This window comes from Mustela putorius, unplaced genomic scaffold (genome assembly GCF_011764305.1).
Source record: "Mustela putorius furo isolate JIRA1106 unplaced genomic scaffold, ASM1176430v1.1 tig00000129_pilon_pilon_pilon, whole genome shotgun sequence".
NCBI lineage: Eukaryota > Metazoa > Chordata > Mammalia > Carnivora > Mustelidae > Mustela > Mustela putorius.
Window position 1 is genome coordinate 10,337,874 of NW_025421290.1, and position 144,179 is coordinate 10,482,052.

At 41.7% G+C, this 144,179-nt stretch overlaps 3 pseudogenes; all 3 read left to right on the forward strand.

The window, feature by feature from the left end:
* Nucleotides 1-66,893: 66,893 nt before the first annotated feature.
* LOC101685548 lies at nucleotides 66,894-111,429 on the forward strand (annotated as a pseudogene).
* On the forward strand, nucleotides 108,423-108,540 carry LOC123390607 (annotated as a pseudogene).
* A 20,153-nt stretch (nucleotides 111,430-131,582) lies between the features above and the next one.
* On the forward strand, nucleotides 131,583-132,068 carry LOC123390520 (annotated as a pseudogene).
* The last annotated feature ends 12,111 nt before the right edge of the window (nucleotides 132,069-144,179 follow it).

Genomic DNA, 144,179 nt, shown 5'->3' on the forward strand with positions numbered 1-144,179 from the left:
TTTGGTGATTTGGCTTCTTTCCTATCGGTATCTCCTGAGATGCTCATCATCTCTCATGTGGTCCTGGCCAACAGGTTCTCACTGGTCACTTGACTATTACTATTATAGTAGTATAGTATTCATTATATATATATATATATATATATATATATATATATGTTATATATATAGTATTATACATATATATATAGAATAGTATTTATTATACATACATACATATTATAGAAATATATACATTATACACATATATCCAGATTATTTAACTATTATAACCATAATAATATTATTATTTTGGAGCTGTGGAAGAGAAATAGGGACTCATAGACCTGTTTTCTGCCTAGTCCTTAGTTTTGGAACACTCTTCCCCATTCTTTGTCTAGCTAACTCTTGCCCATTATTCAGGCTTCAGCTGAAATGTTGTCTCCCTCAGTCTAAATTAGCTGGTTCTCCCTCTGAGAACTATGTACATTGTTTTCATAATGCTTACTAGTCTAAATACACACACACATACACACACACACACATCATTCTCTGTTTAAGGTCTGTCTGATCCCACACCTCCACCTTACTCCATTATAAACCCCATAGAGCTCAGGATTTTTCATTTGTTTCATTTGCTTCTGAATTCTCAGCACCTTGCCAAATGCTTAGTACTTATGAGTCACACACACAAAAATACAGAAAAAGGAAAAAACCTTGAGGTCCAGGGCTTGCTCAGATCCCATGGCTAATTAGTAGAGCAACAGCACTTGAACCCACATTTCTGGGGGTCCATAACAGGGCTCTTTCCAATATGCCAGGCTGAGTGGGGTTGTTTTTGACAAGGTGTTAAAAATCCAGCTAATTCCTTTCAGATTCTAAAGCCCTGTTTTTAATTAAGAAATGACAGAGTGTAAGATAGTGGTGTGAAAGGGGGTGCCCAATGAAAAGTGGCTTTACATGGAGGACATTAGGAGAAGGAAGGGAAAAATGAAGGGGCAGAAATTAGAAGGGGAGACAAACCATGAGAGACCATGGACTCCGAAAAACAAACTGAGGTTTCCAGAGGGGAGGGGTTGGTGGGGGATGGGTTAGCCTGGTGATGGGTATTGAGGAGGGCACATATTGCATGGAGCACTGGGTGTTATATGCAAACAATGAATCATAGAACACTACATCAAAAACTAATGATGCCCTATATGGCGACTAACATAAAAAAATAATAAAAATAGAAAATTACTGTTTTGCTTCAGAGGCGTCTAAAAATAAAGGCTGGAAAGCAAAAGAAAAAAGGAAAGTGGCTTTACCCTAGATTGCTTGGATTCACACTCCTGCCTCACAGCGTTCCCAAGAAATCCTTGATGTGGGACCTGCTGTGTTCATGTCAGCGAGTGAAAAGAAACATAAAGGACAGGCGAAGATGCTCTCCTTTGACCTAGTGGAGAAAACTTGCCTGTCTGTCCAGACCCGTGCACAAGGGTTCTGAGAGTCTCTGTGGAGGAGGGCCAATGTCAGAGGGACAGGGGCAGGGCTGATTCCAGTGCAGAGGTCTGCCCGGGTCTCTGATTGTGGAAGTTACTGCCTGGAGGCCTGCTTGACCTAATGAAATATGGAGGCTGTGGGGAAAGTGTCCCTGGTAAGAGTGTGATCTCTGGTCCATTGTCTGTGTTTATCATCTTGGTGGTGGAATGGCTCTCTCCCTGGGGTTTGGTGGAGACGTGGCAGGGACATCTAGATGGCTTGGAAGGGCAGAAGTCACATTTTGTTTTCACTAAATGAAGCTTTTCCTCTTTCAAGCTAGATTCTGGCCGCAAGCAGTTTTCTCCCCAGCTTCTGAATAAGGCAAGCAAGAGCATAGTCCTTACGGGGAGGGTGGTTTGCTTAATGCTAACTTGGGTCATGTAGCTTATAGCCGATCCAGTCCAGGGCATGCTGTGGAGCCTGAGTGTCCTGGTGTTGAATTTGGACCTGGAGCAAATCAATTAAATAAGACCAAGAGGAAGATGAGCTACCAGGGCATCTGAACTTCATCAGGCCATACAGTTGACCTTCAACCTAACATTGATTTCTTTTGCCCTGCTGATTTTACTCCCGTGCGTCCAGCAAGGCCATGTAATGTTGAGAATGGGACGCCTGATGTTTCATCCATTACCACCCTCGCCAAACAGCTGTGGGTCTCTTTCAAGCTTACTATTGGTATTGCTGTTAACTATTAGATTTTACAACTAACTCCGAATTATTTCATGTGTCTGTAAAGATTAGGTTCTGTTGTAACAGAGTGGCTCAAATTATTTCACTTAAAAGAAGTCTGGAAGAAATAGTTGAGGGTATGTATGGCAAAGCCATTAGAAAGTCAGTCTCTTCACTAGTGCACAGTTTTCATCATCAAGGTCTTCTTCTTTTTTTTTTTTTTTTTAAGATTTTATTTATTTATTTGACAGAGAGAGATTACAAGTAGTCAGAGGGGCAGGCAAAAAGAGAGGAGGAAGCAGGCTCCCTGCTGAGCAGAGAGCCAGATGCAGGGCTCAATCCCAGGACCCTGAGATCATGACCTGAGCTGAAGGCAGAGGCTTTAACCCACTGAGCCACCCAGGTGCCCCTCACCAAGGTCTTCTTAGAGGGCTACTGAAGTGTTAACCATCACGTCTGTATCCCAGTTGGTGGGAAGGAGGAAGGAAGGGAAGGACAAAGGGCTCTTTCCCTAGCAGCACCCACTGACTTTACATCTTGTTACACAGCCCTCTGGGAGGTTCCACGTGGTATTGCCAGTGGCGTGTCCCCAACCAGGATCTGGCTGCCTGCTACGGCTAATGGCAGGGCAGGCTGGGAAGGGCCTTCAGCTGTGTGTGCTGCTGGACCAAGTAAGATCAGGGTCCTCTTACTCAGGGAAAGAGGGGAGTGGAGCCAAGTGGTAGTTTCTGCCACATGCCGTTTGCATTTCTTGGGGTTCTTTATTTATTTATTTTTTAATCTTTCTAATATTGAGACTTTTCAAGGAGAAAAGGAAATAGAACTGAAAGTCACATTAATCCATTTTGTTACTTGCTGTCAGATTTGATTTCAAAAAAATGCTCGAAAGGAGGTCAGAATGCCCATCTCTGTCTGCGCTAGAGGGTACCCTGTTCCTCACATTCTTGTTAGACCTGTTCCTGCCCCCACCCCGCCACGTGTGGAGAGGGTAGGTGCAATCTGACTGTGGCAGGTGGTCACATAGCTCTAGAACTGGACACTTTGCAGCGTCTCCAGCCATCCGTCCTCATTGAAGAGTTTCTGTGACGGTCATGGGGACAAAGTCTATAACATGCTTGAACTCTCAGAAATTAGGCATTCAGCCAGCACAAACGCTTGGTAAGAACTTCTGGCCAAACTTCAAGAAGGTCTCAGAGAGCATGCGTTATTTTCCAGGAAATGCCAGCTTCTTCCATGAGTAATTTCATCGCTAATTCCCCGGGGCTCACACATCAGCAGGCTTACGTGATAGGGGCCTGAAAGAGGAGGGCATTCTTGACTTTCAGGTGAGAGGAGCTAATAAGAACAATGAGTCTTACGTTGGCAAAAGCCAAGGTTCTGACATACATATAAGGATACACGATGAAAGCTTTTCTCAGCACTCCTGCCCTGAAATCCTTTCTTCCACTCCACTGAATCTGCTATGATCTTGCATGAATGGAGGTCACCGGTGGCAGAGCAGCTTTTTAAATAAGCCGCAGTGACTCCCAGTTCCTCCACTGTCCTCCCCCTTGCCAACCCTGTGCTCCAACTCTTCCTGTACGAGGACACCGACTTACAGTTTGTCCACTCCAATGTCTGTTTCTCCCACTGGGCTGTAAACTCTTGGAAAAGAAGAGCTGATTTTATTTAAATCTGACAGCTTCAGCATCTTGCACAGCGCCTGGCGTTTGTCTGGTCCTCATTAAATATTTCTGAATGGATGAATGAATGAAAGAGTGAACAAAGGACTCCAAATCAAACTGCTGCTGTAGAAACTGAAAACACTTTTATTAACAGGCCAAGACTGGCTGGCATGGATTGAGTTGACAGGGAGATTATATTTTATTGGCTTGACCTCTGACACACTCATGTTGTGCAGAATGCCCGGTGTGGGTCCTGACACGTGATCACGACAAAAGAGAAAGGAGGGGAGAAAGAGGAGGGAGGAGGAAGCTCAGAAAGAGAACAAGGAGGAGAAGGAGAAGGAGAAGCTCTGGTTCCCTAAATTCTGTACTCATGGAAACATAAGGATGAACTTCATCTCCTGTATCTTACAAGGCTCATAGTAGTACCAAAAAGGAAAAACCTAAGGGAATGAAATTAACAACCAAGTAGTTTGAGGAGGAAAAACTAAATAAAATTATGTCTTTCTTGGAGGAAAAATGAGACTCCTTTTGTCAGTGGTTAACCAATGTGATCTTTAAGGTGATGAGAAGAGGCAGCGAGTTGCTGGACTTGACTGATTCTGCAACCCCTGGCCAACCTAATCCCATCTCTTACGTTCACCTCCTATGAAACCTTCTCCTTTGATCTTCGTTTAAGGACTCTTGCCAAACAGACCAGCCTCGTCAGCACCAAGCCTCGTCCTCAGAGATCATCTCCGCCATTTGTGCTATTTTAGCGATACTTAGGCCATGTCTCTGGAATCCTTTTGCGACCTTCCGTAGCCTTTCTTCAGGCCATTATTACAGGTTCTTCTTCAGACATCAGTGCATTTGCTTTACCTCCAGTCTTAGTCCTTAGTGAGATTAAAAAGTTGAGTCTTGTAAGTGCTGAGGATGCGGGGTGTGATTGAGTGTTTTACGGCTGCCTCGGACTCCCTGAGGATTTGTCCACCGCAGTGACTTTGCTGACCTGAGAGGATTTACAATTTGGGAAGCAGTGCCCAGGCCTCCTTCTCATCTTCGATTGGGCCATTTGATTGCAAGAGCCTGGTGAGCTCTGTGGAGTCTGAGAGAGAGTGGCCTTATTTAGCCCTGTCACAGATGCAGATCTTTCTGACCAGAAATGGGCTGTGCCTGGGGTTAGTCAGGGTCCTATACCTTGGAACAGTATTTGTCATGATATTTTGGGGACCTGTGGCCTCAGCAGAACCAGGCATAATTATTAAAGTTTCCATTTCCTGAGCTTAACCTCAAAGCTAATCAGAACCTCTGGAGGAGGCACCTCTAGAATTTTCTAGAATTTTGATAAAGGAGAGGCGTGGGGTCAGCAGTCTGTTTGGTGAAGAGGCTACGAGGCTTTCCTTGAATCTGTTTCCGTAGTCCATACAGTTTGGCTTAGAGTCTATGCAACTGAATAAAAGCCCAAACTGAAAACAAGCAAATGTCCATCAACACGTGAATTGGATAAATCGTGGTATAGCTTTACAATGGACAAAAATTCAGCAATGAGGGAGTAAACGACTGGTACAGGCAACCGTAAGGATAAATTTCACCGACACTGAGCTGAGCTGAGAGAAGCCAGATGCCAAAGAACACACACTGCTCGGCTGTATTCATGCAACAGCTCCAGCAAAGACAACCGAGCCTAGTGATGGGGAAGAGCTCAGGGCTTGCTCATGTCTGGGAGGTGGGTGGGGATTGACTGGGAGAGGGAAGAGAGAGGAATGTGGGGAGTGATGGGAAGGTTTGTTTAGAAATCACTGTGCCTGTGGTTACATGTGCTTATGAAAGCATCAAAGCAAACCAAAGCTTGCACTTAAAATGGGTGCATTTTATTGCATATAAATGATGTCTCAACAAAATTGATTCTTACACAGAGCAACAGTTTCTAAAGATTCACACTTTCCAGAAGAATGATGAAGTTTAAGTTGTTCATATCATGTAAAATTTGGGATGGCTTATGGAGTTCCTGGGGATTATCAGGTATGGGCTAAATCTCTCCAGACACTTCTTGGTAGCCCCTGCTCTTTGGGGATGAAGCCCAGGGTTCTTTACTTGAGCATAACCCTAGGTGATTTTTGTGCTCGCTGCAGTGTGCCCTTCTGCTAATGCTTCTCGGGGCCCTGAAGATTGTTGAGCTGTTTTGGAATGATAGCTGGCTTGCTAATGTTGGCCAGACTCAGTGAGTCTGGGGCCTGAGAAAACTGTTATTACTTTATTAAGTTCTTAAACTTCAGTGTTAGTTACAAGGCCTTACTGACAAATGACTACAATATATCTGGCTAATTGTCATGCAGTAGCCTTATCTCATTATGGAAGGGCTGTTGATGGCTTTGTTTGATCATCTGATGGGTTTCAGAATGCTTGAACAACCAAGTGTCATTCCAGACGGCCAGTCTTACAGAAACTGCTGTTCCGTGGGGCTCACCATCCCTTCCTGCACTATCCCGGAGTTTCTATTTCAGAGGACAAAGTTGGTTGTATCTTAATGACATCACTTAACACTTTGTGGCCACTTCTACGTGCCAGCATGAGCACTTGGCAGTCATTGTCTCATTTAATTTTCACACTACCCAAATGAAGAGGGATCTGCGGTTCAGAGAGGTGTTGGGGGACTTGACAGAATGTTCACAGCTGCTCCAGCATCAGAGCTAAACTTGGGCCAGTGTCCAACGCCAGAGGGGTGGCCCTCAGCCCTGCCTCCACTTTAGAATCACCTGAGGAGCTTATAAAACTCGTAATTCCCAGGCTCCATCCCAGAACAATGAAATCAGAATCTCTGGGGGTGCTCACCAGTATTTTTAAAAAGCTCTTTAGTGATTCTAATGTGCAAAAAAGGCTGGGAACCAAACTCCAACTTCTGACCCTTCACCACAATGTTACAATGGAAGGTGCTGAGCACAGCACACCGCGTTCACCTGGAACTGACTGACTGATTTGCTTCTCTTTGGGTCCTCACACTGGTTATGACCACACTCCTGTCATCCTGTGATTTAGCATGGTTCCGTGGACAGAAACTTCCAGGGAGACCTTGTCCTATTAGCGCATAGAGTGTCCCTGAGTTGAATGGGTATATTCAAAAAATCTTTCCTTCCCTCCTTTGTCTAACATTTACCGACTGTAAATTCGGTAACATGCATTAGGCAGTGGTTATCCAAAAGTAAACAAGTCTGGCTATGCTCCTAGGGAGCTGATACTGCCCTGAAAGGGGGAAGGAAGCTCAGGGGACAAAGGTTACACAGAGGAGTCCACACAGTCTCCCTGGAGGAGATGCCAGCTGGGTGAGTGGATGGTTAGAGATTAGCCAGGTGAGGGGACAGGAGCATTGTAGGCCGGGGGACTACGTAAGCAAAGACACAGGGCACACGATGGCAGAAGCATGTAGACTCTCCACAGTTCCAGATGGTGGAAACCACATGGGAGGCAAAGAATGAAGAGTAATGAGCCAGAGGAGGAAGATGAATGACCTTGAAAGCGAGTTGGGGAGCTTGCACTTTGTCCTGCAGGAGCCAGTAAGTCACTGAAGTGTTTCCAACAGGAGAGTGATGTGATCAAGAGTCCATGTTTAAGGCGGTAATGGAGGAAGAGAAACCCAGGGAGAAAATACGAAGGGAGAGGAAAGGCAGCAAGTCTGCCTTACATTTTTCTACTCTAACTTCTGTTGGAATGGAAATACCCCAATGCGTGTGGCTGAGGGAATAGGGCTGTTAACCTGACCAGCTTATTGAACAGATCAATAAAGACTGACTTGATAGTAGCTAGTAATGACAAGCTCCATTCTTTCTTGGCCAAGCAATCTTCTTATAATTGGAGAAAGAAAACGCTTGCCAGCCTAGGGAGAGGTTTTCATACATGGCTCTAGGGACCCATGAACCCTCTGAAATTGTGTGCAAAGTTCTGTGCATTTTCCTGGGAGAGGGTCTGTAGCTTTCATCATATTTTCAAAAGCATTCAGGACCCACAAACCGAGTAACTGAAGATGAAAATACACAAGTTTAGATAGAGATGGTCTATTCTTTTGCCTGACCTTGGAGCAAGGGCTTGGGAGAAAGGTCCAAATGGATTCTCCCAAGTATTTTAAAGGTGAAATTTAAGGTACCAGACCTTGCATTACCTCTAGTAAGTGTATACATAAGCTCAGACATACTCATCTCTGATGTAGAGTATTTGAAGGACATTTTTCTAGGCAAGGTGTCTAAGCCCGATTCTTGACTCTTAGCTTTAGAACTGAAAAAGGCAAGCTGACTGGAACAAAGGGATGGACATTGCCTAGGGGATTCCTGTCTGGGGCAACAGCTGTTGAGATGATTGGTTTGGCATGTGCAGAAGCCAAGGTCTGAGAGCTCGGCTGGCTCTGAGGCCCGGATGGCCTGCTGAGAAGAGGCCCAGGTGCCATCCTCGCCTGGGCTTTTATTGTTGTAACTGTGTGTACATACAAGCAAATGTGTGCTCCCCACCTTGCCTTGATTCATACTGACAGAGTTACGTGGTAAAGCAGGTGGGGGAGAATGACTCTCCCAGCAGGAGAAGTCTGCCTCTGCCGCTTCATGACCAACTCTCCTGTGATAATGAGCTTCACCCCGGGCCACCTCTAAAGCTGCTGGCCCCTTTGGAAGCAGCCACATTAAAGAGGTTAATGCTCTCTCAGTAAGTGCTGTAGGGGCAGGAGGTGGTGTCCTCTGAGTGTGTGTGTGTCTTTAAAACCAGAGACTGGCAGATAGTTTTTAATAGGTGATGGTACCAACTAATTAATCTAATTAATTTTTTCCACTCCAGCAACCACAAATACATCTACAGCAACCATAAATGCATCACCAATAGTTTGAGTTTCATCTGGTTTCATCAAACTCAATGGTTTGAGATTCAATCAAGTTGTTGTTCATTCTTTGCAAAAGGAGGGTGTTGCAAGATTACAAGAATATTACTCCTGCTTCATTCCTTCCTTAGCTCCCCATTTTGTAGAGCTGCACAATTCCAGAGGTTTACGCCCAGGCACTACTGGTGTTAACAAAAAGAGCTTAGGTACCCTCCGCCTCTGGTCAAGGGGCCTCTGTCTTTATCACTTTTTTTAGTATTGGGTTTCCATAAGATTTCATTTGATAGGAGCGTCCACTGAAAATTAGAAAGTTTTCAAAAAGTAAAGTATGAAAACTTGTGATCCCGACACAAAGTGTGATGATAGAGGGTGGGCTAACCTAGGAGCTCCCTGGGAAGTCTAGCTCTGAGTTACTGGAACAGTGCCAACTGACTCAGGTTTCCATACTCAGGTCCTTACGTGGCTAGGGAAAAGTAACTTGATTCCATTCCCACTGCGACAGGAGGCAGCCCACATTGGAAAACCTAAAAACACCCTTCCTCGGCTGCCCTTCTCTGATAAGTACTTTGCTCTGTGCATGCAAGGTTTCAGTCAGTGGAAAGTTGGCAAGCAGATGAAATTCAGAAACCAAATATGCACGTCAAGGTGTTGTTTACCACCTTTACCACCTAAGAGCGATTTATTTTATCACTGAATCAATTTTAAAACCTTAATATGATTTCCAAGAAGATGTCTGATTTAGAAAAGGCTAGAAGAAAACTGAAGAGAGAAGGAAAAAACTATGGAAAAGTGAGAACCATTTGACTGAGTTCTTTCCAGAATTTAAACTCTGCTTTGGCTGGTAAAAATAGATTAGTATGGGTACTGGTGTTGTTAATAGGTGTTTGGTTCTACTCCCAACGCCACTAAGTAACTGGAATGTAGAAAAAATATTTAAAGACTATTTCTTTGAAGAGACATCTAGTTATTAATCTGCTGAAGGAGCCCATATGTCGAGGCCTGGCTCTGCCTAGGATGAAAGGGCTTAAGCCTTTGGTCCCGTTCATCAGGCCCTTCACAACTGGGCTTCAGACTCCATTTCAAGTTTTTCCCACCATCATTTCCCCCATGAACAACTATGGATTACTACCTATTCCCTAAACCCACCAGATACATTCACTACTTCCCAACTTTCCCATATTCCATTTGCTTTATCGGGAATGCCCATATATCTTATCCGAAAAACTCCACGACATTCTTCAAAATCCAGCTCAATTATCACCAGCTATGTGAAGCCTTTGTCGTCATGTACACCTTCATACAGTTCCCATCCATGAAACCCTGATTCTTTAAGCGTTTTTTTTCTTTCCTGAACCATGAGCTTCCTGATGTTTGTAGTTATGTTTTGTTTATTCTTATATCTCCAGGGTGTATCACAGAGATATGCATCTAGTAGGTGTTCAGTAAAGTTTTTAAAATAAATGAACGACTTGATGACTTTTAAGGTCCCCTATAGCTCTAGAATTGTTTTTCCTATGACTTAGCCATGGACACAAAAATTTCAGAATTTTGCAAAACCATCAAACAGCCTGTTCTGTGGACTGTTGTCTGGGAATCAAAATAAAGGTATCCAGATCGGTCACCATCCCCTGGAGCTAATGCACTTGTATTTGGCACTACCCAAGCAACTCTGTCAGTTTCCTTCTTTAGAATGCAGCTATATCCTGTGAAGTCGGAAGCTTTAGCCCTCTTATCCATGGGCATAGAATGGAAGAAACAAGGTTTGGGACCATCAGCTATCTTTAATTTTGGGAGCACCTGGGAGCTCACTGAGATTCAGCTGATAAAGCTTAATGTGGTGATTTCACCTTGAAGGAATTGGTAGTTAAAGAGGAAGAGGAGTAAATGGAGATTTTGTGCTGCTGTTGCTGTGTACTCCAACTGATACATTGATTTTCTTCTCTTTTTTTTTCTTCTTTCCTCAACCCTTCTCTTCTCATTGCTTCTCAGTTTGGCTTCTATCATAATCTGTTTATTCCTGAATGCTCTAATGTGTGGGAAAAATAAGTTGGCTTTGAAAAGAGTTCTTCCAAACTGGAGAAGCTACGTTGAGGTGCCGCACTGAGGAGTAGTTCGTATTTAAATTCAGTTCACCAGATATTCGATTCTAGAGAACCATGCAGATATACAAAATGCCAAGCCTTCATTCTCGTAAGTTTCTCTCCAAGAAGAACTAGATAATGTAGGTTCTGCAGTCTAATCTTCTCAATAGGCTTCTAGCTAATGTATAGGTGTGGCATTTGTAACAGAAACCCCGAACGATTGTGGCTTCAAGGAGACAGGAATTTCTCTTATCTGGCAGTCCAAGGCCGGCTCAGCAGGTCCTCTGTGCCAGGCACTCGGGCTGCTTCTGCCTGGCTGCTGCACCATTCCCATTCCTGCGGCGCTCCTCTCCCAACTCGCGCACTTGGGCTCGCGACCATGGCGCCTGCCAGCCGGTGGAGGCAGACAGGGCAGGTGGAGTAGCTGCCCCTTCCCCTTTGCAGCAACGCCTGGCAGTTGCACAAATCCCTCTTGATCATTTGGGCTTGGGCGGAACTCCGCCATATGGCCATGTGCTAGTTAAAAATCAAGGGTTTTATTATTACAGAAGAAGAGAGCAAGGGTCTTAAGAAACAATCATCAGTTTCTGCCATGTTGTCAATTCATGACATTTCCTCGAATTTGGCCTTCACGATTGTTACATCTATTTTTATTTATTATTTATTGTTACATCTATTTTTATTCTTATTAAAAGGGAGTGTATATATTGGCATCTGTGGACATATGTGGGCTCCTTACCCATTTCTGAAAGTTTTCCTGATGGATTTCCTTAAGTCCCTGAAGAATGACATCATTAGAATACACTCACCCAAGAGTGTGAGTCCACTGGGGTTTTACACCGGAGCATATGAAGAGCAGAAGTGACGTAAGGAACATTGCCATCAGATATAAAATTTTCCTTTGAAAGAAGGGTGAGGAAGTTTTCCTCTCAAGAGCTAAGGGCCTGTAGAAGAATATTCACTGATCATGGAACACTGTTCTCATTTTTCAAGGAGAATTGCAGGCAGCAATTCCTATAGCAGAGTCATGAATTTTTAGAAATTCTTTCACATCATTTCATCTTAATTATTTTTTTCCCCAAGTCATTGTCCTTGCCTGCAGCCCTAGGGCATCTTTGACTCTTTCCTGGAAAATAATGTGCTGTCCAGTAAACAACCAACTGCCAGGCTTACTTGCGTCTGCCTGTCTATAAACTCTCCTTCTTCACCGCCTCACCACTGTGTGCCTGTAATTTCTACCATTAAAGTGGCTCCTCTGGAGAGGACCATTTTCTCTGCTATTTCCCTTCTGAGAAGAACAACGTTGGAACCACTACTGAAACACCAGAGTGGGTTATATTTTCAGATGAGCTGCACAGAACAGAATTTAAGGACGGGAGAGAGGAGCAGTTCTTGGAAAACTGTAGAAGCATGTCTAGGGCAGGGAGCAGACAGTGGGTGCCTGCGGCAGGAGTGACTTCGGGGAGGGTCCCACGTAAGCTCTATCACTGTCTCTCCCTCAGAACCTCCATGTTCTTTAAAGTGGTCAAATGTCATTTTCCCAAATGAATGATGTCCACATACGGCTTGTACACTTTGGCGCCAAGAACTTGGTGCTTCTGTGGTTTACAAATGTTCTTTTCTCTTGTCTTTGGAGATTAATAACAACTTCTATCCTGTGCTGGAGGCTTCCTCAATGCCTGGTGCTGTGCTCTGTATGCTTTGTCTCTATTAGTCTTCACCACATAGCTTTGAGATATAGATTATTAATTCTGTTTTACAGATGGGAAAACTGAGGCCCCAAGAGGTGAAGTAATATTTTCAAGGTCAGAAAGCTTTTGACTGAGTAACAGAGCGGAGATTCAGATTACAGCTGCCTGATGGGGAAGCTTGTTTGCTTAGGGGGCCGTGGCAGCGTGGGCCTTAAACATTAAGTAATGAACATTTTGAGCATCTAAAGGCCATAGATCGTCTGCCTTAGCATTCTGCTATGGAGAGTTTAAAATTTCTGTTCACAGACAGTTTTGTCACCATCCCCCAACCCACTCCACCCCCTCGCACTGCTCCTGCAAAGTTAAGGAAGATGTACTCTTCTAAAGGACTCCACACTCTGTGGGAATATTCCTTCTGGCTTCCAGGTAACACAAGACCTCTTGTCCCTATGTCCCTCCTGACTGTGAAATGAGAGAGCCCTATATGCAGCATTCCAAAGTATTTGTCCATTTGAAGAAAAAGGTCAAGGTGGGGAAGGAAGGCTGCTTGCCCCAAATTGCACTTAGAATTATTCACAGGCTGTGTGGGGTCTCCCTGATGCATGGGACAGGTGGCCCCACAGGGAGTCACATGAGAGTAAGACCAGCATTGCTCTGAAGCTGCCAGTCCGGGGCATGAGGAGGGGCTGTGCCCCATCCCCGGAGACCAAGGACAGACAAAGTCTGGCTTCTGACCTGGAAATGCAAAACAGGCCAAAGGGCAAAGGGCACCCTAGGCCAGCAGCTGTTTTCCTGGAAAGACTGAAAAATCTCACCATGGGTCCCAATTAATCCTTCCTAGACTGGATCAGAGGTCTTCTCAGGAGACCCAGCAGTGTCTTTTAAGAATAAATGGGACCTTTGGGAATATATCACTGCCCCTACTGTTTATTTACATAGTACTTTATTTATATTATAAATACATTGTGATCTCTCCAGCCTCATAGTGATCCCCCCAACACACACACACTCATCCTCCCTCCCCCCCTTTTTTCCCCCAGAGCTTCCTGAAAATTTTGGTATTTCAAGGACCTGCAGAGTCCCAGATGTCTTACGTTAATGGAAACTCCATGCGTGGCTGTAATAGTCAGCCATCTAGTAGAAACCAAGTGACAGCACTGTGGGCAAGACGCCTGCATGGAAGTCACCCAGGCCAGTCAAGAGGCTGCTGCCTGCTGCCCTGCGAATAGGGGTCACACCAGAAGAAGAGGCTGGCCTGGTTGGGAGGTGCAGGGGAGGTGGAAGTAGGGGGAGGAAGGCCAGAGGGCAGGGCAGGCCCAGCGTGGGTAAGGGAAAGGTCTGAATTGCCATCCTGAGCCAGCTGTGGGCTCAGCGGACAGCAGACATGATTTTAGCGCTGTTTTTCTTTGTCGACAGGAAAGCAATTGATATGTACAGGAAGTTTGGCACATTGTTACTTCTGGATCCTTAGGATGAAGGAATTTCTGGTTCTTTATAGAACTAGTAAGTTGGGAACAGAAACATAAAAGTTTGGGCTTTTTCTGAGATATAATTTTGATTTTTAAAAAAGAAAGGCTAGACCAAAGGGAGCCTTGCGAGGTGTGATTCTCCAAGTGAAAATACTTTTTGAGGAATTGGATTTAGAAGGGAAAAGAAAGCTTCACATGGGATCATCTCAGGGGAGCGAATGCAGGAAGCCTAATTAACATCTCGGGAAGCAGAGGAGTATGGGCAGAGACGAGATTGAACGCAAATCATTAGCTTTTACGACTCGTTCGTGTCCCCAGCCAAAGATCAATGGGAGAGGGTGATCGTTGCTGCAACCACGGGCTGCCTGCTTGCAAATGTTGCACTCCAGGAATTACTCAGTCTTTACCCTGCAAATTAAAATAGGCTGCCCGCTAATTCTTACTTGCTCTTTTTTTCCATGTCTAAGAGACAAGGCTCGTGGAGGAACCACTTCATGACAGTATTCCCTCCATTCTTATTTTATGTTGAAAGTCCTTACTAAATCAGTTAAACATTAAACTATAGATAAGCTAGAATTGTTCTAAGCTTTTAAAAGATAAAGATATGAATGCCTAGAATCTGGTAGTCTTCCTACTAATCTCTTCTAAGTTCACTTTTTAGTATTGAAATATGTTACATATAAAATGGGGATTATATAATGTGTATATATATGTGTGTGTGGAATATATGTACACACACACACACACACACACACACAATTTACACCCAGAATAGACTGTCACTAGTACATCTGAAGCTCTCTGTAGATCCCCGTCCTCGGCTGCATCTGTCCTCTGTCCTATGAAGAAGTATTCAGTCTGCTGAATTTTGGATTTATCATTATCTTACCTTTTTTTATAGTTTTTTTTTAACCACATTTGTGTGCATCTCTTTAAAATACATTATTTAGTGTTTTACTTTTATGTAACTGGAAGCATACTCTGTATATAATCCTCTACGTTCTGTTAATTTCATTCCACACTATATCGACAAGTCTAGCTGCTGCTCATTCATTTTTACCCCAGAATAGTTTCCCATCTTTAGATCTTCCAAATTTACTTACTTCTCTCCCTGTTGATGGATAGTTGCGGTATTACCCTGTTTTAGGCTATTGCAAATTGTGTTGCTGTGAACATTCTTGTTTTAATCTCTTTGCACTCACTGCCATGCCAAGTGTATTCCATATAGGAAGAAGGACAAGGAAGGGGAAGAACATGCACCCTCTCCTCAGTGCACATAACACTTCTGCTTTTATCTTCTTGGCCAACATGTTGTAAGGTGGTCACACCTACTAGGTGTTAGGCACAACAAATGAATCGTTGAACTCCACATCAAAAACCAAAGATGTACTATATGTTGGCTAACTGAACATAATAAAAAAATTTAAAAAATTTTAAAAAAAGAACAGCTTCCAAAAATAAAAACAAACAGAAAGCAAAGGATACTGAGAAATGTAGTGCCTTATTTGGAATGGCCATGTACCCAGGTGAAAACTCAGGGAAGAAAGACAACAGTTCCTGGGAGTCTTCTGCCTGTCAGTGCCATGGGGTTTTATGTGTGTTTGGAAAAAAATGTGTGGAAAGAATGTCATTGTTGAGTATCATGTTCTGCTGATGTCTATTAGATCAAGCTTTTAATAGTGCTGTTAAATCTTGAGGGGTTTTGGTCTATACATCATCGAGAAAGAATATTTCACCATCATGGTGAACTTGTATATTTCTCTTTTTAGTTCCTTTAGTTTTTGGTAAACATATTTTCAGGCTGTTTGATGAGAAATACACAAGTTTCCTGTTTTCCTGCCAAACTGAACATTTATTCGTAAACAGCGACTCTCTTTGTTTCTAGTAGTTGTTTTTTGCCTTAAAATCTATTTTGTCTGCTATAAATATATCTGCTATAAATAAGATCTGCTATTCCAGATCATATTACTACTTACCTACTCTATGGTTTTCCATTTTTAAATTGTAAGCATGATTGTATTTAGTTCTATGTGTCTTTGCATAGGTAGGCTTTACTCCATTCTGGTCATCTCTTTCATTAAACTCACACACACATTGTATTTACTGATTATTTGGATTAATTTTGACAATATGTTTTTATGCTTTGTAATTATTACTGCTTTTTGTGTATCCCTTCTGTTCTCCCTTTAATGTCTTAGTTCAGATTGTTTGAGTCTATAATCCATCCTAAAGCTTTCCTTCTAAGTTATATACTCCGTTTATGTTTTTTTCAGTGTTTGCTCTAGAAATTTTAATATCTGTATTAACTTAAGAAAGTCTTAAGTTAGTCTGTTTTTTTCTCTTCTCTAGAAAAATGTGAGAACTTTAACTCCTATCATAGTCTTCTAGCTTAATTGTAGTTTCCCAGTGTATTTGTTCTTTTTTAAGTTGTGCAAATTAGACATTATTATTGCTGTTTTAAGAGTGGAAATTGAAATTGATCATTATTTGTTTTCAGATCTTCTGTCTTCTTTGTTGCTACTGAGAACTCAGGGTTCAGATCTGCCTAACGAGTGTTCTTTTCCAAGGAATCTTCTTTTTCTTTTTTTCTTTTTTCGTTAGCAGATGAAAATATTTCATGTATAAGATCTTTGACTTTGGTGTTCTGAAGTTTAACAGCAATAAATCTGGTTTTTTTTTTTTTTTTTTGGTCCTCTTTTAATTTACCCTGTTTGGGATTCACTGGGCTTCCTGAATATGAAGGATTTTTTTTTTTTCTTTTAGAGAGAGATAGAGAGTTGGAGGAGAGGGACAGAGGGAGAAGAGAAAGAGAGAATCTCAAGCAGGCTCACCCTGAGCACAGAGCACAACGTAGGGCATGACAACCAGAGATCATGACCTGAGCCGAAATCAAGAGTTGGATGCTTAACAAATTGAGCCATTTGGATGCCCTTAAACTTTGTATTTTTTTTATTAGTTTTGGGAAGTGCTAATTTATTACCTTTTTGGATATTGCCTCTTCCTCATTCTCTCTGTTGTCTCCTTCTGGAACTCTGCTTAGGCTTTCTCACTCTATCTTCTGTTTTTCTCAACTTTTTTTTTTCAGTTTTCCATTTTTTAGCCTCACTGGGCTGATTTTTGTGCAGTTTGTCTCAGATCTATAATCCAATTCATGACTTCTCACTTCAGCTGTGTTTAATCTGCTTTTTAAATTACCCAGGTTTCTAATTACAGTTATGTTCTTTGTGTTTTGCAGCATTATATTTTTTCAATTCTGTCTAATCAACTATAATAATCTCTTCTTCCTTAGCATCATTTTTAATTCCTCTTTTCCATCTTTAAACATTTTAGATGCATTTATTTTATACTCCATATCCTATAATTTCTGCAAAATCTAGCTCACACTATCTTGTTTCCTTGTGTGTTTTGTGATTTGTTGTATGCTTATGATTGTTGTAAGCTCATTGGAACTTTTTCTGTGGGAATTATTTAAAGCCTAGATTTAAATGAGTTCCTTTGTTTCTACCAAAGACCTGGAGGAGCTGTATCCCAAGATAATTTTCATCTAAATTTTAAGCTTAAGAGTTTTAGGAAGTGCTAGCACAAATTCTTGCCTTAAATCTTTATGAGGGATGCTGATGGAGATTAGGAATTCTCAAAGGAGACTCTTTTCCTTATTTTCTTTTTCACTTATAATCAACACCAAAGCAAGTAATAATTTCTGTTTTCTCCCTCCCATTTCCCTCACAGTTTACCTCTGGTGGTCTGGTCTTTTCAGTGTCCTGGCTTTACTGGGTGTAGAGACTAGGCTATGTCCAACCTCCCACTATGCTCAGGGTCCAGGCTTTTCTCCTCTGTCTTCATCTTTAGCCCACTACAACCTAAGTTGCAGTCCACTGGGGATTAACACATGACAAAGCCAGATGCTTTAATGTTCTCTTCCCTCTTAGATTTGTGTACTGTCATTGATTTGAATTTGTGCAGATTCCTCTTCTTTATTTATTTGCTTTTTACAGGCTCAGTCATGCCTGTAAATGATGCTTCCTTGAATTTTTATCTTCCATTTTAAGATGTTCTCTACTAGATAATCTCTCTGCTGTATTGCTGAATATGAGAGTTTTTCCTAATATATATATTTTTTAGTTTGAATGCCTAGAATTTGATTAGAATGTGCCTTTATAGCAAAACAAAAATCCATAGAGTCAAATTCTCCCAGGAATGGCTTAAAATTACCTTCAAATGTTTTCAAGATGTCTGATTCAGCTATTGATTCAGCTATCTGACTTCCTAAATCAAGAACAGCAAAAATATGTCATGTCTCCTGCCAACTCTGAAATATTGGTGTGGTGTAGAGTGTCTAAGGTAGTCCTAGTCCTCATGATCCCTACTTTCTGATGTTCAACACTTTTGAATGTGGGCAGGACATATGACTTGCTTCTTCTAACCAATAGAGTAGAGCAAGGCTGATAAGTTGTCCCTATGACATAAAATGATAATGTCTTGCTAGCTGACACTCTTCCTGGTTGAGTGTGAAGAAGTAAGCTCCATATTGTGAGTTGCCTGTGAAAGGGTTATATGGCAATGAGCTGAGATAAACCTCTTTCAACAACCTACAAGAAACAGAGGCCCTCAGCCTGGTGGCTCATGAAGTACTGGATTCTGCCAACAACCATATGAATGTGGAAGCAGATCCATCCCTAGTCGAGTCCTAAGTGAGAACCCAGCCCTGGCCAACACCTGGATTTCAGCTTTGTGAGAGATCTGGAAGCAGCTAAACCATGCTGGACTCCTGACCCACTGAAACTGTGAGATAATAAATGCATGTTGTTTTAAGCTGCTAAATTTGTTGTACTTTGAATGTAGCAAGAGATAACTAATAGAATTGGTGATGGGTATATTGAAAAATATTCTGAAGCTGAGTTTAGAGTCAGCAGGAGAAGAGTACAAGGATTAGCTGGTGATGTGTGCTGGGATAAAAGATCGAGGAGGCAGCAGTTGCACCTATGACTTGTCAACTTAGCCTAAGTTACCACAGGTATTTATAGGGCACTTTCAGTATCCCTTCCAAACAATCCAGATCACTGGTAGTTTGGGCATCCGGCATGTGGCCCACAGCCCACAATTCATTAGCCAGAGTTTTCTTAAATTTCTTTAGCCAACACAGATCTAGAAGAGACCTCACTTGGCAACCACCATTTGTAACCAACTTTAACCAGATTCAGAACTATCTGACTTTAAATAATCTGCATTAAGACATCATCATAAAGCATGATAGACAAAAATAAGATAACTTGAAATAAAACTTCTGTGTAGATCTAATTAATATTTGAGGCTCATTCAATACTCACATGAGGTAAGACACCTCTTGACTCACAGTTCTTATTTAAAACTGTTGAAATCCACACACGTGGACTTCTAAGCATGGAGCTTATGAATTGTAAAAAAGGTAGATGTGCCTGACCTAAAGATCTAGGACACTCTCTAACTTTCTTACCACTTCGCTTTCATGCAATAGATGCAGGAGAGAAAGCACACAGGTATCCCTTTGCTAAGAATATAAAATTTTTAAGAGCATATCCTCTCTAATCAGAAGACAGTAGGTTCCCAGTTACTCAGACAGAGTGAGCTGTTGCTCGTTAATAATTTTCAACTTGAGAGTTGGTTCAAGCACATTTGCATGCCAAGACTTCTTTTGGTGACTCATCAATGATTACAGCTCTCTTGCAACTTTTGTAAAATGCCTCTCCTATTTCTAGAAACATTTTCAAAGTGAATGTTTCTTCCTCTAGGATATTTTAAAATAAAGTTTAAACAGAATGCTCACTACTTACCACATAATAGTTCTTAAAAACAAGTATTATTATTATTATTTTAATTTTTTATTTTTTATAAACATATATTTTTATCCCCAGGGGTACAGGTCTGTGAATCGCCAGGTTTACACACTTCACAGCACTCACCAAAGCACATACCCTCCCCAATGTCCATAACCCTACCCCCCTTCTCCCAAACCCCCTCCCCCCAGCAACCCTCGTTTGTTTTGTGAGATTAAGAGTCACTTATGGTTTGTCTCCCTCCCATTCCCATCTTGTTTCATTGATTCTTCTCCTACCCACTTAAGCCCCCATGTTGCATCACCACTTCCTCATATCAGGGAGATCATATGATAGTTGTCTTTCTCCGCTTGACTTATTTCACTAAGCATGATACGCTCTAGTTCCATCCATGTTGTCGCAAATGGCAAGATTTCATTTCTTTTGATGGCTGCATAGTATTCCATTGTGTATATATACCACATCTTCTTGATCCATTCATCTGTTGATGGACATGTAGGTTCTTTTCATAGTTTGGCTATTGTGGACATTGCTGCTATAAACATTCGGGTGCACGTGCCCCTTTGGATCACTATGTTTGTATCTTTAAGGTAAATTCCAAGTAGTGCAATTGCTGGGTCATAGAGCAGTTCTATTTTCAACATTTTGAGGAACCTCCATGCTGTTTTCCAGAGTGGCTGCACCAGCTTGCATTCCCACCAACAGTGGAGGAGGGTTCCCCTTTCTCCGCATCCTCGCCAGCATCTGTCATTTCCTGACTTGTTGATTTTAGCCATTCTGACTGGTGTGAGGTGATATCTCATTGTGGTTTTGATTTGTATTTCCCTGATGCCGAGTGATACGGGGCACTTTTTCATGTGTCTGTTGGCCATCTGGATGTCTTCTTTGCAGAAATGTCTATTCATGTCCTCTGCCCATTTCTTGATTGGATTATTTGTTCTTTGGGTGTTGAGTTTGCTAAGTTCTTTATAGATTTTGGACACTAGTCCTTTATCTGATATGTTGTTTGCAAATATCTTCCCCCATTCTGTCAGTTGTCTTTTGATTTTGTTAACTGTTTCCTTTGCTGTGCAAAAGCTTTTGATCTTGATGAAATCCCAATAGTTCATCTTAAAAACAATTATTGAGAGGACCCTAGGTGGCTCAGTCAGTTAAGAATCTGCCTTTGGTTCAGGTCATGACTGCGAGGTCCCGGGACTGAGCCCCACTTGGTAGGTAGTGGGGATAGGGTCCCTGCTCACCGGGGAGCCTGCTTCTCCCTCTTCCTCTGCCTGCTGCCCCCCCCCCTGCTTGTATTCTCTCTAACAAAGAAATAAAAATAAAATAAAAACAATTATTGTGTAAATGAATGAAAAAATTAAAAATAATTTAATGCTAGCAATTGAGTCCTTTTAGCATTCCAGTGTTCACTACTGTGATAGGATACACACTTGTGTGTATGCGTGTGCACACATGCATACAGTTTTTCCCTTTCCATGGTCATATTATTCCTTCAAGCTATGTACTTTCCCCCTTTTTACAAATGAGTAAACAAGATTAAGTAACTTACTTACTTACAGCTGGTAAATGGTGAAGCAGGGATAGGAACCACATTGATCGGAGCACAAAGTCTGTGCTATTTCCATTCTGGCATATTGTCTCCCAGAAATTAACCTAAAAAATAGTTTCATAACTCAAGTGCTTCCACTTATCTGCATCCTTGCTGACACATTAACACAGCTAGTGGGAAATCAGCTTTTACTGCCCAGCTCTGGTTTTGTATGACACAGGGGCAGAACTGCTTCTATACTTCTGTCTCACAGCAGCCCCTTTGGTACTGATCCCATCTTAACCCTGCTGGAAATTCTGACTCAGAGCATCAATTCCAGAAGGCCCGATGCTCAGCAGCCAGGCCAGCTTTGCCCTCTCTGCTTTTGCATAAGAGCACCAAATGACCTGAAATACCCACTGTGGAGATATGCCCCAGAAGTAGAGATGGATCCGGGAATCACTGTCTGGCTAGGTTGGGGCTTAAACTACAATAATCATGAAAAGAAACCTTGTCCCACAAGGGATGAAAGAAACTCACTTACTCGTTTATTGATTTCTTCATTCAGTTGCTGTCTATTGAGTACCTATTAAATGCAAGGGACTGTATTAGGTGCTTAGCAGAATAGAGATGAGTAAAATGAAATGAGTCAGAATGGCGGCCTGGGGTGGGGATGGACCCTGTGTCACTGAAGTCAGTTGTCTTCCGGTAAAGAACCGTCTGAAGATTGGTAGGCAAGGAAGGCCTTAAAGACCTTCCATGCCTGAGCCATGCTCATGCAGGGCAGCTTCAGTGGCCCTGCCTCTTGGGGTGAGGGTAAGAGAAGATGCTTAAGAGCCAAAAGGCAGGGTAGTGAAGGAAGAGGAGCTGTGTCCCAGTTTGCCACTGTCTTGCCGTGTGATGTAGAACAATTCCCCCTTACCCATCTGGTCTTTAGTTCTCCTGTGTTCTTAGTGATTATCTGCCGTCCTCCTCCCTTCTCTCTGGCAGAGAGCCCAACTCTGGGGCCCACTTCCAGTCCTGAAGGCCAGTGGCCCAGCCTTTGTGCTGCTTCTCCGCGTGGGTCTGGACTGAACACATGGGCATGGATGAATGTGTGCTCTAATGATGGCGGTGAGCAGAATGCTGAGGCTTGCTTGTTCCCTTCCAAGTCCTGTCAAGTGAAAAAGCGCATGATCAGAAAAGTTCAGAGTAGCTTAATGGCATACCTAGAAGTGCTTGGAAATGGCTGGAAAGAGCTGGGGACAGCTTAGCAGGTCTGGCTGCCAGGTGCCAGCTGCCAAGTCTAGTGTTGCACATCTGAGCTGGGTTGCCCAAGCTTGGCTGTGGGCCCTTTGGTGGAAGACTGTCTTCATGCCTCGGATGAGCTGTATACAAACAGTGGCTCAGTGTCATGGCAGCTGGCAGGAGGGAGCATGGATTCTTCCAAGGAAAGTGCCAAGAAGTTGGGACAGATGAGCCTGACCCATAAGCAAGAAAATCTTTGAAAATCAGAAGGTTCAGAGATCAGGGAAAGAAACTTTAAACCCCATCTCAGTTTCAGCTTTAGTTCAATTCAACAAGTAATTTTTGAACACCTACTATATGTCAGACCTCTTAGAGGCTGAGGAATATGTCAGTAAATAGACATCCTTGCCCTTTTGAAGCTTACAGGAGGAGAGAAATGTTCAATAAAAAATATAATAAATAAAGATGGTTTATGGTATATCAGAAGACGAGTGCTTTGAAAATCAGGAAAGAGAAGGGTAAGGGGGACATCAGCATGTGAGGAGGAGGAAGTAGGTTGTAGTATTATCCTTTCTTTACTTTGCTTTGCTTTTGTCATCAGTGGATACCTCAGATCTACAGTCAGTCAGGGAACCGAAGCAATTTCGAAATAGAACTTGGGATGGGCTCAGTTGTTAAGTGTCTGCCTTCAGGTCAGGTCATGATCCCGGGGTCCTGGGATTGAGCCCCATGTTGGGCTTCCTGCTCCGGGGGAAGCCTGCTTCTCCCTCTTCCACTCCCCTGCTTGTGTTCCCTCTCTTGCTGTCTCTCTGTCAAATAAATAAATCTTAAAAAATATATTAAAAAACGAAGAATTTGGAATGGGGCAGGGTGCAATGAACAAACTTCTGCAGGACATAACCAGAATATTTGAGAAAGGTCAGCAGGTGAGACCGAAGTAGAGGCTTGTCTGTAGAAATGTCCCAAAACACAATTCCTCAGGCTTGGTCCACTACTGCCTTCAAAACCGGGCCTAATGGAAAGTGGAGGAGCCTGGGAGGATGCGAGAAACACAATTATCATCTCAACCAGGGCTGTTTTGGAGACAGACACCCACATTTTCTTAACTCACTTTGCCTCTGAGTTAGGGAACACCTACAAAGGGTTGTGTGAGCTTGTGGGAGCTAAACCAGGAACTGTCCTTTTGATTTTCTTCATAGGACAAGAAGAGATAAATGTTTTTAGGCTGATCATTAGGCTAAGACTGGTATTTCAAATACTTGTTTGAGAGGTAAACACAAAACCAAAATCTGAAAAAGAGCCCTAAATTCCAAGATTGAATATATACTTCAAATCTCAGATGCATGGTCCCTGGGGACTCCTCACAAAGAAAAACTTTTCTTTTGAAAGGTTTAGGAAACAAAGATTTTAAATAAAAGGCTGTTGGTTTTACAATGGTGGGATGGTAGAGACAAGGTAGGGTAGATCCTTACTAAACAGAGCTTCAGGCACGTGAAGGTCAGCATCCTGAAGGCCCCACCCCAGCCTGTCCATGTGCATCAAGGCTCCTGCTAAGGTTCTTCCTCCTCCTCCATTGCTGAATGCAGGTGACTGCTGTGTGATGTGGTGCTTTGTGAGGAAGAGCTGGTTCTCCCAGAAGAAGAAATACGGAGAGCATTAGGGGTGAAGTAGGAAGAGATGGAGGTCCCACAATGGTGGGTGGAACTAAGGTCCAGAGTACTATGAACTATGTCTTGTTCTTATTAATCTGATTATGTATACATATACATATATATGTATTATATATTAATTATAAATATATGTTCTATATGTAGGATATCTGAAAATTTAAAAGAGAAGGGTCAAGAGCAGCAACATGGATGAGTGGGTGTGGAGGCCTGGGGTGGCTGGGTGCTGAGTGGACACTTGTGACCTGTGCTAAGAAGACGGGCCCTGACTACTGAGGGCAGAAGCCCTGACTTGGGACAATAGGTCAGGAAGAGCCAGAGAGGCCCTTTCTGGATCGGAGCGCTCCCTTAGTGAGGGAAGCCCGGCAGGCAAGAGTCTTAGCAGGCCACACCCCAGGCTGTCAGGAGACCAACAAACAAGCAGAATAGGTTCTATTGGAACCACATCCAGCATTTCCCTGGGAGAGTTTTCATACATGTGTACAGACAGAAAAGAATCCGGGCCCCTGACTGTGACTACCACAAGAGATCGGGACTTCAAGCATAAGGAAGGGGTGACTAGTTAACCAGCCTTGGAGCATATCTCCTTGAGCTTGAGAAGCTTGTTCTAAGCACGTGCCGGCTCTGAGGTTTGCTTAATGGGCACTTATGAGCTTTTTCATAGGGTTCTTTATTTCTGATTAATAAAAATGGGAAATTCTGGGTCATGAGTGATCAGGGATTCAAATACCAAACACCATCCTCCATCTCAGGGGTTCCAAATGACAGGGTGTCATTCTCAGGGGATTGAGCCATTGATTAAAACTTTGTCCACAGCCTCCCACAGCAGGAGTGTGTAGCAGCAGGGAGGCACTCTCCCATCGTTGGGAGGTGGGGTGTTTTTGTTTTTGTTTTTTTAAAGATTTTATTTATTTATTTGACAGAGAGATGACAAGTAGGCAGAGAGGCAGGCAGAGACAGAGAGAGGGGGAAGCAGGCTCCCCACTGAACATAGAGCCCGATGCGGGACTCGATCCCTGGACCCTGGGATCATGACCTGAGCTGAAGGCAGAGGCTTTAACCCACTGAGCCACCCAGGCGCACCCTGGACAGGTAGTTTTATAGACAGCAATGTGCTTTCGCCTATGGCATAGCGCGGAGGATTTGGGCAGCGGAGTCAGACCAATGTGGCTGCACCTCCTGACTCTCTCATTCCCTTGTGTTTTTCACATCCGCTTCACTGTTTTCTTGTTCAAAATATTTCAGATAACACCGTGGGGTAGAAAGTTAAGTTCTTTCTGCACACCTGCCCCCCGAGGGGGAAACTGTTAGAGTTTGTTATTTATCTTTTTCTACGTCAATGCCAATAACGATGGTTCCAGCTGTCATCATGGATTATGCAGATGCATGCTTTTGAGCTTTTTACACTCACGTGGAATCATACTATAGAGACTGTCTGGAACTCTCTTTTGCTTACTGTATATATAGATCCTTCCATGCCCATACATAAAGAAATGTTTCCTTTTAAAAGCTCTGTTATGGGGCACCTGGGTGGCTCAGTGGATTAAGCTTCTGCCTTTGGCTCAGGTCATGATCCCAGGGTCCTGGGATCGAGCCCCTTGTCGGGCTTTCTGCTCAGCAGGGAGCCTGCTTCCCCCTCTCTCTGCCTGCCTCTCTGCCTACTTGTGATCTCTCTCTCTGCCAAATAAATAAATAAAATCTTTAAAAAAATAAAAGTTCTGTTATGATCCATGCTGAATACGGATCATAATATGTTTGATAAGCTCTACTAATGGATATTTTAACGTTTCGTATTTTTTTGGCTGTGAAAAATCATGCAACAAAAAAAAAATGTGCTTTATCTATCTACCCACATATACATCTGCTGAGTATCTCTGTGGAGTACATTTCCAGGAGTGGAACTGCCGTGTTGTGGGGGTCTACACACTTAACATGATGATTATAGAGCCAAATGTCTGTAAGAGAAAATTGAGCTGACCTGTATTTCCACTAATAAAGAATGAGTGGCCTTTAATTCATACTTTGACCTGTATTTTTATTGCAATTGTTCACATAAGGTGATGGATGTATATAGCTCAAGAGTTAGCGCCTAGTAGACATGAACATCATCTGTGCTCTTTGCCGTTGTCACAGGAGCTTCTGGGAACACCAGCTCATGGTAGCACAGCCAGAAAGCCACAACCACCCAGAACATTCTACTTCAGTGGCAGCCGTTACATTTGGTCCAAGCCTGAGGCGATGCTTGTTCACAAGCACACAAGGTGCCCTTGCGTAATTCTCCACTCTACTTCTATGCCAGGGAAAATGTGAGCAGTATATGTTTCTTCCTTATTTACTTTCAAGCCTGATAACTATCATGGAACTTGTTAATTTTCTGTTGGGCCATTAGGCCAAGATGCTTTTTATAAGTCTTAGCATTCACATTTGCTTTTTTCCTGGATAAAACTAAAGGCAAATGAACAGACACAAGAGTTTGTTATCTCTCGGAGCTGCCCTCAGGGATGGAGTAAGGATTGGTAGAAAGGTTGCGTGTCCTTCCAGCCGCTATCCCCAGTGGTTAAAGAAGCTCAGAGTGACTTTCTCCTATCCCTAGTGATCAGAAGGAGGCAAGCTGGACCCTTCCCATCTCCAGCAAATGAAGTGTAGCCCCAAGTTCCACCCATAACAGATTCCTCTTCAAAGACTGTAGTATTCCTTTATCTGTGATGTACTGGTTTGCAATTAGGATTTAATATTTCTGAAAATCTCATGATTTACATTTTTGGAAAATGATTGGTGGATCAAAGAAAAGAAGGCTGCCTCCAGCTTTGCTCCCTGATTTGGCTCTAGTCCTATCTCCAGTCTGGTCCAACGTGACGTTGGGAGCTTCCATCCCACAGGCCACTGGGCTCTGGAAATAGTTGCTCATGATCTACTGTAACTGGCTGTCAGACAGGGCCCCTCCACACCGCCACCCTTTAGTGTCACTCTCAGAGGTACTCTGGAGGAGGCCAGTTGTTCCTTGGTGCCTAGAGGGTCCTTCCTCTCTGCCCAGCGCCTCACTTCTTTATCTAGCCTCCCCCTTTCCTCCCAGCGTGTCACGTAAGGGGATGACAAACATAAATTCCACCTCAGCAGTCAACTGTACCAGTAACGCTTCCCCTCTTCAGGTCACCAGTTGTGTCCCCCTGGCTCTGTGTGTCTCTCTGAGCCCTGAACTAGTTCAACCTGTCGCCTCCATTCCCAGCTCACCTGTCCAACCTCATTGACATCGAAGCCTTTTAGTCCCCCTTCGTTCAGACATGACAAGGCTGTCATTTTTACTGAGGTATGGAGGAAACACCACAAAAGCAGAAAAATGAATGAACTTCCAGAGAACACATTTCAGGTCTTGACTTTAATCCAGCCAGAGAATGATTTGGCTAGCATGACTTGAAAAGTATTTATAGACAGTTTCTAGATTCTTTCCCTCAGCTCATTCTTAATTCAAATATAAGCAGCATAAATTCAGGAAGGACGCAGTAGTGTACACATATCAAGAAGTCTGAGGGATGCCTGGGGTGTCATGGTGGGTCACCAATAATTACATCGAGTGTTCCAGATTCTTAAATTCATTGTGAAGGATTTTTGGTTTTGTTTTTTGTTTGTTTTGTTTGTTTGGCAAATTTTGGGTATGGAAAAGACTGCTTACCGGTCACTTTTTTTTTTAATATTTTATTTATTTATTTGACAGACAGATATGCAGGCAGAGAGGTAGGTGGGGGGAGCAGGCTCCCTGCTGAGCAGAGAGCCTGATGCGGGGCTCGATCCCAGGACCATGAGATCATGACCTGAGCCAAAGGCAGAGGCTTAACCCACTGAGCCACTCAGGCAACCCCTGGTCACTTTGTTTTAAACTAATACTCAGTTTGTTAAATTTGTGAAGTTAAAAACAGACTGTCTCCTTAGGTTTTTGTTATTCTACAAATCTTGTTATTTATTTGTAAACTTGCTTAAGAACAACCATTTTCACTTTTTCTTTCTTTGTTTTCTTTTTCTAATGTTTGAAAATCTCAAATGATACAAAGTAAACTGCCTTACACAATTAGTCCCATAGAGTTTAGTTAATTAAATTATTTTAAGTATTTTAAACTCACTGATATCGAAGAGATTACTGCCTATCTTCTCCTCTAGGATTCTGATGGATTCCTGTCTCACGTTGAGGTCTTTTTTCCATTTTGAGTTTATCTTTGTATACGGTGTAAGAGAATGGTCGAGTTTCATTCTTCTACTTATAGCTGTCCAGTTTTCCCAGCACCATTTATTGAAGAGACTGTCTTTTTTCCACTGTATATTTTTTCCTGTTTTGTTGAAGATTAATTGACCATAGGGTTGAGGGTCCATATCTGGGCTCTCTACTCTGTTCCACTGGTCTGTGTGTCTGTTTTTATGCCAGTACCATGCTGTCTTGGTGATCACAGCTTTGTAATAAAGCTTGAAATCAGGTAACGTGATGCCCCCCAGCTTTATTTTTGTTTTTCAACATTTCCTTAGCGATTCGGGGTCTCTTCTGATTCCATACAAATTTTTGGATTATTTGCTCCCACTCTTTGAAGAATACCGGTGGAATTTTGATCGGAATGGCATTAAAAGTATATATTGCTCTAGGCAGTATAGACATAAACTCACATATATGTTTATTATATTTGGCCTTAGTTTTGAGATCTCTGAAAGTCTACACTAATAAGCAGGAATTTTCCAAGTGTTTGAATAGCTCTGGCAAATCCAATTAACCCAAATTCTCTTAAAAGTTCAATACTGTTTTTAAGTTTTGTTTAGACTTAAGATCACAAGCCTAAATGATCAGAAACCTTTTAAAAATTGCATGTTAAGTTACAACATAGAGACTATTCCTAAATGATTGTTTTATCATTTCTCATTTAATTCTGAGATTTCCTAGAGCATTTTTAAAAATTTCATCAGGCTGAGGTTACCGATGCTTTTATTAATTTTCATAAATTTAGAGCAGGAGGGATTTGGGAGCTACATGTGTCTAGGATGGTTTTATTAGAGCCACGCTGAACAAGTAGGACTTTTTTCCTAGCTGATGCGCTGACAGGAGACTCCCAAGTTCACACCCCCTTACCTGCTCTGGTTTCATCACCAGCATTTCCTAGATTCAAATGATACACTTAGCTAGTTTACTCATAACCTCTTTCAACTCTATTTAAATCTATTCATCTATTTAAATAGATGCTTTCTACATTTTTATCCAGACTGCATAAATTTCCTTGACCACCAAATTGGTTTCTGCATTCTTTCATATTGAATTTACCTTGAATTCCTTTCATACTTTTGTCTGACTCTCTGGCCATAGTAGGTGAATGACATTCGGCATGGCCGGTAGGACCTGGCATCTGTCCGTATCTCTTGTTTCTTTGATCCCTGACTCCTTCAGCAGACTCTAAGCATCAGGAGGGCTGTTTTGCTTATTCTTGACACCCACGACAGTGCTTGCTGGTAATAACTTCTTGATAAGTCAACAATTTAATAAATGGAAGGGCTCAAGAATGAATGACTGGATTAATGAATAAGCTTCCTGGGTGAGAAATCAAGGACACTAATATGTGTCAGGCCCAGGGTCATAGGATTATATTCTCAAACAAAAAGGGGACAGAGTGCGCCACAGTGTCTCGGATGTCTCGAGGTGGGTGGGACATATGTTCCGAGAGAGGGAAAAGGAACACTGGCAGGAGTTTGTGTGATTACTGTTTACTGGGTGGGTACAGTCTTTACACGGATGAGCTCCCCTTTTATGACAGATTTGTTAAAGTACATACATATATGGAAAGCAACTTCTAAATGGCTAGGAAATTTGTCCCTTGTCTCATCCCTGGTAAAGGAAAGAGGAGAGACTCAGATTAAAGTTTGTCTGACTCTGTTCTTTCTGTTATACCATAGTACCTAACTCTGGGAATTCATTTATTCCTTCAACAAACATTTAATATTTGTTCTATGTTAGGTCAGTGCTAGACACTGAAGTTACTAAAATGAATTAGATACACTTACTTACCTTCTTAGGAACTCACTGTTTTTAGGGAAGACAAATATTGAAATAATCACTATATCATCACTCATTCACTCATTTATTTATTCAAAAATATTTATCCAATATCCGGTACTAGGACAGGTACTGGAGATGCAACGGGAAACCAAACAGACGTGCCACCTGGCCTCATGGAGATTACAGTCTAATGGGGGACACTGCTTCATGTAAGTGACTATAAAACCATAATCATGAAAGGGCTCTGAAGTAGGAGGTCATGATGTTACATGTGTGCATGATAGGGCGGGATTTGCCCTAGTCACGTATGTCAGGGAAGAGGAGGTGACTCCTGAAGTAACCAGGTAAAGCGTGAGGCAAGAGGTTCCAGGCAGAACGGCAGTAAGCACTAATATGTAGGGCAGGAGGGAATATGACAAATTCAAGAAACTGAGACAAGTCAGTTTGCTTTGAGTGGACCAAGATGGTGAGGCTGGGTCAGTGGCTGGTGGCTGGACTGTGAAGCCTCAGTGTCTGTCTTCCTTCTTTCTTTTCTTTTCTCTTTCTTTCTTTCTTTCTTTCTTTCTCTCTCTCTTTCTCTCTTTCTTGGAGAGAGTATATGTGAACAGGAGCAGGATATTGAAGGGGTGGGGAGATGGACAGAGAAAGAGGGAATTTCCAGCAGGTTCCCTTACCCCCCGCCCCCTGAGCATAGAACCTAATGCAGAGCTCCATCCCACAACCGTGAGATCATGACCTGAGCCAAAGCCAACAGTCAGATGCTTGACCTACTGAACTACCCAGGTGCCCCCAGTATCTTTTTCTTCAGAGTGATGGGAAACCATTGATGACATTTAGGCAGAAAGATGACAAGATGTATCTGTGTTTTGAAAAAAAGTACTTCATAAATAGTATTAAAAGCAAATCACACTGGGTGTGGTGCATAAACAATGAATTCTGGAACACTGAAAAGAAATTAAAAAAAAATTTTTTTTAAAAAGCAGATAGGGGCCCCTGGGTGTCTCAGTTGGTTAAGCATCTGCCTTTGGCCTGGGTCATGATCCCAAGGTCCTGGGATCAAATCCTGCATCAGGCTCACTGCTCAGCGGGTGTCTGCTTCTCCCTCTCCCTCTGCCCCTTGCTCTGCTCATGCTCTCTCTCTTGCTCACACTTTCAAATAAGTAAATAAGTAAAATCTTTTAAAAAAAGCATATGGGTAAGGGGGTGAGGTAAGAATGGGGCTATAGGAAGAGCTGGAGGAGACAGGAAAGAAGTTTGCTTGAATCAGGATGGTGGTGGTTGTAGAGAAGAGATGACAAGTAGGCAGACTCAAGAGATAGTTAAGGCAGTGCTGTTGATAGGACTTGGTGATAGACTGGGGACAGAGCATGGATGAGAGGGAGATGCCAATGATATTTCCCAAGTTTCTGGCTTGGGCAGTTGGAGGAGAGGTGGCATCATTCCCTGAGGTACAGAGGGTTGAACAGGGACCAGGTGTGAAGAGGAAAGATCATGGGTTTATCTTTGGACCTGTAGAGTTTGTGGTGGCTAGGAGAGAGTCCAGCACACATATCAAGTAGGCAATGGATGGATATTCTGGGTCCCAGAGGAGAAGTCTCGATTGGTGGTATAATGCAGGAAGTACAATAAACTAGCTATGTATAGGGGCCATGGGGCTGGGATTTTGCTAGTAGAGGACATCATGCATACCCAGTATACAGAAGAAGGGATTTTTATCCTTCGTAATAATATTACCTTATAATAATATAATATTTTCCAATTTATCAGCTCTTTCAGGTCAGTTGTATAATTTGAACATCATGACACCTCACCAAGAATGACTATGTATGTTTTACAGTTAAGAAAACTTAACTTGTGATCTTAAGTCTAAACAAAACTTAAAAACAGTATTGAACTTTTAAGAGAATTTGGGTGAATTGGATTTGGGTGAATTGGTGGTGGGTATTATAGAGGGCACGGATTGCATGGAGCACTGGGTGTGGTGAAAAAATAATACTGTTTTTCTGAAAATAAATTAATTAATTAAAAAAAAAAGAAAACAGATGCTCAACCTCTCACGTTTGGTAGAACATGCCTGGATATAGTCTATTCTTTAGCTCCCATTTTCTTCTTTCGTCTCATTTCTCTGTCCTGCCCAAATGGCTGTAAAAATTAGAACTTTATCAGAATAAATATATTACAATGCTAATGCTAGCCAAAGAATGCCAGGTTATTAAAGAGTGTGTTTGCCTTTATGTGTGGGACTGATGAGCTCTCTGAATATTGGGATGGCTGCTCTGTGCTCTGAAGACCCCCCCCCCACCCCAGGGACAGCATTATACCCCAAGGAGACAGTACTGGGCAGACATTACTTAGGTTTATTAGTCCCCAGTTTTTCTAATAGTTTGCATTATTTTTCCCTACTGTCTGAGTTTCAGAAGCTCTGAAATTGCTTGTTCTCACCCTCTGCTATATTTTCTGGTCCAGCTAAACCCAGGAAATGGAGTATAATCATACCAAAAGCTTTGCATGAGTATAAGAATGTGGGGTGGGGTGTGTGCTTTATTTTGCCAGAAAATCTTTGCCAATCTCTAAGAAGCTGATAGCTCTTAAGTCATACTGACTTTTTTTTAATTTAATTTTATTTATTTAAGATTTTATTTTTTTATTTGACAGAGGGAGACACAGCAAGAGAGGGAACAGAAGCAGGGGGAGTGAGAAAGGGTGAAGCAGGCTTCCCGCCAAGCAGGGGGCCTGATGTGGGACTTGACCCCAGGACCCTGGGATCATGACCTGAGCAGAAGCCAGATGCTTAACAACTGAGCCAGCCAGGAGCCCTGACTTTTTTTTTTTTTTTTTTTTTTTTTTAAGTAGTTTCTATTTACAAAGTCTCACAGGAAGTATAGGAACCAACAAGAAGTTAGTCTCTTCTCCTTATCCAGAAGCAAAGGGATCAGGACCATGGCTGATGTGCTACATCCTCTTATCGATTATCTTCTCTATAACACCTTTATTGTGAAACTGTTTGTTACTGCTCACGCAGGTAAACTGACTTCCCTGGTCGCAGAAGTTGTTAATACCAGAGTTGAAACCACGTTTCCATGACTCGTGACTCAGCCCCCTTGCCACATGGATAGAACCAGAATGTTATGTGGCAACCTGGAGAGTTGTTTTACCATTTTACTCTTGTCTTCAGAGAAGGTCTCATTGTTATTGTTCCTTATGTGTTAGGTTCTATGTAGTGTTATTATAGTTTCTATTAAGATATTTAGAGGAGATTACGTAACATCCCTTAGAAACCTCTGTTTGTATTTAACCTTTCTTATGTCCAGGAAGTCCTTATATCCCTAAAAACTGGTAAAGTACATTGTTAATGTAAAACATCTAAGTCATATTTTCCCCAGTCAATGATCTATATTACCATTCATAATCTAGTCAGTTTTTTTCAAAACTCACTAGAATACAAGCTGCACACTTTTGTTATATATCTGTGTCTGTGTCTATTTTTAGGTCTGTGTCCATGTCCATATTTGTCTGTACAGTTATATAGACTGATTTTTTGGAGGATTTATCCAACATACTAACAGCTACTGTTGCTGGCAGGTGGAATTATGAATATTTTATTGTTTTCTATTTTTTATAATTTTTCCATAATGCAAAAGTAATAGCTAAAAAAGAAAAAAATATTTTTAATCTGTTTTTTTTTTCAATCTACTGATCTAGGATATTAAAATGAATTTTAGGCTCATCTAAGAGATTGTGGGAGCAATAGTAGTCGTATTTGTAATAATCTTGCTTAGCTAGGGAACTGGTTAAAAACTAGCAAGTAAGAGAAAACAAGTACAAAATAATGTAGCAGTGACTTAGTAATCTATCTTCCGAAATAGTAAAACCAAGAGGAAGCTGTTGGGGAAGCTACTTAAAGGGGATCAGTTTTCAGATGTGGTTTGAAGTGTGTGGCTGGTGTGATGGTAAAAGTGGAAGTGACCAAGCAAAAGGTCCATAGTGAGACCCAATGCACTGTGGTTACAGGACCTCAAGCTGATCGGCTTTGTGGAATAGAAGCTGAGCTGAGAATATGCACTAAGCATACATGCATGTTTACTTTTTAGAGAGGGAGCCACATGGACATTCAGTCACAAACGTAAGTTTTATGTATCATATATTAAGGGCTATGATTCTTATGGTTGCAGATGGATGATGGAAGCAGTCCCAGGGGTGTGAATATTGCTTGCCTATAAAAAAGTGTATTTCTCTATATGGAAAACTCAGCAGTGAAAATGGCCCATGAAAATGGACTCTAGGTCTGAAGTTAGACCATACTGCTCTCCTAGGACCTGCAGCAAGGTTCATTTTACCAAGTGGCCAATGTAGGAGATGGAGGAAGCCAGCGATACTGCCAAAGATCTTGTGTTCTTATCACAGTTTCTATGTGCACATCAAAACATAAGATACCAGTGATCTTGCCAATGTTCTTATGATGCTTAATTGAGGAGGAACTGAATTCTCCCACCCCTTTGAGACCAAGATTCCGCTGACCTTAACCAAACCAACATACAATGTTCCCACCTGCCTTTGGAAATGTATAAAAAAGTCTATTAATGAGCATTGGTTCCAAGCTTCCCACTGGAACCTACTGTTTCTCAGGACCCTTAAAAAGTACATTTTAGTATAGGAGTTCAATCCTTCCCACCCACCCCCAAAAAAAACAACCAACAAACAATGACAAAACCTAGGTATATACCAACAATGTGGTAAGGTAGTTGTGAGGTAGTTGCAAAATATTTATGGGAAACAGAATAAACCAGTTTATGTAGAGTTTGCTTGCCTTAGAGAAAGAAAACAAGAATTATGAAATCTACATGAGAATATTTATTAAATTGATCTGATGGTGATGAGCCACAACGGTTAGAGCCCTTTGTACTACAGATGGTAAGCTGTAAGGGATTGGTTTATGTCAATACTTTCAATATTTTTAAAATACAAAAAAATTGCTAAATATATATTCACATATATTAAATATTAATATAAATTATATATATTTAACAGACACATGTTATACTTCAGAGGATATAATCAGGACAAACAGAACAAGAGTTACAAAAGCTGTATATGTTCACTGAAAATGTATGTATAGGTGATTGATAGAAATGCTAGTATATTTGCAACTTCTTGTACTTCTGTAGCCATAATTAAAGAAAAAGTTATGAGTGACATAGTGATTCCCCAAATTAAAATGCCTCTGTGCTCACTTGAACAAGCACTGTCTATATTTTTATGAGCCTTCTATCGTACCTAACAATTACATGTTCTGAAAGTTTGCTTCTAGGATGGTAGAGTAAATTTCTAATCTAACAGCCTGATACCCTGAGAGATAACAACTGTAACTTCTGAAAACAACAAAAAAAGTCTCTTTGAGGGGTCTGGAGAGTGTAGAAAAGCCAAAAGGGAGTCAAAACTTGGAAGATGTAACTGCCAGTGACCAGCATCAGTTTTACCCTGAGGGTGATGATGGTGTGGGCAGGAAGGGTTAAAACTTCAGTTAGAAAGCCTGTGTCTCTCTGGCAAGAGGAGTTAGAGAAAGGATCCATGAGCAAGTTGGACTGCTGGAAGTGATAGAGGCAAACTCCAGAAATGAGAAAACCAGGGAAGGGAATGTCAGATTCTGTGTATAAACTGCCCAAGACTCTGACAGATTGTTGACCCACACATGCAGAGCCACCCCCAGAGCAGGAAAGTTTGCATTTTGCACGTTGAGTCTAACCAAGTTAATTGCTTTCTAAAGAGTAAAAAAAAGAGAGAGAGCGAGTGAAAGAGAGAGAGTGTGTGCAAATACTCTTTGGAGGGATGTAAGAGAATTGAGAGTCTTCACAACATAGTATTAACATGTCAAAGACCTAGTCGAAAATTACCTGATGTTTGAATAACCAGGAAACTATGACCCATTCCTAAGGGAAATAATAGTTAACAGATGTTATCTCCAAGAAAATGTAAAGTTTTTCAAATTGTCAGAAAAGAACATTAAAGTAGCAATTATAACTATGCTTAATCAGGTAAAAGAAAAGATGCTTATAACAAATGAAAAAATAGACAATCTCAGAAGACAAGTAGAAACTCTTGATATGATTTTTTTTAAACGTGATAGAAAAAAAGGTGAAATTGTAACAAATTTGCAAAAAGTTATACGTAAACCTGTATGTGCAATGATGGTACATCAGGCCTCTGACTGCCATCTGTTACGTATGTCCTAAGTGACAAGAAATGAGAACTGCTGTAATAAAGAATAAGGAACTACTGACCTTTGTCATTGTTGGTTGCTTGGTTGGTTTGATTTTAGGAGATTGTCACATTCAGAGCTGTGACTTGAAAAAAATCTTATTAAAAGGTGTTTAGATGATTGAAGAGGAAATAGACTATAGGCAGACTACCACACACACACACACACAAAAGGACGGCAAGAAATGTTTATAGCATAGCAAATATAACAAAATGTTATATAGTTACTGTATCAAGTGCCATTGTATAAAGTACCAAAATTGATAAGAAATATAGTAAGATACCAAAAAAAAAGCTGAAAAAGACATAGACTTACAATTCCTAAATGAAAGAGCCATAATTTTAGTAAACAAACATAACAAAAAGTCTAGTTTTACTATCAGTCAAGGAATTCCAAACTGAAATAATGATATCACTTTTTGCAAATTAAATTAGCAAAATTTTGATGATAATATTCAGTTTCAATTGAGAGCATAGGAAAACTGTATATTCATATATGCAAAAGTATATGTAAGACAGTTCAACTGGTTTGGAAAGTAATTGACAATGTGTCAAAACTGTAAGAGTATTCATATCATTAAACCCAGTAATACTAATTTTGCGTATACAGGCAATAAACTCAAACATTAAAAAGCTACATAAATGAAGTTTTTCATCCATCACGAAGTAGCTTACAATAGCAAAAAAAGAAAAAAAAAACAGTGCTGAGAACATGATCCAACAATAAAGAAATTGTTAAGTAGATTAGGATACTTTCATAGGATGGAAAGTTGTGCAATCATTAAAATCTTATGGCTATGAAGACTATTGCAAAATTGAAAGATATTATAATATGAGTAAAGGAAACAGTCAATAAGATATATAACATAATCATATTCTCTAAAAAGTGCATTTGAAAAATGAACAAAATTAAGATTGTAATTATGTGAGAGCTCTGGTATTCTTGGGTTATGACTGATTTTTCCCCTCTAGTTTTAAACCATTTATTGTGCTTAAAATTATAACTTTTAAAACAGTCTAGCCGAAGTTTTCTGAATCTTAGGAATGGAGTGGGAATAATGAGAAAGGCATGGACTGAAAGGTGAAGAGAAGGTCAGATGGAGAACATCTGGACCTTGATTATGTGTGGGTGGTGGGAGAGGGCAGTGTCAAAGGTGTTTAGATTCCTGGATTTTAATCCTGGGTGATTAGGAGGAGCCAATTCCAGAATCAAATATAGGGAAAACAGGAGGTCAGCAAGCACAGAAGGGAAGAATATGGATCCTATCTTGGGCATGTTCAGCCCAAGGGACCAGTTGGACTTCTCAGTCCAGCAGACCATGGGAAATGGAAGAAGTCATGTTTATCCTATGGACATGAACAGCTGAATTCCTGAAATGGAATGAGGTCACCAAAGAAGAATGGGGAAAAACGGTCTGACAGTAGAACTGAATTTAAGGGTGAGAATAATAACAGTGAAGGCAGTGGAAAAAGAACAAGATTCACCAAAACTTAGAGTTAAAGAACTGGGTCCAAGTCCCGTTTCCTCATTCAGGCAAGTGCAGTGGTTGCTCACATTGGTAGTCTTTTTTGAGCCATGCTTCCCTTCCCCTTGAGCAAAGTCTGGGTCTGTGAGTTGCTCTAGCCAATGGAATATGACAGAAGTGATACTCCGCCTGTTCTGGTTTTAAGACTTAAGAAGGCTTTTGTTCTTTGGGGAGCTCTGAGCCTCCCGTGTAAGAAATCCAATAATCTTCTGAAGAAACCATATATAGAGAGAGATGCCCTAAGACTGGGTGGGGAGGGAGAGAGACAGCCGTCTCAGCATCCCAACTGAGCCCAGCCTTTTAGCTGTCCCCAGCCAGGTGCTAGACGTGTCAGTGAGCCATCTAAGACCTTCGAGCCCCAGTCACCATCTGATACAACTTCATGACAAATCCCAAGTGAGGCCATAAAAGGAATAGTCCAGCTGAGCCTCAGTCTGTCCACACGGTCGTTTGAAATAATAAATTGGTCGTTGTTTTAAACCACTAATCTTAAAGTAATTTGTTAGGCAGCACTAGATAACTGAAACCACAAGTTAATCAAGGAACTTAACCTACGCACAGCTTTTGTTCATGCAGAAGTGATAACTGGTTTACCATCATGGTCAAATGAGATCATGTGCTCAATGATTCTGATTTTTTTTTCCATAAAAGCACCCTTGGTGGCAGAGGACAGTGAATGACCCACCTCTGGGTCTGGAGAGTGTGTCTATTTCTTGGGAGGCTGTGGTTTCATAGTAAACATAGCCAGTTTTGCATTCTTCATAAAGTAGCCCCATTATTATTTTTAAATGTATTTTCTCTGGTTCCACATACCCTGGTTTTCCTGTGTCTTCACATCCTTCTACTGTATCATGGTGAATTTGGGGGGGGGGCATAAATACCAGTTGAAAATATAAGGACATATAATCTATAAGTGTGCAACAAAGGAGAATTACTGGTAAGGGATAGAGGGAGAGTACTCAAGAGAGGCAGGACAAGCAACAAATTCCCAGGTCTTAGAAAACTGAGAGGTTTGTTTAACCATCAAATACTGCAGAAAGGTCACTGGATTTGGTTGGATGGTAAGTCATCAAGATAATGGTTTCTTTGGTGAGAAAGCCCTAGCCAGGGACAGAATGAAAGTGGACAGAATAGGCTTTTTGAGGGCATTGGGAGAGAAAGAAAGGCAAATGATAGGAGAATGTACAGTCAGGAAGAAGTGGGGGTATGAGAGGGATTTTATTCTGGTAAGTTTTGTTTTAGAATAGAAGTCTGCACATGTATTTAATGGTGGGTAAAAAAAAGCAATGAAGAGGGAAAGAATTTGATGGATATAAGACAGAGGAATGATAAAATAAAAGAAGATTCAACAAGAGTCAGGAGGCTTAGCATGGCTACTACAAATAGAATTGGCCTCAGAAAGAATGAGAGAATCATTTCTGTAATGAGAGGGAAGGACCAGAAAGCAGGAGAAACAGAGACACACAGAAGTGGAAGGGAGAGGGAGGAAGTTCACGTTGTGCATCTTCAGCCCTTTGGACACCAGGTCACCTACACAGATGGGATGTATGGAGCCTTGAAAAATGGGAGATAAAATTTAATATATTGGAGGGATGGCAGAAGGAATCAGCTAGAGGTAAGTTGATATCCAAGCAGCAGTGAGGGTCTGGCCTAGGGTAGAGAACATGAATTTATGGTAGCATCAATCACTGACCTCATTGAATAACTTTATATCGAGAGAGAGAGAGACAGAGACAGAAAGAGACACACTGAGAGACATAACAAGAAAAATGGGGGTTTCCCAAGAGCAGGGATTGAAAATTCAGTTACATCAGGAGGATATGTCAGAGAAGGGATGCTTGAGCTGTCAGAGCATGTTTCATTAGGTGGAATGTGATGTAGGCTAAAAGTATGTTGGTGGATGAGGGACACATGGCAGGGTCCAGGGCTGGACAAGACAGACATGTTGGACATGTTGGATATGATGGACATGAAAGACACCATCAGCTGGTTTGAGAGAGAAGGAAATGTTAAATGCAGTCAAATGTATTTCATATTCACAGATCTTAGAGTTTGAATAATTGTCCATAATGATGTGATGCCAAGTGTAATTATGATTCTGAATGGCTGAAGTGGTGTAGAGTGAATGGTTTGAGGAAGTCAAGACCAGTGGGTTTGAAGTATTGTCTTAGGAATGGTGTGAGGGTCAGTTTTATGTGTGAACTTGGCTTGGTTATAGTCCCCAGTTACTCCATCAAACACTAATTTGGTGGTGGTGGGATGGTATTCTGTAGTTGTGATTAAATTCCATAATCGGTTAACTTGAAATGAGTGAAATTATTGTAGATAATCTGAATGGGCTTGATTCAATCAGTTGAAAGGCCTTGAATTCTCGGGTACTGGCTGAAGCTGCTGTCCTCTGCTTCTTTAAAGATTTTAAAGCAGAGGACAGCAGCTTCAGCCAGTACCCGAGAACTCCAACCTGATGGCCTGCCATATGGACTTTTGGACTTCCCTATAGTAAGTCCCTTAATACATTATTTCCTGGTGGTTCCGTTTCTCTGATTGAATAGAGATGATGAGGGATGAGCTAGGGAGAAAGAATGTAAGCCTCTACCTTCTCCTGTTCATGTGGTTTTGGTACTTCTTTGCAATCTACAGGTAAAAAGGTGAATGTAATTCAGGTTTGAGCTGGAAGGAATAAAGTGTGGATGGATGGATGGATGGATGGATGGATGGATGGATGGACGGACAGATGGACGGGCGGACAAGTGAAAGAGTGAGTGCTTGGGTACATAACTAAATGGTCCCTTGTATCTTGCCTCTAAAACAGGAAGAAAAAAATGCTATTTACTAACCTCATGGAGGTGAGATAATGCTAGGGATACTTTTAAAATCTAGACTTATTGGTAAATATAGAACATTTATTTTCCATCTTAATCATTTTCAGCCATGCTTTTTCAAGTCACCTGAAAAGCTCCTCTGTGCATTCCCCTTCCCAGTATTAAGCAGGATGTGAAGAACAGCTCCACTGGAAATGTTGGTCTTTTGTAGAGGAGATACGAGAATGTTAGATTTGATTTAGGACTTGAAGTGGGACAAAATGAACAAAATTTTTTCTTTCCCTTATCTCTTTTCTTCTTCCACAGTGGGGATGAAATAGAACTTCATTTTGTTAGGGATGACTGGATGGCTCAGCTGGTGAAGTGTCTGCCTTTGGCTCAGGTCAAGATCCCTGGGTCCTGGGATGGAGCCCAGGCATCGGCATCAGCATCGAGCTCTGCGTAGTGGGGAGGCTGCTTCTCCCTCTGCCTGCTGCTCCCTCTGCTTAAGCTTGTTCTCTCTGACAAGTAAATAAATAAAATCTTTTTTTTTTTTTAAAGAACTTCATTTTGTTTAACAAATATTTCCTGAGTGGTTCCTGGGGACAGGTGAGCCTTAGGGACAACAGAGGACTTGAAATACCTCACAGAAGAGATGGAAATTTCTCTGAAGCATTCCACCAACCAAATCTCAGTTTGATCCTTGCTTTTAGGGAAGTTAAGGAAGTTTTTACATTTCTGATTCAAAGCCACGTACACAGATTATTATTATTCCAGTTATTCCCTGGAATCAGAAATATATCACCTCCATTAGCGCTTCTCTGATGGTGATAGGTGTGGCGGGCCAGAAGAAGCAAATAAACATGAGAATGATGATCCTCCTTTGTGTGTTGGCTCCCTGCCCAGAGGCTTGTGCCCTTGTGGGCCGTCCTCTGTGACCCTGTGAGATAGCTTTCCTATATGGCGATCTGCTAGAGCGCTGCTCCAGCTTGATGTCTGCCCGCTGCTGCTCCTCTGATGTCTCTGGGCGTGACTGGCTACGTGCAGGATGACATGGCGGAAGCTTCTGTGCAGATGAGCTAAGTCGCCCCCGTGGGGGGAGACATTATCCAGAGGCAAGAAGAAGCCAGCCATGCTGACCTGACTCAGCACCGAGCCTTAGTCATCAGAGGAGTGTAGTGACGATAAGGGCAGTACGTATGTTCTATGCCATGCTAGATTCTGATACCCCCTGGACCTAAGGAGAGAGAATGGTTGGTAAGGACTGGAAGAGCTGTTCTGCTAAAACTGTAATTACTGGGATAGCGGAAAGTGTGGCTTAAGTAACTGTCACTGAAATGACAGGAGAGAATTCCACCTTACTTTGCCATCCGCCACCAGACAGCCCAGGCATCGTGCCGGGCTGGGGGCTGGGGATGGTGCAGTGAATGGCAGCTGCAGAGCCCGCTGGGGTCCCGGCTCTGAGCAGAGCATGTGCATGCAGTGCCAGCAGGAGGCGGCTGGGGGGAGGGTGGGGGGTACCCCATAGCACAGGTTCCTGTGGACTCCCCCTGGGCACTCAGGGGCTCTTGGCAGGGGAGTAGAAAGGAGACTCTGGGGCTTGAAACATCGCTGTTACCATGACTCTGGCTCTGTCCCTGGGCAGGTTAGGTCCAGGGAGCGTCGGGCCACATGAGGACCCAGGCGAGCCCCCACTTGCATCTGGCGAGGGATCCTCCTGCCAGATACAGTTAGAGGGCCAGCCAGGGCTCTGAAGTGCAGCACGGGCCCTCATAACTCTTTTGTTCAAACCAAAATGTGAAACTATTTTGTTCAGACATTTTGTTAACCATATCCTAGGTATTTGTCGGTATAGCTCCATTAAATGCCATTCTGCCCCGTATTTGGTTCTTAGTGTCAACTTGCCTTTTTGACCAAGGAAATTGAGTCGTGGCCACTTCTATTTTCTTCAGCTGTGGGTTGACTGTATTCTGATGACCTGTAGGTATTGTGTTTTCTATTCCAAGCCACAGCCGCATTGCCTGCTGGTGTATGGGTGCCAGGGAACTCGGCTGGGTCAGAGTCAGGAGGTGGTGTGTGGCATTATCAGTTCATAATGGCTGCTGACGAAGTTGTAGAGATTTTTTAGAAGTTCTTGAAATTCTGTGTGCATAGCAGTGGAGTTCTTCCCTCTCGGATGGATCCCAAACTCCTTTATTTTTAACCATGGAAGGGGCTGTGTACCACCTGGGGGCTTCTCCCGATGCACCGTGAAAATGTAATGTTTTGTTCATACCTTCCTCAGAGGAGAGGGCCTGAACAGCTTATGGATACTAGAAAACATGCTTTTGATTTCTGCTTTCAATTATTTTTTAAGCGTTTACGTTCCTGGGTGTGTATCATTAGATAGAAGCAGTGGGGTCAATTACACTTGGAATTGTGTAATGAGGGAGGTCAGTTTCTTATTATATTTATAATAATGGAGCTCATTGGGTATCGCTATGCCCGGTGAAGGCTGGTAAATCAAGAGTGCTGGTAAATCAACCTGGATGATAATAAACTTCACATTAAATGAGCAATGCCAACATGTGAGTGGGGAGGGAGGAAAGAGGAGGTACCACCACCATGCTTGAGAAGGACTCAGGCCTCTCAGGTGACACCTGTGAAGAAGCATCAGTTCCTTTCCCTGTTCCAACATACTCTTCTCTCACTCATAGGAAATTATTCAAAGATGGCAACAAATTTTTCAAATGACCTTTATAGCTACTGGTTTGGAATTAAAAAAAAAAAAAGATCTCAGAGATGAATTGTCAGGGCAGGACATGAGCTCCTTCTCCCATCAAGATCAGTCACATTCTGTACTTGATGTAGGTTGAGTGTGTACTACTGAAGAAATACAATGTGAACATGTAGTAAACACAAATGTGCTTTGTTGGTGGCCAAGCTCAAGGCTGCTCTCACTGGTCATAATGATTGGTGCCCCAGCTCCCCAACCCCGCAGACTCTAAGAGGTCTCCCTGCAAAGAAAGCACCTGGCACAGATTTTTTTTTTTTCTGAGAATATCTTTCCACAGTAAAGTATAACATGTTTCCCACGAAGCGCGGGGGTTGAAGAAGCAGTGCTAGCTGGAAGACATCCTGAAGGAGACTAGCAGCTGCCTTGGTTTCTCTCAGCTTGTGGGAGTTGGGGGGCTCTGGTGTGGAACTTGCTTTCCACCCATTTACTCAGGGACTATTGTGCTTTGGCTGTAGGAGAGCGGGGCAGCATGGGAAGAACCCAGACGATGCTCGTCGCAAGACAGGAGCTCTTTTGAGGTAAGAGCTTTCAGGTTATTGCAGGTGGTAGAGGCAGAGGATTAGGGGTGGTGCAGGTGTGGTGACCAGAAGCTGCTGAAATACCAAACTGCTCCATGAAGCCAAAACATTCTCTGGACTCTGACAAGCTTAAAATCTAAATAACATTGTGTTTTCTGCACCTGAAAGACTGTGATGACTTTTCTTTAGCTCACACAGGAAAAGGTCTGTCACTAGTGGATCTTTTATAAAAAAGAGAGAACTGGCCAGGTTTTGGTATTTAAAAAAAAAATCCAAAAACCCCAACCCTGATACTGATCCTGGTTTTCAGAGAAACAAGAAATTCTGGGTTCTTTCAGTGGGAACCAGAAGTTTAACCGCCTCCATGATTTTCTTTTACATGAAAATGTTAAAGTTGAGCAAATAAACCATCATTTCTTGTATTATTATTTATAGAGGAGAATATTGCCGCCAGGATGCATGTCTGCTAATGTGTTTTGGCCAAGTTCTCCTTAGAGACAGTGATTAATAGAAGGAATGGGTGGAAAATTAGTATACACAAATAACTATTCAGAAATGGGGGTGAAATGCTAATGCAGTGACCTTTAAATCTTCATTTTTCTTTATTTCTCTGAATGCTAATTAATGGATGCGTTCAGCACCAGGAGGAATTTGTGTCCAAGTTCCATCTCCCGGCTAAGTGGTATTTTAAGAATTTCTGAAGCTGAATCTCAGAGAACTGACCTGAGCTTCCTGAGGCTCCCATCCCTGTTGCTGTCTTGTGGCTTTCCCCCAGAGAACAAAAAGTGCTATGGTCCGGCTGCTCATTAGCTCGGCTGCACAGCCTCTGTGGTTAGCGAGGTAATTAGTTTCAGAATAAGTGAAGGTAGGGGAGGTTTGGAGCCCAGCAGGTTTACTGAGTGCTGTCCCCTGGACAACAGAATCTCTGCCTGCTTGTTAAGGAGACCTGAATTATTGCATGTCCAGAGCTCTAGGACCATAAGAAGAAGCAATGTGGTATTTGGGGCCTTCCCTGAAGCAAAGGGCAAAGGTAAATTTGTAATTCAGACAATAACCTTTAGAGATGCCAGGGATGCTTTCTGGAAAACACTGCCTTCGTCTAGGGAGGGCAGTAGACTGAAAGTGCATGCTGAGTTTGGGGTGGGAATTCCTGTCATCTGGGAGGAAGAAGAAATAGCTCAGACTGAATGAAAATGAGTTGAAGTTGTTTGGGATGAACTCTTATCAGGGGAAATTTTTGCAGGCTTAGCTCTTTTGTAATGGAACTGAGAGACGGTGAAAGTTCAAGCAGAGTTGGATGGTCATTTATGCCTGTCTTCAGTTTTCTTCTGTGAAATGGGTTCACTACCTACCTCATAAGGTTATTATTAGGATGAAATAAATTGGTATTATAGGTCACATAACAAACTCCACGTAAGGGCTTGACATTACTGTTATCACTATTATTATTTATCTATAAAGAATGTGCTAGATTGTTTGGATATGGGTTGGAGTAACTGACCTCAAGATTCTACCCACTTTCCCCCACCAGCCCCACTGCTCTTGGGTACTATTACTCAGTGGAAGTATTTTTCATCCCCACAAACCCTCTTACGGAAGTTTTGTGTTGTTTTTTTTTTTAAGATTATTTATTTATTTATTTGACAGAGAGAGATCACAAGTAGGCAGAGAGACAGGCAGAGAGAGAGAGAGAGGAGGAAGCAGGCTCCCTGCTGAGCAGAGAGCCCGATGCAGGACTCGATCCCAGGACCCTGAGATCATGACCTGAGCCGAAGGCAGCGGCTTAACCCACTGAGCCACCCAGGCACCCAGGAAGTTTTTATTTAGGACACACTCATCTACCTATTCTTTTGAATCTCAGTATTTATCTTTAGAACAGTGATGATATTTCTGTCTGATTTTCTTGACCCACTTAGAGCAATATATGCTGTTTATTGATTGATTGATTGATTGATATAGCTCCTAATTTGTTCCTAATTGATTTTAGCTAAGACACTTAAAATTACTTTGAATATACTTTGGAAGATGTACTGACTTAAACTCTCTAGACTTATTTCTTATTGAAGTGTAGCTTTTAAGAAGGTTGTAAAATATTAACTATATTGGTAATTGTGGGATCTAAGTCTGGTATTTCCAAAAGCTATGGATATTGTAGGGGCAGACAGTGGTATATGAGGAGAGGGGACTGGAAAGAGGAAAAGGACACTGAAAATATGAGTTACAATGGCTTAAACTGTAGAAGAAAACAAAGGTCAAAGGCAGTAATTCTCCATTGGAACCATCAGATGCCACTAAATGGATGGCTTTCAAAAGATGGCAGAACTCATGATAGAGAGGTTGACAAAGAAAAGGCTTGCTGTGTGACAGATGCTTTAAAAACATCACCTATTTTAGCCTTCACTAGAATCCTGATGAGAAATTGATATTCATAAAGTAACTTAACCAAAATCTAGTTAGTAAGTGGTGGAGTTGGAACCCTATCCTAGGAGTGCCTAGTTCCAAAGCCCATGTTCTTTCTAACATTCTCTTCCTCTCTGATGTAAACCTATAAATAATCAACATTCAGTAGTACTGAAACTGAGCAAACAGAGGGGTCTTCTGTGTGTAATTTATAAAGTGGTGTGACATCTAAGCTCTAAGCTCCCTCTCAACTTTCACATAACCTGGGACATTTAAGAAAATCTAATCTGTAACTTTCCATCTCTGGATCCAGAAACTTGTTGCCAAGGGTGATTTACATTTCAGAGGAAATTACTTTAGAAGATACTAACTTGCTACCAAAAATTGGGAAAGGGTCTCCTTTTTCTAAGGATGAGGCAACCCCTACATCTTCAAGTGAAAATTTCATCAGACTTATATCACTAATATAAACCATGTAGAAAAGAGTATTTTCTTCAAAAAGTCTAGGATGGAATCACTTTTTGAAATGAAGTTGCTAGCTAATATTAGTAATACTTTTTTCTACTCTTTGTATTACTAATCTCTAGTGTGACTTATGCCTCTTATTTGGGTTGTCTAACCCACAATTAAGGAAGTGAAAAACCTAAGATGCCAATATACTATTCCACATGCTCCACATTATAATTGTTATAACTGTTATAATTATCCTAGTATCAGGGCATTTTTCCTGAATTCTGCTTGATTCCAGAGGGAGATTTCCTACAACAGTGAGGTGGGGATAGAGAAGGATATAGAAAATTAACAAAAGACATGTTGCATTAGCCAAATAGAAACCAGGATAACATCTGAAAACACATGGTGTTATTGACAAACGCAAGCCTGCATTCCATAGGAATGCAAAGGAGCTCCACTTACTAGTACTGAAGACTTAACCCTCTTGATAAGCCAGCTCTCTTCCCTGTGGATTGCCTTCTCCATGCATCCCATTTATTCGCTTCCTGTTCATTCATTAGCTGATGCCACCAGCCCTAAAAAAAACACTAGGGATGGGCCCAGAAAGGCTTATAGGATGGGAGCATTTTGACAGCTTTTTCCTACTCAGATACAGAAGGCAAAGAAAGGAGCAATACTTAGTACCATCTAGCTTTACCACATGGAGTCATCAGCCACTGTCTCTGCCAGTTCTTCCCAGAGATGAGGTTATAGATTCCATATAGACCCTACTTTGTTTTGTGTTTTACTCTGGTCTTTTCTTAATACCTGGACTTTTTTGTTCCAAAAGAAATGATCACTTTCTCAATCTCAGTTTATGAAAAAACCTACAAACTCATACTTAAGAGTGAAAGACTGAATGCTTTCCCTTCAGATCAGGAACAAGACAAGGATAACTACTTTGATCACTTCCATTCAATTTTGGAGGTTGTATTGGAGGTTTTAGTCAGTACAATAATAAAAAGAAACTAGTGACATATTGGAAGGGAAGAAGTAAAACTGTCTATTCACAAACAATATAATCTTGTATATAGGAAATCCAAAAAAAAATTTACAAAACAACTACTAGAATTAATGTGAAAGTTTAGGAAGTTTGCAGGATATGAGATTAACACAAAAATATCACTTGTATTTTCATATACTCTGTATGAAAAATCTGAAAATGAAATTAAAGAAATAATTCTGTTTAAAATGATATCAAAAGTACTAGGAATAAATTTACCCAAAAGAATATAAAACCTCTACAGCAGAACATTTATAAGGCCCAGAATATTATACAAAGTGTGACCCAGTCTTAAGAAGAAAGGCAATCAATGGAAATGTACCCCAATGTACCCCCAAATGATCTAGATGTTGAATTCTTAGACAAGAAGCTATAAGAACTAAGAGGTAATGGAAAATATACTTCTAATAAATTAGAAAAACTGAACAAAGAAATACAAAGAGCAAAGAATTTTTTTTTAACTTAAATGGTTACCAGTTTTTTATAAAAGGCTATAACACAGAGACAGCTGAATGGAAGAGATACCTAGGGCAAGGAATAGAGAAAGGATGTGGAATTTCCATATTCTCTTCAGGTGTGCCACTCTCCCTAAATCTGAGCATGAACTGGGAACCTCTGAAGCACATCCTCTGGGGTTTTGATGGAGGCGCTTCATGGCATAGGCACAACTGACTAAATCGTTGGTCTTTGGTCCAAAATATTTTTGAACCTCAAATGAAAATTTTAGAATTTAACAAAGTAGTTAGGAATAAAAAATTTACTCCATGGATTTAATATCAGGATATACATGATGTAGAAGGGTCAATAAACTTGAAGATAAAAGAGAGAGAAAAGAGATTGAAAGAATGAACAGATGCAGAGCAAAAGCAGAGGGTCTAACATATGTGTAATCAGAGTCCCCAGGAAGAGAACAGAGAGGAAAAATGAGGCAGAAAAAAATGTTGATGAACTAATAGCCAAAAACTTCTTAAAATTAGTGAAAAGTATAAATGTACAGATTCAAGAAACTCAGTGATCCCCAAGCAGGATATAGATGAAAAAAAAAAAAAAACATACTTAGACACATCTTGGTCAAACAGTTGAAATTCAAATATAAATAGAAAATCTTAGAAGCTGCCAGGAAAAGGTAATATATTACATAGAGGAGAACAGTTTCTTCCTTTTTTTTTTTTTTTAAGATTTATTTATTTATTTGAGACAGACACAAAGATAGCAAGAGAGAAAGCATGAGCAAGGAGGGGAGGGAGAAGCAGACTCCCCGCCAAGCAGGGAGCCTAGTATAGGGCTCAATCCCAGGACTCTGAGATCAGGACATGAGTCTAAGAGAGATGCTTAAGGGCCTGGGCCACCCAGGAATCCTTAGGGAGAAAAAAATTCTTTAAATGTCTATACACCACAGAGAACATGGCATAGCATGCTTTAAAAAATTCTGTCAACACTGAATTTTACATGCAGCAAAAATATTCTTCTAGAATGAACATACACTCAAGATATTTTTGGATGGAGGATTAAGAAAATTTATCATCAGCCATCCTACACTACAAGAAATGCTAAAAGGAGGTTCTCCCCAAGATAAGAGGAAAACCCTGGAGGGAAATTTGGATCTTCAGGAAGGAACAGAATCGCTTAAGAGAGTAAATATATAGGTAAATACAAAAGACTAATGTACCTCTTAGTTTTTTAAAAATAAATCTATTTAAAGCAAAACTGACAGTGTTTACTATAGAGTTTACAACAAGTAGTTGGAATTCATATGACAACTCTACAATAAAGGAAAAGAGTTGGGGGTGAGTAGTTGAATAAATAGAACTACACAGTTGCAGGGCCCCTGTGTTTTATGTAAAGTGGTACAATAATAACTCTAACTAGAACGGAAAGTTAAAGATACGTATTGTAATCACTACAGCAAACTAACAAATAATGCAGAAGAGTATAGCCCAAGTGCCAAGGAATAAATTAAAATGGAATTCTCAAACATGTTAAAATAATTCCAACGAAGTCAGGAAAGATAGAGCAGAGGAGCAAAAATAAACAGAGAGGGCAAACAGAAAGCAAAGAATTAAAGTGGTAAGCCTAAGTCAAAAGATATGAATATCTATGTGAAGTATCAATGCATATTAATATTCAAGTTCAAAGGTAGAAGTTATCCATATAGATTTTGTTTTTTGTGGAGCTTTGAAAAACAAGCCCGAACTACATGCTGTCTATAATAGTTGCACTTTAAAAAATAAGAAGAGGATAGGTTAAGAGTAATGGCTGGAAAAAGATACACCATGATAGTAGACAATGTAAGTTTGGAGTGGCTATATTCATACCAGAAAAAAATAGGGGACATTCCAGATGACAAAAGGGCCAATTCACTAGGACATACTAACCATATCTGTATATGCCAAATAACAGAGCTTTGAAATATGGCATAGTCTCTATCTGCAATGAGCATACATACACTCCTACTGGGACATGAAATTTGTGTTTCTAATACAGTGGAAGAATAGGAAATTTTAGAAGACTTTGTTTTCCATTCCCTTAATATTCACATGTAGGACAAAGTAACCACCTTTGTGAAGGTGACAGCAATCACCAGCAGAACACAGGAAAGAAGAGTGTGGATAGGACTTGGATCCTAGACCAGAACTAAAAGCAGAGCATAATGGATCTTGTGAGTTGACTTCCTAGTTGCCACTTTCACTTCTAATAGAATTCCACATTTTTTTGTCAGATGGCACTGACACCATACCTAGATTCCAGATGAGATTTGACCGGTCAGTGAGTTGAATCTCCTCGCCATTGCCACAGCAGTGGGCTTGGGGTGATTACTGTTTGGTAGTAGCAGGGAGGGATGCTTCTGTTTCCTGCTGTCTGAGGTCAAGGAATTGTGGGCGTCTGATTATTGCCAGTAGCCACTACACTCTAGAATAAAGCCTGGTAAACACAGTGTATGCACTTTAAGTAGTTCCTGGAGCAAAGTAAATGCTCAGTGAATTATTTATTGTTGTTTTTGTTGTTGCCGCTGGTGATGGTGGGGGTGGGATGTGTATGTGTGTGTGTGTTCCTTTCTTTGGAGGGCAGAACAAGTCACCAAGTTTTGGTGATATGGTTAAGCCTTTGGGTCAAACCAATATTGAAATCTTTCCAACTTCTGAAACAGAAGTTTAGGTTTCTTGATGTTTGTTTCACCTGGAGCATTCCTAACTGGTACTCAGAGTCAGTATGATTTAATTCTGTGTTAACATTTTTAAGGGATGATCCCCAGCATCTCCTGAGTGATTGAATGTATGCCTCATATAATTGTATATACAAAATGAAATTATAGACTCCCCCCAACTTCCACCATCTTTTATCTTTTGCTAATTGGTACTGCAGTAGGTACCTACCCAAACTCTGGCTCCAGGCTTGTCCTGCCCCTTCTAATCCATCCTTCATGCAGCTGCCCAAGTTATCTTTAAAACATAAATCTGATCATCTTCTACAGGAAAAGACACACACATCCATGCATTATCTTCTTAAAATTGTTCTGTGGTTCCTGATGGCCTATTGGATTTCATTCAGACTTCTTAGCATAGCTCACATGGTCCTTAGACCGGCCTCTGTGTCCCTTTCCAGTTTCATTTCCTAGGAGCTTCTCCCACAAACTTGATGGTCACTATTCTGAGCATAGCATGTTCTTAAATGTCTTCAAGCCTTTGCATGTGTGATTCTCCATGCCTGAAAGATCTTTCTCTTGCTTTCTGTATTGAGGAATTCTTCGTCTTTGAAGACCCTCAGCTCAAATATCACCTGGTTAAGGGACAGAACCATCAGGATATGACTTATTATTGGGATGTGACTTTACATAATTATGGGAGCTGGTTGGTAGGAGAAACAGACTTTGGGAAGTTGTCATATCTGCCCTCAGGGAAGGCAGTTGGAAAGGCACCATGGGCCACAAGGATGAAATGGAACCTGAATGGGACCTACAAGGATCAAGTGGAACCTAGGTGAGGCCTCCACCTCTAATGCCATAGGTGTATGCTACAGGAGAAGCTGCTCCATGTTGTATGATGCTCAATATGTACCTGGTCCAGGAGTTAAGGAGACTTAAGGAGGGCAGAGTATGAGCTAGAGTTGCTGTGAGTCTAGCTGTTGCCTGTCCCCAGCCTCAAACAGGTAAACCAGCAGATACTCAGCCACATATGTGAGATGTCACAGAACCCCTTGCCCTGATCTAACCCTCTGAGTGTAGGAAGAATATGGTTTCTTCCAAATTTCCTGTGAAACAGCTCTTATGCTCCTTGCTAACACAGACCTATAAGGGAAGGGAATTCTGAGAAACTTGGATCCAGTGAAACTGAGCTGACACTACAAATCCATTATACCCCCATACCTTCTTTTGATAAGAATAATAGCTCTTTCAGCTATGTTTCCACCATCATGGTATAAATAATTTTGATCAAAGAACATGTCTCATGTATATTTGTACCTGAAGCCTCTAACATGGGGTAGGTACTAACAGTGTTCAAAAGAACAACTAATTAAAAAAAATTCTTACAGCAATTTGACTAAAATGCTTGTTTCATTAATATTATTTCTTATATGCCTTTCTTAATGGCTGAAAAACTAGTATTTGGCATTCGTTTGTGCAATCACCTGAATAGTATTCTGGAAGAGAGATTTCTTAACATACACATGAGTATTGAATTTCAGAGGCGAATAAGCCTACTTCAGTGGTGAATTTGGTGAGGTCTGCCTTTAAGGATGACAGAGTAAAGCAAAGGAATGTATTGCAGAGCTTTCCAAAGAGGTGGCAAAGGTTGATTATTTTAAGCATTTGGAACTTGGCAACAAGTAGGATGGAACAAACATACTGACTAGACATATGCTATAGAATATTCCATGAAGCTCTCTCTGTCTATAGTGGTTTACACAGAAAGCTGAACATATGGCTGGCTTTGTTTGGCTTTTTCTCTGGAATCATCTGTCAAGACATGAGCTGCCACCTAATTACTCACCCACATTCTACACTGCATTTTCCATTTTTGGTCTGATTTCTCAAAGCCTTCAAACACTCATTTTTTAAAATTTATTTTTTAAAAAATTTATTTTATCTGACTTCTCCAAGAGTTGTGGGTGTTCCTGGGAGACACTTTTAAAGGGCAAGGAATGTGGATTCTGTATCCGGCTCTTGGACCCTACGTCCTACCAAGATAATATGTGTTTTAGAGAGGTAATAATTTGTCACCCTACTAAAGAGAAAGGGGAATGTTGGGAACTATAGGATCAAAAGTTTATGTTTTCTTGAGTACCTATTTTTTTTTTTTTTTGAGTGTTTGTTCTTAACGGTGAGGTGAGGTTCAAAAGTACAACCCTTTCCATTGGGTCAGATATACAAATGATTCATAATTTTATATTTTCATTTTTACTAACAGCTAGTGGTCACTATCTAGTAATCTAAAACATGAATTACTAAGGCTTCTTAAAATGTGATATTTATAAGTTAGCACATTAGGAGAGCTAACTTAAGCATAATAGTTATTCTACTAAAATGTCTTAATTATTTTGAAATGCTTGTATTGGGCATATGATACTGCAGGTAGTTGGAATTCTTTTTTTTTTTTTTAATTTAATTTAATTTTTTTTAGTGTTCCAAAATTCATTGTTTATGCACCACACCCAGTGCTCCATTCAATACATGCACTCCATAATACCCACCACCAGGCTCATGCTACCCCCCAAGTCGCCACAAAACCCTCAGTTTGTTTCTCAGAGTCCACAGTCTCTCATGGTTTGTCTCTCCCTCTAACTTCCCCCAACTCCCTTCTCTCCATTTCCCAATGTCCTCCGTGTTATTTTTTATGCTCCACAAGTAAGTGAAGCCCTGTGATAATTGACTATCTCTGCTTGACTTATTTCCCTCAGCATAATCTCTTCCATGTTGATACAACATTTGGGTATTCATCCTTTCTGATGGAGGCGTAATACTCCATTATATTTATGGACCATATCTTCTTTATCCATTTGTCCATTGAAGGGCATCTTGGTTCTTTCCACAGTTTGGCAACTGTGGCCATTGCTGCTATGAACATTGGGGTAGAGATGGCCCTTCTTTCCACTACATCTGTATCTTTGGGGTAAATACCCAATAATGCCATTGCAGGGTCATAAGGTAGCTCTATTTTTAATTTCTTAAGGAATTTCCACAATGTTTTCCAAAGTGGCTGCACCAATTTGCATTCCTACCAACAGTGTAAGAGGGTTCCCATTTTTCCACATCCCCTCCAACACTTGCTTATTGTCTTGTTAATTTTGGCCATTCTAACTGGTGTAAGGTGGTATCTCAATGTGGTTTTTGTTTGATTCTCCATGATGGCTAATGATGAACATTTTTTCATGTGTCTGTTAGCCATTTGTATGTCTCCTTTGGAGAAGTGTCTGTTCATGTCTTCTGCCCATTTTTTGATATGATCATCTGTTTTATGAGTGTTGAGTTTAGAATTCTTGAAAGAGTACATCATTATCAGCACAGAATGAGTCTTGCTTTGGGGTGATTGTGGTTTTTCATTGCTGTTCTCCTAGTATTAACCACCTTGTATCTGTAGATTTTACTTCTTTTGAAACTTTATTTTTGTGTGTGGAATGCTGTATAGTTAGCTTCTTGGTTTCAGTTTAGCTTTTCTCCAACTCTTGCAGTCACCTGTTCTTTCTCCACCAAAAAGTAGGGAGTAGGTGGGTCTATAGCTCCCATGATTTTTTACGTGGCTAAAAAGGCTCCATGCATGGTATGTATATACAATGGAATATTATTCAGCCATAAAAAGAACAAAATCTTGCCAGTTGCAATGACGTGGATGGAGCTATCAAGTATGCTAAGCAAAATAAGTCAGACAGAAAAAGACAGATACCAGATGATTGCACAGTTATGTGAAATTTAAGAAACAAAACACATGAGCAACGTTTTTTTTAAAAAAAGAGGGAGAAACCAAGAAACAGCCTATTAACTATAGAGAATAAACTGATGGTTATCAGAGGGAAAGTGAGTGGGGGAATGGGTGGAGGAGGGGGTAGGGATTAAAAAGTATACTGACCATGATTAAAAAAGCAATAAAAATGAAAAAGGGAAGGCCCCGCTCATACAAGTTAGCTGTCCATTGGTATAGACAGATTACAGCATCACAGAATAATCAGAGGATAGACAGCCAGAAACTTGGCACTGTTGGGTGTCAGTTTATTTTCACGGTAATCATCTGTGTGATGTCTTTCATCTAGTAATTATTTTTAGACTCAACATTGGTAATAAAATCATTTTCCCCGTGACGCAGCATTCAGTGTCCACACTTATGCTCCAGGGGAAGCAGGGAACTGGCCTTCAGCATCTTGTCTCACACCAGAAGACAGAGTTGAATGAATGGTCCAGAGTAATAAATGCTCCGTCACGCCTTGCTGCTTAAATATTTTATAACTTTTAAGCTCTATTAAAGGAAGTGATGTCAAGAGTATTTAGGGGAGATAGCTCCTAGCGGTGGCTTTTTATTAAGAAAGATGACACTAATCATCCATTGATGATAGAGTGAGAGAAGATATTACCCTGCTCCACATGGCTTATTATCTCGGTCCCTGGAAAGGTTGGCTGTTGTTAGAAACAGATGGACAAAAGAGGGCAGGAGAATTGACAGGCGTGACTCAACCAAAATGTTCCTGCCTGGGTTTTCTTTTTTTTCTTTTTTTTTTTTAAAGATTTTATTTATTTATTTATTTGACAGAGAGAAATCACAAGTAGGCAGAGAGGCAGGCAGAGAGAGAGAGGAGGAAGCAGGCTCCCCGCTGAGCAGAGAGCCCGATGCAGGACTCGATCCCAGGACCCTGAGATCATGACCTGAGCCGAAGGCAGCGGCTTAACCACTGAGCCACCCAGGCGCCCCTGCCTAGGTTTTCTTAGGGAGAGATGCTGATGCAGGGAATAAACTGTGACTAGTACAGTTTTTATTTTAGTAAATGCCAATCTTGCTATGTCTGAAGAAGACTGGCTACTCACAGAACAGAGGGTATTCTGTACCCACTTTCACTGTCTTATATGCAGATGGAGGGCGAGAATCCATCTTCCTACTCCTTGAGTCTTCAGGACCGCATTCCATGCCTTGCATCTGGCCAGTGTGGACTAACTTAGCCTCTAGAACATGGGAGGCACAGCACCCAGGGCCAATAAAACTTTCAAAGGTCCATGAAAATATCTCAATTTCTTTTAAAATCAGAAGAAGAATAATGAATTTTGGATCAAAGAGTATATTTTCATATATGATATGAATATATTCATCTTTGTAACAATGTGGTTGTTAAATACAATTTTTAATAATTTTTTTATGGATGAGTGGACCCACAGAGGTAGAACTGCCGGGGTCCTTACAGAAGTCACACGCAGTCATAAGTGGGCACTCCATACATGCTTACCAAGTAATTGAAAAATAATGATTGAATGCTTCATTGTGTTACTCTGAGAGCTTGATCATGTTCACACTGTCCTTCAAGAAATTTCCTGTAGCAGCCAAGAGTACTGGTGGTGAGCCAGGAGGCCTGAGGGTGAGGTCACCTCTGTCATGTCTACTTTTGTAACACTGGGAAAGTCACTTAGTCTCATAGACTCTGTTTTCTCACCTCTAGAAAGAAGACATTGAACTCAATTTTTAGGATCTTTCTGGTTTAGAAATTCTGTTATGTTAATCTAGAATAGACAGCAAGAGGTTGAAGTTCCACCTAAAAATGTTTAGGCAGATGATAGAAGTAATGTTTCTTATTTTGTGAGCTCAGAGTAGGTGATCAATAATCACTGGTTGAATAAAGGACTCTGATGATGCTAGATTCCTGCAAAAACATGTGCTCTCTCGGTCTCTCCCCACAGGGTGGACGTTCGGTCATCAAGGAAGAGAGGGGCAAACAGTCAGGCTATGGAGCCTCTGGTACTCCTTTCCTGACCTGTGATTCATTCTTGTTAAGAAAATTTGAACTCCTTCTTTAAAAAAGAAAAAAAAGGAAAAAGGAAAAAAAAGAAAGGGCACCTGGGAGGCTCAGTGGGTTAAGCCTCTGCCTTCGGCTCAGGTCATGATCTCAGGGTCCTGGGATCCAGTCCCGCATCAGGCTCTCTGCTCAACGGGGAGCCTGCTTCCCCTCTCTCTCTGCCTGCCTCTCTGCCTACTTGTGATCTCTCTCTGTCAAATAAATAAATAAAATCTTAAAAAAAAATTTTGAGCTCTTATTTCTTAGACAGGCTTAAAGATGTATGTAAATTGATAACCTATCATTGGGTTCTAAATTAATTTATAAGAGGATTGGCTGTCCAAGAGCCTGTGGATTCAGGTGACCTCCCACGGTGACAATATCCAAGGTAGAAGTGTTCACCTGCTCAGCTCACTCTTCCTTTGCCCACATAGTGCTTGAAGTCTGAGCCCCAGGGAGCTTTCTCCTACTGGAAGTTGTGGCCTAGATAGAACTGATCCTCCAGCTTCTTTTTTCAGAACCCTGAAAGGAAGACAGACCTAGTAAGTGAGAGGAGCTCCCCCCTCCCAAACGGTTCCCTAAACCACTTTCACCACCCACTGAGAATATAGAAGATGATTGCTAATAGAAACTCAGATATATCCTTTTGTCCAGAGTCCTGAAAATTAATCATAACCCTAGCGACAGATGTGAGTTTTAAAATTATTAGCATTTAAAATTACTAGCATTGATAAGTGTGTGGAAGTGAGATGTACACTGACCATGCTAAGACCATAAAAATCCCCCCAAAAACCCACCAACCATGAAAGAGAGCTGATGAGCACCATTTCATTACAACATTGTTCTAAAGTTGCCTTAGAAGAAAGTAACAGGGTTAGACCTTCTTCAGAAAATGTACTGCAAAGAGTGATGACCCATGTGGGCTCAGTCCTAAAGCATGCTGGGAACTGTAAGGGGGGCAGTCAGAGGAGTAAACCTGGAATGGGGTGACCTGGGACCAAGGAAATGCTAGAGGTTCTTGTTGTTTTTTTTTTATGTAGGGTTGCCGGATCATTTCAGCAATGCTGAAGTTATACTCTCTCATGCTATGAAAGCCATCGTTAGTGTGTGAGAGGAATTCTAGGACATGTACGAATTTACGTAATGCACACAATGGAGAAGAAACTGTATTCTGTTTTATACTGTGAGGGCAGAGCTGAGGCTCAGACTTCTGCATAGGACTTCTCTCCACTTACTTGTAAGAATGCCTATGATCTTGCCTTCTAGTTTGCTATTAGATCTGTTTGACAAGAGCAGATAAAGATGGAAGTTGGTCCACAGCATAGTTCCAAATTCTAAATATTCGTTGCTTAGGTAGAGGAGATTCAGAAAATGCTGGAAGTAACTTTCTTCTCAATCTCAAGGGTGTTGTACATGGAAAATGAATTATCTCCCTTTTCCAGAGCACACAGAGGGGCGACTCTTATATGATGTGTCTGTTTTTCTTTCATGGCTCTAATTCTTGTTTTTAGTTTGAGCTTTTTATTTTTTTTTAACACCTCTTAATGTGGTATAATAGTGTAAAGTGTTTTTCTGCTATCATCTGTTACCAGATAATGTTTCTAATTATGTGATTGATCCTAAAAAGTATAAAGCCAAATTGGATATTAATGACAAGAAGCTAAACCCTTTTATCCTCAAATGTAAAAATTGTCAAAAATTACTCTTCATCTCTGAGTCTTTGCATCTCTAAACTTGTGATTTTAAACATTTTGCTGTTTCTTTTAAGTCCTGATTACATAGGGTGGCATTCTGACTTCTGTGGTTGTTTTCAGTCAGTATTTTTCATGTTTTCTACTTCATTACCTCCTGTTCTTTAAGATTTTTTACACAATGGGAGGTTCAGCTTTTTATCAGTGATATCTGTCTGACTCTGATCAAAGCAAAGACCCTTGTTTACTGTTTGTGAGTATTATACCGATTTGCAGAGGGAGCATAGTAATAGGAAGCTAGTCATACAATGTGATGGGACCTGAAAACAGATTATGGTTTGAAGCATTACAACATCAATAACAGCAGTTGGCATACTGGAAAGTTCTATTATAAATGAGAATACCAAATAGATATGATATCTGGGGGCACCTGGGTGGCTCAGTGGGTTAAATCCTCTGCCTTCAGCTTGGGTCATGATCCCAGGGTCCTGGGATCGAGCCCTGCATTGGGCTCTCTGCTCAGCAGGGAACCTGCTTCCTCTTTCTCTCCACCTGCCTCTCTGCCTACTTGTGATCTCTGTCTGTCAAAAAAAAAAAAAAAAAAAGATATGGTATCTGAAAAAAATTGAAATATAAAAATACTACCTTCTAACTATTGTCTGGTCTCCATTGCTCCTTGATCTCTAGTAAATGCCAAGAGTGGGACTGGGGAGGAGCCAGAATTTATTGATCAAGTGCCAGATTCTATACCAGGATTTAGTCTGTGTTCATGATTATGTCCAGTGCCAGGTTTGTTTTTGTTTTTGTTTTTTTTAATTACCATTTCCCATAGTGGGAAACTGAAGTTCAGAGATATTAAGTACTTCCTTAAAGTCACATGATTAAGAAGCTAAAGAACTATTTTTTCTAGTCTAATTTATTCAGAAACCTATGTTCTTTTCCCAGTCTCTTATTGCTGCCTTCAAGAGAGAAACAGGCTGGCAAAATGAATACATTCATTTAATATTGAATGCATTGGCTCCCTGAATTATTATATTAATACTGCTGTAATTTTGTTACAATATATTATATATCACATACAGTATATTATAAAAATTATATAAATAATTACTTTTTACTGGGTACTAATTTGAGAGTCAGAAGTCAATCAGGCATGCATCCTATCACTAATGAAATGTCTGTAATTGTAGGAACAATGTGATACTTATATATATATAACCACAATTCAAGGTAGAATGTGTGTGTGCTCTGAGGTCAGAGCATGGAAAGCCCCTACCTAGGAAGATCAGAAAAGGCTTCAGGAAGAAGGTGACCTTTGAAATAAGCTTTGCAATATGGTTTGGATCTGAACTTGCAGAAATGAAGGAGAGGACATTCCAAACAAAGGGAATGGTCTGAGAAATAAAAAATAAAACTACACTTTAGTGGGTAGCTCCAGTGGGTAGCTCCGGCTAGGGCTGTCAGGCTCGGCTCGGGGTGCTGTAACAATCATTATCTGGGTGGTTTAAGCAACAGACATTTATTGCTTACAATTCTGAGGGCTGGGAAGCTCAGGGTCATGGTAGTAGCAAATTCTGATCTTGGTGAGACTCTTCCTGGCTTGCCGTGTGCTCATGTAGCATTTCCTCAGTGCAAAGATGCCGAGGCAGAGAGAGAGAGAGTGAGAGAGAGGAAACTCAGGTATCTCTTCCTCTTCCTTTAAGGGCACTAATCCTGTCCTGAGAACAACACCCTCAGGACCCATTTAAACCTAATCGCACCTCCTGAAGGTGTGATCACCTTCCTGAAGGCCCTGCCTCCAAATACCTTCACATTAACATGTGATTAACATAAATGCCATCATATTAGCCTATGATGATAACATACTAACAAATTTTCAGAGGACACAAATTTATAATTTGTAACAGTGGTATCCACTAGATAGAAGGAATGGTGCATATGTCATTTCATTTAATTATTTTAAGAACTCTGTTGGATGGTATTGCTGTTTGTTCCATAAGCACATGAGACACAAAATTTTCAGGCTGAACTCAATACTTTTCTCTCCTCCTATCCTGTTCTTTCTCCTCCTGTGTGTCTATCCAGGCAAGTGGTATCACTCATTATCCATTTCTGTTGCACAGGCTTGACTTTTCCTCATAAATCTTGACTCCTCCCCCTCTACTCTTCAGTCTCGTAGAGCCCTGGAATCCACCACTTTCCCGGGCCCTGGCTGCCCCTGTTTTGGTCCAGGCCACGACCATCTCTCATACAACCACTTTCTACTAGTAGATCTTGTGGCTTCCAGTCTTGTCCTCCTACCCATCCCCATTCAGTCCGTTCTTCACACAGCAACCAGAGAGACCACTGTAGCATGCAGATTTGGTCACATTCTTCCCCTAATTAAAATTCTGTGAATACTTTTCATTTCCCTTAGAATAAAGGATTCTTGAACAAAGCTTAAAGAGCCTTCATGATCTAGCCTGCTTCCTTCATCAGCCTCAACTTGGGTCATTCTCCTCTCCCACATCCATCCTCCAGTCACGCCAGATTCTTTCAGTTCCCTGCTTTGACAGCCCCTCCCCACTCACTTGACCAGCACCAAGGTTGAGTCTGCATCTCCTCTCCCTCCATTATAACCCAGAGGGTATCAGCTCTTGAACAGCAAAGACTATGTCTGTTTGTTCACCAGTAAATATATTTCAATGAATAAATTGACTTTTTAAAACTGTAGCTCCAAGGGCTTAGATTACTTTATCAATCAAATGGCTGGTTAATGATAGAGCTGGCAATCTGAAAAAAAAAAATCAGTCTGTCTCCAAATCTAATGCTTTTCTCATAGCATCATGGTGTCTCATAGATGGGTGAGTATGAGGCACAAAATGATTCATTCTTCTGGATCATAGCATGCACATAGAAGTAGGCTAGGAGACAAAATGGGATAAGAAGACTTTAATCATATTGAATATGGCCTGTGCCCTAAGTTAAGGAATTAGGATTTTATTCTGTAAGCAATGAGAAGTTAGAGATAGGCAAGAAGGGTCCAGAGCAGAATAATTAGGTTTCCTCATACCTTCCAAAGGTGAAAGAGCAGAGGAACATAAGAATTTGGGATCTTTTTATCAAGATTTTCATTTATAAAATAATACTGCCTATGTTATAAGACTTTTCTGAAAATGAAAATAGAGACTCTATGTAGAGATGCTGTGTAGCCATACACCTCTTTATAAGTTATTATGTGTCGTCCCCCGCCAGGTTGTTAAAGGGGTTGTTGAGCTTCGTAGCTACTTATAGAAGTCTCTGAGTGAGCCCTCTGAGGAGCCATTCCCTAAAGGTGGTGCTGAGACTACAAATGAGGTTTTCAACTACTAGGAAGTTAAAGACCTATTCCAGGAAGAAAGAGAAATCATGGCCTGGAGCAGCTGGAAATTGCCCACGTTGTCACTGGGGTGGGGGACAGGACAAATAGGAGGTTGACAGAAGATCCCCCACGAGGAGCAGCTGCCCAAAGATAACTGCCAGCACTCCCTGTGAGGAAGAGTCACCAAAAAGCAGCAACGGGAGCAGCGTGGAGCCTCGTGAAGATAGAGCCAGATTGCCTTGGCCTATGCTGTCTCCTCAGCTTTGTGTGAAGAAAGAGGAGAGCTGGATTAATTATCGGTTCCTTACCAAGAGGACAACTGGAAAAAAATGTTTTGAGGCAAATAATGATGACTATTTTAAGTATTATTATATTGACTAAGGAGGGTTAAAGACACAATTCAAGGCCCAGAAACAAGGTCTAAACAGAAAGTCTGTTTAGGAAAGGATGCCCAGAACAAGAGCTGCCTGTGGGAGCAGCTCCTTGGCCCAGAGAGTTGAGTGTTTTGCAGGTGGTCATCTGAGGAAAGCCCCCTGAAGGGACTGTTTGCCTGTACTTCTCTTTGGACCCACTGTTTGGAAAAAGGAACAGTGGAATGTTCAGGCTGGAAGTTATTCTAGAAGCTCTGGTGGTCGGAGTCGAGCCTTGGACTTGAAAGAAATAGGGTTTCTGTCACCTTTACTTGTTTTTTATTGTCCTGAAGAACTGCGTGCAAACTTAGAGAAAGAAACTTTCAGGAACAGGAGAGCTGTTCTGTTTGCTGCTCTTGTGTTCCCTAGCCCAACAGTGTGTTCTGGCAAACTAGCCGGAACCCCCAAATGGCTTTCCCTGTGACCAGACTCTGGACTCTGGGTCTTCCTTGCCTAGTAGTAAGCAGTGAGGTGGGAAGAACTGGAACACGAGTCGAATGTTCCGAGTTCTATTCCCAGCTCTGCTAAGAATAACCTGACGTGAATGATGTCTACAACCGACCGGCTTTCCAGATGGTACTCGGGATTTTTTCTAGCATCTTGGCAGTGAATATGACTCATCATCTAGTCTAACAGGTCCTCTCAAGTAAAAGCTGAATATGTAATTATGACCAAAACGCTTTCACACAGTTTTTCAAAGAATTAAGCTTAAACACATTGTCAAGGAGAAAATGTTGTCTACGGGGGTCACAGGCAAGCTTTCAGTCTGCTACCTATGAAAAAAAGATGCAAATGGAGCTGATTAAAGATTACCCCATTAGAGAGGATCCCAAACCAAGACAGGCCTAAAATGATAAAGTCCTTTAGCCAAATTGAACTTCTTTGCAATATGACAGAGAAAACTGCCCTTTAATTTGGATCTAGTTTAAATTATTTAATGAGTCCCCTCTCTCAGTTAATTGGACATTAGGTTTAAGAATGAATCAAAATGCTTCATGTGGCACATAATAGCTAAACAGCGTCTGTGGCAAGCAGCAAAACCAGCTGGCATTCTTGAAGGGACGGATCAGCGGTCTTGTCTCAACCTCAGGCCTGGGAAAACCATTAACCAAACAACTCGAGTTTTATTTTTAATTTGATACACTGTGTTTAATGCAAAATGTATGGGCATTGCGAGAGGTGGTGTGCTCAATTATGGGGAATGGCTGTAATCCCAGTGGGTTTATCTTGCGGGCTTGGGAGGCTGCTGTTATTTCCTGGTGGGTGTTTAAGGGAGTAGGCAGGAGAATGCAGAGAATCTGGGCAAATGAAGCCTCATGAAGCAGCCCTTTATTAGATTAGAACAGGCCTCTTTATCCCTCAGGCAGGCTGTGAGTGAAGTGCCAAATCAGTCCTTGCCTGCTTTGTGACTATTGGGTCACAGCAGGAATCCAGGAGACAGAATTTAAAAGACCGCCTTTTGGAGCTGGTAAAGTTATGGAAATGCCACCCTGAAGAAGAGGGAGAGCATAGGTGTTCTGCCAAAAATCCACCTTTCAATGTTCACAGAGCCATTCGCCACATTCTCTTGCCTCATCCAATAAAAAGTTCTTGGATGCCTACTATGTGCCAAGCAAATGGCTAAGAAAAAGTCCCTGATCTGGAAAAAAACACTTGTGGTAGGAGTAATTCTCATCCATATAATTAAGGGATAAAATAAAAATTATCATGTTTAAGGTGGGAAGAAATTTCAGTGGGAACATAAAGGACAATGCAACTAAATATTTGGGAACACTGACTTATTGTGGCAAACATACACTTCATGCCCGCAATGTGCCAGGTTCCCTGCTACGAAACTGTGATAGGCAAGACAAGAGAAGTGTGTGCGCTTCTAGAATTTTCAGTCCAGTAGGCCAGGAAGGATTTTGCAACGTGGGTTAAGCCCATCAGGTGAAGAAGGAAGACAGAGAAGGAAAGCGAATGGGCAAAGTCACAGAGACTTGGAAAAGCAAGGAATGCTAAGATAATAACAAGAAGGTGTGTGTGTGTGTGTGTGAGAGAGAGAGAGAGAGAGAGAGAAGGGGGGAGGCTTGGTGGGAGAAGGAAAAACAGAGTGAACAGATAGAAAGTTACCTGAGAGGAAGTTTCAGGAAACAAGACAAGAAAAGTCAGGATGTTAGAGGCCAACTTTGAAGATATTTGTATGCCTTGCTGTTAGTTTGCTTTTTGTCCTGTAGGAACTAGAAGCCAATGTAAGGTGATTTAAATGGGGGTAACCTTGGAGCATCTTCGCATTCTAGAACAATTACTCCAGCAGTCAGAGAGAAAGGAGGAAGGGTCTTACCTAAGACTGTTGCAACCAGTGGATGGGAGCATCCAAGGAAGCAATGTTTAACCATTTGGATCGCCCCAGAAAGGTCAGGAAGCGCAGTGACTAAAAACCGGTCACTAGATTTGGCAGCAGAATGGTGCCCTGGGTGCAGCGGGGTGGATGGCCCTGGTTTAAAAAATAATTTACTGGCAGGAGAGTAGAGGCTCTAATTATCCAGAGTGCAGTTGATTTCCAAGGTTGTTCTGTCCAGGGAGAGTGGCTTGCTTGGACAGGAAGAAAACCCAAGCCTGACAGGAGTTCTGAGGCCTCCAGGAACTGTGTTGATCTCTGAGAGTTGTATTCGCAGATACAGTTGTGTGGGCATGAGGTGTGTCCTGTGACTGTGAGACCCAGGCAGATTCCGAGGCAGCCTTTGTTCAACTCAGGATTCTTTCCCCCAGTTTTCCAGCTCCCTTGAGCTTGCAGGGAGTGTCCTGGTTTTGGAGTTTCCAGCATGCCATTTACAAATCATTCTCAGTTAATTTCTCATCTTCTGAGGACAAGCCTAGGAACACCCTCCCTGAATTCTCAGGGGGGCGGCGGGGCGGGGGGAGGCCTTGTGAAGTGCTGTACTGGATCCCTGATAATCCACTGGAAAGTCTGCGGAGGTGGAGTTGGACCCCAGAACCCTATCCTGTGGTTGCCAGTTCCCTTTCCCCACCCTGCGATAGAGCCAGCCTGTTTTGCTGACATTTGCCACCGGGCCAGCTCTTTGTTATAATCAATGTTTCTATTCTTTTCCAAAATAAACATGTTGATGGTCATTTGCAAACAGGGAAGTGAAAGTTTTCCATCCCTAGGTGCAGCATGTGTGTTTTTGAAAACAAAGAATTTAGCAAAGGAATTTAATCTAATCTCTGGTTACTTTTTAATTTGTCTGGGAGCATTGGACTTTAGAAGGCAATTTTTTTCGCCCCCTCTTTTAGATTCAGTTCAATTTTCCCCCACCCCACCCCCATCCCCTTCTGGCTCTGTTCAGAATTATCAAGCAGAATGGCTTGAAGAGAATAGGACCTTATTGTATCACATTTCGAGAATGAGCCACGAGAAAACAGAAGCCAAGCCTGGAAATGAAAACGTCCTTGTAAATGACCAACAGAAGATAGCTAAAATACACAACTGTTGTTGTGCCAGAAAATTGTCTGCCCTCCCTGAAGGAACTGGGGAGTGCTGGTTTGCATTTATACCAGGTTTTAAGAATAATAAATGCCATGCTCCCTGCGCAAATGAAATGTAATTGCATAACCGCTTTGATGATAACCCCTCCTTTCTGTATCCATAGAAATGAACAGCTTAATATCCCGGAAAGTCCTGTGTATCATACCTGTTTAATGTAAACAGCGTTTGTTTAGTCTGGGTGATTAATAATTTTATTTCAGAAAGAAATGACTGATGGAGAGCTGTGCAGATGTCATGATCAAAGCTCAGTTCTCATTCCCTGGGGGTGACAGAAGTGGCCAGGCTGTTTACGTATCCACTGGGCTACATTCGTACCATTAGCACTTGAGTAAAGCTTAGGTATTACTGTGCTCTCTGCTAAAGAAACCAATTATAATATCTGCCGACAGTATATTAAGTGATGCCATTTAATTAAAGCCTAATTTCTCTCTGAATGAACAATATTTTAAATTATTGTACGTTATTTCATTCAATTACTGAAAATCTCCTTCCATTTTTAAATGCAGAAAAAAATTCGTTTGGCACCCTAACTGCCAGGAAGAATAATTGCCATTCTGTCTTGTGTTTGGTGCTCGGTGCCCAGTAACAGTCAATCCAGGACACACATCGGTTCGGGAGCTTTTTTAGTTTTCAAATATTTCAGTTTTGTTTCTCAAGCCTCTAGGCAGCAAAGAGCCCTATTCTGCGATTGCCAGTGGGTCCCTCTAAGGACTGCAGGATAATGGAGACCTCTAAAAAGAATATGTTTAGAGGAATAAAGCTATTAAAGAATGACAATTCCCATGCCAGGAGCGGAGCTATGTAACTGACAGGATAGCAATTCATTTTGAATGAATATCTCATAGGGGAATGCAGGAATTAAAATGGACTCGTCAATGAACTCCAGAGATAACCTCTAATAGAAAAATCCACTTGGTAGAAGGAGAGATGAGTTAAGAAGAGGTAACTATTTAAAAACAGGTAGTGCAGAGCCAAGAGTGAATGGGTTTTCATTCCTTGTTGTTATTTAGCTCGGGAGCAATGTTGGCACGCATTCAGGTGGCGGACAGCAGGAACCACCTGCCAGATATCAGTGATACGCTGCTGCTTCAGCTTTCTAACATCAAGGAATATGATGTGCGGGTATTAGGTGTTCATTGGCTTATTGGGCTATCATTTAAGTCCCAGGGAAGGAAAACAGCAGCAGTGTATCCTAGATATTGTAGGAGTATACTCCGGAACCCACACTGTGGATGGGAAGGTTGGAACTCAACCCTAGGACCTAGCACCATGCCCTGATCACAATAAGGTATCTTTGCAGATCCTAGTGTGTTAATATTAAGGGTCGGAAGCCAAGCTGATCTATACACCTTTTGGTCAGTTCTTGGTAGTGTGGCCTATTTTAGTTCAAAGGGTTTTTTTTTTTTAAAGGTTTTATCTATTTCTTTGAAAGAGAGAGTGACAGGGTGAGCATGCATGAGCAGGGGGAGGCGCAGAGGGAGAGGGAGAAGCAGACTCCCTGCTGAGCAGGGAGCTAGACACTGGGCTTGATTCCAGGACCCAGAGATCACGACCTGAGCCAAAGGCAGTCGCTTAACCTACTGAGCCACCCAGGCGCTCCAAGTTCAGATTTTGACTTGAGGAATGGAGTTGGCTAACTGTTTATAATGATGGTTATAAAGATGAACAGAGCACAGTGTAGGTTTTTGCAACACACAAGTCACATAATCTTGGTCTGTTTGTTCAACTTAGTGGGTTTTGTCCCTCAGTGTTACTTTTTTTAAAGACTTTATTTAAAAAATTTTGTAATGGGTGGGGGGTATAAATTTATTTTTAAAAAATCTCGGGGCACCTGGGTGGCTCAGTGGGTTAAAGTCTCTGCCTTCAGCTCGGGTCATGATCCCAGGGTCCTGGGATCGAGCCCCACTTCGGGCTCTCTGCTCGCCAGGGAGCCTGTTTCCTCCTCTCTCTCTCTCTCTCTGCCTGCTTCTCTGCCTACTTGTGATCTCTGTCTGTCAAATAAATAAATAATTAAAAAAAAAATCTGTGTTACAGATGTATGACATAATTTCATTAATGGGAGAGGGGGAAAATTTACCCAAATAATTTAGGAAATGAGTAGAGACTGTGAGAACTAAAGGAACTATACAGAAACACTGTACTATAGTGAATAAAGCTGTTTCCCATGGGAGCACAGGTCAACAATTCTGACATAACTATAAATGTTCACTGGGACTGAGCAAATAAACAAATAGATTGTGGATAGTGATGAAAAATAGAAGAGGTGAAATTTGAAAAAATAGAAGTAATTATAACTTGAGCCCTTCCTTTGTGCTGTGCCAAAGACAAAAGAGGAAACGTCTAGCTCTTTCCATATGGTCACATTCTGTTATACACTTTTTTTGCTTTTGTACTTGATCTTCCCTCCTAATCTACTGAATTAATTTGTACTCCTCCCAAGAGAAAAAAAAAATACAGGAAAGAAAAAGAAACCTACTATCACCCCAAAGCTTGGTTCTTTTAATGGAGATATATATATATATACATATATATATATATATTTTTTTTTTTAGCTGAAAATTTGTCAATTGAATTAGGTAGTAATGTATTTCTTGGTTTTTCAGCTATAATCACCCACCTCATTAAAAAAAAAAAAATTTTTTTTTTTTTTTTAAGAGTAATTCTAAGTTCACAGCAAAATTGAGAGGAAGTATCTCCTGTATACCTCCTGGCCCTACATAGTCATAGCCTTCCCCACTACCAGCATCCCTCACCAGACTGGTAGTTTGTTACAACTGATGAACATACATGGACATCATAATCATCCAAAGTATACTGTTTACTTGGGGTTCACTCTTGGTGTACATTCTGTGTGTTTGGACGCATAAATAATGACATGACTTTCTCATTATAGTAGTATACAGCATGTTTTCACTGCCCTAAAAATCTTCTGTGCTCTTCCTGTTCATCCCTTCCTCGTCCTCCACCCTCCCCCCCATCATAACCACTGATCTTTTTACCATTTTCACAGTTTGACCTTTACCAAAATGTCATATAGTTGGAATCATACAGTATATAGATTTTTCAGATTGGCTTCTTCCACTTAGTAATGTGCATTTAAGTGCCCTCCATGTCTTTTCATGGTTTGATAGCTCTTCTTTTAGAACTGAAAATTATTCCATTGTCTGGATAACCACAGTCTATTTATCTATTCTGTGCTGCATTTCTTTGAAGACAACTCTTGATTTTGTATAATTGTCAACTATTTACATGTAGGGAACATACACATTGTCCAAGGTATTGGGCTTATTATTGTGACTATAAAATGGTTCAGTATGACATCAAGTTTAAGGATGTGGGTTTTAAAATCCCTCACACATTCACTCATTTAGCAAACATTACTGATCCCTAATGAAAATCAGGATAGAAAGAGATCCTGCCTAAGAATACTCAAATTCAAATTCCTACCCTGCCTTTGCTAATTGATAGCATTGGGCATATTACTTAACTCTCCTCACCTATAATGTGAAGTTAATAATACATCCTCATAGAATTATTATGAAAATTAAAAGAGTAATTTCATTGCTGCTATGAACATTGGAGGGCAGGTGCCCCTTCTTTTCACTATATCTGTATCTTTAGAGTAAATATCCAGTAATAAAACTGCTGTGTCATAGGGTAGTCATAGCAGCAATGTCCACAATAGCCAAACTGTGGAGGGAGCAGAGATGTCCTTCAACAGATGAATGGATAGAAAAAGATATAGTTTGTATGTGTAATGGAATATTACTCAGCCATCAGAAAGGATGAATACCTACCATTTGCATCAACATGGATGGAACTGGAGGGGATTATGCTAAGTGAAATAAGTCAGTCAGAGAAAGACCATTATCATATGGTTTCACTCATGTGTAGAATGTAAGAAACAGTGCAGAGGGTCATAGGGGAAGGAGGGAAAATTGAATGGGAAGAAATCAGAGTTGGAGACATACCACAAGAGACTCTTGACTCTGGGAAACAATCTGAGGGTCATAGGAGGACAGGTGGGTGGGGGATGGGGTAACTGGGTAATGGACATTAAGCAGGGCATGGGATGTGATGAGGACTGGGTGTTCTATGCAACTGATAAAACATTGAACACTATATCTGCAAGTTATGATGTGCTATATGTGGGCTAATTGAATTAAGATTTTAAAAACTCTCAAAAAAAGAGTAATTTCAGCCATGTCCACAATGGCCAAACTGTGGAAGGAGCTGAGATGCCCTTCAAGAGATGAATGGATAAAGGAGATGTGGTGCATATACACAATGGACCATTACTCAGCCATCAGAAAGGATGAATACCCAACTTTTGCATCAACATGGATGGGGCTAGAGGAGATTATGCTGAGTGAAATAAGCCAAGCAGAGAAAGACAGTCATCATATGGCTTCACTTATACATGGAACATAAAGAATAGCACAGAGGACATTGGGAGAAAGAAGGGGAAAATGAAGGGTGGGGGGTCAGAGGGAGAGATGAACCATGAGAGACTATAGACTGCAGGAAACTACCTGAGGGTTTTAGAGGGGAGGGAGTGGGGGGATGGGTTAGCCCAGTGATGGGTATTAAGGAGGACTCAGATTGCATGGAGCCTTGGGTGTTAATGTGCCAATAATGACTCATGGAACACTATGTTAAAAACTAATAATGTACTGTATGATGACTAACGTGATATAATTTTTAAAAAGTAATTTCAATATCTGCTATATAATAATATAATACTCAGTGAATAGTAAGTACATAATGAAGTTACTGTTTTAAATTTTTTTAAAAATTCAGTTAGCCCACGTATAGTACATCAGTCTCAGATGTCATGTTCAATAATTCATCAGTTGCGCTAACAGCCAGTGCTTGTATAATGATGTTACTTTAGAGAAGTAGGTGTCTCTCATCTTCTAAGAGGTATAGTTTGGCTCAGAGGCTGGACATATATCAATACAGTAATAATGACTTATTAAAAGCAGTACCTACAAACCAGCAAGAATTAATGCCAGCTTGTGTGGGACACTGCAGCACACCTGAACCTCAGCCTACACACATATACACAAGCATCATTTTAAAAATAAGAGTGTTCTTCCTGTCGAGGATACTTCATAATTGGAATGGTGGTAGGAGTGCTCTCTGCTCTGGCAGAGCACAGGACCAGACCTGGCATTAGTAGATGTCATATCAGGTTGAGTTACTTATACAAAGCCCGTTATTTGCCATCAGCCTTTTGGAGACGTGCCCTTAGGCCCTGCTTGGATACTAGCCCATTGCTATTCAGCGGGAAGTGTTTCTGTCTAAAAAACTTATCTCTTGGTTTCAAATTCTAATGTGATAAAGGACAGTCAAATAGATACTCTGTCTTAATGATAAAGGGAACTATAGACATTCATTGTCCTTCTTATGGGTGGGAACAATAGATAGGGCACGCTTGTTGAGGCTTTTAAGATAGAGAACTGAAGAATAAAATATTCAGAAAACTAAAATGTGGTTCAAAAATAAATTCAGTAGAAATTTGGCCAGGTGGGAGAATAAAGTCTTTTTCAAAGATTTTTACCCCAAGGTGGGGGCAGTAAGTAATGAGGACTGTATGGGGTGGAAAATTATCAAACAATGTTAGGATAATATGAGAAGCACGTTAGGTGTAAGTCATTTTTATTGTGATCTAACTGAATGAAAAATGGAGGTTCAGTACAGGCTGGGCATGCTCATGGAGATACTGAGGCACACTTGGGGACAGGTAGCTAATGGTACAAAATCATTTCCAGGCACTCGTGTAACGGAGAACAATTGATCAGAAAGCCACATCTTGTTATAGGATGTGCGAGAGAAGGGAGCCACCCGTGTGGACTGGATGCCCACCATCAGTGCTGCTTTTATCAGTAGCTCCAGGGTACGAATGAGGGGACTGAGGGCAAGGTCACTCACTAGCTGGGTTTTTTCTCCAAAACTCTATTGTTTTTATCAAAACCATAAATGGCATTGATCTCACCTGCTCCTACCCCTAGGAAGTTGGCTCTACTCATTCCCTTCTGTTGAACTTTTCTTCCCTGACACAACGAAGTTTTCAGCTGCTCTTTGAAGATTTCCACCTGCATGTCTCTCCACCAGCACAAACAGGACATCTCAAACAGTTGATTTCCTGCCTCACTTCCCCATCCTGCCCCCAACCCCCCAGGCAGGGGTCCTTCTTCCAACCTTCTTACTTGTAATGGCACCATTCTCCAGTCTTCCAGACTAAATCTTCAGAATGACTGTCGACACTTTCTCCCTTAACTCATCCTTCTCTGCCTTCCCCAGCCAGTTCATTTCCAGGGGGCATTTTCTTTTCATGTCCATGGAGATCTCAAATCTAGACTTTATAAGCTCATACCATAAAAACTGTTGCAACAGACTCCAGATGGGCCCCCACCTTCCCATCTTCTCCTGCTTTGACTCATCCATGTACGTGCAGAATTACTCTTCCTAAACCACTGCTTTGACCCTATCTCTTCCCTGCTTATAAATATTCCGTTGGTTAAGAACTTTTGGAGCATATTTTAGAAGAGTAAATGAAGGGCGCCTGGGTGGCTCAGTGGGTTAAGCCGCTGCCTTTGGCTCAGGTCATGATCTCAGGGTGCTGGGATCGAGTCCCGCATCAGGCACTCTGCTCAGCAGGGAGCCTGCTTCCTCCTCTCTCTCTCTCTCTGCCTGCCTCTCTGCATACTTGTGATCTCTCTCTGTCAAATAAATAAATAAAATCTTTAAAAAAAAAAAAAGAAGAGTAAATGAAAAGTCGTTGCCTTGTCCCATATCCCCCAGCCAGCTGGAGTCTCCCTGCAGCTGTGGGGGAAGACCAGCAGCTTCCCCCTTCCAGCATCTGTAGCATCTTTGCATGAGGGGTTTCTCCTCCTCACTCCCTACTGTCCACGAGTAGCCTGGAGTAAACTGCAAGTGCAGGGAGCTCATGCTGTGGAAGCAACCCTCCACCAGTGGGGGATGGGAGTTGGTAGACAATGCCCAGTCTCTCCATCCTCCAGGGGTGTGGTTCTGATGTGTGTTCCACATGATTTCTCAGATTTCCCAGGGGAATTATACCTCAGGTGCACAAGTTTTTAGCTTTCTCCCTTCTCCTATTTCACGTCCCCACTCCTTAAATCTACTCCCAAGATCACCACCCACATGAACTACTTGTACAGTACTCAGATCTTTGTCTCAGGACCTCTTTTGGGAGAAATCCAAATGAAGACACTAGTTTAGAGGGGACATACTGAGAACCTCCTCAGCCTTGAATGTTCCATTTAGAAAGGGAGCACCATAGGAATTCTGCCTTGACTCTCCTAGAGAGAAGAGGATAAAAACAGGAAAAAAAGATAATTAAAAAGATGACTTTCTTGCTGGCAAAAACTCTAAGTAAAAAAGAAGTCTTTACAATGCCCTTTGAAATACCTTGAGAGCAGCCCCTTTTGGCACTTAGACCTGTCTCCAGAGGTTTAAACCAGATGGGCACACCCTACAGCCCATGGAGAGAAGCCCATCCCTCTGGATGAAGGAAGGGGGAAGGGAAGTGCAAGAGGAGGGTTTCTTCTTTGTTCTGTGGTGTGATGGTGTGATTCAGCCTTTCCTTCATTTTGCGCATTTACCTTATCCAAAGATAAGCTGATGCTCCTTGTTTCACTCAATATTTCAAAAGGCTCTGCTTACAGAGGTAACACGAGCACCTTTTTGTATCCTCAGGGAGCTGAGCACCTTTTTGTATCCTCAGGGAGCTGACCTTTTGAAGCCTAATCCTTGAGTGTTGATTCTAGTAAGTTTTCTCCAGGGAATGAATTTAATCAGTTTTTATATTCACTGGCCAGATACACGATTTTGGTGATTTCCTAGATGTTTAAAGGCATTCCCTGACCATTTGAGGATGTAGGCATCCCATTTTATTTAGTTGGATTTTATCTAATGCCTCTTGTAACTAAAAGTGATGGATGGCATACATTTGTTTCTTTAAAAACATTTTTTTAAAAATTGAGGCTACTTTGCTTGGACATTTTTCAAGGGAATGTTTTCTGTCTCTTGGGATACCTTGAGATAATAGTGGACATGCTTTTGTGTGTCCCAGTTAAGGTTGAGTGTAGATACTATCGAATCCAGAGAAAGACCCTTGTCTAATTATTTAGAGTTCCAGAGAAGGGACTGCTCTTAGAAGGGTCTTGATTAGCCTTCAACTAATCAGACTATGGGCTCTCCTCTGCCCAATTTCAATGTTAGTGGCATCGGATTCAGAAAACTATTGAGTGGATTGCCCAGTAGACTGCATGTAGATGACCCCCGACAAATACTTAGTAAAACTGGAAATAGATCATAAGATTATCATAAACATTTTACAACTAACATTAGGAACAATTTAAAAAGTTATGAGTGAAATAGAAGAAGGAGGACTGTCCCTCCATCCAACTTGAATTTGCTCCTTGAGGGTATATATGTATGTGTGTGTGTGTGTGTGTGTGTGTGTGTGTGTGTGAGTGTGTGGTGGTGTGGTACTTGTGAACACAGGATCCAGGCCTGAGGGAATATATGTGAATCCCCTATCACCTTACTAGACTCTTGTCTGCTTTGAACAGTACAACTACCTAGTCTCCAGTCAGGTTAACTCCTTCAACACTAGGCTTTCGAGTTTGCTGGAGCTGGGTTTAAATGCTGGTTCTGCCATAGAGTTTGCCTTATCTAGGGCAAGCCACTTCCCTGAAACCCAGTTTTTTTAGATGTGAAATAAGGACAACACTGTGTCTCAGCCCTAGACTTCCAGAAGGTAGAACCCAAGGCAGAGATGAAAGTGCCGAAGCTTTATTTAAGCACAAACCTAGAGCCACGCCGGTAAAAGGAAGAAGGCAAGTGAGGCAAGCAAGGCAAAGGCGAGAAAATGTGTTGCAGTGTGGAGCTCTGCTGGTCACGACCTGACAAGCTGTTCAACAGGGGTATTCGCCACAGAGTTTATGATCAGAAACCACATCTCAGAGCCGTTCGCGGGGAGGAGAGAGGAGGGGACCCTATTTGCTCAGTGCTTTCCTTTTTCATGTCTCCTGTTGGTCAAGGTTTACCTCATTGGCCACAGCTTCTCCCCAGCTTCAGGGCTGGATCATGCAGCCTCTTGGTGAGTACTCAGGAATCCAAATGCAGTGCTCTGCAGTGTTGCAGAAGTATAAGGGAATGACAGAAGACAAGGTTCAGCATACATGGTGTGGACTCTGGGCTACTGGGAGTGCTGAGCCGGGTACCAGGGGCACCAGCAAAGTAGCAGCAGAGGTACAGTCTGAGAGAGAGGCCTTTGGCAAGAAGCAGATGGTCGAGAGAATTGGGAAACTGCACAGTGTTTGTGCCCCATCCCTGCTGCTACTTACCTCAGCGGACTTTCATCAGAACTGAGTTGAAGGAAAGTACGGAGTGTCACGTCTGCCGTCACAGTAAGCACACGGACTCGGGAACAGATGACTTAGGTTGATTATCAGCTTTGCCACTTGTTAACCCATAAACATAGGCAGGTTACTTGCTTGAAGCCTCAGGAGCCTCCCTGTAGAGTGAAAGATAACAGTTGTGCTTATTTTATAGTTTTGGTAGGACTACATGCGACACATGGTACTTAAACACGGTTGCCTCGCGTGAGGTCAGTGGTCAGTAAGTGTCAGCTGGGATGATGAGGATAAGGGATGAAGAATCAACAGTGCTTTCATGTAGAGCAAAAATGTTCTTCCCTGGATTCCTGTGTTTGAAAGAAATTATTCTATCCTGCCAATTATCTCAATGGTCTAGGAAGAAATCTTTGGTATCTGGGAGTCTTCTATTTTAATTCCTGTTACATTCTTGTTGTGGTTGAATTATACTAAACTTGATTTCAGTGTCTCTCAAAACTTTTGGTTGCTGGAAATGGACCCCGTGCCCAAATAGGACAGCAGCACCTGTCAGTAGAATAGCCCTACGCACCTGAGTGGCTCAGCTGGTTAAGCATCTGACTCTTGATTTCAGCTCAGGTCATGATCTCAGGGTCTTGAGAGCAGGTCCTGTGCTGGGCTCCATGCTCCGTGCTCCATGCTCCATGCTCCGTGCTCTGTGGGGAGTTTGCTTCTCCCTCTCCTTATGCCCCTCCCCCACACCCTCTCTCTCAAATAAGTAAATAATTTTAAGGAAAAAAAAAAAAAAGAATAGCCCTATAAAGACTATCAGGCAGCAAGATCTCTTAATAAATCTTAAGCCTGGTCTGAAGTTTAATGATTTTGAAGGCAGCCGGAGTTGGCCAGTCAACCAAAGACACATCAACTTTATTAATAAGATTTTCTGTAGTCCTTATCTATTTATGCATCAACAGACACCCTAGCAACAGAACCCATCTCAGTGCTGCCGTGCGCATTTTCGGTTTCTGGTTTCTGCAGTACTTTTCCAGCACAGATGTATTTGTGTCCTCAACTGTAGATGAAATAAGTGATTTTCATCACTCAGGTGAAATGTCTTTCCTTACCAAAAGATCACGTTAAATATAATTGACTTTAGACACCTTATGTGTTTTCTTGGGAGAAACTATGCAACAAGTCATTGAAAAACTTGAACATGTGTCCTAAGATCCCTGGAGTGATAGGACATATTCTAGCAACATAGATGGCAGTATGTGCTGCATATTGCCTGCATAGTGCGTACGTATATATCTGCATAGTGTGTAGTCTGCATAGTGAAAGCTACCTCGACTGAGAACAGGAGGCTTGGAGAAGATGCAGGAATCAGGTCTGTCTGAGAGGTTGTACACGAAGCCATCCCTTAGCCTGACACAGCCTGCCCCTCCCCCATGCACCTGTCAGCCTGGGAGCTATCTTCAGTCAGCTCAGGTATCCTAACCAGAGATGCAGCAATAGATAAATATAGACCTCTGAGTTGTTTCCAAGATCTTAGTAGTTTATCTGGACCAAGGAGAGTAATTCTGTATCGAGGAAAGTAAGTGCTGGAGACTGGTTAAAACTCCGGGTTTAGAGCCATTCAGATATAAGTTAAGATCCTATTATGACACTTAACTACTTTATGAGCCTGAGCAAGCTGCGGAGTCTCTGTGATCTTCAATTTCATTATTTCAAAAACAGGGTTGATGGAGAAAAAGATGCTAGTGGTAATTAACCTTTATTAAGCGCTTATGGTACCCTGAGAGCTGTACCAAGTGCATATATACATTCTTTCAAGCATCTTCTTAACTCCGAGGCATATGTCACGACAGATAGTGCTCTCTAAGTGGTATTACTGGGATGTCCACTCCAAATGCCACGTCGCTGTTTTTCCAGGAACAAAACTCATCCCCAGTCCTAGACACAGTTGCTAGGAAGTGATAGATGTTCTCACTTGCTTTCCTGAGGCACCAAAGCCTTTCCCTCTTTGTTCTAATGCTAGATGTATCTGAGATACAGTGATCTAAGGAAATTTGATTCTATCTCCGTCCTTCTGAGAAGTGTGTAGTGCATGTAATTTTGTCTCACATTATTTAGGAATGTTGATCTGCTCTGTACGCTCCAGGTTTACTTAATGAAAAAAAATCTAGAGCAAGGCTTTTTGTATAGAATCAGACTGCCTTAAATCTGAACTAAAATTTTGAAGACATTAACAAAAATAACAGCAATAATACCAAAACCATCCTGGGAAAGTCCTTGACTATTAAGTATTGAATTTTCTTTGACATTGTCGGGCGATTCAAGCTGTTCAAGCTGTTCAAGCTGTTCTTTATGCAGCAATCGCTCTGTGACACAGGCTCTATTTTATCTAGTGATTTGTTATATTAATGCAGGTTCCTGAGGAGCAGCAATTGTGATCAAGACAAAGCAGTCAGCTTCCAGGAAGGTAAAATTTCTACCCCTGAAGACAGTATAATATCCATTACTGCCCTTAGCCATAATTTATTAGTAGTATTTGGGTATTAGTTTAATTTAACCCATAATGCATTGCTCTCCAAATTACAGCATGCTACCCATGTCCTAAGTTGTCTTACACAATTAGGCAGGTGGCAGCAACCCTGGGGTGCTAGTTACTGACATGGAGAGGTGTTTTATCACAGGTAGTGTCATGGATTGCATTACACCTAAACTCCCAAACCCATCCTGAGAAACCTCAGAGACACAGAATTACTCATCCTTTCCCAAAGTGGCATATGTATTTTAGGTAAAAATTGTAACTTTCTACAATCTAACTGTCTGGCTCTTACAATCTAAACTTTAAACTGTTGAGACTTTTTAAAAATCAGCCATGGTTGCATGTAAGCATGTCTAATGCCTAACTACCTCAATTTGCATGGATGAGTAGATGAGTAAGTAACTTCGGAAACTCCGCGCTGCTTCCAGAATACAGACTGGATGGCACTATTACTTGTCTGCAGTAGGAGCTTTGGGGGAGGAGGAGCTCCTTTGCTCCCTGTGGGTAGATTTGACCTTGGGTTGCTGTTTGGAGGTATTCCCGATTGAGGACTCTGAGTGTGAAGCCTGTTCCAGAGCCCATTTCAAGGAGATTCTGGAATCTTCTCCTGCATGCAGTTAAGCTAGATAGAAACCAAGGAGCAGATTTGTAGCTAGAATTGCCCAGATGCAGGTGACTGGCTTGTGTGAACTTAAAAGATTTCCTCTAGTTTAGTGAAGTCTCTTTGGAGTGTGATATCACAACTCTCCAAAAGCCAAGGTTGCTAGCTAGAGAGAGCTATGGCTGTGGTGTCTTCAGCCAGCCCAGTAAAATGGCAACCCAACAATTCGCAAACTTAGAGCATATTGGAATCACCTGCTGGGCCTGTTGAACACACGGATTCCCTGCGCCCAGTTTGCAGAGAGTTTAAGTCAGGAGTTTTCACAGGACCTGAATCATTTATTTGTTGTCACTTTTATTGAAGTATAATTTATAGCCAATAAAATAGACTCATTTGAAGTACAAAGGCAATCAGTTTTGATGAAAGCATACATTTCTGTAGTCACCTGCACAATCAAGGTACAGAACATTTCCATCACCAAAACACATTTTCTCGTGTCCTTTGAACTCAGTACCCCTTCCCACAAACTCCTGGCTCTAGGCGTTCATTGATCTGCTATCTGTTACCATTATTAGTGCCTTTTCTAGAATTTTGTAAAAAATAGAATCATAAGTTACCATGAATAATACATTATTTTGTATCTGGCTTATGTTTTGAGATTCTCCCATTTTGTTGCATATATCGTTTATCCATTCCTTTTAATTGGGAATTAGTGTTCTTTTGTGTGGTATACCATGATTATTTATCCACTAGTTAGTGGTCATTGTGTTGTTATAGAGTTTTGGCTTATTAAGAATGAGCAGCTATAATCATCATGTAATAGTTTTTGTGCAGAATTTCTGAGTCATATGATAAGTATATGTTTAAATTTATAAGAAACTGGTAGATTGTTCTCCAAAATGGTTGCACCATTTTAAGATTTCCACGAGCACTGTTTGAGAGCTCCCCAGCTCTTCCACATCCTCACCGATAATTGGGGTTTTGTCAGTATTTTTCATTTTAGCCACTCTGGTTGGTTACCTGGGACTTTTTAATGAGCTCCTAGATAATTCTGATGCACGCCCAAGTTTAAGAAGCCCACCTCTCATAAAATCAATAACCTCTGACAACCTAAAAACTGCCTGATCCCTGAGTCCCAACCTCACCTCTGAGCCCGCCACTGCTGTCTTAACCCTGTGGTCTTCCCTAATAAGTAGGATCTCTGCGATTCAGCAGGCAGGTTTCCTGCCTCTCTGCCACTCTTGTCCACTACACACTGTTGCCATGCGCTGTCCTCACACCTGCCAGCTCCATGCCTAGTGACTCTGGAGCTGGACTGTAAGGAACACGAAAACACTGTGGGGAGGGGGGTTCACATGGCAGGCAGTGGGACCAGCAGGATAAAGGTTTGGAGACCCAAAATAGCTTGGCCCATTTAGGAAACTAGGTAGTTAGGTGTCCTTGGAGGGTGGCCCTGAGAGGAGAACTTGGTGAGCAATGGCTATGGAAGGACCAGACCTCAGAGGGTCTTCAGGGCGCGGTCAAGGGCTTGGACTTTTTTTTATAGGAGAGGCTGAAATATAGGGCCTGAAGTGCTGTCTTCCATGTTTCAGAAAAATTACCCTCAGTTTGTCTGCAAAATGAATTGGAGGGGCGGGAACAGATACAGGAACACTCGTTAGGTGACCAGTGCTGTGCTTCAGACGTGTCCCCAGCACCTGTCCAGTTCTTACTCCTTGTAGGTGCCTTAGGATTATTTTTAAATAAAGGATTGAAAATAATGAGTCTTTCTGTGTCACTCACATCTTGCTTTCAGGGAGTCTTTCCCTATTCTCCTGCCCCACCGAAGGTAGTAGAATATCTTGAGGGATATGGGGTTCTGGGACCTTCCCAGATACAAAGATCGTCCTGCCAAGATAAACACCAACTTAGCCACTCAGCGGGGCATAATAATGGCATCATTATAGTTTTATGACTGTTGCCTTCTGGTCCTCACTCATTTCTCCATCAGCAAGCTGAGGATTTAGTATGAGATAGACATGAGCTGGGCATTCAGAGATGAGATAACGCTATCCCTGCCCTCAAGGACCCTGTACTCTCTCCTCTCATCTTCAAGCCTTAGACTAGGGGTTCACAAAAGATTTCTATAAAAAGGCCAGATAGTAAATATTTTTGGCTTTGGAAGCCATTCGTTATGTTGCAACCATTAAATAGCCATAAACAATATTAAACAAATGAGCATGGCTGTGTTTTAATAAAATTTTAATTATGGACACAGAAATTAGAATTTCATGAAATTTTTATGTACCATGAAACAGTATTCTTCTTTTGATTTTTTTTCAATCATTTAAAGATATAAAAGTTATTCTTAGCTTAGGGCTACACACAAAAAAAACCCAGGTAAGGGGCAGGATTTGGCCCACTGGCCACGGCTTGCCCACCCACACTTTAGGCTATCTTCTCATAATGAATGACCAAAAACCTCTTTATTTTAATACCAGTTATAGTCACCACTATTTTGTCCTGCATACCTCCCCAATTTCCTGTCCTTGCTCTCACACACTTGCCTCAGTCCTCCATGCTTGCTATCAGAATAATCTTCCTACAAGGTAAACATGATGGACTGTGTTGTTCCCTGTTCAGAACTGCTCTCCAGCTGCTTCCCGAGCTGTGCTGTGGGTTAGACCTCAGCCTCCAGGGTCTGGATGCGTCTCTCCCCAAGGCACCTCTCCTTCCTCCTCACCAGCCTCCTCCTTGTCCCTTTCCACCTCCAACAACACACACTCCGATCGCTACAGAGTCCCTGCTGCTCTCACCAGCTGTGTTCCTTGGTCTATTGTATCGGTCCAAGTTTGGATTCTTTTTTTTTTTTTTTAAGATCTTATTTATTTGACAGAGAGAGATCAGAAGTAGGAAGAGCAGCAGGCAGAGAGAGAGGAAGGGAAGGGAAGCAGGCTCCCCACTGAGCACAGAGCCCAAGGCGGGGCTCCATCCCAGGACCTTGAGATGAGGACCTGAGCCGAAAGCAGAAGCTTAACCCACTGAGCCACCCAGGTGCCCCCAAGTTTGGATTCTTAATCTCCTGTTTGGTTAACTCCTGCTTGCTTGTAAGGTTCAGTCTGATCACCTTCTTTGACCACACGCCCCTAGGCAGCGTTCGGCATGTTTTCTGGCACTCGGTGACCTCTGGCAAACTGGCAAAGTTGGAGCCCCTGAGGGTCATTTTATGTCTTGTCCTTTCTCAAGCACGCACTACAGTGTGGAGGGTGTGGCAGACGCTGTGGAGACGTTTTCACGAATTCTCCAACATCAAGACCCGTTTTACATACTTCATACAACCACTGCGTGTTGTATGTACGCTCCTTTATGTGTGCTTCCTTTTCTTAACCTCAGGAGTGGTTGCAGCTAGAAAGGTTCAAGTCTATAAGCGCAGACACAGAGTCTGTGCTCTAAGTACAGATGTTCCCCATCCTTCTACATCAAATCGCACTCGGCGGCTCATGGATTCTCCCCCGGGCCTGTGGCTGATTGTGGTGGGCTTTCATTAGAGTGCCTCAAACCAGCTTGTCTCATAGGAACACAGGATGCCACTGAGGTCCTGGTAGGGTGCCTTTTCACAGGTGAGGAGACTTCTGAGACAGGAGGCTGCTTGCCCAAGGGTTCAACTGGTAAATGCCAAAACCCAAACAAGGGCTGAGAAATGGGCCTCGATATTACTAGCATTTGAATTTGATGCAGTGTGCAAGGGTAGCGTTCGGTTCTGAATGCGGATTTGCAATTTATGAGCCTGTAGGTGTGGGGCGGGTTGGGGTGTGGGGCGCACCCGGGAGGCTGGGCAGGGGTGACCTTTAGTGCCTCCCATCTTCTGAATAGGATTCCTTATTTGCTGGTCCTCCCGGCCCCTTTCTTGCTTTTTTAGCGTATCAGTCATTCCCTTAAAACAGTGACACTCATTATAGCTGGCAAACAAATGGTCGGGAACTAGGCAACTCCAATTATTGAGCTCAGCATGTGGGATCATTTAATCAGAGCTCACAGGACTGAGGGGCAGTATTAAAAAAGAAATAGGCACCCTGTCTGGTCCCCAGAATGAACTCTTTTCAGGAAAGAAGAGAGCTTATATTATTTATTGTGGCAGGAGGAAGATAGAGGGTAGTATTTCGATGCAGAGAAGGCGTAGATGCAAGAGCTTGGAAACGAGGATTCTGCTTGAACACTTGTTCCTGATTTCTTTTTTTTTCAGTTTCATTTTGGAACAATTAAGTAATTACCGTGTAACTCGATTTCCCCACCATAAAACAGAAGCACTGTTTTTTTGTGTGTGTTTTTTTTTGTTTTTGTTTTTTTTATAGCGTTAAGATCTCTTATGATACTGCCCTGGAACCCCGGGGCAGTGCCGTCCGCGTCATCTTTCATTCGTCCGAATTGTTGTAGTTCCCAAAAGACACAAAGGACCTCGTTTTAAGGTACTTTTCTGGGCAGTGTGTTTGCCATTGTGGCGGTTCCACGGGGTACACAGATACGTTTTTTAATGCTTAGAAGCCATAAGCACACATTTAAAAAGTAATTCTGTGTTCACCACTATTTGCCTTTTTTTTTTTTTTAAATGGTGTAGGTGGCCTTTTGTTAAATGTGAGATTATGGAGGATGGAGCATTGTGCTGAGTAATAGTTGAAAAAGGCATCAAACACTAAGCTAGACAGATGCTGGTGGTGGCAGCAGCCCTTCCTTCATATCATTTCTGACTTCTTTTGGTCACCTGTGGAGGAGGAGTCTTGCAGAGCTAAGCGTGCCTGGTGCAGGAGGCGGCAAGGGGACAGCCAGCCTCCTCCAGCCACCAGCACCGGGGCCTGAGCTCACACGTGGGTGCCACACATTCCCTTTTAGTCTCTCCGGAGGTGTTGTTATTTGGAAAACACCCTATTTGTCTTTGCAACTCTTTCATATTCTTTCCTGAGGAAAGCCAAATGGACGTTCTTCTCCTGACTGACAGATTTAAAGAAAGAAAAGCATTGTCATGGCAAATAGGATGCCCCTTCCAAGTGACCACATAGAATATGCTTTCTTCAAAACATACAGAGGCATGGGCTGAAACCCAGTACCTCCATTTAATAAAGTTAATTTCCCTTAGCTGCTACCCAGAAAGCTATATTTCTATATTTCGTTTATTTGTTTGCAGTTTTCTCTTTCAGTCCTTATTGGCCTAACGAGTTGTGTTCTTGTGTCAGACAGCTTTGAGAGCCTAGGCACTAGAAGCCACACGTGACCCAGCCTGCCAAGGCAGGTGGTGTGCCGTGGGAAGAGTACAGGAATTATTGGGGATTCCACACACTTCCGTGGTTTATGCAGCCTTCGTGAAGCCTAGCCCCTGTATCAGGCCTTTTAGGTGGTGAGGATTTTAATATGCACCGTCTCTCCCATTTCATTTGAATTGAGCTCTCTGGGGTCCAATGTCAGTGGAAGAAACTGGAGTTTGCCCCGGGCAAAACCTTATATCCTGACTGCTGGGCTAGCGGGGCCTAGAGGGAGAAGAGGGGTAACAGGAGGCCAAGGGTAAGTGGTGAGCAGGCCCATGTTAATCAGGGTATGTTAGTCAAACAGAATCACAGAACCATTATGTCATTTTTTTTTAAAATTCCCATACAGCCTCATTTTTTTTCCTGATTTTTTTCTGTCATTCTGTCTCTTTAGTTTCTTAATCTCTCTTTCTTTTTTTCCCTTTTTCTCTTTCTTTTGTTTCCCCCCCCAGAAGCAAACAAACAAACAAACAAACGAATAAACATATTCAGAAGACGGGTTTAAGAACTCTAACCAAGAATAGAGAAACCATACTGAACCACAGCTTGGCTTTGGGCCTCACGGAGTCAAGAAACGATCTTTTTGAATATTCTGATCAGGGGCTTTGAAAACAAGATTTAAAACTTGGGCTCAGAAGAGTATGATTAACTTGGAGCGGATGTAGTTCTAGCCACGTAATTTTAGACCTTCTAATTGGCAGTTTAAAAATAGCAGAGTTGCTGCCTCCTCTCCTGCTTTTTCCCTTTGTTTGCCTCTCGCTTGTGTATTGCATTTAAGGAGTCTCGTGTTGCTGGCAGCCTGGGAGCCCTGAGTCCCTGAGGGGTCTGCCTGCCTCTGCCTTGAAATACCACAAGGGTCATAAAAACTTGTGTTTTCTTAGGAATGCTCTCAGCCTTGGACTCACAGACATAGTCCCCTTCCTTCTCTAATAACCAGGTGCATGAGGGGTATACTTCGAAGATTAAATCCATTTCTGGGCACCTGAAGCTTCCAGCTGAACTGCAACCTTTGCCTGTCTGGTAATAAGTACCTTTAGGATGTCACTGAGTAAAGGAAAACACTAGTTTCAAATAACCCAATTATTTACCAAATTCTTTCCGTATCCGTGTGAGACGGTGTCCAGAAGCTGAAACCCAGGTCTGAGCCACTTAGCTACTGTTTCAGTTGACAGCAAGATAACATATCAGCCTAAGGCAACCCATGATGCCGCAACCCCTTTCCCTGCGCATTTCCAGGGAGCCCTGAGTCCTGTCCCGTCAGGCACGAAGTTGCTCCTCTTTACCTCATTTTGGTGTCTGAGTTTCCCTTCCCGGAGACACTTGCTGTATCACTGAGGAGGGGGGGGGGGGGGGGGCGAGGGTGAAAAAGTGCCCAGACAACCCGAGGCTCTTTGTCCCCTCTGGATGGTTTGGTGGGCCCCGTGCTGGGGGATTCCCAGTGGCAACCACATTCCCTGTGGGATGTGGTTTATCAGCCCTGCTTTGAATTTTATTAACACGGAATCTTGCAGTTTCCTAACCAACGAGGCCACAAAAGCATAAACTATATTAAGTCTATAAATCCCAGAGCGCCAAATCCCTGGAACATCCGGGGTCTGTTCTCTAACCCTTGGTAAGGAATCATCTCCCTGTCTGTCTGCGTGGCAGGCCTTCAGGGTCCAGACAGCACTACTCTTCTCAGGGCACCCTTTTCTGCCTGCTCCTTTCCCCAAGGGGTCTTGCAGCCACCTCTCTCTTTCATCTTAAACCCTCTTAGATTGTACCATTTAAAAAAAAAAAAAAAAAAAAAAAAACAGAAACACAGGGGGGAAAAACCCCACAAAGTTGTCGTTTCCTGCCTGGCTGCTTGCAGCAGGGGACACTTGCCGACATGAGGTTTGTCTTCCGTCCTAAGCTCTCAGAAGCCATTAGGAATAGTGACTGAGGTGCGTGTCCCTCTCCCCACCAGTCTTCTCCAGGCTTCCTCCCCTGGTGCCAGGGAGGGGAGTAACTAACTGTTTACCCGAAACTGGAGGTCAGTCCCTCATTCCCTTTTCCCAGAAGTCATGGTAAGTATGAGAACCTCAGTGCCCCAGGGAGGGGTGAAGAACAAGGCCACCCCCTCCTTCCACAGCCCAGCCCTTACGAATGTCAGCACCGAATGTCATCCAAGGGCCTTGACAAACACCTCTGGAGGAATGAGGTGACCTGTGCTCTGGGAAGTGGGGATGCCTTTTCTGAACATGAAGGATGGTGAAAAACGCACTTAGATGTTTAATTCTGGTGGAGAAGAAGGAACCCTCATGAACCGTTGGTGGGAATGTAAATTAGTAATTCTAAAGTAGTAGTGCATTCTAACGACATTAGTAGTTCTAAAAATAGAACTACCATATGATCCAGTAATTCCACTACTGGGTATTTTCCCAAAGAAAATGAAAACGTTAATTCAAAAGGATAATATGCACCCCTATGTTTATTGCAGCGTTATTTATAGTGGCCAACATATGCAAGCAGCCCAAGGGTCCATTCACAGATGAATGGATAAAGAAGATGTGGTATAGCTGCACAATGAAATATTACTTGGCCATAAAAAAGGTTGAGATCTTGCCACTTGCACAATATGGATGGATCTCAAGGGTATAATGCTAAGTAAGAAAAACAAATACCACATGATTTCCCTCTTAAGTATAACTTAGGAAACAAAACAAAATAAAAAAAAAAAGAGAGAAACAAAATACCAGACTCTTAAATACAGAGACTAGAGAAGGAAATGAAATAAAGGGGACTGAGAGGACACGTATCGGGAAGAGCACTCAATAACGCGTAGAACTGTTGAATCACTACAGTGATACCTGAAACTGACAGGACACTACATGTTAACTATGCTTCAGTTTTTTTAAAAAAGAAAAAAATAAAGAACACATTCAAATGGCTCCTACCGGGGAGAGGCTAGGTGTCACATAGGTGTCACTCTGGGTCTAATAATAGTACTACCTCACAGCTGTTCACATTGGGATTACTAGTTATCTTATGTATTCATACATATTTGCATGTATGTGTACACACATATTACACACATATATATATAATGCATATTATATATGCACAACATGTATGCATGTCTGAAGGTCTATAGGACTGGTGAAAAGGCTTAGGATAGGAGCAGTGTGTCCTGAGAATTATAAAAGTATTTGCTAAATAAATTAACAATGCTTTGAGGTAGGTGCTGCTTTTCTGTCCATCTAAAAGATGCCAAGAGTGGCACAGAGAGGTTGAACAACTCGCCCCCACTCATGCAGCTTGTCAGAGATGGGATTGGAGCCCAGACCCCCATACCCTATAGATACTGTGCTGTGCTGTGCTGGTAAATACTGGAATGAATGAGTAAAAAGACAGGTGAATTGATGACAGCTCCACAAAGGGGCTTATACCGCACTCCACAGCTGGTTGGAAGAAGAGTTGGTCTAAAACTCTTAACTCCTAAAACTGAAGGTTTATGGGGATGGCGAGGAGCCCATAGATTATACGCCCCTTAATGAGAATCAGTCTGAGGAGCCTGTTATGTCCCCGACACTTCCTGACATGAGCTGTGCTGAGGGAGAGAACAAGAATACCAGAAAGGAGAGAAAAGGAGAATGTGGGTGTGCGAGGCTGTGTGTGATGAAGGCAGGCGGGGACTGAGAAGCAGAAGTAGGGACGGTTTGGCCTGCCGGGACAGCTGGGGATAGGTTTGACTTCAGGGAAAACTTCAAAGTTGGAATTTTCTTTTGCTTCAAGTCAGACCTACTCGGAGAAGAGACAGCAGCAGTTGGCCATGACTGAGGGTGGTGATGTCCCGCCTAGCATGTTCTGAGCCTCCTGGAAGAGCACAGACTGCGGGAGAAGGGGAGAAGGGCCGTAGGAATCCCAGCCACTTAGAAGCACCCCACACTCCCTTTGCTGTCTTCACATGATAACTGGTTCTAAAGAAGCAGGGGTAGACAGAGGGACCCACAGACCCACCCAGGGTCTCCTGCACACAACCCACCAAGGGCCTGTACAAAGCTTTGGTGATGAGGATAGTCGCTCTTATCAGTGCTCACTGAACACTGGCTTTACGCTTCAAGTATTTGGGCCCTGTTGCTCTGATATAGTTAATCAAAGCAACACGTATTATGTTAAAAAACATGAATTAGAAAGGGAAAACAATCTGAGGGGTTTGAAGTGGCGGGGGGGTGGGAGGTTGGGCTACCAGGTGGTGGGTATTATAGAGGGCACGGATTACATGGAGCACTGGGTGTGATGAAAAAATAATGAATACCGTTATGCTGAAAAGAAATTAATTTAATTAAAAAAAAAAAAAAAAAGAAAGGGAAAACTCATTTGAGATCATGACTCCAAATGCAGTAGTCAATACAGTCATCTACAAAAAGAGTTTATCAGAGCCGTCTGTAAACAGTTCGCTTCAAGCATATGGTATTTGGGTCTCTTCTAGACACAGCTGAATCTGTCCCAGAGACCTACAGCCCCCAGCATATCCTCCCTCGCAGTCTCTCTGGTTCCAGCTCAGACGATTAAGAAGTCGAGGTCACTCTGCAAGGCATGGCCTGTCCATTTCGAACTCCCAGCCCAACTACGAGCAAGGCGGTATGTGCATGTCTCCAGCCAGATTTCACTGCCACAGGAGGTGAGGGAATCAAAGGCAGGGGGATGGTTTTTAAAAAGCCTGGAGAAATTTATGACTCAATTTAAAACCACTTGTAGTTTATCAAAGCAAAGGAAATGGAATCGCAAGCTCCGGGGCAGGAACAGATTTTCTGTAAGCGAGAAAGAGGAGCCTGTCCTTCTACCCAGTCTTCCATGACAGCAAAATCTTTCCCAAATCCCACACATCTGCCAACAACAAAGCAGTCTCTTCTTGACATGACCAATGATTGTACAGAATTTATAAATGTCAAGTCTACCTTTAGAAACCTTGGCTAATTGGAGCGGCCGCAAGCTTCTTGCGATGGCTCTGTCTATTCTCAGACTTATTTCACTTAGCGTTATGTCTTCAAGTTCTATCGATGTGGTCACAAATGGCAAGATTTCCTTTTTTAAAAAAAAAATTTTTATTTACTTATTTGAGGAGAGAGAAAGAGAGAGAGCATGAGAGGGGAGAGGTCAAAGGGAGAAGCAGACTCCCCGCTGAGTTGGGAGCCCAAGGCAAAACTCCATCCCAGGACTCTGGGATCATGACCCAAGCCAAAGGCAGTGGCTTAACCAGCTGAACACCTAGGCACATGCTTTCCTTCTTTTTTATGGCTAAATTATATTCCACTGATATGTATACCGCATCTACTCTGTCTACTCATCTACCAAAGGACACAGGACATTCAGGTTGTTTCTACATCTTGGCCTCTGTGAATAATACTGCAGTGAACATGGGTGCTCAGATGACACTTGCAGATGCTGATTTCGTTTCCTTCAGTGGGATTTCCTTCATTTCCTTCAGAGTGGGATTGCTGGATCATATCATCATTCGAATTTTAATTTTTTGAAGGTCTTCAATACTGTTTCCCATAATGGCTGTACCAGATAGGCCTTCTTTAACACTTCTGCAAGATATGTTATCCGTAGGATGATACATGAATAAAGGAATAAAACCTGAGATTCATAAGCATCCTTCCACACCCATCTTAAGTGTCTCTTACTCCATAAAATTTCTCCCTTACTCTTTTATCTAAAGAGAGATTACCCTGTCAGTTAGCAATAGCTAGTTCCAGGTACCATACAAAACCTGGTGATTCCTTATCCTGGCTCCAAATCACAGTCACCTGGGCAACTATATAAAAAACACAGATTCCCAAGGCTCTGTCTCAGAGCTTCTTCTTCTTTTTTTTTTTTTCCCCAAAGATTTTATTTATTCATTTGTCATAGAGAGAGAAGCAAGAGCAAGCATAGGCAGACAGAGTGGCAGGCAGAGGCAGAGGGAGAAGCAGGCTCCCTGCCAAGCAAGGAGCCTGATGTGGGACTCGACCCTAGGATGCTGGGATCATGACCTGAGCTGAAGGCAGCTTCTTAACCAACTGAGCCACCCAGGCGTCCCTGTCCCAGAGCTTCTAATTCAGTAAGTCTGGGATGGTGTTACTAAGCCCTCCAGATAAATCTCACATGCCACGAGAGGCAGAGTCCTCTTTTCTTTGTGCCTCTACGTGGCTCCTTGAAGAGCAGTTAAGGAAGCTCCTGGAGCTTGCTCACACACCTCGCCCTGCCAAACCCTGGAGGGTGGGAACTGCCTTTTCTCTTGGCATTTTGTCTGAGGGCCCAGAGCATAGTAGGTGTCGTTATTTATTTTCGACATTGTTGAAGTAAATAAAATGTCTAATGGACCTCTATGGAGTGCTTCTGAGAACTCTAGTACAAAGAAGTTTGTCTTCTCTATTAGGCAACCTGTCTTAAGTTCGAACTCAGGGACTGTGTGCTGTGAAGTGACCAATAAAGGATCTCTAATGAACTTGGTGGTGAGTCACCTTGATAGCCCTGAGATTCTTGAACAGGACCTTCTTTGTTTTTTTCTTTTTTAACAAAATAACATATATACATATAATTGTGATGCCAGTTATCAATGGTGATCATAGAGTTTATTTGGAATAATGCATGTTAAATGCTTAGTGCAGTGCCAGAACAAAATGACGTAACAAGAAATGTTAGGTGGTGCTGCTAATGATATGACAAGTATAATTATAAGAGAAAATCCTCCTTATTAAAAGCAACTTAGAACATATAGAAAAATACACCCTTAGTCTTACCAGTAGAATCAATAACCTTACAGTATAATTTCTTCTGGTTTTTTTCCTAGCATCTATATAACATGTGCTTTTAAAATGTGTAAAGTATATATTGATTAAAGTATGTATTATATGTCTTTGAATGGCCAGTAAATACATGAATAGACGCTCAAAGTCACTAATCATTAAGGAAATGCAAATCAAAATCCCAATGAGATACCATTTCATACCCATTAGGATGGCTAGTCTCAAAAAACCAGGAAATCGCAAGTGTCGGTGAGGATGTGGAGAAATTGGGACCCAAGTACTGCTGGTGGGAATATAAAATGGTATAGCTCTATGGAAAAAAGTAGCCTAGTTTCTCAAAAACTTAAAATGCTCCGGCAATTCCATTTCTGGGTATATACCCAAAAGAATTGAAAGCGGGGTCTTGAAGAGATGTTTGTATACTGGTAAGGGCTGAATCGTGTCCCATCAAAATTCGTATGTTGACACTCGAATCCCCAGTATTATGAGTGTTTGGAAATGGGCCCTTTGGGAGGTAATAAGATCTAGATGAGGTCAGGAAGGAAGTCTCATAGTGAGATTAGTGCCCTTATAAGGGACATTAGAGAGTTTGCCCTCTTCCACTCTCTTCCTCTCTTCTTCTCCCTCTCATTCTCCCTTTCTCTCTCTCCTGTCTCCTGTATGAGGACACAGTGAGAAGATGGCCATATGCAAGCCAGAAGGGCACTTTTATTAGAACCTGTGGGGCATCTGGGTAGCACAATTGGTTAAACGTCCAACTCTTGCTTTGGGCTCAGGTCATGATCTCAGGGTCATGAGATTGAGCCCTGCGTTGGGCTCCAGGTTCAGTGAGGGGTCTGCTTGAGATTCTCTCTCCCTCTGTCCTTATCCCTATCACACACTCTCACTCTCCCTCTCTCTCTCTCTAAATATATAAATAAAATCTTTAAGAACCTGACCAGGTTGGTACCCTGATCTGGGGCTTCCAACATCCAGAACTGTAAGAAAATAAATTTCTCTTGTGTAAGCCACCTACTCTATCATGTTTTGTTAAGGCAACCCAAGCTAATTAAGACATAAATCCATGTTCTTAGCAGCATAAGCAACCCAAGTGCCCACAGGTGAAAGTGATACATACATACAATGGAATATTATTAAGTCTTTAAAAGGAAAGAAATTCTGACATATGCTATGACATGGCTGAACTTTGAGAACCTTATGCTAAATGAAATAAGCCAGGCACAAAAAGACAAATACTATGTGATTTCATGTATGTGAGGTAATTAGAGTAGTCAAAATCATAGGACATAAAATAAAATGATAGCTGTCAGAGGCTGAGGGAGTAGGGAATGGACAGTTATTGTTTAATGGATACAAAACTGCTTTGGCTATTCAGCGTCTTTTGTGGTTCCATGTGAATTTTAGGATTGTTTGTTCCAGCTCTGTGAAAAATGCTGATGTTATTTTGATAGGAATTGCATTAAATGTGGAGAATGCCTTGGGTAGTATAGACATTTTAACGGTATTTGTTCTTCCAATCCATGAGCATGGAATGTTATTCCATTTCTTTGTGTGATCTTCAGTTTCTTTCATAAGTGTTCTGTAGTTTTCAGAATATAGATCTTTTAGTTCTTCGTTTATTCCTAAGTATCTTCTTTTTGGTGCAATTGCAAACGGGATCAATTCCTTGATTTCTTTTTTGAAGCTTCAACCCAAATAGCCAAAGCAATTCTGAAAAATAAAAACAAACTGAAGGCATAATGATGCCAAATTTCAAATTACATGAAAAAGCTATAGTCATTAAGATAGTATGATATTGGCACAAAAACAGACACATAGATCAACAGCACAGAATAGGGAGTCCAGAAATGGACTTGCAACTATACGGTCAACTAATCTTTGACAAAACAGGAGAGAATATCCAAGAGAAAAAAGACAGTCTCTTCAACAAATGTGTTGGGAAATTGGACAGCTACATGCAGAAGAATGAAACTGAACCACTTGTTTCACTATACTAAAACATAAATTTTAAGTGGATAAAAACCTTAATGTGAGTGAGACAGGAAACCTTCAAAATCATAGAGAACACAGGTAGCAATCTCTTTGACCTTGGCCATAGCAACTTCTTATTAGACACATCACCACATGCAATGGAAACAAAAGCAAAAATGAACTATTGGGACATCATCAAGATAAAAATCTTCTACATAGCAAAGGAAACAATCAACAAAACTAAAAGGAAACCTATGGAATGGGAGAAAGTATATGCAAATGACATCTCAGATAAAGGTTTAGTATCCCAAAATCTACAAAGAAGTTATCACACTCAATACCTGCAAAACAAATAACCTAGTTAAGAAATAAGCAGATGATATGAATAGACACTTTTCCAAAAAAGACATTCAGATAGCTAACAGACACATGAAAAGATGTTCAACATCACTTATCATCAGGGAAAGACAAATCAAAACCATGATGAGATACCACCTCACACCTGTCAGGATGGTTAAAATTAATGACACAAGAAACAATAGGCGTTGGTGAGGAAGCAGAGAAAGGGGAACCCTCTTGCACTGTTGGTGGGAATGCAAGCTGGTGTAGTCACTCTGGAAAACAGTATGGAGGTTCCTGAAAAAGTTAAAGACAGAACTACCTTATGGTCAAGCAATTGCATTTCTAGGTATTTATGGAAAGTATACAAAAATGTAGATTCAAAGGGATACATGCACCCCGAGGTTGATAACAGCATTATCAATCATTACCATAGACTGACGAATGGACAAAGCAGATGTGGTGTATGTGCACGTGCATACACACACACACACAGGAATATTACTTGGCCATCAAAAGAATGAAATCTTGCCATTTGCAATGATGTGGATGGAGCTAGAGTGTATTATGCTAAGTGAAAAAGAGAAAGACAAATACCATATATGTGGAATTAAGAAAGAAAACAGATGAACATGTGGAAGGGGGAAAAGAGAAAAAAAAGGAGAAAAGGAAACAAGTCATAAGAGACCCTTAAGCACAGAGAACAAACTGAGAACTGATGGAGGGATGTGTGTTGGGGATGAGCTAGATGGTTGACAGGAAGTAAATAGGACACTTGTGATGAGCCCTGAGTGTTATATATAGGGGATGAATCACCAAATTCTATTCCAGGTACCAATATTGCTCTGTATGTTAACTACCTAAAATTTAAATTAATAATAATAATAATAATAAAATGAAAAATATGAATACAGAAGCTTAGTTTTACAAGGTGAAAAGAGTTCTGGGACATGAGTGGTGGTGATGGCTATGAAGCAATTTAGATGCAGTTAATACCACTAAAAATACTCACTTAAAAATGCTTGGGACCACATGGTTGGCTCAATCATTTAAGCATCTACCTTCAGTTTAGTTCATGATCCTGGGGTCCTGCGATCGAGCCCTGGGTCGGGCTCCCTATCCAGTGCAAAGTCAGCTTCTCTTTCTCCCTCTTCCCCTGCTCATGCTCTCTGTCTCTTTCTCAAATAAATAAATAAAATCTTAAAAAGCTTGAGATGGTAAATATTATTTGTATTTTATCACCATCAAAAAATTTAAAAGGTATATATGTTTTTAAACATTTTAAGCTTCTAGTTTCAACACATTAAATATTTTAAACATATATAAATAATATCACATATTATTATATACAATCTTATGCATAATATAAATAAAAATATATATTTAGAAATAAGTGTATCTAGCTTTGTATCAAGCAGCCCTGTTCCCTGAGATGGTTCCTTATGCCTCATGCCATTTTACTAGCTTCACTGGTTTGGGGTCCATTGGCCACAGCTCCCCTCCCTCAGTGTAGAGAATCTACCCCCCACACTGCAAGGCCAGCCTGAAATGGCAAGTCTGAACTGTTTTCACAGTGATGATAATTGATATGACCAGGAGCTCGAACGGTCTGGTCCTGTCGTGGGGCTCTGCTGAGCTGTGGGTCACTATATGGCCAACGAGAAGGACTTTTTTCCCCTCACGCTGTGACCGTGTTCATTACTGGGCCCTCCCTTCTGCTGCCATTTGGAAAAATGACATGTGGCCTTGGCTTTGTTGCCACACGTTAAGTCTCATCTCACAATGGGCACTTGGTCTGGCGCTATCCTGGGCATTTGAAAGTCACATTGCCATTTTGTATAAGCTGAGACCCATGAATCATGTTCAGCCAAAGGTAAAAATTTACATTTCAATGATCAGCAAGTTTTAGTACATATAAGAAAGCGGCTAGAGATGTTCAGCCCGCATACACAGGTTTTGTTAATGAATCTGGCAGAAGGGGCTGCATTCCTAAGCTAAGTATTAGAACAAAAGGGACCTGTTTTCCTATGTAATGAATTGCTGAGAAATTATTCAAAATGTGACTTAAAAAGCCACTTGCCAGAGAGCTCAATTCTCTGAGTCATGAATTAGATAATGGGCTTTTATAAACCCACAGAGGGAAACCCTCTGAGGATTTATGTGGGTGAGGAGAGAATGTCTGTCGAAAGCTGCCACCTTCTCCCAAATGCCCCTGCCCAAGACAGAAGCTCAGAGATCTTGCCCGCAAATGTCAAGGCCAACTGTACCAGCAGCAAGAGTGGGTGGGATCAGCCATGCTTGTCCTGAGCCCTTGCCTCAGCTTGCAGCCACAGCAGATCTCAGCAGACTGTAGCAGGCCCCCGGTGCTGGCCCCACCAGCAGGGCAGAACGAATGGTCCGGAGCACCGGGAAGGCTGCCTCCCCAGCACCATCCCCTTCCCACGTATGTGGTCCCTGCCCCCAACCCCAGCCCTAATTCAGATGATAAGACCTGAGCCTCCCATGAGACTAAGGCTCTAGCTCTTAAGTACATATGGAGGGGTGTTTGAAGATGAGCCCACAGAGCCACAGTCTGGTCACACAACAGGGACACAGTCCCCTTCAAAAGAAGAGCTCTGAGAGCGAAGGAGGCAGTGACCAGTGAAGAGGATCTCAGACCAACAGTAGAGCTCCACGATGTCTTCTCATCAAGTCTTCCCTAAAGTCGAGGACACTTGGGAGGACACAGCGCTATACAAAGCATTCTCTTCTTTTTTTTTCCCTTCACCTAAATGTTCTCTGATACAAGAGATACAAACTCTGTTTCTACCCACCCAGGAAACCTTGCCTTGCTTAACTTTGATTATGTCTTAGGAGAGCCTCCTGTTTTGACCTGAGTAGAGCAGATTTGACTCTGCCTTGTGCCCGCTACCTGCTCTGACTGTGTGTGCCCTTGGACCACCAGCTTGGAGGTCTGGCCTGGCTCCTGATAATCACTTGGCCATGAGAACAACCTGGGTGTGACATCTGTCAGCCCAATGATGGCCAAGATAATCTGGCAACACCTACCCTTTCTGATTCCCAGGAGGTTCCAAAACTGATTTTGCCGTCTCATATAAGATGAGTGGTCACAGAAACCACAAAGGGTTTCCTCTATAACCTAAGTTTACATGCCTTTTGAGAGGGAAATAAACACATAAGGGGCAAGAGGGTTTTCCTTAGATCAGAGCCAGAAAGATACAGTGGGTGAGAATGCCCTCAATTAGTACATCAGACCACCCACCACACAAATTTAAAAAAGAACAAAACCCCTTCTAGATAGTACTGGGCCTGGAAATGTCATTATTCTGGGGGTGAAAAGCCCCATGTTTCTAATTCCAAAAGCTCTCTTATCTCTCCAAGAACTCCAAAGTTCAATAAAATGTAGACCTCACATCACTCCTGGGAGCTAGAAAGGCAGATGACTATTAATAAGAGTTTTTGTGGCTCCTGGAGGTGTAGGCAGGAGCTGGCTGGCTGGTTTGGTTAGAACACTGCAGTGAGCCGACCAAGCTCACACAATCAGATGGCCCCAGCCTGCATTCTTCCCATTTGTAGCCGCACCTGTGGTATGGTACTTGTTTGGTGGATGGTCTCACTGAGAGATGAGTGTCTGTTTGTCATTCCTCTTTTTTTTTTTTTTTTAAGATTTATTTATTTACTTTAGAGAGAGAGAGCATAGTAGGGAGGAGCAGACGGAAGGGGAGTGAGAGTCTTAAGCAGAGTTCATGCTGAGTAAAGAGCCCGACTAAAGGCTTGATCCCAGGATCCTGAGATTACCACTTGAGCCAAAACCAAGAGTCAGACGCTTAATCCAATTGCACCAGCCAGGCGCCCCATGTTATTCCTCCTTTAATTCAGTAAGTCTGTACTGAATCCAATGCCTAGCACTATAGTAGGTGGTTCAAGATACAAAAGATTAAGAGCAAGTTTATAAACTAGTTGAGAATTGCCTCAAATTTATCTTTATCCTCCTCATTGGAAGGTTCTGGCAGCTAACTTTAACCAGTAAACTCAGCGCCAGGTTTCTCAACTATTGTAATTCAAGTCTCAAGGTAGATGCACTTCCACACCCTCCAGTCATTGTAATCTGAGGAGCAGCTGACAGTTGCATGTCCCAGATCAAAGCCATGTCCACCCCCCCACCCCCACAACCAGCTCTGTCTCCATAATTGTGCTATTATTGCATTTGTTTCTTGATGTATACCTGAGGTTCCCTGCTGGGGGTAAAAGGTTTTGTTATTGTTGTTGCTGCTGTTGTTGTTGTTGTAATGTTAAACCACTTGTCCAAGTCCGAGTCCACCTAGCTTTTGCCAGTACCTATTCTTGTGGGAAGAACACCCATCTCTCAGTAACCACTATTGCTCTGTGGAGCCCTGTCCCACACCTGAGACTTGGACATGGTCATCTGTTGACCTGCATACTGTTGGTTGTCTTATGCAGCTTACCACATCCGGAGCACATAGCTATTGATGCCATTTGGTCAAGGCTAAGGGCACCATTTCCATTTAGATGACTGGCCAACGATCCTTCTTGATCCATCCTTGCTTCTGCCATGTTCTGGCCTCTTTTGTCTGCCTGGCTCCCATTGAAGTCCCTGTTTGAACTGGAGCTGAAACTCCAGAGATAGGAAAACCTGCGATACACAAACTATTGGGTGGTAGAGTTTCTATGCTAGTTGTCAGTACCATTCCTTTCACATCACAGTAGCATCCAGGCTCATGATCTCTCAAAGCACTTCCTAAATCCACGCAGTTTTACTCTCTACCTTGTTATCCCCAAATCATTTAAACCCAGCTCTTCTGTATTGGGTTTAAGCAAAGAATTATGAAGTCCCCATTGCTGCACAGCCTCAGTCCTCTCAATCATCCCTCTGTAGGTTGAAAAGCACAAAGTCTGGAAAAGACATTAGGAGGCGAGAAAACCGTATAAAAAATAAGTATTAGGGGCAGCTAGGTGGCTCAGATGTTTAAGCGTCTGCCTTCAGCTCAGGTCATGATGCCAGGGTCCTGGGATCAAATCCCACATTGGGTTCCCTGCTCAACGGGGAGGCTGCTTCTGCCTCTCTCCCTGACCCTTCCCCCAATTGTGCTCTCTCTCTCAAATTAATATATAAAACCTTTTAAAAAAAGTAAGTATTTAGCTTTACCACAGGTTAGTGGTAGAATAGAATCAGCTGTAAAATATGGTACAATGAGAAGTCTGAGACCTGGACAGCATCCAAAGATGTTGAAAGTAACACATTATTTGTCCTTATTTTCAGGGTTGTTGTATTGCCATGTCGTAATATCTGATACATTTCCTTTCGAAGTATGCTCTTTTCTGGTGATAAAATCCATCCTTTTTCTTTCTCATTCTTCTCTTGTGCTCTGCTCATGCAGTACCCCTGGCTAAAAGACATTGCTAATCAGAACACTTTGTCCTCTAGCTATGGATTTATGCACAGGGGAGCACATGTCTTAAGCCAAAAAAATTAGAGGCAGCCCATTTTGGGATCATAATGCTAACATGAAAGACTGTGGGAACCTTTAACTGCCGGGAGCTGTTTTGTCCACCATACAGAGAAATCTTGCCACCGCAGAGGAGAGCAGGCCTTAAAATGTCAAGAAAGAGATTTCTGATGACCGCTTGACCCAAGCCATGTCGGAAGCCAGCAGACCTATGTCCCATGGACTATTTGGTGGCATGAACAAAGAAAGGATTCTTTTGTTAAGTTAGCTTGAATGAAATTTCTCTCATTTTAAATCAAAACATTCCTGACAAGTATCCACCTTATTTGTAGGATGATGAGGCTGGAATCTGGACACAGAGGACATTATGGGGACACAAGTGGTGGGTTCCATATATCCAGCAACCAGAGAACACATTTGCAGTAAGTAACACAGAAGGCGTTTCACAGCAACTAATGGGGTCTAGTTTTAAAAGTATTTCTTCTTTTTCACCGGGAATTTGATATTTGAAAATAAAAGATCTGTTATACTGTAGAGGTCCAGATAGTTATGACATATAAACCAGAGTTTTCAAACAGGCTGGCCAAAGTCATTGGAAACTGCTGCATGATCAAGCAAACTTGAGGGAAACCCAACAGCTTTTCAAGCATGGAACTAGAGTGGAATGAATCAAATGACAAATCTCTCTGCCCTTCCACTTTGTCATGAAAATACTAAGTGCTAAACCTTAATCATGAAAATGGGCGTGTCATGATGCGTAATTTATATTAGGGATGGACTACTTTTCAGGCACCATGAATTGATTCCCTAGAACAGAAAAAGCTAAAGTAACAATGGTTTGAACAGGACAGGAGCTCATGTCTATCTCAAGTGAAAGACGTCTGAAAGCAAAGAGGCCAGACCTTCTCTGGGGCTCTCCTAAGTCATCAGAGACCCAGGCACCTCCCAGCTCTCTGCTTGCCCTTCCTCAAGTTCTGAGATGGCCTCTCAATCTCCAGCCATCATATCCTTGCCACAGGCAGCTACATGAATATATGGACAAAGAACATACCCGTCCTTTAAAGAGACTGCTCAGAAGTCCCATGGACCTCCCAGGCCAAAACTCAGTCACATGGTCTCTCTTCTTTCAATTGGGTGGCAATATGCCTAGCTAAAGATCAGGGATTCTATTACTTAGGAAAGGGGGAGAGTGGATCTGGGGAGGGGGGTGGGCAACAGAGTGGGGTGGGAATTCAGGGAGCTTACATCTTTCAAGACTCACAGATGACCTGTGTTGCTTAAACTTGGTATGTCTGAAAGGAAGCTATTGAATTGTTCGTGATGAAGGATATTTGGGCTCTTAACTTTTTGGAAAACCGTTGTGTCCCAGCTTTCTCCGCTTTTCCTTTTATAAAAATCAGGTCCCCAAAATGCACACAAAAACTAAATGTTTCCATTACTCATGGATTTTTACTTATTGCATGAGCTAGGTTACTCATATGTCTGCAGACGATAGGTTTAAGTCAAGATTTTAATGATAAACATTAAATAGGAGTATATTATTTCTTCTCTTACTATGCATATTTTCTAGTTCTTCCCTCTCTGCCCCACCCCGCAAAAGACTTCAAAGATTCTTCATTTGGTTTAAACATTTGGATGATGGCAGGAAAAGGACTAATACCATTTGGAAGAGGTAGACATAAAATTTTTTCTCAGCTGTTCATTGTTTATCAACCACGGCCATCACCTCTTTACCCCTCTCCAGCCTTCGAAAATCTATAAGGCACTCTGCAGGAAAAAAAGTCCCTTCATGGAACTGTGTGTGAATTCTGGTAGGGGACTGTTTGCCTGGCTGCTGATTGGTGAGAGAAGGATCAAAGCGATTATGTAGAGACCTCCAGTCAAGACGTCATGGTAGGTTTTTGTATGTTAATCATACCTTAGTAATGTGGCTTTAAAAAAATCCAAAGGAATCTAAACAACATGGTAGTCTGATACTCAACATTATCCACTTAAACAAATACATGGATGTGTTATGTATAAAAAAAAATCCTAATATCTCAAATGTATAACAAAGATAAATACAAGAATGAGAAAAATACATAAGCCCAGTTTCAAAAATTGGTAATTTTTTCAGTGTCCCCCCCCCAAATTTACCTTAATGTGGTGTTTTTGTTTAAAAGCCTTATACTTAGGGATGCCTGGGTGGCTCAGTGAGTTAAGCGGCTGCTTTCAGCTCGGATCATGAGTTCAGGGTCCTGAGATCAAGTCCCTCCTGGGGTGGGGGAGGAACCTGCTTCTCCCTCTGCCTCCTGCTCCCCCTGCTTGTGCATTCTTTCTACCTCTGACAGATAAATAAAATTAAAATAAATAAATAAAATAAAAATCTTATATTTATTACTCCATTATACTTTGTAACCAAAAGTTGCATATACATAGAAATTTAACTTTTTAAATTCCCTGTGACCCAGGCCATAAATGACAAAACAGCTTCTGGATTGGTTATAAATTTTAGCAATATCAAGTTAGTATGAAATAACAAGCATCTGTTACAAAGTTTGGTAATCAAATTAAAAAGTAAAATTTTATTGGAAATTTATCTCAATATGGATAAGGATTTTAAAATTTTTCATTTCATTCATGTATCAGTGGATAGATATATTTATTGCTAAAATAGGTGAGTTTTCCGCATCACTTCCATTGCCATTACTGCTCTTGCCACTGGGAGCTGAGGAATAATATTAGCATGATACAGCCATTATCCACACAGCCTGTGGGGTGAATCTACTGAGTTTGCATCTCAACTCTGTGACTTACTGCTCTGTGAATTTGGATGAATAGTCAACCTCTCTGGGATTCCTTTTTCATCAATAAATTAGCTGTCATAGTAAAGCCTACCTTACAGGGTTGTTGTGAGTATGGATTGAGTGTGTGTAAAGCGCATAAACCCATCCCCGACATTTAACAAATATCTGAAAATATTTAAGCAAAATGCTAAGTAAAAAGATGAAATAGAAAGTTTTGCTATAGCGTAGTTCCAAATTGCGTTCGTTCCTCTGAGCTATTTGAAAAAAAAAAAAAATGACGTGATCTGTTTTCCAAAATTATTTCTGATAGTATATCCAGTGACAATTCCTCCTTCATTTCTGTAAATGGAAAGAATTAGAAATTACCTGACTTGAGGAAGGAGTTGTTAGTCAGTCATCTGACTCATTTACCTTTTCAGTGTCTGCACTAATGTTTCTAAAGTTCATTTGCTTGGTGACCCCAAGGTTTTTATTCCCCTGGGCATCAAAGTAGAGCTCTACATGGAAAATTAATAGGGCCTCTTTTTCTTTCAGCAGCAAAGGTAGACTATGAAATGAATTATCTGTCTGAAGGCAAGATCCTGAGATCGGTCTCAGATAGGGGCACCCGGAAACTCAGTGGTCTTCTCGTTGGTAGTGTGTTGGGGATGTCCTGGGACTTCTAGCAGCTACGGCCCTGTTGGAGATCTCTGATAAGTTGCAGGCCCAGGAGTGATGGCAGCAGCCTGGGGTCCAGTTTCTTCTACTCCCAGGGAAGCAATAGGACTCACCTAGTTTCTCAATGGCCTGGAGAGTTTAGGTGCTAACATTTAGCCTACAGTTTGGAGTAGGAGGAGCCAAAATGAGAAGCCAGTTTTTGCAGAACCGGTAAGATAAGTGTACAAAGGGATCCAGAAGCAGGAATTGCTGAGACTTACCCCCTCAGCAGATCTAGTCAAAGGCCCTCAATGCTTTCTCATGAGGGGATTTTTTTCTCATGCTCTTCCTCTTAGCTGTAGGAAACTGGCTTTTGCTTGCTAGCAGAAATGCTGCTTGCTTTAGGCTTGGGGGCTCTGCAAACATCTTGACTCATAGGCTGGAGCAGCCTGGCAGTAGGTAAATGTGGGAACTTGGGGAGAAGGGTCAGGTGGGCCCGACATTGGACTGTGCCCTCTCAGTGAGGCACCTTGTGAGGCACTTGGGTTTCCACTGTTAGCGCCCACAAAGGCACCAAGACCAGAAGAAAAATCCTGACTGTGGCTGAGGATTCTTTAGCCTAAACTGAGGGTTGGGTTCACATCAGAGACATGACTTTCCCTCCTTTACCTATAATATAAATTATGAATCTCCCCTATGTATTGCTTGGAAATGGGATTTGTACTGTTTTCCTTCATGTGATTTTTACCCCTACAAGTGAATGCAGTGCAATAGCCAGTGATTTTTTATATTACCAGTTACTAAAAAATATTCCAGATCACAGCTGGCTAGGAAATGCTCCTGTGCTTTCTCGAGGTATGGGTGGGTGTGGTGGTGTGCATGTACACTCAGCCTGGGCAGCGAGGGCCCAGCAACACACCACCAGCCACACCACACGTTGGCAGTATATCTCGTGATCCGAGCTTCTCGTGGGTTATTATTCCATTTTGCTGTCCTCTTTTTTGGGAAGCGGGGGGGCTCTGGGAGGGAAGAAGTACGTGGAGAACCAAGACATTTGTTGAAATTCCATGTGGTTGTGAGAAGCTTTGCGAAGTCTTAGATGCTTTATACAATTTAATAAAGGCATTCTGTATGCAACAACCAGTAGACCCCTCCCATAGAAAGAAAACATGGGAAATGATAAAAGGAAAAAAAAAGTTGGGCTTCAAAAGACCCTTGGAGATTATTTATAGAAACAGCCTCAGACAATGAGAACTGACAAAATTATTTTCCAGTGTTAGATAGTCTGGTATCACTGACGGAACTTTCCATCTGATTAAAAATAATTATTGCTGGCATTAAATCCAGTTGGAATCACCCCGCACGATTTATCTTCTATGTCATGCTGCTACCATATGCCCGACATTGTGGAGCAGAAACATTCTCTTTCATTCTGATAAATAGTACTTTGTAAATATTTAGAGACGGAAGCACTGGATCGCTGAGCCGTTCTGACAGGGAACATGTGCAAACGAGCCAGTTACTCATGTTCCTGACAGAGACTCTGTTTGAGGGGTAGGGCCCCGAAGCATTGCTGGAGCCAGGTATGCCTTTCCCGGGAGTCTTGTTCACAAATGACAGCTATTGGAGCCGCGTGGCGGGGCTCTTCGGCGTGAGCTATGCTTTCCAACAGTGCACACAACACTTCGGAGTAAGACATCTTGCTGTCTGGCTGGTGCCGTATCCGTTGATAAACAGCCCTAGTTATTAAACGGGCTTTTTCTGGATCACTTGATTCAAGGAAGAAATCATACTTAGTGTGACCTTATTTGGAGAAAGGGACCTTACAGAGGTGATCAGGTGAAAATGAGGTCGGTAGGGTGGGTCCCTAATCCACCCCAGTCTTTACAAAAGGGGGAAATTTGGACACAGAGACAAACATAGAGGTAAGACAATGTGAAGATACATAGAAGACTGTCACCTGTGAGCCCAGAAGAAAGGCCTAGAACAGCTTTTCCCCTCACAGCCCTTGCCCAACCCAGCCAATGTCTTGATGTGGGATTTCTGATCTCCGAAACTGTGAGGTAATGAATTTCTGTTGCTGGAGCCACACAGTCTGTGATTCTTTGTTACAGCAGCCTTAGCAAATGCATACAGAAAGAAACCACGCCCAGTGCTCTTTGGGGTGGGGGGAGGATTCTGTTTGGGGAATTTGAGTTTCTTAAAAGAGAGGGACTTCTACTTTACTCTTCAGGTAGGAGCTGTTTGGAGGAATCCCTGTTCCTCTCTCCCCTCCTGTGAGAAGGAGTAGCTCATGGAATCACCGACATTGGGATGCAGGTCCCTAACTGTGGGCCCAGCATATGGCACCTTGCTCTCTCGGGGACTGTCATGCCTCCAAACTCCACCTCCTCTCCATCTACTCTGCTTCCTTGCAGCAAACTGTCCAAGCCTAGCTGCGCACTCCCGGTGGTTGGGAGCCCTTCCTCCTGGGCTTTACTTGGGCTCCATTTGAATGGAAAGCATCAGAAGTACATCAGTCTCAGGCCCAAGCTGTCTCTCTGTCTTGCATCTGCAGTGACAATGCTGGTGGTCTGACATCTGTTGTCTTCGTCCCTTGTGAGGATACTCTGTTGTCCAGGACTGTAGCACCTGGGATAGACTCCTTAGAGTTTACTTGATATAATATTAGTTTGTGGGGGGTCCTTGACTCTTGTAAGGAGTAGAATTGGACCACGATACTCAACCTCATAGTTTGTGTATGGGTGTGCCTTCCTCAGAATTGGAACTGTTAGAAAAACATAATAGTAGTGATTTCAGCATTTAGTTACCATTGGATTTGAGTTGGAAATTTCTGTTCATGCCATTTATGAACATCTGACACGTGCCCCAAAGTGAGGAAACTTGCCAGATCAGCATTTCTCTGTAATTGTTGATGCTTCAATTAGCCTATAGAAAATCATTCTCTAACTATGTCTAGACCATTTCCAATGCACTTTTAAAAAAAGGAATATCTCGGGGAGCCTGGGTGGCTCAGTGGGTTAAGCCTCTGCCTTCGGCTCAGGTCATAATCTCAGGTCATAATCTCAGAGTCCTGGGATCGAGCCCCTCATCGGGCTCTCTGCTCAGTGGGGAGCCTGCTTTCCCTCTCTCTCTGCCTGCTTCTCTGCCTACTTGTGATCTCTCTCTGTGTGTCAAATAAATAAATAAAATCTTAAAAAAAAAAAAAAGGAATATCTCAGCTGCCCCATTCTTCCCCCATTCTGAAATCTGTAGCTTTAAATATAGCATCTATCAGGAGCAAGGATGAATATCTTAGGACATATGTCTTACCTTACATTGTTAAAAATCATTTATCCATCTTGAATACATCTCTACATCTCCCCAGATATTAACCATGTGTTATTTATCTGGGTGAAAGAAGTTTTTCTACTCAGCAAAGTCAGGATCTAGTAGCTCTCTGATATAGAAAATGAATTGTGCATAAAATAATGTCAGTTGTCATTAGAAACAAAGAGCAAGAGGAAGAAAAAGAAGGAAAATGTAGGACAGAGGAGCAAATTCACTGTTGTTCAAGTGCCCAGAAAAGATGCTATAAGGAGTTAGAGAGCCTCCTTTTCTTGTCCTGGAATGGATGGACCAGAGACCAGCCATGCAGTCAGACGGGGGTGGGGTGCAGTGGGAAGAAGGAGTGTGGGGAGAGGAAGAAGGAGATAAGGAGTGGTTGCTAGCAAAGTGTGGAGACACAGAGATAAAGAAGTAGAGGAAAGTATGTGTCTGCATATATCTTCTCCTGATTGAATGTACACGGTTAAATTAAACACCAGGGCTTTTCTAAAGACTCACCAATTCCTATAGTTAAATACTAGACAATGGTATTTTAAAATAGCATTTATGTAGAATATAGGTCCATAGTTCTTTATCCTTCTTTAAATAAGAACCACTTTACATAGAAGAATTCAGGTTTTGCAAGTGATGCACACAGATGGTCCAGGTTGACATGTCTTTTGGAAAAGAGCAGATTCAGCATTTTTCATTAACTGGTAAGGAGGAAAAGGTGTTTAACTCTGAGTAGCAAAAACAGTACGTGCCCAAGGACTACAGTCCACCATTGTTACTAAAGGATGAATGTGTAATTTATTTCCTATCCATGGGCTGCATTTTCTGGTTTTGACTATGGTGGACTATGACAGGGGCAGAGGAATACTGGAGGAACCCATGTTCACCCTGACTTCCAAGGAATATGGCATGGCAAGAAGTGGAAATGGATTGTCACATCCATGACACTCCAGAGTACAGCTCAAGGGGGGGAGGGGTTGATGTGTAATGATAATGATAAATTAAACGTGCAGCTCCAGCTTAAATGAGTCTAATGACAAGTGTTGGAGACTCTTCAGAAATAGATATGGACAGTTTTTGCTTAGAGCTTGGGTGCCATCCCAAATATATGGTTAATAACCTGTGGCTTTCATGCTTTTTGGAGAAGTGCCAAAGTATTCTATCTCCAAGGAATGGTGTGTCTCATCTTCATGTTTTTGTATACACCATCAGAATGTTGCCCACTGCCTGCTTTGACTTTCTCAATTTTATGTGATCTTCAAGGATTTTATAAAATCTCATCTTTTCCCATGAAATTTCTTGGCTTGCCCAGGCAGTGATGATTTTAATGTAATCCCATAAAGCTTAGTATATATATTGTCTATAGCTGGTATGAATTTTGCTTCACTACCATGCTGGGTTGATTAAAAAAATCCGAGTAATGAATTCATCCCAAACATTAAATTAGATGACTTGGAAGTCCACTGGCCAGGATGACAAAAAAAATCAGTCTCGGTTCTTACTGGGATTTGCCACCCCACCCCATTACTCAAAAGCCCCGTGGGTCTTACAGAATCTAGCATAGTCTGCCTTTTGTCCTTATTTGGGACTTCTGAGATGTTCCTTGTCCCACTCAGTTCTGCCTTCCACGCCACTTGGGGCATGGAGGCCTCTGAAAAGGCTGGGAGATCTAGAATACAGGGCAGAACCTTCCCTTAAAAACAGAACTCTACCATTCTCCTCTTAGTTTTATCCACCTCCACATGATGCTAAAAAGGTTAAGCCTTGAAAACCCTGGGATTTACAAACTTCAATCCATTCTACTCTCAAGGAATCCTGTACCCTGGCTCCCTGTCTCATTTCTACCTCTACCCCTCCAAATATTTCCTAGTAATCTCTGCCCCACCCCCTGGCAAAGCCCATGTACCTGTGTTTCAGTGAGCCTTTAGAAATACATCTTGAGGAGGGGGTTTGGGGGGCAGGGTTGCTGATACCTGTCATTTCTCTTTTACTTACTCACCCAATTATGCTCTCATTTGGCATTCACCATATAGGGCTTTGTAGTTACTACTTGTTGACCTTTTTCAAGTCTGTGTCTCACCTACGCAACTAGATTATAAATTTCTGCCTACACTGACCATACACCAGAAGTCTCTATAATCCGTACAGTGCCAGGGATATAATGGTTTATTTTTATTAATAGATGAAGAAACACAGTTGGTGGGGTGTTTTTTGTTTTTGTTTTTGTTTTTGTTTTCCTATCTATTTTCTCTTTGCTGAATCTGGTAGGTTTTCTTGTAGGACCTTTTGAAAGGTGAAAGAAATTCACTATAACCACTAAACGTGATTTATATTTTAGGACCTTGTTCAAACACCATCCCTTCAATGTAGCCTTCCCTGAATTCTCTAAATAAGAGTAATTATTTTTTCTCTAAGTTTATAAAATATTTTAACCCATTCTCTCCTTTTCTTGGTCTAGATTTCTGGATATTGAGAAAATTGTGAATGGGGTGGCTCAGGGCTCCGATTCTGGAACCAAATCACTTGGGTCCAAAATCTAGGTATGTTGCTTCCTAGGTTTGTGACTTCGGACAGGTTTTCTCATTTGGAAAACAATAATAACTGTAGCAATCTCCTGTTAAGTATTAGGTGAGTTTATACACAGAAACCACTTGGGACAGAGTGAGTATTCGGTATGCCTTGGCCATTAATATATGCTGATTTGGCTCACAGTGGTTCAGCATTAATTTAGAAATCTCTAATCATAGTAGTAATGTGATAATAACATGGAGTGAATGGAAGGAAAAGAGATATATACTAATAAAAATGGATTTTTAAAAGAAATCACTGATTGAACATACACAGTAATCAAAACTAACAGATAAAATGTTTCCTCAATGAGCACCTTTGATGATCTGCTTCAAAGAGGGAAATTATCTGTAGTTAGCATATCTGTTTTTGCAAAGAGTGCTTCTAAAGTGTCTGAGTGTTGAAAACAATTTGCTCTGCCCAGCACTCAAAAGACTTAACAGCTTTATGTAATCATGGATGCTAGATACATGTACATTTCACGAACCAAATAAAGGTGTGGTTCTACATTGAAAAAAAGAAGTTACCATATTATTTTAAATGAGCCAGGTTAGGTAATGTCTGATGGATAACAAACAATAATTTGTCTCAACTCAATGAGGCTTTCCCACTTGGTGATCGTTTATCTAAAGATACCAAATACAAATGACCTGGAATGCTTTTAGGAACTGAATCAGCCCAGTTTTTCTAAAGATGATAGAGATGTAGTTTAGATTGAGGCTCTTTGGGGAAAAAAATAAAATAAAATAAAATAAAATAAAATAAAAGGCTGAGATGGAGATTTGTTTGAAGGAGGTTTATTGGGGGGTGCTCTGAGAAACTTCCTGGAAGGAAGTGAGGGGAGTTGAACTGGGGTGTGTGTGGGGGGGTGAATTTTGATGAAGTTGCCACAGAGATCTGTTTTGATCCCATAGGAGTAGCTTTGCGCAGTGGCAGTATCGTAGCCAATGAGGTTTATCCGAGGCGCGATTATTGCTAATTGATCCCATAGGAGCTTATCCAAAATTGAGGCAAGGGTCTAGGCTTTTGTATGACCAACAAAAGCACACACACACACACACACACACTGACCAGCTTGGGAAAGGAAGGGACAGTTAACACTGTGCAGTGTAGCTCTTGTTAACTATTGGCAAATTGCAGAGGGTAACTTAACTGTGACGCTTCATCAGCCACTCCAGAGAACTGAGGGAAGGAATGTCTAGATGCTAAAATCAGGATCTGGGTGTAACACCATAGCATCTAATACACCACACCAGTGAGACAACAAATCATATGAAGTGGTTTTAAAGTTTATTTTAGTGCTGAACAAGTTACCCATGTCTTCCTTGCCCAGGGTTCTCATGTGGAAATTGGAGGTGCTCTATGAGAAGTGGCCCAGATGGATCTTAGAAGAAAAGAGTCAACTAAATCTGCCTTAGAACATTCATTGACAGCCCATTATCAAGGTTTATACTATTTTAATTAAACATGCTCCCAACACCTGGTGATTTTAGCCCTAGGACCAAAAGAACAGCTCATCCCTCCCTCGCCTATCGAATTTACTTTGATTCTTTGTGGCGCAAAAGTAGGAGTGGGGGGTGGGGAGGTCAGTCTGGCCATTTTGTGGATGATGAAATTCATAGAATATTCTTCGTCACCATCAGATCTATACTGAAAATGAGGAAAACGGAAGGATTCTGCCTCTGTGCTGGGAACTTGTACACATCTTACTCTCTCATGGTGTCATAATACAGTGCATTTATTTTAAATTTGATTAAAACCCAGGAGTGAACAATGCATATTAGTTGATCCATGCATTTCAGCGAACAATAAATTTGAGTCCCTGGATTGATTTCTCTTTGCAAGCCAATAAAGTAAGTAGACCTTGCATTATTTATCACTGGTCATCCAATGTAATGTTTAAGTCAACAGAACCACTCTGCTTTCTATGTTTCCTCAGGGAGGGTAGCAGGCTTATTTAGGGGAGATCAGGAAATAGCATCAGAGCTTTACTCTGAATCTTTCAAAACTCAGCAAAAGGGCCTCCAGAACTTTCTTTTTTCTTTCTTGAGCACACATGTGGATAAGGACAGACAGTTCATCTGTAGCCTTAGAAAGATGATAATAGACCAAAATGAAACCCAAGTATATTTTTACCCATCAGATGAGTCATTTTTCCTGTAAGGTTAATGATCATTAATGACTTTAATTAGGGAGTCAGCCAAATTATTTATCTTGGAAAACGTGTATCCATGTGGTTTGCACTATTGGATTTTAGCTCTCTGCTGTGATGGCGCCCTTTCAAAACACCCTATTAATGTGAAATCTCATTGGTGCTGTCTGCTTAGGTTGTAGTACTAGGGGCATATTTTACAGCGACAGTGGCGAGGTTTAGCCTGGCATTTAACTAACTGTGGGGCTAGAATTATTGTTGTTCATCTGAGTTTCCAACTTGGAATTTGTAAGATAAATGAGCCAGTTGCATCTATTCTCTAGCAATTAACTGGTAATTGGGGCATTTAATCAGAATACTGACTTGAAGGACTTGAGCCTGATTAGATGCTGTTGGCATGAACAAAAGATCCAAATCCTAGTTTATCTCATTCATGTGCTATATTCACACCTTACGTCCAGATCAAACCCAGATCCAAATAAATGAATACTGATGAAAATGCTTTATGGAGGTGAAATAGATTTAGAAGCCAAGCTTCTTCAAAATACCTAGGTTAATAATATTCTTTCTAGGGCTGCCTAGGTGGCTCAGTGGGTTAAGCTTCAGCTCAGGTTATGATCTCAGAGTCCTGGGATCGAATCCCCACATTGGGCTCTCTGCTCAGCGGGGAACTTGCTTCCCCCACCCTCTCTCTACCTGCCCCTCTGTCTACTAGTGATCTCTCTCTCTCTGTCAAATAAATAAATAAAGTCTTTTATAAAAAAAATAATAAGGTCCTCGAAACCAGGGTGGCTGCCTCACTTTCCACGTGGCTGGCCCTTCAGCCGGGGACCAGGACCCTGCGTGTTTTCTGTACCTCTGTGTCTCTGGCCACCTGCTCCACGATACCAAGCCCACATACAGCAGAGAGAACACCCAGATATAAAAGACTGCTGAGAAGAAAGGCATTACCTTCCAGGGTGGAGAAAATGACTGTTGACCAAGATTGGCCAAGTGTTTATCCTGTTGCAACACCATTTAAACCCTCTGCTGTACCTCTTCCCATTCGAATGGGCTATCCAGTAAAAAGGGCAGTGCGCATGGCAAAGGAGGGAAATCTAGAACTATTAAAGATCCCCAATTTTCTGCATTTAACTCCTGAAGCAATTAAAAAGCACCGTAAAACTCTTAAAGATTTCTACACTGATTGGCCAGCTGCACTGGACAGTGATGAGAAATGTGAGAAGCATTTTCCCATTGAAATGGACACAACTGATTAAGTTTCAGTAGGACCATCTATTTGAAACCCCAAAGCATGAGTAGAAACCTTAAGGGTTAAACTTTCCAGTTTAAATTTAGATGATCATGCAAAGAAGAAACCCATTAAACTTGTGGGAGAGCGATACTGCAAGACTACAGATGTACTTACCATCAAAACAAACAGGTGCCCTTTAAAGAGACAGAATTATGAGTATGCACTATATCTGCTAACAGTTTTATACCATGAGTCTTGGAAAACTGAAGAATGGGAGAAAGATAAGATTGAAGCAGACATGGAAGAGTACGTATGGAACAGTAGCTCCTCTGAAAAAAATATCCTGGAAACACTTCTCCAAATGAAAGCTGCTGAGAAAAATCTGCAAGTAAATAAAGAAGAGCTCCTTGCTACGAAAGAAGTTGAAGAGTACAAAAAGTCTGTTGTTAATCTTAAGAATGAAGGGGACAATGAAAATACCCTTTCTCAGTACAAAGAATCCGTGAAGAAACTATTAAATCTAATGTGATTTATTTAGAAAAAAATAATAAAAAATATTCTTTCTATAATTATTTATTATTCATCTACTTGGTGCAAGAAATTCCTCCCAGGTATATAAACATGAATAATATGGCTGTTGAATTCAAGAAGACTTGCTTAGCCTAAGTTTCACTTGACTAAATCAAGATAAATAACTATCCCTCTGTGTCTTCTGTGAAAACCAGATAACCATCATACTTCATGGTCCACACAGTGAAGACCAACAGACAAGCTTTTGTGGTATGTGCCAAAATTACCAAGATTAACATACGTATCGTTAAAGTCAGTAGTTCAAGTCTCACTGTATATTAGAATCACCGGAATATTGGTTCAGTCGGTTAAGTGTCTGACTCTTTGTTTCAGCTCAGGTCATGAACCATGTCTGGCTCCATGCTCAGTAGGGAGTCTGCTTGGGACTCTCTCTCTCCTTCTACCCCTCCCAACCTAAAATTTAAAAAATAAAAAAGAATCACCTGGAATGTTTTCAAAAACAAAGATTCTAGGGGCACCTGGGTGGCTCAGTGGGTTAAAGCCTCTGCCTTCGGCTCAGGTCATGATCCCAGGATGCTGGGATTGAGCCCCGCATTGGGCTCTCTACTCAGCAGGGAGCCTGCTTCTCCCTCTCTCTCTGCCTGCCTCTCTGCCTACTTGTAATCTGTGTCTGTCAAATAAATAAATAAAATCTTAAAAACAAGCAAACAAACAAACAAAACAAAGATTCCACACCCTGAACCTGTTAAATCAGAATATTGGGGTTTGGGACCTTTGCATCAATTTCTCAAGTAGCTTAGGTGATTTTTAATGTGCTAATTAATAACTGTTGACATAACAAAAAAATTTAATTTAACTTTCAGATTATGGACACATAGTTAGAGCAAGAAGATAGATGATCCTAAGAGTGTGGGGGGCCATAGGAGAAACAGGCGTGGATATGAAGGGGTGGAATGGATCCAGGCAACTATCCTCTGGCCCATCTGAGTCTAGCCTTGCAATTGCCTCTCCACTCATGAACGCATGACCTTACTTGTCAGCAGAGAACTGCAAGAGGATGGGCTCTGCTTTCTATCTGCCTTCCAAAGCTCAGGCAAGTGTCATTTGAGGACTCTTCACCTTTGGAGAATAGGAAGAAACCATAAAAGGAGGGTGGAATGGGGTTGAGCTGAACAATGAAGTATCGTCCATAGGCATCCCTCAGAGATGGAACTCATCCATTCTTTTGGTTTCAGCTGCTGTCTAAACGATGATGCCACTAAAATCAATATCTGTGGCTAATACTGCTTCTCTGCCATTCAAATTTATGTACCCAGATGCCTTGCAGACAGTCCCACCTGGGTATTCTATGTAACACAGGGTCAACATATCCCCAGATGAACTCATCTTGCTTGCTACTCTTATTCTTCTTCTCGTGCACCAATTCCCAGATGCTGGGAATGTCACCGTCATCCACCCAGGCACCTAGACTGGATTCTTTTTTTTTCTTAAATTAACATATAATGTATTATTTGTTTCAGGGGTACAGGTCTGTGAATCGCCAGGTTTACACACTTCACAGAACTCCCCATAGCACATACCCTCCCCAGTGTCCATAACCCAGCCACCCCATCCTTCCCAACCCCCTCTCTTCCAGCAATCCTCAGTTTGTTTCCTGAAATTAAGAGTCTCTTCATGGTTTATCTCCCTCTCTGGTTACATCTTGTTTCATTTTTCCCTTCCTTCCCCTATGATCCTCTATCTTGTTTCTTAAATTCCTCATATCAGTGAGATCATATGATAATTATCTTTCTCCGATTGACTTATTTCTCTTTGCATAATACCCGCTAGTTCCAACCATGTTGTTGCAAATGGCAAGGTTTGGGGGTTTTTTAATGACTGCATAGTATACCTATACATATCACATCTTCTTTATGCATTCATCTGTTGATGGACATCTGGGTTCTTTCATAGTTTGGCTATTATGAACATTGCTGCTATAAACACTGGGGTGCATGTGCCCCTTTGGATCACTACATTTATATCTTTAGGGTAAATACCCAGTAGTGCATTTGCTGGGTCGTAGGGTAGCTGTATTTTCAACTTTTTGAGGAACTTCCATACTGTTCTCCAGAATGGCTGTACCGGCTTGCATTCCCACCAACAGTGTAGGAGGGTTCCCCTTTCTCCACATCCTCACCAACATCTGTCATTTCCTGACTGGTTAATTTTAGCCATTCTGACTGGTGTGAGGTGGTACCTCACTGTGGTTTTGATTTGGATTTCCCTGATGCCGAGTGATGTGGAGCACTTTTTCATGTGTGTGTTATGTTGGCCATTTGGATGTCTTCTTTGCAGAAATGTCTGTTCATGTCCTCTGCCCATTTCTTGATTGGATTATTTGTTCTTTGGATGTTGAGTTTGATAACTGCTTTATAGATTTTAGATACTGGCTCTTTATCTGATACGTCATTTTCAAATATCTTCTCCCATTCTCTCAGTTGTCTTTTGATTTTATTGACTGTTTCCTTTGCTGTGCAAAAGCTTTTTATCTTGATGAAGTCCTAATAGTTCATTTTTGACCTTGCTTCCTTTGCCTTTGGTGATGTTTCTAGGAAGAAGTTGCTGAGGCTGAGGTCAAAGAGGTTGCTGACCCAGGCTGTATTCTTAAACTCTGTGCTGAGTTCCCACCTTTGCCTCCTCTCCCATATCTAGTCTCCTAGAACTGTCTGTCTTCTGAGCCTTTCTCATTCATCCTGTCCTCCCAGGCCTGCTACCACTGTTTTAGCTTAAACTGCCATAATTTCTGACCTGGATTTCTGCAACAACCTCCTAATGGGTTTCCCTAGTGCCGGTCTTCAACCCCTCAAATCTATATCCTCCATAATGTTGGCATGATTATGTCAAACACAGATATGCCACATCGGCTCCCTGATTGATGGTTCTTCATCATCTGTTGAAATAGCCTTAAAATGTGCCTGCCCATTAAAATTTATATAGAATATATTATAAGAGATATCTTGGGGCTCTTAAAGCTTTTAACGCCTGAACCCCACTTAAGACCAACTGGATCAGAATCTCTGGGGCTAGAGCTCAGGAATCAATATTTTTTTTTAAAAGCCTCCTAAATTGGTTCTAATATGCACCTAGAACATGTTAGACCAAATTCTCTTCTGGCTATCTGTTGCTGCACAACAAAACTTTGTTGGCTTGAACAACCACCGTTTTGTTACATCTCACAATTTCATGGATTGCAAATCCAGAGAGAATTTACCTGGGAAGTCTCCTGCTTTACATCAACTGGGATCATTTGTTGGTATTTAAATGACAGATGGGCTGGTCTGGAGTTGCCCAAGGTGGTGTCCCTGAAATCAGAAAGGGTGAGCTCCATGGGCACATCAACCAGAGTGCCGACATATGGCTTTTCAGTCTGACAATCTTAGATGAGTTGGTCTTGTTACATGGGGGACTGCTTTCATGACCTGCTACCCAGAATATGGTCCACAGGCCAAGCAGTCCCGGCATCATCACCTGGAAGCTTGTTAGAGAACGAAGAATCTCTGCCCTGCCCCCCGACCCCAGTCCTTCTGAGTCAGAATCCCCTTCTTACCCATACTCACAGCGATTTGTGCACACTCTCATGTTTGAGAAGCACTGACCTGTAGGGCAAACTCTGATATCCTTAATGTATTTGAGGTCTTCTTTCATCTGACACTTGTCGTACTTGCAGTGTTAAAATTCTCCATTCTTTCCCGCACTTTCAGATGCAGGATCACCGAGTGACTTTCATCCCTCTGCACTTTATTTTCCATGTTTCTGCGTATCGCTCTCCCTGCCTGTAATATCTTTCCTCCTTCTTCCTTCCACCAGACGCTCAACACTCCTCCTTTCTATTAAGCGCCGGTATCGCTTCCAGCAGGATGCCTTGCCTGACCCCCTCCTGCGTGTGACTTAAGGTGCGGTGCTTTCCACTGTGCAGGCGTAGCTCCTGGGTAGATCACTGTCACTGCACTTGTGATATTGGTGTTTAGATTTATACCAAATTTTTTGTTTCAGGTCAGCATTCTCCATGAGACTGTGAGCTCCTCTTGGGCCAGACTTATGCCGTAGTAACATCTCTTTCCCACCACTTAATAAATAAGAATAATAGTTGCTCAGTTAATGGTTACTAAATGAAAAGTAGTATTTATGAGTATATAATTATGACTAAAACTGTTCTCAGCAAGTTGTTTGGGCGGAAGCACCAATGGAGCCTTTGAAACCTATCTTCCTGAGCAAGCTTCATTGCTAGAGATTCTGACTGAAGAGACTTGAGTGGAAGCCGACATTAGTATGTGGAAGAAAGGTCATGGGTGATTCTGAGCCACAGTCAGGGTATCAAACTATGGTTCTGGATATTAAGATGAACAAAAATATGTTTTCCTTGCTATTTTGTATTAATTAATCTCACTATTTAGTACTTTTGTCCAAATGAGTGAGCAAAAAAATTTCAAGACAGTTACAATGCCAAATTATAGGAGACTGTGATAATACTATGAATATATTTATAATTCAAGTAGCTCTAGGTTAGCAATCAGTGAGTACAGATGTCATCTCATTAGAGCTGACCCCTAATATTTATCCCAGACATTGGATGTAAGGCAGAGTAATCCCTGAGACAAAGGAGTTAGCCCTATGATCCACCTGTTCCTTCTTTGAGGGTCTGTAGGGTTCTGGAGGGAGAATCCATGTCTCCCTGAGTTGAGGAGATAGAATTCAGAGTCTGGGGGGTGCCAAGGAAGTTAATGTCTGCAGGGAGAATCCCAGGGAGGAGAAAGTTCCAGAGAAAGAGAGCTCTGAAGATCTGAAGAGGGACCTCTCAAGCCTTCACCTGATTGCTGATTAACATGCGAGGAAAGGACCCAAGGCTGGAGAAAGAATCTCCAAAAAGGATGAGAACAAAACAGTTTTCAGGGCTCATGTGGTACTGGAGATAGTTTGGGGTTTTGCCAGCCAGAGTGGAAAAGTGTCATCATTCACATAACTCATAAAACCTTGGGTAGAGTCCTCTTAACAGTGTTGCCTCAATAGTCAGGAAAATTATCCCTAGACAAAAGACTGCTCGGAGCCTGCCCTAACAAAGCTTAAAAGCCAAGTCTTGAGGGGATCAGGCTGTTTCTGGTTAACTTAACTGTGTCCCAGAACAAGCTTAGAACTTGTTACAGGAATACCAAAATATTGGCACTCAATAAAGTAAAACTCACAATGTTTTAGGACCCAGTAAAAAATTACCAGGCATACAAAGGGCCACAAAAATATGACCCATAATGAGAAGAAAAATCAGTCAACCAAAACCAACCCAGAAATGACACAGATAATAGAAGCAGTAGGTAAGGACCTTAAAATAGTTATTTTAATTACATACAAATGTTAAGGATATAAAGATAGAGCCTGTTAAGTAGAGACATGGCAGATATTAAATAAAAAAGAAAGAAAAGAAAAGCACCCAAATAGAACTCCCAAAGATGAAAATATGATGTCTGGGATGAAAGCTACACAGAATGAGATTAACTGCGGGTATCTGGGGTAGCCTCATAATACGTGTTGAGTGCATGAAGGAGGAGTAACTGAAACATATATATATGTGTAGACAGTGACCAGAGTTTTTCCAAATTTGGTGCAAATTAAATCCTATAGTTTCAAGAAGCTCAATAAGCCTGAACACAAATATTTTTTTAAAAAATGAAGAAAATGACACAGAGGACAACATAATCAAATTGCTTAAAATCAGTGATCATGCAAAAATCTTAAAAGCAGGTAGAGCAGGGGCACCTGGATGGAAGAGTCAGTTAAGTGTCAGCTCTTGATTTCAGCTCAGGTTTTGATCTTAGAGGTACTGAGATCAGGCCGTGTGGGGTGCAGAGCCTGCTTAAGTTTCTTCCCCTCCCTTTGCCCCTTCCCCCACTTGCTCTTTCTCTCTCTCTCAAAAAAATAAATAAAATATTTTAATAAAAAGCAATTAGAACATAAAAGATACATTATTTTCAGAAAAGCAAAGACTAAATGTTACAGTAGATTAAATCACCAGAAGCAGTACACCCCAGGGGATGGTGGAGAAACGTCACTGAAGTACTAACATAAAAACACAGAGTCTAGGATTCTTGGTCAGCAAAAAATATGTATTGAAAACAAAGGTAAAAGTGAGACTTTCAAGCATTCAAAATCTGAGAATTCCGCCCCCCCCCCACCCCCAGCAAGGGATGTTAAAGGAAGTCCTTCAGGCAGAAGGAAATGAATACCAGATGGGAATCTGGGTCTACACGGGTATGAGGCACACCTATAAATACAGCCTTTTTTTTTCTTATTTCTCATTATTTTAAAAGATAACTGGCAGTCTAAAAATCATAACAACGTGTTGTGAGGGTTAGAACATACGTAGAAGTCAAATGTCTGAGCACAAACAACACACAAAGGCCAGGAAGAGGGAAATGGAAGAATGTTGGTATCAGGTTCTTGGGCTCTATGTGATGTGTGAATAATGTCATTTGAAGTTAGACTGGGTGGGGAGAGAAGCAGGAGGAAGAGATTATGGAAAAACACGAGAAAATGGGGGTGTGACATACACATTCATTATCTTGACTATAGCGATAGTTTCATACAAGTATACATATATCAAAACATTGGATTTTATATTTTTTGTGCCACTTGATGTATATCGATTATACCTCAACAAAGCTGTAAAAAGAAGAAAAAAACACCCGAGACAATTTCACACTCATTAGACTTGCATAATTCAAAAAAGTCATCCACCAATGTCAGGTGTTGTCAAGGATAGGACTGTATACTGGAGAAGGAAGTAGAAATTTTGCATGACCTCTTTGGGAAGCAGATTGGCAATACCAAGCTGAAGATGGACAGATGAATGTCCTTTCCATGTTGCACTTCTACTTCCAGGCCATGATGATAAGAAAAATTACATATGTGCACCCCAAGTCATGTCTAAGTATATTCAATGAAGCATTATTTCTAATAGCAAAGAATTGGAAACAACTCGCACATCCATCAGTAGGGGAGCAATAAATATAAGCATATTTGCACATATATTAAAACATATTTGTATATCGTAAAGCATAAGTAAACTGTGGTGTTGGCATTTGATGAGATGGGATACAGAAATTTTTTTTCTGACTTTTATGTGCAAAGAAACCACCTGGGGATCTTTAGGTCTGGGGTGGGGCTTGGGGATCTACCTCTTTGAAGAAGCCTCCTGGTGGTGCTGCTGCTTCCAGTCTGTGGTATTCTGTGTAGTAAGACAAGACTGCATGCATGAACTCAATGTCTTTGTATCGACATGGATCAGTCAAAAGAAAGGAAGAAGGAAGGAAGGGCAAGTTACCAAAAGATTTGTGCAGTATGATGGCTTTGATATAAAAGTTTAAGAATACAAAGCAGTACTATACATTCTCCATGGATATGAATAAATGTAAAATTTTTTAAAGAGATTGAAAACACAGACAAGGAAGATAAGTAGCAGGAGAAGTTGATTGTAGGAAGGGAGAAAAAGAAACACATAGTGCTGAAGAGGGAAACATGACCATCCACCTTAATCCTGGTAGACTGTTGTGTTTATATTTTTAAAAAGCCCTGGGGTAAGCCCTAAAACAGAACCATTTGTTCCTTGTTGGATGTGTACCTAATGTTTTATAGGGTTCTGAGAACTATAACATATTTTAAGCTTATAGAAAACAAACACAAAATGAAATTAATACCCAAATACAACCTATTGCACAGTTCAATTTTCATGAAAACAGTGCTAGAAATCAACATACTCAAGGCCAAAATGGTGATGTTGTCACTGGGTCTTGAAGCCAGAGAGCCTCACTAATGCTTCACAAAATGAAGTAGAATTTCCTTTTGGTTGCACACCACATCTTGGTAGATAGAGACCCTAGTGCCCTCTCCTTCATGTGACCTTAGTCTCCCTAGGCAGAGGCTACCTTGTAATGAGATTTTCTTTCTTTGGGCATCAGGTTGTATCCCAGTATAGTTGAAGTTTATGGGATAGATATGTTTATGTCTGATGCAACTTGGTTATAATACAATATTTTGAATGTGGTGACCATGCTACATTAGAAAGCTAAGTGTAGGAATTGATGTAGGCATGATTTTAAAGGGTGAGTTAGTTTTCTCTGATTTCCTTTGACGTGACAAGACACTCAACCTTCATGTCTGGCTACCCTCTTGCAGAAACAGGGCCACATGAGCTAGGCCCCCATAGCAAAGATCCCAGAGCCATCAGTCTGAGGAATTGGGACCGTCACCTGGTCTGCACTACTGCCTATGCAACTTCTGAGACCTAACATGCAGTCTGTTTCTTCCCCCAAGAGAATGAAGAATGGACCCAAATTCCCAAGAACTCATAAGCCATCAGAACAACTCGCTCTTCATCAGAACAACAAAGATTACACTGAGCCCATATGAATGGTTGAGAAACTTTAGCCCCCTTTTTTTTATATATAGAATACTCACTTTTCCCCCCAATCCAGTCATAGAACAGCAGGTTGCATTTAAGTGTGCTTGGTTTGGGTGTGGAATCGAGTCTTTCCTTCTGTGCAGTAGAAAAAGATTGCACTTCATTTCCAGGCCTAGAACATGATGTCAGCCATCCTGCTAGATTGCACTGGGTGCAGGGGGTCCCCGCCACAGTAACCAGTAAGGTTGAAAGCATGATGGCCACTGTGATCAATGTCAAGCCAAGCCAGGATTCTGAAGCCTGGAGCCCTGGCAGGTCCACAGAGGTGCCCCTCGAGGGGTGGAACTTGGCTCTTGTCCCTCTCACCACCTGTGGAGATGGGAATCCACTGCACCCATTGTTTGAGAAATTGGAATAATTCCACTGTACCTTGGGGCCAGAGATGTTGTCACTATCTTGGCAAAGAGAGAAAAACGCTCTTCTGTATTCAGCCCAGGCAGGGGGGCGGGGAAAGAGAAGGAAGGGTTGTCAGTAAAGTTTATTGAGCCCCAGAGGGCTACGGTGCTTAATATACAGCTCATTCCATTTCATACAACTAAGCCCTTTTTCTACAATGACAAGTGCTGGCACTAGGACTAGGTCAGGAAGTTTCTGGTATCAACTCTTGGGCCATTCTTAAAATCACCTCTCCATTCTGGCTCACCGATCCACACTCCCCCTTCTCTGTGATAACTTCTCTCTAAAGACTGTTGTCCTTCTGGCTCCCACTGGGGCCAGCCCAGTCCATCAGACGTGGCTGTGTGTGATTCCCAATAGTGGATAGCATTCAAGTCTTTTGTTTTCTCCAAGAGGCTTTAGTCCTGTATAAATTAGTGGCTATAAAAGGAAATGTCAGAGGGAGGCTTAGAGTCCAAATCTCCTTCCCCGGGGCCTCAGGGGCTCAGTTCCTGTCTAATGGAGGCTCTGCATTATAAGCATATTGACTTCTTTTCTTTCTTTTTTTTTTTTTTTCCATGTATTTCCATTTGATTATCACATGAACTCTGTGAGCCAGACGATGTTTTCCAGGTATTTCAGACGAGGCTCAGTGAATTATAAGTGAAGCAATAGTTTAGGGAAGAGAGAAAGTAGTGGGAGAAGGTGAGATGAACCAAGGTTTGAAAGAGAAGGATTTAGAAAGTGACTCTGAGGAGTAGCCTTTTATGTTGTGAGTCTCTGGGGGAGTTTCGGTAGCCCAAAGTGAAGAACTCAAACAGCATAAGCTTGGTATACAGGGGGAGAGAGTGAGGAGACTGGCCTCCTAAGAACAGAGCTCATGTTGGGAGGTAACTCGGAGAGGTGAGGTGAGGCCTCCAGGAGCCGTCAGGCTCAGGCAGGTGTGGTAGGCCAGAAGGATGCCATGTATGCTATTGGACAAACACAGAAAGAACTACCTAGTTTAAAAACGATATGGGGTGATGATAGGGTCAGAGAGTGAGAGCAGAGAAAGAATTGAGGGAAAATAAATTAGAAGTTACTGTAGTAACTTAAGAAAAATCCGTTCTAAGGTGGGAATGGGAAAGAAAAGGACAAGTTTTACGCATTTCAAAAGAGTAACCCATAACAAACACAGGACAATGAGGATGTAAGAATCCAAAATGCCTAGGAGTTGAGCCCTGCTTTGGGTGGGTGGTGTAGAAAACGAACACCATTTTGGAGGAAAAGACAAATTCTCTTTGGGACATGATGGACTTGAGGTGGTAGAACAGTCTGAAATCCAACAAAAGATAATATTTTTTAAAATCTATTAATTTCAAAGTTGGAGTTCAACTCTTCAGAAGAACAATTTAAGATTGAGTCCCTATATTATAAAGTAACCTTGCATTGCCTAGGATTTTCCACATGTCGACATGAGTGACATAGTCTCAGAAATTCAAAGCAAGAGGAAAGGATGAGATAACATGCTGGACTGTGGTATGATTCTATTGAATGTCATTAAGACAAGAAGAGGAAGATGTAACCACAGAGAAAAATAGCTTATTCATTTCTTTTTTAGCTATATCACATCATAGTCAGAAATATGGACACAACAGATAAAAAGGGAACAAGTGTCTGAGTTCTCTGGATGTTGAAGGCTCTATGTATATTTCAGTAAAAAAGAATTTAGCTAGAATCCCAAAATTTTGATAGGAAACTTGCGCCAGAAGTTTGAGTTGATTCAATAATGTGAAGAAGAGGAAAAATTCTATTACAACTACTGTTTTCTTGAAAGTTTGTTTTGATTTGCAAGATAGCTTGTAGGTATTACTAATACAAAGTGAGCCCTGGAACTTTTTTTTTTTTTTTTTTAAGATTTTATTTATTTGAGAGAGAGAGAGAGTGAGAGTGCAGGAGCAGGAGTGGGGGCCGAGACAGAGAGAGAAGCAGACTCGTCACTGAGCAAGGAGTCCAATGGAGATTTGATCCCAGGACCCCAGAATCATGACCTGAGCTGAAGGCAGACGCTTAACTGATTTAGCCACCCAGGTGCCCCATGAAGCTTAGAACTTGAGAAGTTCAAATGGCTCTGTACTGGAGGGAGAACTTGGAGTTTAGGGCTTGGCCTAGGGGATCATCCAGAGTATATGGAAGTGAGGGACCGGGGGATGGTGTTAGCCTTTAAGCATCTCTGCATAGAGTGGCTAGCCTAAAATCTTAGTGAAGGGGAAAACACCAGAGATGTCTAATTTCAATTTAAAACCGCTTGAAATCCCGTGTTAAAAATACTTTCTCTTTGGAATAAACAATGATTTATAAGCTAGGACTTAAAATATATGAACCACCAAAGAAAAACTGGTATGTTTGACTTCATCAAAACTAACTTTTGTTCATCAAAAGGCCACAGTAAGAAAATGAAGAGACAAGCCACAGAGGGGTGTAGAGATTTGGACCTCTGTGAGACCCAGAACAAGAGTTCAAGCCAAACTTGTCTGGATCTCAAGTGGGTAGGGAGACCCCTATTACAATGTGGGTTGTATTAAGAGGAGCCCCCACAGGCCATATGGCTTGCTGGGTTTGGATAAGTATTTGAAAACTTTGTATCAGAACTTGAAGGATCTTTTGACTAAACTCTCAGTGTCTGTTACGTTATATTCACCAGTCATATCCAGGGTAACACAAATCCAGTCATTAAATTCTTTTTTTCTTGCTCTTTGGAAAGGCTCACACAAGAATATCTTCTCTCTCCCCACCACCTCTTCTTATCCCCATTCTTGCTTTCTATTCTGTCTCCTCTCTACTTCCTTCCTCTTATGTCCTATTTGTTTATAACTTTTCTATTTTTATTGACTTAAGTATTATTTTGTGTAAAGCATTTCACTGTTGATGAAAGAGTCACTCATTAGGCAAGAATAAAAAACTAAGATTGATTTTATACTATTTAGCTTTCTAATTTTTTATCCCCCCCCCCAAAAAAAAGTAAAATTCAGTGTTCAAACCATTTGTTTCTAGGGCAGCACTAATTGGAGTGGATTGGATCCAGATTTTACATGAGTTATCACCTGAGAGGGGAAAAAAAACCCCAACCTAACTAATCCAAAAGTCTAGCTAATTTATGAATGAGAGCCTTGAATCAATTCACACAAAGAACACAAGCTGTCCTCATAGTGTTCTCCTGTTGCTGCTTTTAAGCTTGTAGAGTTTTATAGTAAATACCAACATATAATGTGACCCCAGGCATGCACACGTGCAGAGCAAACTCACTGCCCTGTGTAGAAAAGAATGGTAAGTGTTATTTTTGTGTTTCTTTTGTTGGTTTTTTTTTTTTTTAAGTTTGAACTTGGTAAAAACTAAAAACCCATAATCAATTTTGAGACAGACCTCAAAATCTTCTGTAATTCTCTCTCTAGGGAGAGCAAAAATAGGCAGCTTCCAATGCAAGAAATAGCTGTGGTTACATGGAAACCTTTGACTCTCAGTTTCTCTTTCCATCCCTTCCAAGGCTCCCAAGAGCAGCTTACAATCATGGAGAGAAGGTCTTTGAGAACTTGTTTTAAAGGGCGTTATTTTGGGGAAAGGGTAATTAAAAAAAAGTCATGCTGGTTGGTTTAGAATTTGCTCATGCAAAATACATGTGCATTTGCTTTCCACAATGCACAAAGGATTCCTGTTACAAACCTCCTTCATACTAGTGAAAAGAATTGGTCTACTGGCAAATTTATCAAGGGATTTCTCAGCTTAAGTACTATTTGTCGGTGAAATCTTTTGCAGACGGGGAAATTATTTTAGTCCACACTGATGTCCTCCAGATTTGTTTAAAAAAAAAACAAAAAAACAAAAAAACAAAAAGGAGGGGTAGGGGGAGAAGAATAAAGAGTGGGGAGGAAGAGGAGGTGAGGGGGAAGAGGCAGAGGAAGAAGAGGAAGGAGAAGAGGAAGAAGATGACGGAGAAGAACAAGAAGGAGGAGAAGAAATCGGACCTAAGAGTTGCTAACATGGCAGGATCTAATTAGACACACTCTCTAGATATTTTGCAAGAAGCTGTGATATCCTTTTGATGTCAACGACCCTTATATTAAAATAAAAATAAAGGTGTTCCAAATAACCTAATGATTTGGGGCAGCAAACAGGCAAAAGAAAGAAAAAGAAGAAAGGAAGGGAGGGAGAGAGGAAGGAGAAAAGGAAGGAAGAAAGGAGGGAAAGAAGGAAAAAAGAAAGAAGAAAGAGAAAGACGTGAAGACTGGAGGAAGAGAAGGCGCTCTCTCACACTTAGGAAGCAGAAATTGGGCTAGAGAATGGAATCCATGCATCTGCCACCAGAAACATCAGCTTTCAGCACATGGGTCACTGCTTCTGAATAGCGTGGCAGCTGTGGGCCATACATGTTGTTGACAAGGAAAGATTCTGCTTTGAAACCTCAGGTTGGCATCCTATCACTAGGAAATCAACAAACCTGGAAGGCCCAGGGTGTCATTTATCTCAAAAGACTGGGGGTGCCTGGGTGACTCAGTGGGTTAAGGCCTCTGTCTTGGGCTCAAGTCATGGTTCCAGGGTCCTGGGATTGAGCCCCACATCTGGTTCTCTGCTCCTCGGAGAGCCTGCTTTCTCCTCTCTCTCTGCCTGCTCGTGATCTCTATCTGTCAAATAAATAAATAAGACTTCAAAAAAAGAAAAAAAAAAAGACTAGATGCACCATGGAAGGAAAGGTGAGATCCCTGTCCTGCAGCACTGTTAAGAAAAGCACTTGACCCACATTCCCACATTCTCACCAGGCAGGATCTAATTAGATGGCCGTGGCAGGTTCCACAGTTAGTGAGACATAGGAATGGCAGTAATGGAGAACATGTGGCTTGAGTCCTCTTTCTGTTTCAGTGCAGGCTCCTAGAGGGTGTGCCCTCCTAGAAAGCATAATAATAACCAAAAGTGTCAAGAAGGAAATCAAGGCCTTGGGGTTAAGTAAGGTGTCAAGGGCAGATAAGGAGATAAAGAGAGGAAAATCAGAATTTAAATCCAAATCATCTGACTACAGGTTCTTAACTTTTATTCTGCATTACCTCCCACTCTGGAGGAGGAGGGGGAAAGTAGTAGGAGCATTAGGAATACTTGTTATTGATTGTTTCCAATTTCAAGAGTTCCTTCCCATGATCCATTAGTCGCCTTCTCTTATTTTACTGCCACCCTCAAGTGGTATTGCAGAGAAAGGCAAAGATGTCCCTGTGGATCAGACAAAAAAAGAATAAATAAATGCTGGTCTCCCTAATACCAGCAGCTTCTCACTGTAACACATGCCTGAAGTCCTGAAAAGGAATACGAGGATGGACTGGGAGGGGTGGGTAGAAGGAGCAGAAATGGGACCCTAAGGATACAGGACACAGGATGCATTTTTCTGTTTACCAAGGAATTTCTTGTTTAGTTTTACCTTGGCAGCTCTCCTGCTTATTTTTTAATGTAGAGAAAAGAAGATGGGAAGCAGAGCTGCCGAAAACTCCAGTGCCTGGAAATAGCCAGGGGTCTAAGAGATTGCAGCCAATAGGACGAAGGGAGAAAGGGTCATTATTTATATGCTCCCAAGCTCTTGGGGGGAGAGTCTGCTCGCATCTCTGGTTCCAGATGGCTAGCTTTCCAGCCCACAAAGATGGATAGATACAATGATGTGTTGGAATATGAACCATTGTGGAATTAACCAAAAGAAACATTTTTTCTTTCTTACTTCAGTATGTATTCTGATCTCAAGGGAGTACATCGACTACCTATTAGGTATTCACAGAGGTGAACAGATTGTTATGATGGGTTGCAAAACACAAAGGTTACAGGCCACCAAACATAAGGCTTAGATACACTGACATCAGAAACCTCGTGGAAGGGAGTGCTAAGCTGTGAAAGGACAGCAGCTGGGAGAGTGTCCCCAGGGCAGCAATCACATGTGCCTCTGGCAGCCCTGAGTTGTCATCTTTTCAGTCTGCACCTGTCTCTTCTTCTGGACTCCAACCCCCACCACCCATTCTCAGTTCCATTTTCATCTCCCAGATCAACCTTTGGATTTCAATAAAGAGCTATGGGCAGTTTTAATAGCTCATTGAAACTTGTCATGCCCAGCCTTAGAGACTTGAATTTTTCTCATCATTTTCAAGAAATCTTTTACTAATCTATTTCTACCACATTCATTTGAAAAATGTCAGCAATGATTTGTTACTCACGTGTTTGGTTAGAGTTTCTGTAGAGAAACATTCTGGGTCAAACAGTAGCCAGTGCCCAAACCCTTGAGCCAAAACAGGACTTCCTCCAAGAGACTAACTGGCTCCCCTTGCAAAAAAAAAAGTCTTTGTGTGTGTGGAATCAAATTGTTCTTCCAAAGTAATATTTAAAATCAAATTGAAGTTTAGAAAGCAATTTTTTGGTGATTGATTTAATTATGTATTCAAGCATGATTCAGTAGTCCTAAGAATGATGTTTTTCATAGGCCTTCTTTGTCATGATGCCAATTTTGTATTGTTTTCTGCAACATTTGTGTAAATATAAGAAACCCTAATAGGAAAAGTGAGATTAACTGAAGGTTTTGAGTTAATTCCTTTATGTACTTCCTGTCCGTGTCAAAAACTCGTAAGAGTATGGGTGGTCTGAAAACCACGAGTATAAGCTGAACCTGTGTTTAACAAATCAGTCTGATGAGTGTCTACAAGCATTTTTTTAAAAAAGATTTTATTTATTTGACAGAGATCACAAGTAGGCAGAGAGGCAGGCAGAGAGAGGGGGGAAGCAGGCTTTCCGCTGAGCAGAGAGCGGGATACGGGGCTTGATCCGGGGACCCTGGGACATAACCTGAGCCAAAGGCACAGGCTTTAACCCACTGAGCCACACAGGCACCCCAACAAGCATTTTTAAAAAGGTGGGGGAAAAAAAGAATGGAAGAGAAAATATCAGAGTTTATTACCTATAATTGAAATATTTTTCAGGAAGTGTTTGCTTGAGTTGAGTGTGTGTGTGTTGGCTTTTAATTTGTTTATTGCTTTGGGTCTCATAAAAACTTTTTTGGGAGGGGAGAAACTACTGTCCAGAAAGACAGCAGAGAAAATAAAAGCTCCTCGAGAGAGGCTGGATTATTCAGAAGCCTGAAAAGCAAATTAAGGAACTTGACTTTATGTAGAATCCATTCCACCTCCTTAAGCATATAATAAAAAATGGTATGGTAAAAGGGAAGTTTCTGTAAGAGTTGGGCAGGGGTATGAGCAATTGCTTAGGATCAGGGACAGATGCGGTGAACTATCACTGACATTTCTCAGAACAGACCCCAATCCTTGCTGTCTTAAGCATGAAAGGAATTTTTCAAACGGATATTGGCTAGCTCGCAGAAAGGCTGGGAAGTTGAGAGAACCAGGCTGAGGAAATGAGCAGAACTGAAGGGGATGACAGAGCCAGAGCCACAGGTGAAATCTGCCCCATAGAGCTGGGTCTGCTGAGGACCCTGTCTGCCAGCAGCTGGGGACCGGGCATGGAAGCTGGAGCTGACTCGGTCGGTGAAGTTCTCCTAGGTAGCCCTGAAGACATCCAGCAGTGGTACAGCTGCCCCTGTGACCACAGCAAAACATTCTCAACTGTTCCATCCCCCATGCATCCTTGTTTCAGATGTAGTGTCTGGAATGGCTACTTCTGGTTGGCCAAACTTGGGGACAGACACATGAGCTCTGGCTTCAGGAGGGGTTGGGAGACATGATCTGCCCTTTCTGGTTTCTGCAGATGGAAGCTGGGTGTGCCTCTAATGATCCTGCCCCCAGTTCCAGTGTGTGGAGGCAGCTCCCACGCACTACCAGGCAGTTCTTAAACACCAGATGAGCGTCCTACAGTTGAACTCAAGGCCGACACTGGCTATTTGGAGACAGCAGTGGATTCCACAGGCTAAGGGCTCAGTCCTGCCAAGACTGGCCCTCTGCCTCAGGTGCCAGGTTCTCACTGACTGGTTATAAATCACAAATTCTCACAACGGCCTCCTTGGGTTCAATTAATTTGCCAGAGGGGCTCACAGAACTCAAAGAAAGATTTTATGTATTAGGTTATTGGTTTATTTAAAGAGGATGTAACTCAGAAATAGCCAGATAGAACCGATATATAGAACAAGATAACGAGAAAATACGCAGAACTCTCCCTGAATCTACCTTCCCAACCAGGAAGCTCCCATGCTTGTGGAATTTTTAAGGAGGCTCCATGACACAGGGATGATTGGATAATCATTAGCCTTTGGTGATTGATTCAACCTGTAGCCCTTCTCCCTTTCCTGGAACTTAGGGTGGGACTGAAAGTTCCAACTCCCTAATCGTGTGGTTGAGTTCCCTGGCAACCATCCCCCATCCTTTCATTACCTAAGGGCTTTCCAAAAATTGCCTCATTAACATAACAAAAGATACCTTTATATTCTCGCCACTTAGGAAATCCTGAGGGTTTTAGAAACTCCGCCAGAGAATGAGAAAAAGACCTATATATCTTACGATAAGTCACAATATCACAGCCTCCCATCAAGATTCAGACAATGGATGACTCTCTAAACATAGAAGAGGAGTTGGTTCATCATAGACCAGCTAGATGATTGCAGTACTCCAGCTGAGGTGATGAGGGCTTTGGAGTAGGGTGTGACAAAGAAAAAGAAGCCCAAAGAACTAACTAAGCCAAGAGATCAGTGAAAGAAGAAACAGACTTGGTGACATTATGTACAGATGATTAACAATGGGGAATGGAGAAACCTAATACCAGGCTTATGTCTTGGAAGTGAAGAGAGGTTGGTACAGCTGGCAGATACAAGAACTGAGAAAAGACGAAACTGAGGAATGGTTGTGTAGCCATATTAATGACCAGAGGACTTAATCCTTCTTCGAGACAGTGGCCATGATGAAGGTAACTCCTTCAGCTAGTCCTGTTCTTTAAGATCATTTCTAAGACGACTTACATTATACCATTGTCTTTTGTGGCTCTCCTATATATTGTCACTGGTCATCTGATACTCTCATGGGCTTAGAATTTCCTAAACCAGTGTTCTCATTTAGCCTTGTAGCCTGCATCCTACACTCTTTCAATATTCACTTTTACATGCATTTTGAAAACTTATACCAGAAAGAACCTTAAAGAATGCTTTATTTTTTTAAAATTGTAACATGTAGCATTTACAGGAATCACAATTTCCCATTCAGATTCGGCGTGTTAAAAGACTCAAGAGCATATTTATAATGCAAACACAGAAGCACAGATAAACCCTGGATAATAAATCTATATGGCAATGACTGCCCATGCTTTCCCCTCCCAAGATGAGAAAGGGTCGACCATCAGTCACAGCTCCAGTGCCCTTCATTCTGCCCATTTAGGACGGGACCTGAATTCCATGCATATCCATCCATCCAACATCAGGTTGATGAGTGTACTTGCTCATATGCATCTTGTGTCTCCTACAACTTCTAACTACGCTAGACCTTGCAGTTTAGAAAGTGCAGTAGGCTAGGTTATTAAGAGAATATGAAAAAACCAAACGAGAGAAGTGCTCAAATCAGTTTGTAGCAGTTCGCAGCTAGAAGACTGGACTGAAAACCACTGTAAGTCCTCCAGCATTACTTCCCTAGTGTCTCCTTTCCTAATTACTCTTTTCCACCTCCTTTTATGCACAGAGCTTACTTACGCGTTTCAAATTTCCTTGCTTTTAAGATGAAAGCCAGATATTGAAGTCTCCCTAGTAATTCTGAAGCTCTTATATCCTGTCTGGCATCATGGTGTCTAGATGCTTCCAAATTTACACTCTTTTCCTTGTATTTCAGACAAAGAAACTAGGAAAGTATAAATGAATTGCGTTTAATGAGTTGTGAAAATCAAGAGACGTGGGGTGAGGCAAATCTTTTCCAGTTCTGGAATCCTATGAAAGAAGACCGAAAAATCAATGCTTTGAATGAGTTTAGAATGAGGGTCAACTTGTTCTTCATCATCATGATTTTTAAAGTCATACCAAACAAGTCACTCCAGACTCCTCCTGAACTAGTGCTTGCCGATTCTTGTCATCAACAGCGATTGGTGCCTGGAGATTATATTCTTAAATTATACCTACCTAAATCAAAGGAAAGATACAATAGGGTGCCTGAAAAACAAAACAAAACACAACCACAGCTGCATTCTGTGTGATGCAGTGGTCGGTGCCTGAAAAACAAAACAAAACACAACCACAGCTGCATTCTGTGTGATGCAGTGGTCAAGAAATTGTGATATATACTGGAAGAGACTTAGGAACTTTTCCTAGAATCTTCTCTTCCTCCTCACCCAGGCCATGTCCCTTCATTGAGTTCATTCCTCTTCACCTGGATCTTAGATTTTCGCTCAAAGGCCATTTCATCAGGGAAACTATGCCTGGCACCCTAGATGAGGTGAAATCCCCTGTTACCTTCTTTTTATGACTCAAGTTTGTACCCAGAGATCTGCTTTCCCACTCCACATGAAGGCAGGAGTATATCTTTTTGGTTTGTTTATTTGTTCTAGTATCTTGCACAGTTTGGGCACATAGTAATCATTCAGTACCTGATCAACAAATCAGGAGTCCTGAATTCTAATCCTAACCTTGCTTCTAACCTTGGAGGAATTTTCTTGTGATCTTGGAAAAATTGTCTTCCTCTTGTTGATCTTGATTTCTTCACTCTATAAAATGAAGATTTGGGGCTGGCTAATATCTTAGGAACTTCTCCGTATTTCATGATCCAGAAACGTTCTTTAAGAAAAATTCGATGGTAAATTCTTAATGAGAGGCAGGGTAAGATGCCATTTCACCAGTGCAAGCATCTTAGCAGGATAGGCAAGCTGGTTATTCTGAGCTGCAAACGAACGCTTATTTTGAGATACTGGTAGATTTCCTGAATTCCTTAGATTTTCAGTTTTGGGGAGATTCAAACTTGGGTAAATTGCTGAGAACAGGGCTGGAAAGGGTTTGGGGGTCAGAATATCTATTAAGGAAAACTGAAAAGACAGTTATAGGGAAAAGTGGTGGGAATCATAAGAAAATATTTCTACATACTTATATACGTATGTGTTCTGCCCTACTAGAACAGATGGTGGTGAATCCTTTTGAAAAGTGACAATTATGGGCACCTGTGTGGCTCAGTGAGTTAAAGCCTCTGCCTTCTGATCAGGTCATGATCCCAGGGTCCTGGAATCGAGCCCCGCATCGGGCTCTCTCTCTGCCTGCCTCTCTGCCTACTTGTGATCTCTGTCAAATAAATAAAATCTTAAAAAAAAAAAAAAAAAAAAAAAAAAGAAACCCCTTTTACGAAGATGGCGCCGAACGCTAAGAAGGAAGCCCCTGCCCCTCCCAAAGCCGAAGCCAAAGCAAAGGCTTTGAAAGCCAAGAAAGCGGTGCTGAAAGGCGTCCACAGTCACACACAAAAAAAGAAGATCCGCACATCACCTACGTTCCGATGACCCAAGACTCTGCGTCTCCGAAGGCAACCCAAATACCCTCGAAAGAGCGCCCCCAGGAGAAACAAGCTTGACCACTATGCCATCCTCAAGTTCCCCCTGACTACTGAGTCAGCCATGAAGAAAATAGAAGACAACAACACACTTGTGTTCATTGTGGATGTCAAGGCCAACAAGCACCAGATCAAACAGGCTGTGAAGAAGCTCTAGGACATTGATGTAGCCAAGGTCAACACCTTAATCAGGCCTGATGGAGAGAAGAAGGCATACGTTCGGCTGGCCCCTGACTATGATGCTTTGGATGTTGCCAACAAAATTGGGATCATCTAAACTGAGTCCAGCTGGCTAAATCTAAATACAGTTTTTTCATGATAAAAAAAAAAAAAGAAAGAAAGAAAGAAGAGAAAAGTGACTATTAGTATGCTAAAGTATTTTGTAAATTCAGTTTTTCATCTAATGAGATTCTGAAAGCCCTGCCCAACCACATTTTGACCCATCTGCATGCTTCTTTGCCTCAGACTCCTCCTTCTACAACCTTAGAGCCAGTTTTTTAGAACGATACCCTGGTTGAGGGGGGAGGCTGAGTTCCCCACAATGCCCTACCTGGGAACAAATTTCTGCATCTAATAATAACCAGAAGGAAATATCCTGTGCAAATATTTGAAACTGAGACAGGCGGCTTTTGACACTTCTGCCAATGTCTTTCATTAAATGTTTGTCTAAAAAAGCAACTGCAACCCAACCGTCTCTGAACTGTATCTCATTTTGCTTGAGGACATTTATCATTCTGTTCCTTCCTCTGCTCTGCTTTAATCTCATGGGAGTTTTCATTAAAAAAAAAAAAAAAAAAACTGATCTGAAGATCAGAAGCCATGTCAGTGATATGAATGGGGGCAGGGTCCTGATATACCATTTCCTATCGGTCTGGGAGGAGACGTCTGCTGAATTTGGATGCTGGGTGAGGAGCAGGTTGGAGCTGTGAAATGACCATCGGAGGAGCAGGAGGTGGTAAGTGGCCACTGACCGGCCATTGCACCAGCACTCAGGTCTGGCAGCTCAGGCCTGGAGGCCAGTGCGCAGCTGGAGGGACAAGAGAGAACAGGAGGACCACTAGGGCTGCTGGCTTTGAGAATCAATGCTTAATGTACAGCACAATGACTAGAGTTCATAATACTGGATTGTATATTTGAGGATGCTGAGAGAATAGAAGTTCTCATTACAAGGGAAATATTGGTGACTATGCATGGTGACAGATGTTAACTAGATTTATTGTGGTGATCATGTTGCAATATATACAGATACTGAATCATTACATTGTACACCTGAAACTAATATATCAATTATATCTCAATAAAAAATTTCGTAGCAGTAATACAGGTACTACTATTGTCCCTGAAAAGTTTTCTATAGGTCACATTTTCATAAGCTAATAGATGTATTTAATGATTACATGAGAATTGTGTACTTTAAAAAAAAGTAATTCAGTGCTAATAAAATCGCCTTCTACAATAAGAATTTAAAAAGGAATCAGTGCCATTCACTGAGAGATGAAGGAGAGGGAACAGCCCAGAATCTACCATTCCAGGTTTCCTCTTGTGTCTTGCCTTTTGTGGTACAATGTAGCTTCATCCTGGCTACCAGCAACCCTCAAGGCCAAGGCAGATTTTCAGTGCAAGATGCTCGAAAGCTGCTGTTTCTGGCCTCTCCTCATTACTATTATATTTCTCTTCTCCTCTCCCAGCAGCGAGGTAGAGATAGGATGATACAACCAAACAGTAATAAGCAGTGTTTATCAAAGTTCTCAACCAGGCACTCTGCTGAGTGCTGTCCATACACTGCCTTTTTAATCTTTAATTCTTTTAAACTGAAGCACAGGGACAGTGGCTCAGTCAGTTAAGCATCTGCCTTTGATTCAGGTCATGTTCCTATGGTCCTGGAATCAAACCCACATAGGGCTCCCTGCCCAGGAGGGAAATTGTTTCTCCTTCTGCCTGCTGCTCCCCCTGCTTGTGCATGCTCTCTCTATCTCTGACAAATAAATAAACAAAATCTTTAAAAATTTTTTTTAAATAAAAAAACAAAATAAAATAAACTGAAGTACCAAGTGGTTAAATAACTTAGTCAAAGTCTCTGGTTGGCCAATAGTAGACCAGGATTCGAACCCAGGATATAGGACTTCAAAGTCTACACCTTAAAACCACATTATCAAATGACCCCAAACATCTAGCTAAGGCCCTTAACAAATCAAGTACAAATGACCCTTGAACAACAAAGGGGTGAAGGGCACCAACCCCCAAATAATCGAAAATCCTTGTATAACTTTGAACTCCAAAACTTGACTACTATAGCCTACTGTTGACCTGAAGGCTTACTGATAACACAAACAGTCTATTAACACCTATTTTGCATGTTATAAATATTAATATACTGTATTCTTAAAGTAAGCTAAAGAAAAGAAAATGTTATTAAGAAAATCATAAGGAAGAGAAAATACATTTAAAGTGTTGTAATTACTGAAAAAAATCTGTGTGTAAGTGGACCCTCACAGTTCCAACCTGTGGTGTTCAAGTGACATTTACTTTACAGATAGATTAACAGGCATGTGGCCCTTGATCAGACCTTATGTTTGACATAGTAAAGATTAGACTCAGTAGTCCCTGTCTTTATGGAATTTACATAATTTATATTACCATAACTTAGTACCAAGAGTCTCCACTTAATTTTAGAAATACTGAAAAAAAAATTGGGAAAATGGGAAAATATTCACTCAAGATCAAGGATCAATTAGACTTATGAATGAAATCAGGTCTTAATGAGATTCCTGCCAAACAAAAACCCTTGTTGTTTCTTGACTCATGTTCAGGGACTTAGGAAGCAGGGATGAGGAAGTCCTCAGGTTTGGAGCATGACTGTGGAAGATCTGTGGTCTGGGAGTCAAGTGATTGGAGTCAAGGGCCAGCTCTGCATTTGCTCAGCCACTCTGGGGCTTTGAGCAAGGTTCTTGGAACTGGTGCTCAGGCTTCTCATCTGGAAATTGAGGTGTGATTAGATCAGTAGTTCTCTTTGGTGACACCTTCAAATCACCTGGGAAGTTATGGAAATTAGGAATGCCCCATCCCAACTTAGGAGATACTGATTGAATTTGTCTAGAGTGAGGCCCAGACCGTCATAATTTTTTCTAAGTTGTTCGGGTGATGTGGCCATGCAGCCAGGTTGAGGGAACTACCCTGGATCAGAGAATATCCTATTTTTCTGGCAGACCGAAATTTCTATAAGTCAGTGCTTCTGTCACTAAGCTATGACATAGGTCATTTCCCATGGCCTCAGAAGCCAGCCATGCAGAAGGTTGAAACTAGCTAGATCAAGAAGCACCACCAAGTCTGATCCAGTTTGAGGAAGATGTCTGCCTGAGGTAGTCATTGCATTCCTTCTAAACTTTATAAAGAAGCTACATAGAAATCCCTAAAATACTGGAGTTTTTAGCCTGTTTTGACAAGCCAGTGCATTGTCAAGAGCAGAGCTAAGGGTTGGATGTACTCAAGCGTGGAAGCTATGAAAGAGCCCGAGCAGGAGAGTGGGGAAAAGTATTTGCTTTATACATATACGGCCTCAAAGCCTTTCTTGATGAGTCATTCTTTGAATTAAGCCTGGTCAAGAATTTTCTTAGAAAAAGGAGGTGGAGGAACATGTAGGGAATAATGTGAATGCCTGAAGTCAGTGGTATACGGGTATGTGTTTAACAACTGGCTCATAATAATAATAATAACAATAATACTAGTAATAGTAATAATAATAATACTGCTTTGATTTGAGCATTTGCCAATATCTCTGGTGTAACGATTCCTACCACTGCTGATTTCAAGCTACCAGCCTGATGTCACTGAATATAGAGCTGGAAAGAGATACACACAGTCGGCTCTTGTAAACAATTATAAGGAGCTCTGACATGCCACTGCTTATGTCCATGAAACAGCAGACTGTGAATGGATTGATCAGATCGACTTTCTCTGTGATTGAAACCTCTGAGCAGCCTAAAAGCTCAGGATTGACAAGAGCCAAGGGGATGGGGAAGTCAGGAAGAAAGCAGGAAGGATATTGCCTAATCAGTTGTCTCTCATTCAGTAAGTGTTCGTAAGTGCTACTTGTGAGCTTCTCGGGCATGTGAGTGGCTAGGGGTAGGACAGCGGAGCAGAAGAGAGTATGTACTTCCCTTCCATTGGCTTATAGTCTGGTTTTTCCCAGAGCCAACTACAGAATCTTGGACAGTGGTGATGGTGCTGGAAAGGGGATCCTTTTTTATGCTTTTTATACTGAGAAAACACTAAATGGATCATTTATAGCAGTGGGGAGACTTGGTGGATGGGGCTACTGTCTTTGTCTAATGATTAGACAAGCATTAGCAGCAGTGATTGTCTTGCTGTTAATGTTTACGGGCAAGGAGCAGCAGTCAATAGTCTTCAGAGGAAGAGGGAAAGGAGAATGGTGTGGCACCATTCATACGGAAGCTTTTTGCCACCCGACTGCAGGAGATCATTCTGTTCAAACTTCTCTGAAAAGTTTTTGGGGGCAGGGGGGAGGGCATGGAAAACACTTCAGGCCAGCTGTTAAAATGATGTGAAGAGAAGCTTGATCCAAAACTTCTGCTTGAATCAGTAGAATAGCTAGGTGGTTTAAATGACAGTGCACAATTGGAGCAAAATCCACTGCTCAAATAGGCAATGCTGACCACCGATCTGTGTGTTCATTCATTCGCTTGTTCATTCATTTATTCATCAAATGTTTATTGAGGATCTTCATGGTGCCAGGCTCTGCAGTAAGGAACAAGAGCTTCAACAGAGAACAAGTGGGCTTTATTCACTCCCCTTGTTATGCTTAAAACCAACTGGAGAGAATAAGTTAATAAACCAATGATTACTAGTGAGAGGTGCTAAGAAGAAAACCAAGAGCGAAACAGGGAAATAAAGGAAAACATTGGGAACCTAGTCTTTCATGGGGCATTCAGGAAAGCTGTGGGTAGATTACATTTCAATATACGATTGGGAGAGAGAAACCAGCCATGCGAGATGTGGGGTGAAGGTCACGTGAAACCCTGAAGAGGAGGTTGAGAGGGATGTCTAGGCAGAGGATACCACACGAGCAAGGACTTAATGCAGGGAAAAGCTTGGTGTGTTCAAAAGCTAAAAATAAGGCCATACAAATCTGGAAAGACAGAGTAGATTCGTGGTTGCCTTAGGGTGGAGGAATTGGGGGGAAATGGGGAGTGATTGCTAATGGGTGTCAGACTTTGGGAGAATGTTCCAAACTTGATTATGGTGATGATTACACAATTCTTTAATTACATTTAAAAAACCATTAAACTGTATACTTTAAATTGATGGGCAGCATGATCTATGAATTATAACTCAAGCTGGTTTTTGTGTTTGTTTTTTTTTTTTAACTTGAATACTTGCTGTCTTATGAGCGAGTGCGGTGGAGTGAGTGAGATCAAGTAAAAAATTCTCAGGCAGGCTCACCTTGGTAGGGACCTGAGGATCCTGGTAACGAAGTTGGATTTTATTCCAGGCACAAGAGAAGTCATCACGTTGGTTGCCGTGCGAGTGAAAAGAGAAGCCAAGGGTGGAAGGAGAGAACTTCAAAAAATATTGCAACAAACTAGATGGAAAGTGATGGTTAAGACGTGTAAGTGGGTGTGCAGAGAAGTGGGGATTCCGAATACATTTCGGAGGCTGCTGCTGACAGGAATTGGTGAAGCATTGAGTGTGGGGCATGAGGGGAAGCAGTATAGCAAGGAGAACACCTTCTAGTTTGTATTCTTTCTCACCTGCTGCTTCTTGATGCTAAGGTAGAAGACACAAGGAAGAGAACGTATGGCCATGCAGCCCAGGCCTTCCTTTAAATATCTTCTCTGGTAGGACACCTGGGTGGCTCAGTTGGTTAAGCATCAGCCTTCGGCTCAAGTCATGATCCCAGGGTCTTGGGATCGAATCTCACTTCCGGCTCCTTGCTCAGGCGGGAGCCTGCTTCTCTTCTTAAGCAAGAAGATGTGTGCCATCTCTGTCTTTCTCTCTCCCTCTCCCACTCTCTGAAAAATAAACAAAATCTTAAAAAGAAAAAATTCTTCTCTGGGGCAGAGACAAATGGTGACTACTGCAGCTGTCTCTACTGAATGCTCCTCCCATAGCTCACATGAACCCCTTCTGTCACAGTGGTGTAGGAAGGAACGCTACTGGGGGGCAAGAGTCCACTCTCAGAACTGGCAGTCACATGGCCTTGGTGCTGCAAGGGACCCCAAAATCCCAACAGCCCTTGCTGAGTCTTGCAAACCATAGAGGATCTCTTTATTTTACTTAAGTTGTGTTAGAAAAAGAAACTGGGCAAAGGGAGGAGGAAAGAGAGCCCAGTAAACAGATAACCTGAATTCTTCTCAGTCGCTCAGAACCTGTCTGCTTTTTCATCATCAGGACTACAATCCTATTCGGCACAAAGTGAAGTGTGGGCTAGGCTGGCCTCCACTAGAATGATCAGTGTGTTTCACTTCCAGTGCTACGGTAGTAAGCTCGGGGCCCAGCAAAGATTCCTCCACTGTGTGTTTACAGTGCTCATGGCCACTGTCGCAGACCTTAGGATCAGAGAACTTTCACAGGACAGACTGAGTCCGATAGCAGCCCCTTGGAATCTGGAAACTCACCCTTTCCTTTCCTTCTTGCCTTCTCTATTATCCATATAGCTCTTAGACCAAGAACATGGTCTTCTGCTTCCCTGGTCATCCCTCCATTCCCATAGCTGTCACCTGTCTCTTCATGAAGCAGAGCGTGAAGCAGTAGGACAGTGGTTTAAGAGCCCAGGCCTGGGAAGCTTCCTAGCTGGCTTATTTTGGGCAAGGTACTTAACATCTCTGAGCCTCGGTACTCCTATACCCCTCCTTCACATAACTCCACCAAGAGATACAAACAGAACACAGACAGAAATCCATATGGTTACAGAGGATGCAAGTCCACACATCATGCCTCTACTCGTTCAGTGAGTATCTACTGAGAACCTACTCTAGATCAGGTCTGACCTGAAACCCTGCCTAATGGAGCATATGTTCTTTCTCCTAATTTTTAGAAAATTGTATTAAAGCACGTGTCCCAAAGGCTGCAGGCGTATCCAGGGTACAGCATGAACTGTTGCGTGTGTGCTCACCAGGGTAACAAACCCCCACACAAATAGAACATTCCCCAAATCCCAAAAGATTTTTTGTGCCTCTACCCAATCAGAAACCACTCCCACACAGAGGTAACCACTGTTCTGACTTCAATTACCGTGGACCGTTTTGTCTCTTGAATTCATATAGATGAACTTATACAGCATATACTCTTCTGTGTTGTTCTCTTGTAGTTGGCTTCTTTTACTGAAAACTGTCTGCGAGAATCACCCATGCTGTCACATGCATCACTGCTTTGTCCTTTTTGCTGCTATTTGATATTTCACTGAAGGAATATGCCAATATTTATTTTATCCATTCTGCTGTTGACAGATATTTGGTTTGTTTCCATCTTCATCTTTTATAAATAGAGCTGATTAGAAAATTCTTAAATCTGTCTTTTGTTTGACTTATGCACTCACTTCTCATGCATATGTATTTAGGAGTGGAATTATTAGTTAAACGTGAGCTGTAGTAACCATGGCAGGTACTGCCTAACTGTTTTTCAAAGTGGCTGTTACAATTTACACACCCACCAGCAATGTATGAGGCTCTAGTTTCCAGTGGGAAGGTGGACAGACTCAAAATATACTGAGTTAAATTATACAATATGTTAGAGGGTGGCAGGTGCTCAGGAAAAGTAAAACAGGAAAGGAAGACTTCACTTCAAAGTTCATTTATGTGTCTCTATTTATCTTTTTCTAACCATATTTATGTTTAATGCATCAAGAGATGATTTATCGATTATTTTTTAAAATTTTATTTTTTCAGTGTTTCAAGATTCATTGTTTATGTATCACACCCAGTGCTTTATGCAATACATGCCCTCCTTAGTACCCACCACTAGGCTTACCTAAGCCCCCACTCTCCTCCCCTCCAAAACCCTCAGTTTGTTTCTCAGAGTCCACAGTCTCTCATGGTTTGTCTCCCCCTCCAATTTCCCCCAACTCACTTCTTTCCATCTCCCAATGTCCTCCATGTTATTTCTTATGCTCACAAACAAGTGAAGCCCTGTGATAATTGACTCTCTGCTTGACTTATTTCCCTCAGCATAATCTCCTCCATGTTGATACAAAAGTTGGGTATCCATCCTTTCTGATGGAGGTGTAATACTCCATTGTATCTATGGACCGTGCCTTCTTTATCCATTCGTCTGTTGAAGGGCATCTTGGTTCTTTCCACAGTTTGGCAATTGTGGCCACTGCTGCTATGAACACTGGGGTACAGATGGCCCTTCTTTTCACTATATCTGTATCTTTGGGGTAAATACCCAATAGTGCAATTGCAGGGTCATAGGGTAGCTCTATTTTTAATTTCTTAAGGAATCTCCACACTGTTTTCCAAAGTGGCTGCACCAATTTGCATTCCCACCAACAGTGTAAGAGGGTTCCCCTTTCTCCACATCCTCTCCAACACTTGTTGTTCACTGTCTTGTTAATTTGGCCATTCTAACTGGTGTATGGTGGTATCTCAATGTGATTTTGATTTGAATCTCCCTGATGGCTAATGATGATGAACATTTTTTCATGTGTCTGATAGCCATTGTATGTCTCCTTTAGAGAAGTGTCTGTTTATGTCTTCTGTCCATTTTTTGACATGATTATCTTTTCATTGAGTGTTGAGTTTGAGGAGTTCTTTATAGATCTTGGATATCAGTCCTTTGTCTGTAGTGTCATTTGCAAATATCTTCTCCCATTATGTGGGTTGCCTCTGTGTTTTGTCTGCTTCCTTTGCTGCACAGAAGCTTTTGATCTTGATGAAGTCCCAAAGGTTCCTTTTTGCTTTCATTTCCTTTGCCTTTGCAGGCATGTATTAAAAAAAGTTGTGGTGGCCGATGTTGAAGAGGTTACTGCCTATGTTCTCCTCTAGGATTTTGATAGATTCCTGCCTCATGTTTAGGTCTTTTATCCATTTTGAGTTTATCTTTGTGTATGGTATAAGAGATTGGTCAAGTTTCATTCTTCTATACACAGCTGACCAATTTTCCCAGCACCGTTTATTGAAGAGACCATCTTGTTTCCACTGGATAGTTTTTCCTGCTTTGTCAAAGATTATTTTGATTATCAATTAAAGGAAAATTTATCTATTGAGCATCTACTATGTACCCAGTACTATGGAAGGAGATACAGAAGTATAAGGCAGGGTCCACAACTCAAAAGAATTTGCAAGATGGTTGGAAGTCTGTGTAAACCTGGCGATTCACAGACCTGTACCCCTGGAGCTAATAATACATTATATGTTAATTAAAAAATTTAAAAAAAAAATTTTAAAGATGGTTGGAAGTCACACTGATCCAATCAGAAAATCTGTACTGCCGTCCTGGGACAGACCATCAGTGTAATAGGAGCTTAAGAAAGGAAGAGAAAGATCTCAATTCTAGTAATGAAGGGAGCCTCCAGGGGACAACTGGAAGCATGTGCCAGGATATGACCTTGTTTCCTCCTGTTAAAACTCTCTTCCTTTTTTTTTTTTTTTTTGTATTCAAAAAGGCATCACAATATCTCTGTGCAGCCATTACCTGCCTTTTGAAGAGAGGTTAGCCACCCATGCATTACTTTAGATTCCATAAAGCTTGATGCACTGATTCTCTCAGCTCTGCCCTTGTGTCAGGCTCTTTCCTAGAGGCCGAAGGTACACAGATGCATAAAAATAGTCTCCGCCTTCAAGAAGTTTATAGTCCACAAGGAGAATTGAAATAGGTGTACAAAGAACTATGACAAAAGAGAAAGTAAAATCTAGTAACTCCACTTCTGAGTAGATAGCCAAGGAGGGAAAATTACCCTCTCAAAGAGGTATCTGCACCCCCATGTTCCCTGCGGCATTATTCCTAATAGCCAAGACATGGAAACAATCTAAGTGTCCACTTATGGATGAATGGATAAAGAAAATGTGTGCGTGTGCGTGTGTGTTTGATAGAATATTATTCAACCATAAAAAAGAAGGAAATCCGTCATTGGCAACAATATGAGCAAACGAGGAGGGCATTATGCTAAGTGAAATTAAGGCAGACAGAGAAAGATATATACTGTATGATCTCACCTATATGTGGAATATAAAATCAGCTGAATTCATAAATACAGACAATAAACTGATGATGGCCAGTGGCAGTAGGTGGAGGACCCGGGGCAGGGGAGGGGATGTAATGTCCAGCGTGGTGACTCCAGTTAATGTTTATTATTGATTTATAAATATGAGTATGATTATTTATCTTGTAAGTTCTCATCGCAAGAAAAAATCGTGACTGTGCAAAGTGATAGACGTTAATTAAACTCATTGTGGTAATCATCTTGCAGCACATCCGTATATCAAATAGTCACGTGGTAAACCTGAAACTAACACAATATCACATATCTGTTCTATCTCAATTAAAAAAAGAGAAAAGAGAGAAAGTAAAATGTCCTTAGGGAGGTGTTGGTAACAAAACATTTCAGGGGTTTGGCTGAGCTAGAGATGTCGAGAGATGAAGTAGCTAATACTTCACCTAAACAACGTGGGCAAGCGCACGCGCACACCCCAGATCAGCTATTTCTGTCTTCAGGAGCAGAACCCGTACACGACCAAATGGCTGCAAATTTCCCGCTTTGTATCTTTCTGTCTTGCTCTCTGAGATTCTCCCAAGACTCTCAGACAAGACGCCTTCATTTGTGACCCCTGCCCTTGGATTAGGAATCTAGCAGCACCCAAAGCAACCTCAGCACTGGCAAACTCTTGGGTTGTGAGAGTGGGGCCTGTTGGCTAACCAAAGTGAGGCGAGCAGGCGGGGAGACGAAGGGGGTGCAGGAGGACGGGGGAGAGAGAGTGAAGGAAGGAGAGGAGGGAGCCCCTGAGAAGAAGGCTTCAAGGACTCCTGCCTGTCTGGAGTCAGCAGCAGGGGCATCTCAAAGTGTCCTGTGTGTGTCACAGTCTCCTAATAGAGGATACGCTCTCTAAGAATATAGAGGCAAATGATTTAGGAAAACACAGCAGAGAGTGGATCTGAGTCTGCCCTCCCAGGACCCCTTTCTTTATCCTTTCCTGCACTCTCTTTCTGGGAACAGGGGTGAGTTTGTTCTCCCCCTACGTCCTATCTGAGACCATGAGGATAAGACCACGTACTCAAGAGGGAGGAGTTGTTGAGCAGAGCGGCCAAATTAGCACCGGGTCATCCACCTCCGAAGAACTAGATTCCTTGCTTGTCTAGGACACTGTTATTCACAGTTAAACTGAATCCTGAGATCAATTTTTTTTTTTTTCTGGTACAGCATGGTTTTCTTAACAAATTAAAATTTGCAATCCGATTACCAGATGATTACCATTACACATGATGAGAGATGATGCAGTCTTTCTTTCAGTTATATTTTAAATCTCACAAGCAATCTGGAGATAACTATATTGAAGAGTAAAAATTTCTCTCTGAAACTCTCATCTTCCTCCTTCCTTTACCACCAAATTCTACTCTCAGCCTTCAAAATAAGCACTAAGTTCAGGGATCATCTTTCAGGTCCCTATCTGGACACTGACAAACATAGGTGAGGATTTCACAAATGCTTTAAAAAGAAGTGTGGTCCCACTCTGTGCATTACCCCGCAATTCTTCTTTCCCTGCAAAGAAATGTGGTGTGAATCTCTGTCTGTACTGGTGCATTCTTTTCAATCACTTGGACCTGCTCCTTAAGTGTGGATGAATCATAATTAATTAATCAACTGCCTCTTGATAGACTTTTAGGTTGTTTCCATTTCCGTTATCATAAACAATGTTCAATGGAAAGTCTTGTGCACAGGGGTGACATTTTGGTAGGATAGATTTCTAGAAGTGGATTTGCAAAACGTTGACATTCTGAAGTAGACTCTTAATTTTTTAAGGATGGTCAGTCACAGAGTAGTTTTCGTTCTTTGCTTCCCAAGAGCGGCTACAAGATGTGGAACTAAAGACTGAGAGAGGATGGGCATGAAGGCTGAACGTCCTTTTCAGCCCCAGGAGGCTGAAGAAAGAGATGCTCCATGAACAGAGGGAGGCCGTGTGACCCCAGAGAAAGGACAAACCTGTGGTCACATCTGGATCCAGAATCTGGATTCGGGAAAGGACAAGACCTTCCCAGAGACCATTCTGCAGTTCATCCATTTACTTTACCTTCCCCTCATTAGAACTGATTTTCACCAGCAGCTTAAACTCTCCGCTGAGTGATGTTCATTGGAAGAGTGTCCTACTCTGGGATCCATCTACACTGTCTTCACCGTGGTTCCCGCTTCTCATCTGCACAGTTTCCCCAAGAGCAA